Below are 141,004 nucleotides of genomic sequence, written 5' to 3' on the forward strand. Positions count from 1 at the left end.
TGTGTTAGCATGAAACCTCTCACGCTGCTGCTCTCTAATCTTGTTTTCTGTTTAATTTCTGGAGAAAGGTCGAGCAAGACACGTGAGTCCATGGTATTGGGAGAAGCACATTATGATTCAGTCTCCGGTCAGCATCACGCTTCTCTTGTTGCCTCTGATCGTGCTGTTTGCCCAACACCTTTACAACATAGAAGGCACCAGATACTCGAAGTTGCCTTTGTGTCCAAGGAGCTGCCCAGAAAGCAGGGGAGTAACATTTTTGTGGGACTGGGGAAACAGTAGCTCAAGCTACATTCCCAATGGGGGCTGCGTATCCCATCCTGCCAGCAGACCTGGAAAAGACTGTCTCGGGGAAAACTCGTAACTCTTAGTGGCAGCTTCCCAAGCACAGCAGTTCTTATTGGGAACTTGCCTCTCCTCTCTGGAAGAAACTGCAGATAGCCTAGGGAAGATAGGCAATCTGACCTTTATTGCTACACATCAAACCACTCTTCCTTTCCCTCTGTGTTGCAGTAGCACAGACTGATTCTGAAGCCAAGATCAGCTCCAGCTGCTTTCCTCAAAGAGCTCTCAAGCTCAGACAGACCAGGAAAACTCAGTGTTGAGAGCGTGATTAGAAGTGAAGGAAGGCTGAGAGTGGCCTCAATGCCTGCAGCAGGTCCCAGGCAGGAAGTATGAACAGGTTCTACCCTGACTGACCAGGCAATCAGGGAACTGAGGACCCCATGGCAGCACAGAGCTACTGCACGTACGATGGAAAATGTTTTAACTGCTGTAGTGGGGGCCCACAGGAAACTTTTGGGAAGCGTGTGCTGGGTCTAAGACAGGAACCAAGAGAGTCAGTGTTTAAAGTATGCACTGACAATGAATTGCTTCATTACTTAGAGAAAAATTGAGAAGAGGGAATGGGGTAAAACTCAACCACATCAGGAAACAGGCAAATAATTGTCTGACAGATACACCAGTCTCCGGATTGCTGGTCTAAGACTTGGCTGCTGCTCAGCCTTACAGTGTCTTCTCATCACGATCTCCTTCCAGGAAACATCAAAGTCTGCTCTGCATTTAGGTATGGATCTGACACGCTGGAAAAGAAGCAAACAGAAACATGGGGTTGCACGCCATTTTTGCTAAGGGTCTTATTTTGCGCTGATCTACTGTTTTGCATTCTCCTCCAACACCTTACCCTGTTCATATACCCAAAAGAAGAAGAAGCAAAGTGACACCCTTCAAACCAATGAACCTTTGGCCCATGAGCTCCTCAAGAAAGACACACAGATGGGTGGACCACAGCCCCTCTTCGGCAGCATTTTCTAAAACAATTAAACAGTCCTAGGCAGGAGGCTTTCTGCAAAGTCCAAGGTAAGGAGTCGTGCACGGAAGAGCACCGGGAGAAACTGGACCTCATGACCTGGACTTGCACATGCATGTGCAGAGACATAGGAAACACTGCCTTTCTGGAGCTGCAGTGGGAAGGGGAGCTCTGGAAGCTGCAGGCAGGAAAAGCCTGACTTGGGAAGAGCGAAGCAGGTAACAATCATACAACTATTTATGGCTCTTTTTCCTTGTGACAACCGCTGCCTTATAAGGGCAAGAGCGCTCCAGTCGGGGCAGAGCTGCGGAGGCGGAGCCTCCTGGGGCACTCCTGATGTTTGCTCCCAGGCTATCTGCCTGCCCATGCCGCTGACCTCCTTCCCGGGAAAAACCCTGGGAACCCTTGCTGAATCCAGCTGTTCAAATTTCAAGCTACAAAACGCCTCGGCTCCCCACCCCTTCTCCCCATGCCTCCTACTAGCTGGAGCTGTGGTAAAGCAGAGACGTCTGCTTGTGTGATGTCGGTATCAGGGAGCACTGGGTTGAAGAGTGCCCCCACAGCTGACGTGGGAAACAAATTCTCATCTGGTTGTGACAGTACTGAGAACCGGAAGAAAAAGAAAGAAAAAACAAACAATCCTCCCCATGGCCCCCCCAGCGTTGCTTGTTGGACACAAGCGAGTGTGTGAAAGGCTGCAGCTGGACAATCTGGTGCACAAACTCAGTTGCAGATCATGGATGTGCTCCAGAGCCCCCCAGTAACTCTGGCTGGGCTTCCAGTATGTGTGTTGGGTTCTTACATATTTCAGCCCTATCCAATCCACCCAGCTGAACTATGCTGGAAACGGTTTGCAAATGAAACTGAACATAAACATGCTAAAAATGTCACTGTCATCAGATAAGGTTGCTATGCACACGAAATTCCTGACATGAGTTCATTAAACCAAGGACATGAAAAGTGAAGCCACATGCATATGTTGCCTGAGATGGGGAGGAGGGTATGGGGAGGAGGGTATGGTGAGTTGGGATTCAGGCTGTAACTTTATTTTTTTAGCATGCTACCAGTCCATAGCCAGCACTCTGGTGTGACTTAATTTCTCCCAACAGGAGGGGAAAAAGAAGAAAAAAAAAAAGTTACAGTACCCACCTTGCTCTGTGAATACTGGTGTGATTTGGGAAGGAGCAGGAGGCAAGGGTTAGTCATGCCACTTGAGAACTGTGGAAGGCTGGTTTTTCAGAGGGCAAAGCACACACTGACAAAGCCAGGCCTCAGCAACCTTCACCAAAACCAGTCATATTTAGCACTGCAGGAGGCAGTTATCTCTGTATTGTGAGAGGAAACAGGCACTAAGAGCTTCCTCTATGATACACTTCTTGTAATTTGGGCTCTTTTTGACTTGCAGAAATGCCTTGCCTAGATGCTCCTACATGGACTTACCAGTTCTCAGACACCCCAGTTTGCAGAAGTGCCAGATGTAATGACCTTCCCTACCACCTACTGAGTTGTTACAGATCTCACACCACATATTTTAAAAGAGGGGCAGGAGCTGTGAGAGTGGCCTTCAGACGGGAGTGAGTTCAGGAGATGCCCTCTCCTAAGCCTACCACACAGCCACCCTTTGTCTGCTTTCTCAAGAAAGAGGAGCTGAGCACACTTTGCCCTGGGATGAGCAACGTGGGTTAGATTAACCTGCAAAGGTGGAACATCATGTTCTCAGCTTCTCAAGGGTCAGGGTTGGGGTTTGATGACTGTGTGAAGCCAACCCAAGTCTGAGCAGACCCTGAAGGAGGGTTGTTTCCCTCCCTCCTCTGATCTTCACACTCCCACTGTCAGTCTTGGATGGCAGACAGCAGATTCAGCTGGAAACAACCTTGAATCAAAAGAAAGACGGATGTTTCCAGTTTGATAATTTCCTTGGTACATTTGACTATGTGCCTGCTACAGAGCTTCTGAAGTTCAGTAGAGGCCAGAAAGCCTATTTTTCAGGGATATTGTGAATGAATTGAATTCAGTTGTGTGGCTGGACACAGGTGTTCTTATAGCAATCAGTATGGATGCAATCAGTATCTGAATTAAAGAATGTCTACTACCAAAACCACAGCATCATTTAGCATAAGAGGTAATTTTGGAGGTTTCTAGGTCAAACATCTGCTTGGAGCAGGACCAGCCTTAAAGTTAGATCAGGGTGCTTAGGGCCATATCTAGCTGGGATTTGAAAAACTCAGAGGGTGGCAAATTCATCATCCTTTCCCTCTTGTCCTTCCACTGAGCCCATCTGGCAATGGGGCTTTACCTTCCACGTAATCCCTATTTGGGTAGTAGAAGTCAGTGGTCAGATAGTCCCCCTCATGAGCTTTCTTGACCCTTTGCAAACCAACTCAGCTCCCTCAGACCCTGCCCATGTGTCAGATGGTCCAGTTCCCTTGGGCAGCTTCATACTTCTGCCCTAGAGTTGCTCGAGTTTGTGAGTGTCCTTTTTTGCAAATGTGAAGGACTATCCTGAAGCAGCCTGAGAAGGGAGAGCAGGTGTCTCTGCCTGCTTGTAGAAGCTTGAGTCTTTGAGTGTGAGTGTTGGGGTGTGCATGCACAGCACCAGCATTTGTCCATGTGTGTACACAGTGTCACAGGGCAGCTGTGCATCCGCCTCTCAGGTAAATATTGACTCAGAAGTTTAGGTCATAAAAGTGGGTGCAAAATCACTCAAGGCCCTGGAGCTGTGCTCATTTTTGTAAGCAGAGCTTTCCTGCAGGTGTGCTGTGTGAATGTCATCCATGCTGGGTCCCAGGGATGTCTGAGCATGGTCCTCCTGCAGCAGCTCTGTATCTTAGCTGGCACAGATCCTCTGTCTCATTATTGTTAAAGAAGATGTTTGCAGTCAGGTTTAAATCTGGTCAGGTAGCTTCTTGATTACTCACTTCTCAGCTATTACTCTGCTTCAGTAACCCTGAAGCTCAGGGAGACAGGGTGTACTAGGCAGTAGCCAGGTCTGGAAGAAAACAGAAATAATTTTCTGCTCTGGTGATGTTGCCAGAGGGCAGCACATCACTGCTGTGATGTCACGAGCATGAGGCACAGCCTTCAGAGCATGAAAAAGGACACCCATTACTCAGGGGACCAACAGGTGTTTTCAAAGGAGTCAAGTGAAAAGAGACACCTCAAAACTTTTACCTGCTTGCTGTCTTGGGGATATGGTAGGCGAAACACTGCGTAACTGTGAATCAGCAATGCCTTTTGAAATACTGGGATTGTGGCTTAATGAGCAATCCCTCTGTTGTCTTCATAAGTCTTGGTACTGTGGTGTTGGTGGACTGGGCAGGGTAGAGCCAAGGCTGGGCCAGTGACTGCCCCAAGCTACAGAGGCAGCTGCAGCAGAAGAAAGCCCTGAGGTGCTGGTTCTCAGCTGGCCACATCCACTCCTCATTTTACTGCAAGAACTACATCAAGCCTCTGTCATAAGGAGCTTTGGTGCTGCAGCCCAGGGTGCTTGGATGCCTAACACAGAAGGAAAAGGGGTCCTTGGGTAAAGACCTCCTTGGTGTTAATCTCCAGGCTGGAGCTGTAGTCTTACAAAGAAGAGGAAACGAAGCAAAGTAGTTTGCAATGGGGAATGGAGATGTAAATCTGCGTTAACATAGGGTGAGGTGCTCAAAGGTCTGACCCAGATCAGAGTCAGGCAAAGTTTGTTCCCCAGCTATAGAAAATTATTACAGAAATGCAATAAAACAAGGTTTTACTACAAGCCAAGGGCAAGAATCACCAGTTGTTTATGTCACTCAGCTCCCTTTATTCTGAAACAATTAAGGGACCGCTTAGGTGCCATGAGGAAAATATATTCAGCTCAGGTTTGAAAGGCAGAATTTGTTCCAGGGATCAACATCTCCTGTTGAGACCCTTTTGTAAATCCCAAAATCAAGGTGAAATACAAACTCAGCTGATCTTCCCTATCAACTTCACATCTGGATCTACAGGACCAGCTGGGATCCTCTGGGTTGTGTTGGGACAAGAAGCTGTGTCTGCACCAACACCCCTCCTGGATATAGGTAGAAGGCCCAAAATACGTGCACAGCCACCATAAGCCATGAGACCTTGTTCTCTGCTCAGGGCAGGGTGGCCAGTCCTGCCCAGCTTAGCAGCCTGGAGAACCTCACCAAGGCTTATCTGGTTCTGTGCCCTCCTCCCTCCCCAGACATACCCCCAAGGCCACATTTTCCTGCTTCACCCAAAGGCTTATTTTTCTTATTTTAAAACAAACAGAATTGTGTCTGTTTTGATTTCTAGAAGAAGGTTAGAGGGAGGTCAGAGCTGACATCTGGGATGGAGATAACATTCCGTCTAATTAGCAAGCTCTAGATAATGAGGGCCTTCCTGTCCCATCCCCCTGCCCTGATGTGAGAAAGGACAGCCAGCACAGGCTGGTGCAGAAATGGGGCAAGAGAACACCATGTAGGGCAGCATTTCATCTTCTAGTGTCCCCAGCCCAAGCTTGTGGGCTGCTGATAGGTGCCCATGGGCGACGGCTGGAGGCTGCTCCTCCTTCATCTTTATGAAGACACCGTCTGCAGGTGCTCAGCCTCTGCAGACTCTTTCCAAGGCATTGGCCATGGCTTTCCAAAGCGCCAGCAGTGCTGCCATTCACCCTCTCTGCAAAGCAGGGTTTGTGGATTTAGACACCCTGGGTGCTACCTATGCTGCTGTGTGTGTCACAAGAGAAGACACCGGGAGACACAATATTGGTGGGAGGCAGATGAGATGAGGACAGTGAGGATCCCGAGGCACGGCTGGGCTATCTGCTGCCCTCCCCTCAGCCTAGGGAGCTGTACATTAGCAGTTCCGTCCCTGCTCTCGGGAGCTGGGTCATTTACCAGGGCAGTGCAGCCTGCCAGGCTGACATGATGCAGCTGTTTGTTCGCAGCAGTCCCATGAAGAGGAAGCGGCCGTGGCTGGAGCCAGCTTTGGCTGGGATGCTGGGCTGGGGGAGAAAGGGGCAGAAGTGCTGGGGGACCCAGTTTGTGAGGCTCCTGCAATTTGTAGACATAGCCCCCAGCAGCCGGACAGGGAGATGCTGGAATAAGGCCTGACTCAGCTAGGACAGAGGCTCCCTGGCTGAATCACCCAAGCACTGTGCCTTCCCTGCAGCTCCCCCACTGTGGGCTGCTGGTGCTTTTGCAAAACTCTGGGAGGTTTCAGGCACCGGCAAGCATGGCCGGGGCTGAACTTTAGCCAGGCATTCTCCAGGTGAGATTATGATAACGGGTGGATCCGGTCCATGAAAAACCCCGGCTGGCACCCCTTAGCAGAGCCGGTGACACATCAGCCTCCTTGCCTCATCAGCTCCATGGCAGAGGGATTTGCTGACAGCAGCCCCAGATTCCACCCTCAACGGAAATGCCACAGCCTGTTGATTCCTTGGAGGCAACGTGACCATCATTCCCGGCCTCAGTATAAAACCCCAGGGAGGGAAGGAAAAAGGAGGGAGGAAAACAGGGCTTGGGATGTAACAGTGGCAGAATTTAGCCATCATGACCCCAGCTGCAAGCTGGACAAACGAGGCTGGGAACAGTGCCCTTGGGTCAGTCATGTGCTGCTGGCCACCATGGGCTGGACACAATGTCACAGGGAGCCACACAGCATTGTGGGGGAGTAGCAGAACAGGGAGATGACAGCAGCCTAAGGAGTTTGCTTCCAGACATGGCCACATGCTGCCAGTTTCTGTGCTGCAGGCTCCAGTGAGACCAGAACTGATGGGTCCCTCTTGTTCCTGCATCTTTTCATCTCAAGGATGCTGCCAGCTTCTGCCTTCATGTGCAGTGCCAGACAGATTAAGAAAACCCCAGACGTGCTTCCTCCTCAGAGTTGCCAAAAAATGGAGAATAGAACTTGAGCCCAAGGCCAGGGAAAGGGGAAGGAGAACTAAACAGTGTTCAGACAGGTACAAGGGGGTTGGAATGTTGGGCAACCGCACAGTTTAACATGAGAAATGCAGTGGTAGGTGTGACAGCAGCAACTTTTAATCTTGCCTGAGCTCTATGAAAAGTTTCCATGCTCCTGCCAGGATTTTAGGATGAAGCCCATGGGACCTGGCCTGGCTGGGAAGGGGAAGCTGGATCTCCTCAGGTAGCGAGCTAAGCTGAAACAGCTAGGCTGAAGGATCAACCCCTTGAGAGCAGACCTGGCAAGCAAGAAGGGAGAATGTGCAGGTTTTGTCTTGAAGCTTCCTGCCAAAAACTGGCACAGCCGTAAACACAAGTGCTGAACAATAAGGTCTCCTGTCCCTGCAGCTGCTAAAGCTGTCACCTGGGAAGCTTCCTGCAATCAGCCAGTGGCAGGACAAAAAGGAGCTCCCACATGCTTTCCTGCAATTTGTCATATGTCTGATCTCTGTTCTGCTTAGTGCCTGTCATCCTCCCTTCCCCCAGAGCCATCTCATGCTCCAACAGGAGGATGTGATTATGAAGACCAACTTCTGGTGCGGAGCAGGCTCATTGTTCAGCCTTGCTTCTCCAAGCAGCAAGAAGTGATTCTCTTTTTGACTTCTGAGTGACCCTATAGCCTCTTCTCAGCAAGTATTTCCCTTGGGCTGGTTCTGCAGGCACTAGGTGGACTTCCCTGGTGCCTCAGAGATCCACAGCCCTCTGCATATCCTCTCTGCCTGCCACGTGTTGATGCTCCAGGGTTTACGGTGACCAGAGTTGGCAGGACACTGCAACTGTCTTCTTTTTCAGAGCACTGCAACCTTTCCAAGGCGTTAATCTCTGGGTCTGAACAGTGCCATGCTGGATCTCTCTTCACGGGTAAGTATTTTTAGAAAGTTTGAGCTCAGACTATGCAGTCACTTCTGAGCTATGCCAGGACAAAAAGAAAACAACCACTTCTGCCTGAACAATACCAGCACAGAACAAAAAGCCACTGTAAATGAGGTTTCTCGGCATCACTCAAAACTAGCCAACCTTTGAAAGATGAAACTCGCAGTCCAAAAAAAAAAAAAAAAAAAAAAAAAAAAAAAAAAAGAAGAAGAAAGAAAGAGGTTCCTGGTGAACAATTGAGCAGAAAGAGCTTTGACAGTTTGCTTAAAAAGCCGGATTAAAGCAAAATTATGTTATATAAATACCAGCGGGCGTGCTGGAGCTTGCATCACTCCATCTCCGTCCCGGCCGCTGGGACAGCCAGGCCCAGGGTTGGGTTTGTCACCTGCGGCTGCCTGTGCCACGGCCCCGCGGGTAAAGCCGCGTGCAGGGAAAGGAGCCGGGCAGTCCCTGCGCCCGAGGCTACGGGCGCTGTGGGGAAGTGTTATTGCCTCACGATGGAGCGAGACAGCAACCCCGGGGGATGCAGCTTCTCTCCTTCCCGAGGCTGTGAAGCTCCATGTGCAGAGCCCGCCGGGACAGACACTCTCTCCCTGACGGCTGTTTGGGACTGGCATGAATCTGCAGCCATGCGGGTGACCAGAGGTCACCATCTCTGGAAAACACCGAAATCTCTGGTGGATGTTGTACCCCCTGGATGATTTGAAGTCAGTATTTCTGAGGACTCTCACAGCAAAAATTTCCTGTTTTTCAGGAAATTGCTCAACCACTTGTCCACTCATAAAAGAGATGAAGCCAGGGTGCCTTTAGCAGCAGAGCAAAGAGAAGCTTTTAGAGGCTGAGAAGGGTACAGGGAGCTCAGCCTTGCCTTGAGTGGGAGAGCCGGCAGGCTGGCTCCTGTCCTTTTGTGTCAACAGCTGCAGCTGCTGGGGACATCTGTGAATCACAGACACTCCTGGCACTCTCCACAACAGAGAACAAGAGTATGTGAGTAGAGAGACATGTATATATACATATACACCTGCAAGGATCTTATTTCATGTAGGCCATGGAGAAAACCCATTACTTTTAGTGCATTTTTATTGTGACTTTTGGATCATGAGAGCCTAGGAAGCCAGAGTGAACTGGGAAGTTGGGTGCTCCCCTGTTGCCTGCAGCTTCCAGCTGTCCTCCACGCTCAGGACACGAGCGGCTCCAGTGTCCCCCTCTGGCCTCTCCTTGTAGGATGTTTCTCTGTCTCACTGCCCACTCTTGGGCAAGGGACCCCTTGCCACCAGGAAGGCAGCCACAAGGTTTCTCCTCACTCCATTCCCTGGGATGTGGGTGGACACATTTTCAGTCTCTCTCTGTAGGCGTCTCATTTTCACCCATTTGGCTCTTCTGGTGTAAGAAATTTGGGGTTTCCCCTGCTGCTCCTGCCTCCATCCCTCCCTGGCTGGTGGAATGCACAGAGAGAAAAAGCAACCAGGCATGGTTTATCACAGCAGCCCCCTCCAAACTGCATCCAGCCTGTGGTTACCACTCTCTTGAGAGTTGCAGTCTTTGGTTTTTGCCTGTGAAAGGTTTTGTGGAGAAAAGCATTGCTGAAGTTACAGAGCTGTAGAGGCAGAGAAACCACAAAGCTTACAATGGCACCCCACATCCTTGAAAAGAGCAGCAAGACATGGCAGAACACCACCCCTGTGTGGTGATGGACAGTGTCCTGGTTTTGACTGGGACAGAGTTAATTTTCTTCCTAGCAGCCACTGCAGTGCTGTGTGTTGAATTTAGTATGAGAATAATGCTGATAACATACCAATGCTCTACTTCTTTCTAAGCAGTGCTTACTTTAAATCAAGGACTTTTCAGTTCCCTATGCTCTGTCAGTGAGGACCTACACAAGAAGCTGGGAAGGACTGTGGCCAGTAGAGCTGATCTGAACTGGCCAAAAGGATATTTCATGTCATAAGACATCATCCCCAGTATATAAACTGGTGGTTACCTGGGATGAGCCAATCACTGCTCAGGGACAGGCTGGGCATCAATCAGCCAAGCGGTGAGCATTTATATTGTGCATCACTTGTTTCTCTTGTGTTTTCTCCTTGGTTTTGTAGTTTCTCTTTTCATTAAAAGTATTATGTTATCCTTATATTTCAATTTATTTAAATTATTAAACTGTTCTTATCTTAACCCATGCTTTTGCCTTTTGTTTCCGATTCTCCTTCCCATCCCACTGGGAGAGGTGAGTGAGCAGCTACCCAGTACTTATTTCCCAACTGGGGTTAAACCACAGCTGAGCCTGGGTGTGTTGCAGGGGCAGGTAAGGAGGATAGGAGACTGTGTAACAGGTGATCTAGTCTGGTTTAGGTTTGGAAATCAAGCCTATGGTAGTTTTATCTTATCTTTTTATTGACTAGACTATTGCAGCTGCTGTTACTCTTTAACTGTGTGCTGGCATGAAACTCACAGCAAGCACTGGCCATAATTTAGGAGTAGTTTTGAACAACACTGAGCTTAACATTGCTGCTAACAGCCTTGTAAGGCTGGAGAATTTAATTGCTGATTCTGTCTGAATCCTATAATTACTTGGATGAGAAAAACGAGGTGTGTGAGGGGAAGCTCAAAATAATTAACAAACTGTTTGGGCTAACAGCCTGGCTGGGCTGGTGAAAGGCTCTGCCTAAGGCCATGTAGGTGGGGGCCATTTCCCTGTTGACATGGAGCTGATCTTTGTTTTGTTCTTTGCACAGGAGGAATCATATTTGTTGATAAAGCAAAGGATTTACTGGCCAGGCTACCAAGGTCAGACCTCACTGGAAACAAACTGGCCCAAACTATCCCCTTCAGAGGGCCACATATACACAGCCCACTGTGTGCTGCAAGCCAAGCACTGAGTTTTCCATCCTCTAGCAGCCCGTAAAGCTGATCCTGGCATAGCACCTCTAGTAGAGAAGACAGCAAAGCTCTCCCTCCTTCCTTGCAGATATTCACTGAGCCAGAGTACTGGAAATTAACTTGGAGTTCAGCAGGCAGGCACAAATCCTGCGGAAAGGAGCAGCTGTGTTAGGGCTTGATGCAAGTGTAAAGCCAACAGAAATGAATGGAAAACCTCCACCTGCATGGAATCAGGTGCCTTGGACAAGACTGTGGGGACAGAGGCACTGTGCCCGACCCTTGGGGGAACCTTGGCATTGGGTTCAAAACATGGATGGGGAAGAGAAGTGGGCTCAGCTGAGCATTGCTCCCCTTAGGAAGGCAGTGACTGCCATGCCCTCTTAAAATAGAAACAAGGAACATTAAGAGAAAGCTACTGTCAAATAGACAGGCTTGGGTAGGAGAGAGCAAATGCTTGACACATCAGAGGAGGATCTGATGTGCTTAACACCAGAAGGGAAAACAAACTGCATCCTCACTGGAGAGAGGAAACATTTTCCCAGCTGACATGGAAAAAAAAGCTACTGCTGAGGAATTACGCATTGCTTTAGCTCCCTTCAGTTGGGAAAGACCAACATCACATTCAGGTGGCATGAAAATTGCTATGCAACCCCTCTTTAACCACTACATAAATACACTGCTGGCACTGCTTCCTGCTTGCACTGCTTGTTATTAACACCGCTGTGGGAATCCCTGAAGCCTTCCCCAGCAGCTGGCAAACAGGGAGTTGAATTAAAAACCTGGCACAGAAAATATCCTTTTGCTCTGAGTCCTGTCCTGTGGTGGAAACCTTGCAAAGTGCTTGAGGAATCTCAAGCTGTCCCCAGACCCCTCGTCCTACTGTCCACCTGTTACACTGTTCTGAAGGATTCCCACATGGCACCACGTATGTGGGTCTTCAGCATTTATCTCAAAGAAACAGTTGTGGCTTTCACATAATGCACCCTGAAGTGTGCTGGCTCTTTAACAGCAAGTGACACTTTAGCTCTGCTTTTCCTTAGAAGGAAGCAATAAAATAACTATTTTATACTGCCCCTTAATTACACAATGTGAAGTCACTGTGTTTTTTCCTGTTCTGTAGGCTGGTAAGGTAAGAAAGTTGATTATTGTCGGGTATGTTCCTGTTCCCCTACTTTTCATGCTTGTACAGGAAAATGGAGTCTTTACTAGACGTATTTACTGAGCGGGAACACCAAAACTGCAGGGGAAATTGCTCAGGCTGAAACTCGAGGAGGTCAGGAGCAGCACAGCCTCTGTGATCTCCAGAATAAAATGAAACACCAGTTTTTATTGATTGTAACTGACCAACAGTTCTTTACCACATTACATCCAAGTGACATCACTTCTAGCAGCGTGCCAGCAGTGAGATCAGCCCAGCCCAAATGGGAGGCAACCACCTCAGGGGACCAGTACCACCTTGTGCTGTGGCCCAGGCTCCAGGGTGACAGAAGGAGGTGGGAGCAGTGATGCCAGCCAGCAGCACTGCAGTTGCAGCAGGACTTGGATCATCACTCCCCTGGCTCCTTCAAAGGAGTTACTACAGAAGTGCAGAAAAAAAAAATTACCTTGCTGCTCGTATGCCAGGGAGGTGAAATGGAACAAAGCCAAAGCAGATTTAAGAGTGACTGAAGGAAACAGAAGCTGGGAAAAAAAAAGCAAAAAAAAAAAAGCAAAAAAAAAAAAAGCAAGCAGCTTGTATATGGTTATTAAGCACTTACAATGTTCTCATGCAGCTTAGATAAGCAAGCTGAAATTAAACAGTACAGTAGTCATCAGTGCTGGTGCTCTACTCTGCCTGCAAGCACAGGAGGAGGCTGGGAGCACGCAGAAGCCAGGTTGACAAGAAACAGGTGTATGTGAGGAGGAGAAGGAGGAGGAAGAGGTTGGAAGGGCTTAAGGCTGCTTAGATAGAAGCCCACAGCCGGCTTAGTCTGGCCCTTAGTCCAAAGGTCAGGGCAACTGAAGTCAAAGGACTGCCTTCTGGCAGGGCTCACCTGTGGGAGCACACTTAATCATTCACAACAGGGAGAGGGAGGCTCTTAGGCTCCACAGACAGGGGAGGGGTGAGAAAAGCACACAGGGAGCGAGCACAGCTCAGATTCCTTGTGTGCAATGAGCAGCTGTTCATCTGTGTGTAAGAGGAGAGTCCTCCCTCTGGCCCCCTGGATCCAGGAGCACAAAGGGGGTCCTACAGGCAGCACTGAAAGCCCCATGGAAGAAATCCCCTACTTTGTTTTTCAGTACATTACCTTTTAGTAGGGATCAAGTCATAACCTGCACTTTCCCAACCCATAATTAGAAACTGTGCTGCTGATACTCCCCAACTCACCTCTCTGAAGAGACAGATTTGTGAGAATGAAGTTTTATGCTCCCAGCTAGACAGCAGTGACTGATTAAAGTTCTCTACTGCAGACATACAAAAGGAGATCCATAAAATAGTTCTATTTTCTCTTATAAAATTATGATGGGAACCCATGGATTTATGGAGGAGTTGTACCTGTCCCAGCAACATAAGGACAGAGAAAGAAAGAAACAGGTTTCACAAACAAGACAGAGGCATTCTCAGCTTTAAATGAACCCACCCAGGGCAGGTATGTACCATCATCTTGCAGGGAGCAGCTGCCCTCTGCTCTGGGCTATCAGATGTGAGGCAAAGACAAAAACATTCCTCCTCATAACTCAGCAGCAGCAGCAGCAGCTCTGCACGTCAGCTCTTGGCTGATAAACACAGGCTCCAAATTCCAGCCACATTCCCTGTTTTGAGAATAAGCAGCCCTGCTCCTCAGCACCCTTTACAACTACTGCTGCTCATGAGAAGGGGGAGAAGGAGGGAAGAGTTACAACATTTTCCATCTCCTAAAACCACCACAACAGAAGAAACCCCGGGGTTGTACAGGGCAGGCAATTGACCTGCCCTCAGCTCTCCCAGGCAAGGAATGCACAACATGGATATGTCCAGAGGCAGAGGTACAGCCTCCCTTTTACTTCAGGCTCCAATGAGTTTCTTGAGAAATGCCTCCAGCTGATCCTCGTCTTTTATGCCCACGAATTTATCCACAACGTCTCCATTCTTCATAGCCAGCACAGTTGGCACTGCTGACACCTGGGGCAAGAGAAACAGGAAGACAGGTGAGCAAAGCCTGCAGGAAGCCACCTGCACCTGGTCTCCCAATGGAAGTCTAAGGAAGCAGCTACAAGGGAGCTGAGCATGCACTGCTCTAGAGTAAGGTGTCCACTTGCAAGACAGGCCAGCTGAGCTTCATGTTTTCTGTCTCTGCACTGACTTGCAGCACTCTACTCAAGACAAGGCTGAGCTACTTTCTGAGTTTAAGTAAGACCAAATTTTTAAAGACAAAACCACAGTTAATACAAAACCCATCTCCAGTACAAATGCTTCTTCTCCTTCCCTTTTGTCCTATCATAAATGAACCCATCTAGGACACATCTCAGACGTAATGACCTTTGAACATTTCATGGCCAGGGTAGCATCAGACTGGACCTGTGTTCTTCTCCACACAGGACTGGAGCTCTAATCCTAACTGCCCCACCATTGCACAGGCAGATTTTCTGTTCCATCATATTATGGCAGTGACAATCCTCTCCAAGCCTTCTTCCTTTCCCACTTGTTTTCAGTGGTTTATCTGGTCACAAACCAGTGGTCATTCACTGCAGATCTCTGATGATTAGGTAAGAATTGAAAAAGTCCCTCTGACCAGAGCTAGCAGGGCAGGCAGCTGTGCTGCTCTGGGCGCTGCTTTTTTAGCTCAGAACAAATTTTTCTGGGAATTATCCAAGAGAACAGTGTTGGAAGTGACAACACTCCTCAGGGACTTGCTGGTTGACTGGTGACAGCAGAGACCCCAGGGACATGACTGAAAGAAGGAACAACCAGAGCTTAGAGAGCTGCAGCAATGGAAGATCTGATCATATTTCTGACCCCACAGCTTTGATGCCCTTCTCTCTGCAAAGTCTTCCCCCCAAAACACATCCTGTCCTTATCTTGCCTGCTGACTCTCCTCCAGCCTGCGGGGCCATCCCATGTGCACTGCCAGCCCTGCTGCCAACAAAGATCAGCAAATCCCTCTGGAAACTCATCCGAGGGCTGGCTTTTCTCCCACTGGAGCCTGAGATGAAAGAGACATTTTGTCTTCCCTTCCCACCCGGTCCCAGCCGGGCAGTCCAGCATAGCTCCCCACAGTGTCCTTCAGGGCTTGTGCAGTCTCATCTGAAGGGATGGGAGCGTCGAGGCTGCTCAGTGCACAATCTTCAGCACCTCCTAGTGACTGCAGGGAACGGATCCAGAGGGCTCGGGCCCCAGCACCGGCAATGGTGCCAACACATTCCCTTGAGATTTTAGGAGAGAGAAAGGATGCATTGCACTCAGCTGCTCCCTCCCTGAGAAAGGGCAAACCTCCACTGACCCTCCGTCTGGTTTGCACAGTGGGTTAATACCAAGCAGAGTTTCTCCAGTCCCATCCAAAAAAATCAAGAGCTGGCCCCTATTAGGGCTGGAGTGAGGAACAGGCAACTCTTGGAAGCTCTGTGGAAATGCAGCCAACACCATGTTGCCAGGTTGCGTGGCTGACCACTGCACCCACGAGCTTCACATGGTCTCAATCCTTCTTTTTCCCTCTTCGTGCTGGTGAGCAAATCCCAAGAAAGAGTGGAAGATCTGGGGCTGGTGCTGCAGAGCCAGATGAGAACCAGGGGCACAGAACAAGTTTCCTCTGCTCAGAAAACACAATGTTTTTGTCAACTTCCTTCCTGCCAGCTGCAGCAAGGGCAGCCTGTTAATGGGGCACGTACTTTGTTTTGCTGGTTGAGAAGCAAACGTAAGGGAATTTCTAGAATGCAAAGTTGAGGGCTTCCCCCCCCCCCGTCTTATTTTGGGTCCCATCTACACTGAACCTAAACAAACTTTCCTCCTCCCTGAAGAGCATTTCTACAGAAAAAAATCAGTCTGTTTTTGATTAGTGTTGACCACATAAATAAATAAACAAACACAGCCATCCTGGTTATTCCTGGCAACACCCATACCAAGGGAATTCTCTCCCATCTGAAACTTTTATACAAGCTCAGATGCCACACAACAGAGCAGGGGGAAGGATTTCACCCAGGCTTCTGAGTGAGGAGGTAACAGGATGGGGCCCCACTGATGAATGACCATGTCTGTACCTAGCAGCTCTCCTGAGCTGCCCACTCACAGTGGCCAGAGAAGGGGTTGCCCTTTCCCAGTCATCACACACAGAGGCAGCTGGCTAAGGCAAGCAATTAATCTAAAGAATTTCAAGAGACTGCATATAAACAAAAGTATGTCTTCTCCCTCCCTGCTCTTGAGGCGAGAGGTCAGGAGCTGAATGGAGCAGCAGAGAAAGGCCACAACCAGAGATGAAAGGTGTTAGATAAAATGAGGAGTCCCCAGAGAAAGCACTTTTGCGCTGGGCATAACAGGACAGGGAAGGGCACTGAGGACATTCCTAGTTGCAGGAAATGCATATGTGTTTTGTGCTAAGCTGGGGTGGCTGAGAGCCAAGGGCAGACAGGCCACTTGTATAAAGGAATGCGCCAGCATTCCTCGGCTCTTCCAGGGGGTCTCCCCCTCCCAGTGCCTCCCCCTGTGCCAAGGAGGCTGCTGAAGAGGACATTGTGCAAGCAGGCAGCAAGCCGGGGGCTGCGTGTGTGCATGGGCAGGGGAATAAACATGGATGGAGGGAGACTTCCCAGCAGCTAGTGAGGGAGTTATGGGGGTGGCATGGACACTGAAAACCCCCAAACAAAGACCTCCTCAGCAGGCAGACATCTGATCCCCAATGGAATGGCTTTAAAACAAATGTTTTCTGATCCCCTCTAAACACCACCTGTGGTTTTCCTGATCTCTCACAAACACTCTATTTGGTCCCTCTTTGATCTCAACTTGGTGCCTTCCCATTAGCCCTGACATTCCTCCTTACATGGCAACTTCCCAGAAGACGAAGCAAAACCAAGCACATGCTCAGCACGCAAACCAAACTTCTGCCTTGGAAAGGAGGCTCCAAACTACGGAAATCTGACCAGAAAATTCTGTCTAGGGACAGTGTTTTAGCCACGGGGATAATGGCCAAGACAAGACACACACATCACTCCAAAAGTTGAGAAGGGCCTCTTGCAAAACAAAAACTTCATCGTGTTTGTATATAAAGTGCTAGAACGAACTACTAGAAGATGACCCTTCCCTGCAGCCTCAGTCCTACCTGCAAACAAACACACACAGCAGGCAGTGCCCCCTCAGCACGTCCTCAAACCTGCAAAACTTGGGACTTTCAGCCTCTTTTCACAGACCTTTCTCTGCATGCACATACCCTGCTTGTCGTTTTGCACTCATCTGAGATTATCCTCTTGTAATCCCAGCTAATTCTATCTACTGGAAGGCTTTGAACAATACGTGAGTTGAGCTAATAATCTCTATTCTCTTCTCCTTAGCGTGGCTGCTACCAGAGCTTTCCCTGCATCTATGAGGATTTACACCCTTTTAGATCATCAGTAAAACCACCTCGTCCTCTTCAGCTTCTCACCAGCACCCTCTGAGCTGTGCAGCCTTCTGGGCTAGCAGCAGCCAGCCCTGCTCAGGAGCCAGGAGCCATCCTCCTTGGCCTGGGGGGTATCTGCCAGCATGCCTACACCCTGCAGAGCACTGGAGGCTCTCATGCTGAGCTTGTGGGAGCTGCAAGTCATGACTGTGGCCACCAGCTGTGTGGGCACACCACCACAGCACAGGGAGAAAGGTCTCCCTGGGGAAAGAGTGGGAGGGCACAAGCTGTTTCCACTTCCATCTCCTTCTGGCTTAGCAGGGTGTGGGAATGGCACACAGCATCTTCTCCAGGCTCAACAAAATGACAGCTTGGTGAGGAGATGATTCACACTTTTCAGGGCAGCTTGAGGAGCTTGCTGTGCTAGTTGTCACCCTGGGAGCAGGACTTCATCTGCAGAGGGGGAGCAGATCCATCTGCATGACACCCAAGTGAAAATGAAGCATTTTTTTCCCTGTAAAACATAACAGCAGAATGCCCCAACTCCATAGGCAGAGTGGTTGTTTACAAGGAGAGACAACAGAGGCAAGCACAGCCCTTAGAGGGGCTTTAGATTTTCTTAAACTACCTAATCACTGACAGAGGGGACAAATAAATGAATCATGTAAACTAAAGCCATGGCATTCTCCAGTCATTCTGCTTCTTCCCGGGAGAAAGGCAGCACAGGGAACACACCCAGCAGTAATGCCGCACACTAGTCTAAGCACCAAGGTTCTCTACTTTCAAGAGCAAGACACATACTCCTGCTGTTTATGTGTTTTTTCTGACCTGGCTTCTACCTGTCCAAACAAAACTCACTGTGTCTCATTGTGCTGCAGCTTAAGGATGGGGACGTTATGACCCAGCAAGAGATCCTGAACAAGGGAGGGAAAGAGAGGATGGGCTGGTTGCACCAAGAACCACATGCACCAGCACAGCAGAGGGCTGTGGGGCTTGTAACTTCATGTTCTTGCCCTGCACCTGAGCAGCCCCAGCTGGCAGCAAAATGCTGTGTGCGCTCGAGGCCAGGGAAGTGTTTACACTGGCAGATACTGCAAGGCCTAGAGGACACCTCCCTGCAGGGAGCCAGGATGCTGGGCATGACCAGCCGAGCTGGAACAGAGCCAAGCAGCAAAATCCACCTACTGACAAGTGACTCAATGGATCAGGAACCTGCAGGCTCTGGGCTTCCCCTCCCCTCCAACACTGCTGCTGTGCAGGCACAGCTCTCCCCAGGGAGGCACCTTTGCATTGCCAGCTAAAGAAAGTCTGTGCACTTCCACTTCCTACCTCGTACTCGATAGCAAGGTCTGTGTGATCGTCAATGTCCACCTTGGCCATCAGCACCTTCCCCTCCAGCTTGGACACCAGCTTCTCCAACCTGGGGCCTAGGATCTTGCAGGGACCACACCACCTGATGGAGCAAGAAGAGAGAGGGGACATTAGGAGATGCAGGTGCAGCCGTGGAAGGCCTGCTGGTACACCAGTGCCTTTACACAATTGCTGTTTCACTCAAGAGCCAGCCTGGAAATACAATTCCTGAACCACGGCATAGAAAAATGCTTCTCTCACAAAGGAGCTGTCAAAGGTTAAGGAAGCTCTGTATCCAGTTTTAGGCTTCAGTTAGTTGTCCTCTCCTCCCTGGATGATCCCAACTAATGGTCACTTTGGTTTGTCAGGTAGTTTATTTACAGTGTAAGTTTTTTGGCTGTTTTGTGTTCTGTTTGCCCCAAATCAGCTATAACAGGCTCACATTACAGTACTGGAGGACTGTGAAAATACAGGAAAAACCCAAAGATAATCAGTATTGTTAACAGAGCAGATAACATCTGGGAATATTTTCACTGGCAGGTAGATGACAGCATTCTTATTGATGACAATTGCTGTCATTGGTGTCACGTGACTGTTATTAACACATAAAGGCATTTGCTATAAGGAGCCTCAAAACCATGCAGCTTTAAGAAACTTGGAATGTTAAACCATAACAATGGTGAGGCACAGCAAGTGCAGAGCTCTCAGTGGCTGTTAATAAACTTTCTAAGAGGACATGTCATCCATGAAGCCAAATAGGGCAGATATCAGAGCTTTTTCCTCAGGCATCTTTTGTAGGATAATGCAACACGGGCGCTGGGGTGACACCTGAGCACCTGGAAGGTGCAGCTCTGCCACCCTGGGGAATGCTTTCCTGGCACTCCTGTTTGACACTGCTGCAGAGCGTGGCTGTGAGGGGAATCTTCATGGATTGAGCCTGATCCACAGAAGCATCTTTCAACACCAAACTCCGCATCTTGGGAAGCTCTCAGGCGTGCTCCTCCATGGTGTTCCTGGAGTGCCACCCCATCAGGAAAGTTACAGGGACACTCCTGCACATCAGGAGTGACTGTGGAGAGGGGTGCAAGTGCCACGGGGGGAACTTACTGCGCGTGGAAGTCCACCACAACGGGCTTGGGATTGTTCACCACGCGGTCCTGGAAGTCGCTGCCGTCCTGCACGTTGAAAGTGCTCCTGCGGCCAGCTGAGGTGCCAAAGGCTCTGCCGTGGGATGCCAGGGACCCCCGCGCGGGGAGGGAGAGCAGCCGCTGGAGCGCCAGCCTCTGGGCCATCTGCGGGGAGAGTGGTTGGTGGGGGGGTGCAGCGCATGGCCGGTCCAACTGCAGCAGCGCCCTGCTCCGAGTCCCCAGGCCAAGAGGTGTCCAGGAGGGAAGCTTGTGGGATATGACACGGGATATAGTCCCCCCCCTGCGGCTCCAGCCCCCCAGCCACCGGGTCCCCGGCTGGACCCCGCCCCCTCCCCGTTTACAGGAGACAGCTCCAGGCTCAAGGCCCTCGTTTCTCCCAGCCCTGCAGAGCAAAGCTGCCCTCACCGCCCGTTGCTCCCCACCCGCAGGGCAGACCCAGGCCGCGGGATTCCCACCGCTCCGATACCGCGGGGCTCCTTCAGCCGAGATCCCAACAGGTGGCACAGGGCCCCCGGCCCCCAAACCTGTCGGGGAGAACAGCCCCAGCTCCCGGCACCCCGCCGCTCGCCGAGCCCGAAGGCAGGTGGGCACAGCCCCGAGGGCCCCGCTCCACCCGCAGGGCCCGCGTCCCGCCCGCACCTTCCCCGGCGCGGAGGTCACCCGCACACAACAACCTTCCGCCCGCCGCCCCGCCCGCCTGCGCTGATTGGCCGCCACCGCCGGAAGGCTGCTAGAAACGGGCCGGCCGCCCTCCCAGCCGATTGGCTGCTGTGCCTGTCCTTCAGGCAGCTTCGCTCCGCCCCTGGAGGGCCTGTGGGGTGTCACGTGGGGCGAACTCTGGCTGCTGATTGGCGGCGGAGCCCTCCAATGGGCGCAGCGGGAGCAGGCCGAGCCGTGGCGCGGGCCCGGCCGCCCCGGTGTCGCTCCCGGGCCCGGTCCCTCCGGCTAGCGGCTCTCCTCAGCCTGAGGCTAGGCAAAGGGCCGCGTACTTCACCCGCTTCTTTTAGCTCTCCTGGAAACATACAGCTCTACAATTCCCTGGACAGCAATTAAGTGTTCCACAGCGCGCCCACCCGGGCAGGGCATCAGGACCAACTTGCAGCCCTACACTCTGGGGTGGCCACAAATCTGCGTGGCCCGTGCCGCCCTCTCCAGCTGCATGTGAATGGGCACGGTCTTCCAGCAGCAGCATTGCTTGCACGGCCCAGCATTCTCAAAGAGACTAAGAACTCCCCTGTCACTTCCTTGACCTCTTCTGCTCCCCAGCCTCTCCAAGGAACTGGAGTTTTACTGAAACAACAGCTGAATTCAAAGGACTTGGGAGAGCTTTAGGTGCATGTAAGGTACAGCCCCCCTCAGTTCGGAAGCAATAGTATATTTTTCAAGAAGCTAAAGGGCTGGAAAACATGTGGAGATAAAAGCCTGCTCCCTGTCACCCCTCCTCTATTTCCTAGAAATCACGGGGACATCATAAGGTCAAGCTCAAAACTGCTCTTCCTTTGCAACTCCAGGCCCATAGAAGGAGTCCACAGGGGGGTGACAGGCAAGGGCACGTGGCTCACTGAGGGAGCAGTAAAATGCAGACAGCCTTCCTGTCAGTCCTCTAGGATCTTAAGGTGACTGGAGTGGAATAACACAGAGGCATTTTAAGGAGCATTTTAACAACATCAAACTTTCTTGATAGGACATAGTGCAAATAGGAGAAATATTGGTCATGCTTTATAAAAGACAGGCTAACCTTTTAGGCTGCTTGGTGTGGGAGAAGAAAAACATGAGGACAGCAGAGCCAAACTCGGTGTTAGTCTCTGTGTCCCAGGCATTCCAAGCAAACTACTCATCCGTCATGGAGGAAAGAGTCCCTTGTAGTGTTCTCCGAGAAATTATAAATTATCTGACTTATATAGTAACTAAAAAACAATAATCTTTCCCCACTCAAGCTACACAACTGCCCTAACCAAATGCAGGAAAAATACCAGGAAGTTTGCCTGAAGTAGCACTTCAGCATTCAATGCACAAATGAATCTTCAAGTATACACATCCAGGGACCAGAAAACTGGCATTGGGCTGCCACAGGATGTGAGCAGGTCACCTCTGAAAGGGGGACACGACATCTGAAGTTTCCCAGGCATTCCTGCGCTCACTTCTGTGGCCTCTGTACGTCACTGAAGACATGGGTCAGTGAGATAAACACAACCACCATCTTCAGGCAAATCTGAACTCTGCAAGGACAACGTGGGAACCTCTGCATCACTGGATTTTGGTCCCTCACTCAATCCTTCAGAGCGTGTTGGCCCTCTTTGTAACAGCAAGATCTGAGCAGGTCTTTGGCAACTCACAATCAGTGGGAGGTATGGGATGGAAAAGGGACACTGGAAAGGGCAGAATCCTGCTGTGGACCTCTGTTACAGTACTGTCACAAGAGCACCCATGGATTTCAGTGTGGAGAAAGAAAGGTTAAAGCTCATCCTTGGCATTCACAAGATGCTGCAGAGGACGAACTGGTATCCCGTGATCTCTCATCAACTGCTCCTGTGACCCATCATGGCTGTCAGGGGGTCTGTCATCTGGAAAGTCTGTGTGAGTGTAATCCTGGAGCAGCCCAGCCTGTACTGCATGGTGCCGGAGCTCCTGGCTCCCCACTAGTCCCTGCATTCTCACGTACCCCTGCTGGCAGGAGGGAGGCAGCTTTTGATGGGTGAAGGCTAACAGGAAACAGGACTCTGCAGGAAAAAGGATCAAAAATTAGTGTCAGCAAAGATACCCTCTAGGGAAATACTCCCATAAACTATCAGGGACTTGTTCAAAACAAAAGGCAGAGAGGATGAGGGAAGATGGCTGGAGTTTCCCACCCGGTATCTTGCCCTGGGCGGCAGCACAGTTATTGACTTAATTCTGCAGAGCTCAGGAGATGCAGAAAGGGATCCCCAGTCTGCACACAGAGAAAAAGGAGCTGGATTTGAGCTTGCATCCATCTGGCATCTGATACAAGATGGCTTCCCTCTGTGCGCCACATGGGCTTCCTGCAGGAGGGTCCCACACCAGTCTTAAGACCAGGAAGGGAGGCAGCAGAGGCTCTTCACCTCTCACATCACAGCACTTCCATTTCCCATGGGAAAGCAATCCAATCACCAGTACATGAGATCAAGTACACAGTGGCACAAAAAAATGTTCAGATAATGAAGAAGAAAAGAAAGCTGCAGCTAGAAAAAGGATTGATCCCAACATTGTATGCCTTTCTCTAAATCCTGGCATGCCTGGGCCAGTCTTTTTCTAATGGTGAACAAGAGCAAGGACTCTTTGGGAATACACACACAGAATAACACTTAGTACCATCTGGTGAGTGCATTGAGGAGGTGTGACTGACAGTGAGACAAGCAGCTCACCACAGGGAAATCTCAGCTATTTGCAGAGGAGATTACTCCTGGCACTTGTTCCTCACATTCCTCCTCCTCTTCCTGCCACTTCGACCCTGTGCACAAATTACCTGCAAAGAAATTGCGCAGGTCGGTGCTGAGGCAGTTCTCCAAAAACCGCCTCAGCGGCAGGATGTGAGCATTCGGGGCTGTCCAGTCAGTCAGAAAGTCCTCCACAATGTGATGGATGGCATCTGGCCGGGGCAGAGGCCAGTCTGGGTGACGGAGTCTCATCTCGCGCTCTGCCAAGAGAACATTAAGGGAGCCTCTTAGAAACAAAATGGCATTAAAAAGAGCTTGGGGAGTGGAAGGCAGCCGTGACAGCTGTTTCCGCTTTTGTTCTGACCTTTTAATCGTTACTTTCATTTGCAATCCCCTCTGCTAGCTCTGTCCTCAACAGCCTTGCCACTGCACAGCTGCCTTCTGTCCCTGCCTGTAGCATCCCTGTCATTTCACTCCTGTTCCCCCTGGGCAGGGACTGCCAGATGGGCTACGCTGTGTTTAATGCTACTACCCATCATGCTTATTTCTGTGCAAGCCAAGCTGGACCCTGACCCTAGTTTTCTGGAGATGAGGATTTCAACACACTCACTTCCCAAGGAAGTCTACTCTGAGCCTGTTTGCTGCTGGATGGAATACTCTTCAAACCCCTGCCTTTGGCTGCCTCTGTGTCTATGTGACCTCTCAGACCTGTGCCTGCCAGAGAGCAGCTTTCTCTTGGCAGCAAGATGGCCAAACAACAGTCCAGCCTCATCTGTCAGGCTCTGCAAAACACACATAGGGTGCTAGCCAAAAGGCAGAACTGTTCCTCTTTTTGGGCATGGGGAAATTTCCAGCATGCCTGTTTGTTCCTGTTTTCAAACGTGAGGTCTCTGGTACAACCCCCCACCCTCTATATTGGTCTTAATGATGGAACTTTCTTGCCAACTCTTAGCCTCCTTTTCAGGTCATACAGTGGCGGGGGGTGTCTCACAGGAAAGGCGAACAGTGCTTTCAGGTATCACCACCACTTTGGCTCTGATTTATCTTTATCCCTCTTCATTTTGGTTATATCACATAATTAGCAGGAAAGCTTACCTGTTGGGAGGTGTTTGTAATAGTAAATAACTGGGTGCAAAAAGTTGGACTGCCAGGCATGCTGTGCCTCTCCCACAGCACGGTTGTAGTAGAAGACATCCTTGTCAGCCCCAGAGAAATTCCTCCCATACTCCATGATGATGACAAAGAGCCCGTTTCGAGCCTTTCTTCCTGTCTGCATTTCCAGCTCGGCCAGGACTCCAATAGGGTACTCTTCCAGGTATTCAAATGCTGTGGCATTCCTGTGAATTGCAAATCCACCATTGGAATTTTCCACCAGAGGTGGCCAGCTGGAATCCAACCCACCCTCAGCTGGTCAAGGCTAAAGCCAAAAAGTCATCAGATAGCAACTTTGATTGGTCATCACAGATCTGGGCTGGACTTGATGCAGAGCTTATAAAAGCTGCAGATACCGTTACAGTCACCATCATTTTCATGAGATTATGGGATTCTCTCTACAGTAGCACTGCTCAAGGAAAGTTTTCCCCTGGGGTCAGTAAAAAGGCACTACACCTCTGAGCCTAGAGGGAAGGTTTGGACTATTTCAGCCCTTTAAGAGGGAGAAATAGTCTGCATAATTGGACACCAGCTGCAGCAGTGGTACAGGTTTGGGGTGGCTGCCCATGCAACGGTAACATCCTTAGGCAGGAACAGCGCAATTTGTGTGGTGGCACCACGGGAAGCAATGGTAAAGAAACAGAAATGAAATGATGGAGTCCAGTGCTGGGAATAATTACTCACTCACTCACTCACTCTCTCAGCAGTATGATGTCAGCCAGGACACTGAACATCTGGTAGAGGCCTGAGGCCTCATTCACCCTCTTGATGATGGAATTGGTCAGCTGTGTAATAGGGTAGACTGTGGATGGCCAGGGGACACCATGGTGACGGTTTTCCAATAAGCGATGGACTGCCCGAGCTAAGACATGGAGAGAAACAAAGTCAGCTTATTTAACAAACCCAAGCTCATGCTTTAAGAAATCCAATCTCTGCACTGCAGCAGGACTCAATAAACAACCTTTACAGCTCCTCTGTGCTCAGGATCTCCCATCCCAATCGCTGGTAACTGCAGTGAAGATGTCCTCGGAAAGCTGATGTGATGCTAAGTGGTGGGGGAGGGGGTGGGGGGTGTCCTTGGGGATATTTCATTACTTCTCAGCAGTCCTTTAATGATAAGGATGGACACACATACATAAAGAAGGAAATTCTCTCCACTGCCCAAAGCTGCTGGGTTTTAACTCCACAGCACAGACCTCTCACCCACAGCCTGTCACGAGGCAGAGCGTCTGGCAGGAAGAAATCTATTGTGTTACATAAATAACAGACAGCAGGCAAGAGAGACACAAGACAAAACAAAGACAGACAGCCACAAACTTCATATATGACCCCAAGTCACTTCTCCACCACTTCAGATGATGCAGCTGCAGCTTGACTATGTTTTGTCCTTTTTATTGCCAGAACAAGACTAAGGGCAATCTCATTCCAGCAGTAGTCTGTGGTTTGTTCCTTTGAAGGGAGGAACAATTTCCACCCCTGCTCTTTCTGTACACCCCAGCACTCACTTGTATACCGAAATCCATGGATGAAGCCCCCAGCAGATTTCCTGAAGTCAACTGAATGGCTAGCAGTGCCAAGAACAAACAGCCCACGAGTGCCTCTAGATTCATAGCTGGGTTTGATTTGAGGATACTTCTTAATATTCCCTTTTCCTGGCATCATTCTCAGGGATCTGATATGGAAAAGAGAACAGCAGACTATCAGGAAGGAAAGGAGTAGAAAAACAAAAAGGGTTTCTGATACACACTATATTGCAGCCATTGCGAGATTCTGCTTCATACCTCTGCTGCCTTCAGTGGCGTTTACTGCTAAAATGAGGATGTTTGGAAGATAAGGGTGTTAATCTCAAGATAGCCCTGAACAAGAACTAATTCTCAGCTGAATTCTGGAAGACAGTGAAGTTAGCAGTATCATTTTAAACCGCAGGATGTACCAAGGTGGAATGAAGGTTGCATCCTCAGGGATTTTTTTTTCCCCAGACAAAACCTTTTTACAGCTTTATCATCCTCATTTCAAAAAAAACCCCAAACATTGCTAGCCTCGTCCACGTGATCTGGCAGGTCAGGATGTTAAGTTCTAAAGGTACAAACTTTTCTGTGTCACTCAGGTCTCATTGCTGCCATCTGTGCAGCCTTAGAGCTCATCAGTCAGAGAGCAGTGACACACATTCCCATTGAGACACAGTCTTACCTGCAGGATAAACAAAGGACTGCAACACCATGCAGCTCAGAGCACACAGAGGTCCAAACAATGCTGCCAGGAGAAGACCTGCTCCTTCCCCTTCCTCCCTGCTTAAGCCCTTTAGCCTAGATACCTTCTTTCATGGAGATCCTGGTTCTCCCTCACCTATTATAGATGGAGAAGTCAAACTTCCAGCCCAGGCAGCGGATGACACGGTCGTAAGGTGCACGGGTGGCAAAATTGTCCAGTTCATCCTGAGGGAGGGTGATGGAGTCGATGCCTGCGCTGACATTCCTGTTCTCCAAGTAAAACCGCAGTGTGATGTGCAGTTTTCCCTTTTTGTCCTTAACAATAGCCAGATCTTCCAGGTCGCCCTCCAGAAGTCCATCCAGAGATTTCAGCTGGTAGGTGTCCAGCAGGCCATTGTTAATTGCTCTGTGGAAAATACAAGAATGTAAAGAAGGGAGGTTCTGTCCTAGCTGCTGAAAATGGGATCATTTATCAGGCATCCCAACTCCTCTTTAGTGTAAAGGTTATCTTCAGGGCTCACAGGAGCAGAACAGGTAACATAGCCTTGCTGTCCTTGCAGGATGTAGCTAATCTCTTAACTTTCCTCTGTGACTGGAAGCAAGGGAATAACCTGAGAGCCAGTAGATTTTAAAGATTACAGTTTCCAAGTGGACATGTTTCTATTTCACACAGATCCTAAAAAGCTCTCACCAAGCCTCTGTGTTCAGCAACTACAACCTGGATTGCTTTAAACCAAGGCTCCATATTTCCCCTGTGACTCCCATGACTACAGCACCAGTCCAGCCTGTCACCTGGGAAAGAAGTGAATCTCCTTGTTTGTATTCCAGCTGCATTAGAAACAGCTATACAAGTGGTTTCTTACCTCAGATCCCCGACGTAGTGGGTGGCCCACGAGAGACGCACGCGGGACCGGCTCACCATGTGGATGAAATTCGTGACCCCCAGGATGTTCTCTGCTGTCTCAAAGGCCGAGTTCCCTCGGCCCAGGATCAACACGGTTTGACCAGTGAAGTCCTCTGGGTTGATGGACACAGTCTCGTAACCCTCAACATACTCTGAGCCAGGAAAGTTTACCACATTGGGAACCCATGTCCCAGCAGCAACCAACAAAGAGCTGCAAAAACAGGGATAGCACTAAGAAATACAGGAATTTCTGGAAAGGGCCTCCATCTCCTCACTCCTTCCTCCTCCCACTGTGGAAGGTGGCTGCAATGTGACCCCCACAGTGACAATGGAGCAGCTGCATAGGCATAGTTTCAAAAGAAATCACTACCTAGCTTCAACTGATGACCTGCTCCTCTCTTCTCTAGCCTCAGGACAACTAGGAAGACTGTTATATATAGCAATAGTCGGTGTGGGTGCTGTACATATGCATCTCCCTCACCTGTTCATGAATGCAATTTCTAATCATATGAACTCATTGACAGTATACGTAATACAGCTTCACAGGCTGATTATATGTTGCATAAAAATGACACTGATTTAAAATTTGACATTTGGAGGAGGAGAAGTAATTTTTAAGACAGACAAGAAATAGTGCCAACATTGTGAAATGTCATAAAAATACGTTAGCAACATCAGTAATTGTTAACACCAAAAATAACTACAGTGGTCTTTTTATATCACTCCGTAAGAGCTTTTACTTGATTCTTGAGGAAGTTTTTGTGACTTAGATGGAAACACCACGCAGCTGAGGGAAACAGCACTGCCTGCTGTCCCAGCCTTGCTTACACAGCATCCCGAGAGCAACTCGCTTACGGTACGTAGGTGTCCGGGATTGCCTTCTGTCCCCTCGGAGCCTGCCAGCAGCACACTGTCAAGTGACAGCCAGCACGACCTGCTGTCGTAGAGCTAAGGTTCTCAGGAGAGGTGAGAAATATACTCCGTATGTTCACACGAGTAACTTCGAGGTTTTTAGAGCTCAGTGGCAGAGCGGGATACACACACGTAAACAGGACGAGTGGAAGGGGAATTCTGCGACCAGCAGCCTTGAGGGTTATTTCTCACAGTCCTTGCCCCTCCCCCAAAATAGCCCCACTTTCCTCTACTTCCCCCCTGTGTTCCAGCTCTGTGCCAACCAAGGGCTTCACTTGTCTGGCACACACCCCTGAGCACATGTGGGAGAATGGGATCGAGATGTCACCTCACTGACTCAATCCAGTTTGTAATAAAGGCACTGTTGGCTGTGAGTTACTCAGCGACAACCGCGTTACTTTTTTCACAGACAGCAATTATCTAATGAAAAAACAAAAGTGATGTCAAGCATACCTATCAAGGGCAGACCCTGCAGTGACAGCCATCGCAGCCAATTTGCACCTGCCCTCACACTGCTCGTGAAAGGCTATGCCTTCCCAGGAGCAGCTATTCCACCTCTGATGGTGATTAAGACTCTAAGAAGCTGTGAAATCTCCATCCTTGGAGATACTCATGCCTCAACAGAGAGAACTCATGCCTCTGAGTTGTGTGTTCACCCGTTACCTGCACTTGTAGTTCTTCCTGTCCTGGTCGATCAAGAGAAAGTAATGGCCATTCCAGGCCTGCTCATTCTTCTCCAGTGTCACATGGATGATGGCCGTGTTGTACTGAACCTGCAGGTTCAGCAGGGAAGCAAAGTCCTCCAAGTAACGCACCATCGTGTCAGCGTTGGGGAAGAACTCGCGAGAGTAGCGTCGGAAAAGCAGCCGCCGGTCATGGCTGAGGAGTGAATTCCAGTCGTGGCGGAGGTTGAACTCGCTGTTGGACTTGCCCGTGTATTGCTTGTTGATGCTGATGAGTTTGCGGTGCCGAGGGTAGAGCGCGAAGAAGCTGCCGGGAGCATGGCTCCGCTCGAAGACGATGTAGTCCCGGCCGGCTTGTTGGAGGAAATAGGCCGCCTGCAAGCCTGCGGGGCCAGCCCCGATGACGCAGTAGTCGTGGTAGAGGAACGTGGCACCACTCACCACGCACAGGCTGCCAGCGTACAGGGCCAATCCCAGGAGCGTCCCGCAGACCGCCGGGGCCATGGCAGGGCTGGCGCAGCCGGCCCTGAAGGGAAGAGGACCGGGAGGCATCACCCCAGGGGCTGCAGCCTCTCCACAGGAGACCCCCGACCCCACCAGTCCTCGCCCGCCGCAGCCCAGACCTGGCCGCCATGACGCCCCCACACAGGGTGGAGTGTTAGGGCGGGGCCCTGTTCCCTGCCAGCCAAGAGCGGCAGGGGTCCCGGGCCTTCTAGCCAATGGGCGCAGCGTCCCCGCCCACAGCATACAGGTGACAAGGTGGGGCAGCACCTGTGGACTACTGGTCGCGAGCGCTTCTGCGCCCCACCAGCCAATGGGGACGGCGGCACAAGGCCCCCCAGCCAATGGGAGATGGGGTGCCCCGCGCTGCCCTCGCTCCCCCGCCAATAGGGTCCCGGCCCAGATGCCCCCGCCCCCGCCACGCGGCGCACGAGGCGGGGCGCACGTGACGCGCCGGGCCGCCGCCAGCCGGCCAGACCCGTCCCGCCCGGGGCCGCACCTGCACGATGGAGCTCCCGCCGCGCCGCTCCTCCCGCTCCGGGCTCTTCCCGCTCCGCTCCCTCCTCCTTCCCGCGCCGCCCGGGCAGGGCGGGGCGGGCACGGCGCTGCCTCCCGCCCGCTGCGGGGGCGAGCGAGGGGGGCGGCGCGCTCCCCGCATCACGTGACACCGCCACCACCGCTTCCCGCCGCCGGCACCATGGCGGCGCGCGCACCACGTGTCCGGGGGCGGGCGGCGCTTAAAGGGGCAGGCGCGGGACGGAGCCGTGACCGCGGGGAACACCCGAACCAGGCACACACACACACAAACAGCGCCGGCACTCGGCAAAATCAACTTTATTCCGCTTTCCCCCTGTTTACGATGGATGTTCAGCACAGCCGGGCGAAGGTGCAGCCACAGCCCGCCCCTCGGGATCGGGGCCGCCGGGACACTGCAGCCCCTCGGTGCTAGTTGCAGGGTTCAGCTCTCTTCCTCTGAAAAAGAAGAGAAATGGAAATGAAGCGAAGGCAGCTGGGGAAAGAAAAACACCCAAACCCCAAAATTAAACCCTCGCTGTCAAGGAATTGGCACAAGGAACGCAAAAAATCAAGGCTGCCACTTCGGGAGATTATCCCACCTCCAACTGTCTCCTCGCCTCCCCCCAGATTCCCAATAAACCTGCCCATCAGCCAAGACCACACACACTTTTGGAATTACACAATTTACATTCGTGAACAAATTACACAGCAACCAAACTAACATTTCCATAATAAAAACCAGAGTAGCCAGGTTAAGCTTACAGCCTAAAAATAAGCTAGGAGGTATTTTTCCTGTCACAGAAGAGCTCTAGGATAAATGGTTTCCCACTGTCAACAGAGCCCACACAGATCTCACATCAGGATCAAAGATGGTGTCAGGCAGCAAAGGGAAGGCAGCAGGTGTCCACTGGGCACCTCCAAAACTCCCATCCTGACCAGTTGGCGATTGCTCAGCTTCAAGAGTCACTTCAGAAAAGCCTTCACCATGTTCCCTCAATTAAGCTCTGTCGCCATGTGTTTTAAACATGTCACCTCATAGTTACTGCTATTTCTAAAACTGCAGTCAAGGAATATCCCAGTACCAACAGAAATTAGCATCCACCCACTCCTGCAGACCTTGGGGCTGCTGAATGAAGGGCTCCTTGGCAGGCTTTGTTTTCCCAGTCAGTTCTCTGGATCTAGGACCTTCCCCCGACCCCTGCACATCCTCAAGTATCTGTACAGAGGCACAACACCTGCATTTCCCAATCTCCTCGTTCTTCCAGCTGAGTAGTCCCAATGTCACCAATACCTTTCCAACAGTCTCATCCTTGGGACCACACATTGTTCAGCCTCCTTCCTCTCCTGCCATTGCACTGGTCAGATCTGACCCTTTAGCTCTGGTCTTCATCACCCCTTTTCATCCAGACCAATACATCACTTAAAGCATAAAGCACCAGGTATGCTACAAACCTTCCTCTTCCTCTTCTTCCTCCTCATCCTCCTCATCTTCATCAGAACTGAAGGTGCCATCAGGCAAACTGTAGATGCGGATCACCTGCTTGTTGGGGTCCTTGAGGATGAGGTACTTCCCCTCATCCAGCTTCATGCAAATGTCAATGACGCATCGCAGGATGCCCCAGGCATTCTCTATGCTCAGATTAATCTGGCTGGCAAATTCATTTGGCTTGAACTGCTGTGTGCCCAGGATCACGTGGCGGGCAGAATCCTTCACGTGGTAACGGGATACGTACCTAGGGGGGCAAGAAGTAACCAGAGGGGTATCAGGAGACTAAGCCCAGAGAGCAGAACAGCAGCAAGAAAAGCAGTGTGATCATCTTATTTTTGTTTTCTGGGTTGAAACATCCTAATACTCCGACACTGAAAGCTAAGAGGATCTGGCTACAACCTGTCAATTTGTAATGCGCCTGGAAATCCCCAAATCGGATGGAGAGGTAAAAAAGATAAAGAATTAGCCCCAGAGATAAAATTAAGCAATAGCACGATTAGCTGGGAGTTTGGAATGAAAAAGATGGAAAAGTATCAGGTTTGTGTCTGTGGATGGAACTGAGGGTTGCAGAACTACTAGAAACTATTTAGCAAAAGCCTCGTTCATTACCTACAGTACCCAACTAATTTTAAGCTGACAGTCTAAAAAATGCTGTGGCCGCATCTCCACCCACCACCTAATTTCTCAGTAACAGGGCACTAAAGATCTCAGATTCCTGACAGGCACCACCATCACTGCATTTATTTCCCTTGCTGGTGACCACAGCAAAGAGACTGAGAGCTCATGAGGCCACCTGTCCCTCATGTGTGTGGGGTCAGTCACAGCTGGATGCTGAGGGGAAGCAGCTTACACCAAGGCTGGTGCACTCACGGCAAGTTTTCCTTTCTTGGCCACTCAAACACTGGGTAATTTTAGGGTTACTCGTTCTGTAAATGCTTCACTCAGACACAAATGAAGTTTAATAATGGCAAATGCACCTGGAAGGTATCTGGTGTGAACCGCCCCCCCCTTACCCGAGTTTAAGGTACTCTGATCCAGCCAGCAGCGCACAGCATGTCCAGCGGGCGAGTTTGTAGCTGTTGTTCTTCAGCTCCGTGGCAATGACAGCCCCTCTCTGGGAGTCCAACTTCTGGCGCCAGTCCACCCCATTGCAATACTGAGAGGAGAATCAGAAGCAGGTTCAGCCTGACAAGCCAGCAGCAGCCATCTCTTTAGCCATCTTGTCATCACGTAGGGAAGCTGTCTACCCTTATGGTACCATGTGAGGGAATGTGAACTGCAGCCTACAGGGAAAGCTCTCACACCGGGAAGGGAGAAATGCAAACAGCTGGGATTCTTCAACATTTGTGGCACTGGTTAGAAAGGGTAGTTTGGGAGGGAAGAATTCTGAAGAGAGCCATAAGAACAGACTGGCTTCTGTGGTGAACACCCGGAGACAGGAGAGTTCAAGCCAGCTACCTCACATTTAGGGGAGAATCCCATCAGCACTGCTTGTCCACTCAAGTTATACTCCTTAGTGGAATATAACACCTGGGGGACACCACCAGATGTTTGTTTCATCTTCCCTGCTGTACCTGGCATGTCAGGCAGCAGTGAAGCAGTTAAGAGCTAGCTTGGGGATCCTGTTCTTCCTCACCCTTGAATCCCACTCGTTCAGTGTTTTGATGTTGATGAATGACACTTCTCCATTAGCTCCTGTCATCACTCCATCATGTTCGCAGCGGACAATGAGATCTATATCATCTCCCAGCTTCCACCTTCGGTACCTGCCAATAAACAATCCAGCTGGTTATTTCTGACCTTTGTTCTCTTCCAGATCCATGTAAGCATTTGGCAAAATCCTTTCCTCCTCTACCTTCCCTGCGAGGTCATCCATGAATCCCTCTTAAAATAAAGCTTCTATCAATAACACTCCCAACCTGTTCTGTCTGCCTCCATATCACACTGACATCCTGCCCCCTTGCCAAAACCTGGGCATCAGAAATACCAACGTACCTGTATGCAACAGAGGCTACTTCATTTTTATCCATGTCATCCTCCACAAAGGGGTTTGGGTTGGGAAACTTGTATTTCTCCTTTCCCTGCAGATGAAAACAGCAGAGCATGTTAGGAGACTGCTTTCCTTTATTTAAAAAATAGTCTTTCACAGCAACAGTAGCTGATTTCCCTTATGTAGAGACACACCAAAACATTAAGACAGCTGATGAAAGCCTCATGCCCACATTAGTCACAGCACTATAAGCAGTACTTAAACTGGCACTTAGGCTTCATTAAATGTACTAAGAAGCCTATCTGCATCACCAATGGGAGTAGGATGACTGCTCTGTGAAATCAAGGCGAAAACCTTGCTACAACAAAGTCACACTGCTCACCAGAAATAATCCCACCTCTTTCAAAACTGAATGATCACCGGTATAACACAATTGTTAATTAAAATGCTTCTGCGTTGTATTAAAGCAGACTAATGAAATCTCTTCTTGAGACCCTCTGAAACACAGACCCCACTATTCATGACTGTTCCACCTTACCATTCTCAGACACTGCTGGGAGAAGTTGTGATTGATGTAGGTAGCTTCCATGGCCAGGTTGCGTGGAGAATTAAAGGAGTTGCCCTCTTCCTGTGGTGGTTCATTGGCTGTTTCACTCACTGTCAGGAGGTCTAGGAAGAAAACCACATGCAAGTGGTTATACTTGAAGGAGTAAGTATGTCAGCTTTAGTGAGTCTCTAGCTCCACATCAGAGCAGATCAACACTGAAGCTCCCCATACAACGATTACATGTACTGCAGTAATCAGCTTGTTCAGGGGACTCAGCATGGACACGCAAATAAGCATGAAAAATATCAGACCCTTTAGCTACTTTAACAGAAATTCCTTTCAGGACTTTTCCTCACCAAAATCGGAGTTGTCCCTCTTGTCAAAGAAAAGCTTGGATCCAACTCTCTGGACAATGATGTCCCAGGAATAGACAGAGCGAGTGCAGCTCATCAGTGTGGCCAGGATGGCATCCGTGGCAAACACATTCCCTTGTGTCTTGGCCAGCTGTGAATACAGGAGGAGGAGAAAACTGTTTCAACAATAAGAACAGATACCCTTTCCCTAGGCAGGACGAGACGTGCTAGCAAACCAGGTCACTGATTTCTTCTGCTGTTTTGACTGAGAAAGCTGAACTGGCAAGTACCACATCAACTGCCAGACAAAGCGTAAGGTACTATCCAGCAATCCTGGCCAACCCTCACCCACACAAAGGGAAAGTAAGAAACTACTACAAAATGTTAATTCTGTAGGAAAATGCATGGTTTCTTTTAGCCAGTCAGGTCACAAGACAGAAATATCTGAGCCTTCCTCACCTCCGAAAGTAAGGCCCCCAAGGACCAAGTCTCTAATATAAGTTTTCATCCCAACATAGCTCAAGTACTGGTCTGCTTGCCCTTCCAGAATTACAGTTTTTCCTTGGCCAGTGTTCCTAACTCTGCATTAATCTAGCTCTGCTTTCCACCTAAGAAAAATATTGGTACCAGCTAATGCTTCTTGCTTTTGCCCTTTGGTCTGACAGTGACAGCTGGTCTCCAACAACAGCACACACTGAGTTCTACAAACTGTGCATACCTTTCGGATAACTGGGTCATCCGTAGTGGTGACGGTATGGAAGATGCGCTTAATACTCCTCAGGAGCTTCTCGTTCCTTGTTGTAATGCGGTCGAAGGCTTTGTCATAGTACTCTAGGGCTCCACAGCACTCTCTGCAAAGGTAAGAGGACCATCTGGATACCCCTCCTACAGATAACACCACCCACGAACCACACAGGGCCTGCTGGGTGTTCCATTACCTCCCCCTGGTTTTGGTACCTCAATGAGAACATTGGGACCAGGCAGGAGACCCTGGAGCTCCTGCTTTCTAAAAACCTGGTCACTTCAAGGAGCAAGCAAAGGGCTGTTTTAGGAACTCACATGTCCTGTGGCTCTGACACCTCCAGATAGCGCATTTTCATCAGCCGAGGGAAATCCATCTCCTCCTTCACCTCCCAATCGCTGCGAACTTCCACAGAGGAGTCACGAGGTTTCTGCTGCGCAGCCAGAGGCGGGACAGGTACAGAGAGAAAGGGAGACACATCAGGATTTCTGCAAGAGGAGCTGCCCCGTGATTGCAGGCAGAGGAACCAAACCATCAGAGGAGGCACAATGCTCATCAGATTGTCTACCTGTGATTTCTGGTCCCATTTCTGCCTCACTCCAAACTGCTTCTGAAACTTCTTTTGTAAGCGCAAACGATCTCTAAAATGACAAATGTGAGAAAAGCCATTAAGAGAAGTTCTTGATTCCTACATGCCACAATCATTCCTCCACTTCCAAACTACTAGCAGAGGAGCAGTGCTTTCAGGCACCGAACTGCTGAAACATTTGTTGAGCCATCTGTTGATCAAGATGCCTGAGGCATTAAAAATTCTGCTCTTTGCTCCGAGCAGCTCTTTATATAGTTTTACCTGAAGACTGAAATGCAGTTTTCAGAAAGGATATTCCCTGTCTAGAATGCCACCTTTACTTTCTAAATACAGTTTAAAAGTTCTCCTAAATTATTAGGTAGCCATTTGAAATCCATGCTTTTAACTACCACTGACACCAGCAGAGTATTGGACTTGAAACATCCTGAAATTCTTTGCTGTTTTGCTCCAGCAGATTCTGTTACTGTAAGTTTGCAAATTCATCAACAGTACGTTCACACACTCCAACTTGAGCTCAGTACGCTTGTCTCTGCAGCCTCACCTCTCCTTCTGCTTGGCACTCTTTGGCAGTGTCTGCATGCTGAACTGCAGCATGTTTCGACGGTCCTTGTCTCTCCGGAGGTTCCTCTGCAGAATTGATGGAAAGAAAAACAGACATTTTAATTGGGAAAGAATCCTGTGCTGCTGAAGCTCCCCTCTGATGCTGTCTCTGAGAACATGTTACCTGTGCAAATCTCATGCGGTTCCTCTGGTACGCTGTTTTCTGCGTCCGGGCCGTGTCCACCAGCTGGAAGCTGGTCTCATCCTCCTCATGGAAATAAGCATACTGGCTTCCGCCGCCAAACTGTGATGAGTACTTGTCTGGAAATAAAACAAAGCATCTCAGCACCCAGGCTCTAAGAAAACACCCTGATGCTTTGCCCCTTTCGCTCCCCAACTCCCTTCACCTAGGTCTGATGTCTAAATTGGGACTCCTGCCTTACACCTGCATGTCTTCTCCCCCTCCAAACCTCCCTTACAAGCCTGGGTAATAAGGCAGGACAAAAACTCAAAGCCCCAAGGACAGGGAGAGCCCCACAGAGCTCTCCCAAGGGTAAAGCACACTTCCTAAAGTAAGCTGCCTGTCTTGCTGAGGTATGCAGGTAATTACAGGGTGGGTGTGAGACACAAAAGCAGGAACAACGCTTGGAAGAAAATTTTGCAGAAAATAAGGCCCAGCAACAGCCAGCAGACTACACGTACTTGTGTATCTTTTATCCTGATACGTGGCTCCTGTCCAATCGGCCACCTAAGAACAAGCACAAACAGTCAAAAGTAAGTATTAACATGACATTCCCCCCACACCTCTAACTCTGCACACGCAGGACTCCCAACAGCAGAAACACTGACATATGCTCCACGCCTAATCCTTTTTGACTTCCTTCTCTGCCTGCCAGCCCTGCTAGGTGCTCAGTGTGTTAGGACGCCCTGCCAAGGGTGCCAGAGGAGCAGCCAGGGCAACAAAAGCGAACACCGGAGACAGCCTGCGGGGGCGGGGGGGCAAAAGGCACTCGGAGCTCACGGCCCAGCACGGCACAGATACCTTGCCCAGGCGGTCTCCTTTGCTGAAGGGCTGGTAGGGCATGTCCTTGAACTGCTCGGGCACAGCACACGGGCCCCAGCCGGAGGGGTTGTCCTGGATCACGGGTGCCACAAACTTCGCCATTTTTTTAATTTTCTGAAGGTGAAAAAATGAAAAAAAAAAAAACAACCACCACCTCAAACCCTCGGCTGCCACACGGCGTGGCACCGAGACCTGAAGCCTTGCCTCGGCACAGGACACGGCGAAAGGAAGGCGCCTCTGCCCACCAGGCCCGTGGAAGAAGAAAGGGTTCCGGTGGGCGCTCCGTGTGCCGGGGAGGGGCGGGGACGCGGCCCCACCGGAACCGGCAGGGCGGGGCCCGGGGGTCTCGCTACGCGCGGGAGGTGCCGGCGCGGCAGGCGAGCGGCTCCGGAGCGGCCCCAGCGCCTCCCTTACCTGAGCGGCCCCGGCGCGGCCCCGATGGCGGCGGATCCAGCGGAGGATCCGGGAGCGGCTCCGGCGGCGGCGGCGGCGGGCGGGGAAAGGGCCGCGCGCAGCCCCGGCGCGCCCTTTGCGTCAGCGCCGCGCGACGGCAGCGCCCTGTCGTAAAAGCAGAAACCCGCCGAGCGCCCGGTAAAGCGACCAACGAGCCACGACCGTACAGCGGCAGCGTTGTCGCAAAATGCCAACTTATAAAAGAGGGTTTTTTTTTAAAAGATGTTTGATCTTTGCGTAGTTTCAACTTATAGATCAACAAGAAAAGAGGTTTAACCTGTGAAACAGTAGCTAACAAACAAGTTCCAAGTGATACAAGTCCAGGTGCTAGAAGGACAAATTACTTGACAGTAGAATTGCCTTGTTAAGGTTTAACGGTCAACATTTTTCAGTGACCTTACAAAGACATTTGGCAAAACCCCCAAGATAAGGTAGAAACTAATAAAGACAGCTCAGCAACTGGGATAATTCTGGCAGGGAGAGATCATGGCCACTGATCCAAGAAACCACCGTCTCAAAAGGAGAGAAAGACTGAGCGTGCAGGCTAATTAGCATGAGCGGAGAGAAGTTCATTAACCAATAGACGACAGAAGACTAATTAAAAAGAGAACTAGGTAACTTGTAGCCAAGGGTCATTAATGCCTTTGCTTGCCAAAATATATAATGAGTGAAAAGTTTTGGTAGTTGTGCTGAGACATTAATTTTGAAGAATTAAGGACTTTAATTAAACTAGATATTGCTGAGGTAAGACAGATAGACTTCCCTTTTGATAAGCAGAAGCCAGATTTAAGGAACTGATAAATCATGAGGCCTGTCAACTTATGTTTGTGTTTTCTGACTAATCAATAGGCTTCAAGAATTACAATGAAATCATAAATCAAATACTCCTGGGAAAACAGGATTCAGTTGTCACGCAACACTAGAAGGTTAAAAAGTCAAAATGAAGAAGACTCACTTACTTCATCATTTTGAGACCCCGCCCCATAAAAAGGACCACCAACCCATTTCAAAGAACAAACCACACATGCTTAATAGCATTTGGCTAATTACCATACGAAGCGGGGAATGGGATGTGCCAGAGTTATGAATATACATTTGTGTTTTGGGTATTCAATACTTCTGTACATAAAAAGACCCTATGATCTTCTGTGGGCGCGTGTGTGTTTGGGAGCTATCCCGCACACTGCCCGGCGTCGTAATTAAACATACACTTTCTAACTTTAAACTATTGGAGAGTCTTTGTCCGTCATAGATGGATATCGGTATTAGATCAATATTCGTATTTTTTTAAATAATTCATTGCTGGCTTTGTGGGTTTGCCATCCAGCACGTCTGCAGAACTGTAAATAACTCAAATACCTGGATTATGTGTGTGGATTGGCCTCTTGCAGACCAGATGAAAGAACCTATTTTGGGACAACACTGTCATTTACAGAAATTTTGTTCCTGCTTAATCACCACTTAATAAGGAAAAATACGCGAGAGTGGAAGGAGAGTGATGTTAAGGATAGTGTAAATTTGCCCTGTTGATTAAAATGCATGAGTTTGGCTTTTAAATGCAAAAGCTGTGGCAAAACCCATTCACTTTGTACCCAGATGTCATAAAGAGGAAGAAGACTTGGCTTTCTGTGTGTGCTGAAGGCTCAGCAGAGCACAGCAGCTCAGAAAATGGTGGGGTTGGAAACGTCTCCAATGATGGCTAAACTTCCTGGAACTGTGGAACTTCTCTTGGCAGAAGTATTCAGGCGTATGGTAGGCAAATGCCTATTGGGAATGGTTGTGGTGTCAATGACTTGCCTTTTTTTTTTTCCCCCTCTAGAAAAACTTGAATTCAACTTACTTTACAATTCATGTGTTGGATAAATATTGATCCTCAGCTTAGTCTAATACAGATTTCAAGTATTAATGTGCAGTTTCCATCTGGTAAAGTTTGCTTTAATGTGCTATTTCCATCTGATAAACTTTGCTTTACAGTGATGGAGTTACTGTGATGTCTGGTTGGTAAATTCCTGTTTTCCCAGATGAAAACAGAGAGGTTAAGAGATGACTTTGATAGAGAACAGACTTACAGGACTCTGGACAAGAAATGTGTCAGTAAAGTCACATGTTAGGACAGGAAACATGACTTAATGGTGCGCCTCTTCATTTTCTCACACACACAGCTTCTAAAAATAAAACTATATTCCAAACTCTGCAATGATTCTGTGGAAAATCAGGTACTTTGCAGGCTGTAATTGTATGATCATTTGACCAACTTTTTGTTTTTAGAGGTTGTTACAAAAATCACTTGACTTTGAGAGTTAAAGATGTGTGAAGAATGGGAATTGCAATTGCCCTTTTTTTGTTCACAGTGTGATATTCAAGCTTTCTCATCGTCCCTGATGGCTTCCCTGGACCTGCTGGAAGGCAGACCTAGGGCTGGAAATTGGATTCAGCCCTACGGCCTCTCTAGGATACCATGAACCAGTGATTTAATACAGCAGTGCCTCTGCTCCCTGTCTTTGTAATTGGGATGGTATTTCTTCTCAGGGAGTGGGGGCAATAAATCATTAAATCCCAAATGTTTTCATGCCAGAGTGATTGAAATTTTCTCTACCTCTAAAAAGTGCAGGATCTGGTTTACAAATCTCTTCAGCTCACAGGCTGAAAAACTCTTTAGAGAATTTTACTGAGTATCTTTTACCTAGGAAGAGTCTCAATCAATATTTTCCAGGCAGCGAGGTTATGCATTTTCTCCTTTATTTTCCACTTGTGATTCCTCCTCGAGAAAGAACTGAAGCTGCAGCAGTCTTTGCTTTGACAAGACACCCTGCCATTAATCAGAAGTGGGATTATTAAAGTGCCTCTTCCTGCTAGCAAAAAAAAAATCCACTTATAGAAATACAGTTTATAAAATACAATTTGTAACTGTCTCACCTAAACAGCCTTTTTGGAGACAAACATCATTAGGGCTGAAACTGCCTCGCTGGTCGCTTGCAGTGGCTGCGTGGGATCCCAGCTCCAAGTGACCCCCACAGCGCCTGTCTCTTGTTCCTCTCCAGCTGGACAATGGGCTCTATGGGCTTAGAGGGACTCACAGCTTAGGAGATGGTGAGGAAAAGAGGAAGAAATTCTGAAAAGAGAAATAGACTTAGGAATGAATGAAGAGAAATAGACTACTAAAACAAAATCCCATGCTTTCCACAGTTTCCTCTTCCCTTCCGAGCCCGAGTGAGGTACATGCAAGAGATTGTAGTGCTGCTGCTGTCTACCAGAGATGGCCGATTATGTGCAGCTTGGTTTCAGCCTGTCAAATTTCCTTTTCTGGTGACACAATTGGAAATAGGTGTGGGTTGGAGGAGACAGCATGCATAGGGAGTGGCTGGTGCCAGATAAATGCTCCCCTGGGCATGGATCTAACCTTCCATTTTCTAGCAAGGAGAAGAAGAGTTCTATAAAAAAAAAAAATCCAGTCTTAAGCAGGGGAGATTTTCTGCCACATTTAGAATCACAGAGTGTTAAGGGTTGGGAGGAACCTTAACGATCCTCTAGTCCCAACCAACCCTGCCATGGGCAGGGACACCTCCCACGAGACCAGGTTGCCCGGGGCCTTATCCGACCTGGTCTTGAACAGTGTCAAGGTTGAGGCATCCACAACTTCCCTGGGCAACCTGTTCCAGTGTGTCTTCACCCTCACAGTAAAGAATTTATTCCTAATACCCAGCTGAAATTTCCCTCTTTCAGTTTGTAGCCATTAGCCCTTGTCCTTTCAGTACAGTTCCTGATAAAGAGGCCCTCTTTGGCTTCCTGGTAGTCCCTCCTCAGATACTGGAAGGTTGCTATGAGATCTCCATGAGACCTTCGCTTCTCCAGGGTGAACAGAACCAACTTTCTCAGCCTGTCTCAGGTCAGATTTACTAGGAGAGGGAGCAGGTGTCCCTTGCTTCCCACTTCACACCACTGCACCTCCCATGTCCTGTTGGGGCCCCATAGTTCCGTGTGCCTCTGGTCCTGTCCTACTGACCCCACATGCTGCTGCTGCTGCTGCAAGCAGTTCCCCTCTTGGCCTCTGGTTTTCATGAAAGGCACATGAAATACATTTCTTCCTGGAAAAGTACTCTAAATACACTTGCCTTGCAATCATTTGATCCTCGATCCATAATTTCAGTTCATCAGGTAATTAGTCATTTAATCAGTTAATAAGACGAATCACTCTTCCCTGGAAGATGCTTATGAGAACAGCCAGGATAAAATGCTCCCATCTGTTTCTCCATTCTTCTCTCCCACTTCTCTGTCTTTGGGCTCTGTGCTGGTGTTAGCAGGCCCATAAAAGAGGGGCTCATTCCAGCACCTTAGATGTTCCAGTCCAAAACCTCTGCCATCCATCTCCTCTCTGGTTTGGGGCTTGCTGGAGAGATGCTGCCCCATGCACTGGCCCTTTGTTGAGCAGGCTACTCCTGCTGAGAGAGGATGATACACAGCTCAGGCAGTGTAACCAGGCGCTTGCCAGGTCTAACTGAAGGAAAGCAAGTTCAAGCACCCAACCCATTAGGGGCCTTTCCTAGAAAATAGGTCACTTCTACCTTGAAAAAGCTTTGGAAAACCTTAAGAGGGGTTGCTTTCCAGCTTTTTTGATGGTACTTCGAATCAAAGAGGCAGCTGAGGATTGGAAGACTAATGTTCACATTAAAACACTATTTTCCAGTAGTTCCTTTTCTCATTCTTATAAGAAGTGCATCAAAAATAGACAGTTGGGTTCCTTTTTCTCACTAAAGACCAAACACACTGTGTGCCTGTGCCATATGCTTAGTCTCCACTGCCCTGTGCTTCTTGACAAACCCAGAAAACAAGGGAAATAATCTTCAGCCTTAACACCTTCCCACTGCAGGGAACCCTGATGTTCACACACACCTCCTCCGGTCAGATTCCTCTTCCGCAGTCATTGTCATCATCTCTAAAGCAGCAGCAAAACTTACTGCTGGCTCCAGGGCTTTTGTTGTAACCAAATTTGGCCATGCATGAACTGGCTCATGCCTTGGACAGATGTTCACAGGCTGGGAAGCCCTCCTTTCTTCCCTGGCCCTCCTCTTTGCATCCCATCTTTTCTGTGGCACTTTTAACTGCCTCCTCAGTCTCAGTCTGTTGTTTCCTCAGGCCAGGTGATTTGCTGGAATGCTTGGCCTCCTTTCCAAGAGCTTCATTCCTTTCACTGGTGTCCTGGTTGCTGAACGATAAACCTGTCACCTTGTGTGGCGGTCAGGGAAAGTCTTGACTGGATTTCCAAGAAAATTCTTGATTGGATTTCCAAGAAAATTCTTGATTGGATTTTCAGGAACTCTGGAAAAAAGGCTATAAAACGGTCTTATCGTGTACGTGCGGTGAATATGATTTTTAACTTACTGTGCAATCTAGTGGGGCTGGGAGCAGGTGGCACCTGGCAGATTTGCTGTGTGTGTTCAGACCAGCCATGTCTGTTCAGTAAGGTCCTCACAAGGAATGTGCTGAGTTTATTCTTCTTGGTAGCAGATAGCTTTCACTTTTCTCCTCTTCCTCCTCCTGCAGTGCTGAGCTCTCCCTGGCTGCTGGGCTGGACTGTCTTGTCCTCACAGACAGAAACTGGGCAAGGGCAAACCTACCCTTCTTAAACCATGCTGCTTCTGTAGGCTGGGCTCAGAGCCTGACCTTGCACTATCTGCTCCTTCCATGCTGCCAGGAAAAGCCACAAACTTTTGGTGTACCCAAAAATTGTCTTTCTGTGAATTAGTGCTGTCTCTTGCCTGATTTTGACTATTTTTACCTCCCAAGGTTTCTGTGGCTTTGACCATGAAGGTCTGGACCACACAAATTGCCAAGAGGCGGTGTGTGTGTGTCATGCTGCATAGTCACTCTTGGCTGCTGAGCACTGCCCTTTCCAGTGCTGCACAAGGAACCCAGGTCCTGCTGCCTCCCTTCAAACTGTCAGCAAGATTGTCTCCTTTGATCTGCACTCAGTGCTGGATTTTATCCCAGCAGCCAACAGGCTAATTCCACAAGTTTATTCTACAAAGCTCAATTAGAGCAGCTGGCGGCAGCAGCGTCCCTGCTGGCTCCAAGCCTGCACCAGGAGAGGAAGGCTGGTGCAGTGGCTGGGGTATGAGCTTGGGAGTCCACAGGCTCAGCTGTAAATCCCTGCTCTGTGGCTGTTTTCTAGGCCACATCAGTGAGCTTCTGCAGTGGGAACTTGTCACCTCCATGCTGTGCAGGGAGGAACAACATTCCCTGCCTGACGGGAGGAGATACAAGCTGTGGTGATGGGAAACCATGTCAGAGGCTGCTGCATCTGGGAAATGCTGCATAGATCCAGCCAGATCCACAGCGGGGAGGAGGATGGGGCCCTGGGTGGTGGAAGGTGCAAGGCACACAATGCCTTCACATGGCTGAGTTAGCAGTTTGCTTTTCAGCTGCTGGGGCCCTGCTCTGTGCCCCTGCAATCATCCAGTGCCTGAATTGTTTGCAGCATTGCCCTCAGAAAGATCTTGATGTGAGCAGAGCTGTGAGCAACATGGTTTTTTTTTACAAGGGCCTTGCCCAGCACAGAAGCACCCACAGTTATTTCCTTCAACATCATCAGTGTTAGAGTAACTTCCATGAAAAATTAGAATCTTCTGGGGCTAAACATGCTGTGCAAATGCTCTTGCCTAGCTGGTCTCTTCTCTGTAAAGCTTAATGTTTATGCCAGCCAGGAAAAGAGGTCTAAGCAGAATATCAGGAGGCAGAAAAAGAGTGCAAGCAATTTCTGCTAGGAAACACAGTTGAACCCTATTTGCACAAGACCTAGTTTCAAGGCAGTAAGGAACCAAAAGCAGATGCTACCTATGTATAACATACTGTTCCCTTCCCAGGCACTGTCAAGAAGGTCGCCACAAAAGAGAATAGCACCAAGGGATAAGCTGCAGCCCAGCAAGTCCATGGTTGCCATTTCCTTCTCTGTTCCTTGGTAAGTCAGGGACAGGGCTGGCCGACACGCTTGGCCGCGGACAAATGTGCCTCTCGGGGTACAGGGAGTGCGGAGGGTACAGTGAGTACGGAGCCTCGGGGCCATTCCTTCCTCTCCTCTTGAGCAGATTTCAGCGCCATCTGCTCTCTTCTGTCTTTGGAGGAGTCAGCCGGGTGCTTTTGTCCCTTCTGGCAAAGCTGTGTTGCGTATGTCCCCCATCGGGCGTCAGGTACCCTGAGGCAGCTGGGATGGATGCGCACTCTCAGCCTTGCTCCAGAAAGCTCCCACTGCAGCAGTCCAAGGTCTTTCTTTCTCTCCTCTTCCCTGTCTGCAGCCTCTTCCTCTGGATCAGGCACTTCCCAAGGTCACAGCTGACTCCCAAGGTCAGGCTCAGGCTTTGCTTGTGGCCCCTGCTGTAGGGGATGGGAAGGGGTTTGGGCTGGGAAAGAACCTTTTCTTCACCCCTTTGTCCTCAAAGGACCGACAAGCAGCACCAGGTACTCCAGGGAGAGTAGGAAGGGCAGAAGGAGACACGGGGCAGCCATGGGGGCTCCCTGACCTGGGAAATGCTCTGTGGAAATTACTCTTTTCTCTGCATGTGTGAAGTGTTACTGCACTAAACACTCCTAGATGATCCCTAGCCAGGCACCATTCAGAGCTGCAGATTTCAGAGTAGGAGAAGTGGGGGGACTTGCTGATGATAGGCAGCTTCCTGGGACATACTGCCTCGAATCTCAGGACCACGCCAAGCTCACAATAAGAGCTTTGTTGTCTGCCCTCTCCTCCTAAAATAATACCTGCCCCTGTGCTGGCTGAAGCCTGTCACGGGTGGGACTAAGCTGAACCCCCAGGTAAATTATGTCCTTGTGTCCTCTCTGAGCTGCTGTCAGGAGAGGGTAATGAGGGAAAGCAGGCAGTGAGGAGCCCTGGCAGAGTGGAAATGTCTGCTGGCCACCCCTGTGCACCAGGGGGACACCGGGCAAGGGTCCCAGCGCTGCATCTTCCCTGGAAGCTGTGGGGCTGCTCCCGCTCAGCACAGTGCGGCTGTGAGGCTCCGCTGCTGTGCCGAGCTCGTCCCACGGGATGGCACTGCCTGCTCAGGAACAGGCAGCGCGGCTGGCGCTCCTGGCAGGCGTAAATGCAGCAAATTAAACGGTGCTGGCAGATTCTGATTGACAGGTCCCTAGAGAGCGAAGTCCTTGTTTTTTCCATCCCCGAGGGGGTGAGGAGCAGCAGGAGGAGCAGCAGCAGAGAAAACCCTATCCCAAGCCCAGTACTTTGCCCTTGTGGATCTGTTTCTGGGACTCAGCCCATAGCCGCGTATCTTGACCCCTTTGCTGAAGCCGCGGGTATCGGGCCAGCCGGCTCTTGCACTGCGGGCGCTCTGCAATGTCAAGAGCTGACCGCGGCAGAGGACGCCGAGGCTGCCGAGGCCCAGCCCTTGTTGCGTACATGAGCCGTGGCACCCTTGTCGCTCCGAGCCCAGGGTGCAAGGCCCGGAGGTTTCAATAAAGGGCAAGTGAAATGAGGCCAGCAGGGTTTGGCGTCATTCACACGTTACTCCTCTCCACGGTGTAAAACTGGCACAAGTGACAACACTCTGCCAGAATGGTTCACGTCTGTGTTGGCTCTGCTAGAGCCAGGTCAAAGCTGGGATTTGCAGCCAGGAAGATGGAGACAGTCACCCAATTTTGGCTGCTGCAGTTGTGGGAAGCAGCATGGCCCATTGGGGTCCTGGATCCTCTGTAAGGGTCCTCAGTGGAGCTCCATGTCTGGCAGGTCCTCATCACCCCTCTACCAGCCAGTGGTTGATGACTTTAGTAAGGTGCAGCCACCATGGACACTGGGACATCACAGATGTCCTCCCTACCCTTGTAGGCACAGATCCAGCTAAAGGTCTTTCTATGATCATGTCTGGGTGACAGGGCCCTATTTCCTCTCTCAGGCTGGCGGGGAGTTTCTTGTCTCCATGGCGGCATCTTAGTTGCACAGCTACTCTGGAACTCTGTGGAGTCAGCTAACTGTGGTACAGGTATGCTCGGCTTGATCAGAAGTTCTGTAAATGCCCTGCCTGGGTGAGGAGCTGCATACTGTACAGCAGCCCGTGTGTGGTCCAGCTCCATGCCTCAGCTTAGCTTGAGGGGTGACTTATTCCCCACTCTTGGAGGGAAAATTCAGGCTGGTGGCATTTAATTCACATCTGCTTAATCTGCATAGGTCCTACTTAAATTTTATTCTCCATCTGCCACTCTTTCCAACCAAAACTGTTGCATCTTCTTTCTGTCTCTCCAGAAGGTATCCAGAAGAGCCTGGGGAGATGAGAGGAGAAGGCCCCAGCAGCTGGAAAGCACCTGGACATTCACAGGACATTCACAGAACCTGTCCTTTGCCATCCTTGTTCACCTAGCAGCTTTAGTTATGTTGACTGTACCTTTTCACAGACCGTCCTTCTCCATCAGCTCTATATTTCAAACCTTTCTGTGTCCTTATCCTCGGTGCTTGGCTTTTGAAAGGCGAGCTATGTGGCTGTCTCCTTCCCCCATGGCAGTCCTCGCACACAAGCAAGACAGCAGGTTTGCGTGTCTGACGCCTGGCCTCTCTGTGTAGTCATCTGGCACTAAAAATTATCTGCAGAGAAAAATACTGGGCTCCATACCTGGGTCTTAATATCCTCCCTCACCAAACCATAATTACTAATTACCACTCCTGGGTGTTTAAACCATTTCAATGATGCAGTTAAATGCCCAACGTTAATTTAATAGCCAAGTATCTGGGTTTCCCCACATGAGGAGCTCTCAGAACATCTCCCACTAAAGCAAAATGCAGCCAGCTCTGGCTGTGGTCCATAAGAGAGAGGCTGCAGAGGAGCAGCAAGCACATGTTGACAGCAGAACCACACACGTGAAGGCCTGGGCATTACTCAGTAGCAAGTGCTCCCTTGCCTCACACCATCTCACAGAGGGAGCCCCCTCTCCAGCCATGCTGTGCCTCCATGGGATGGAAGACTTGGCACCACTGCCAGATGCCACTCAGCATCTGTATCCCCAGGCCAGCATCCCTTGGGCAGTGCAGGCCCTCTGGAACTCAGATCCTTTGCCAGAGCCATCTTTGCAAATTGCTCTAAGTAGGGCAGCACTCTCTCTGGCAGATGTCCTGCCTGCCTTCTACCCATCCCTGGCCAGCATTTGAGAGCGTGTCCTCAGGTTTGGAGGGATGCTGCCCAAAATCAGCTCTGTGCAGGGCCAGACACTGCATTCCTCTGGCACCTGAAAGCGGAGAGTGACCATTGGCCCCAAAGAGGTCACGAGGCTGGGGCATGACAGGGACCTGGCTTGAAGGCATCGAACCAGACTTTGTCTGCTCCATCTCCACTCTGGCTGTGTTGTGTGGGGCCTGCTGTCTCTCCTTCCCCACTGCTGGGGCTTGGGACTGGGGCAGGAACTTTTCCAACCTAAATGTTTTAACTGACCTCTCAGTCACAAGTCTTTGGCTTTCCTAAGGCCTCAGTGGCTCAGTGCTGTGGAGGAGAAGACACTGGTGCCCTGCTCACCCCTGGCATACTCAGGGCCTGCCAGAGCACACAGTCAGCAGTGGGAGAGGCAAGCACATGGCATTGGGAGCACTGAGAACTAGGAGGGGCGCAGGAAAACATATTAGAGGCTCTCACCTACCTAAGTGGTAATGTGCCTGGGGAGAGATGGGGAATGAGAACTTCTGCCCACGCACAAGTCGTTTGCTTTCGATGCTGCCCCTCTAAGACATCACTTAATATGACATTAATTAGTTAATGTTTGCAAAGTGCTTTGAACATGAAAAGTGCTGTATAAGTGCTGAATATTAGTACTAATTATTACAGCATGAAGGCTGGCGCTGTCTGAGGAGGATTCCCCACACCTAATTTCAGGCCGGTACTGCTTCGCTGGCTCATCCCATAAAAGCCAGACAGAGAAGGGAAAAACCATCGGCATCCTATGAGAAAGGAGCCCCTCACGGAGTTGTGCAGAGGGGGCGAGCCATGCACCCCTTTCACTCCAGGCAGGACATGGTGTGGGAAACATAGCCGCATCTCCCCAGTGCCTCACTGGCTATGGGTGAGGATGAGGGAGCACGTTCTTGCCCCAAGCCCAGCAGCAGGCCAGAATTGGAAACATCACAGGGTGGATGGAGGAAATGCAGGGGGGTTCCTTCAGCTTATCCCACCCATGCCTGAGCGGGAGCACTCAGCACTGGTGAAGGCTTCAGAACCAGGCAAGGAGATGAGGAGGAGGTGAGAAGGTTTTGGGGTCTGTGCACTAGATGGGGTGGGAAGGCAGCTGCCTCCTAGATGTGCATGTGGCTGGGCTGGGAGCTCCCTGGCATCCCCTAGACAGGCTCCTGGCCTGCTTTGCTGCCTCTCCCCTCCCTGTGTCCTCCTTCTTGGCGAGGCCACTGCTGGGAAGGGTCCCTGGAGGAGGAGCAGAAATGGGTCGGCGGGTGCCTGCAATTACCTTGGCAGTGAAGTGTCCTGCCAGCTGGAACACTGGGGTGGGTGTTAGCTGCTACTAGGGGCCCAAAGAAGAGGGATGAGCTGGAGGAGGTTTAGGTAGAGGGGGTGCAGTGAGGGCCAGAGTGGAGACCCACTGGTGCTGGCCAGAGGATACAGATGCTGAGCACAGGTTTCAACATGTGTGAGGTACATTGGGCAGCAGGGAGAACTGAAGTGCTGTGATTGCACTGCGACCCACCAGTGTCTGCTGGGACTCCTGGAGCCAGCTGTGCCTTCCTTGCTGCTGCCAAATTAATTCCCCTGGGCGCACCTGCTCATTTAGCTCGAGGTCTCACATGTCTGCTATGGGTCACACACTAAGATTTGTCACTCAGGTGGCTGTCCTTCCATGTCATCCCTCCAGGCTAGTGGTGACAGAGGCTGATGGGGATCCCGGTCTGCTTCAGAAGGCCATGGAGGGTCTCACAGGAAGTGAGAGCCCAGTGCAGGGTGAAGGGAAACTCATTGGTGATACCCTTGCTGCCAGTGGTTAGTGGGAGGTGAGGGAACATGCCAGGGGCCTAGTCCCCTTTGTGGGAATCTTGCCTCCCTGCTCTGCTGCCACCTTACTTGTTTCTGGGTCTGCATCTCCAGCTGTAAGTTATTCCCCTGCCCCAGGCTCCTACGCTGAGCATTTCCACCAGGCACGCACTGCCAACCCAGCTACTGAGGAAATTGCCATGAGTAGCTGAAGAAAACCCCAAAACGATTCTTGGGTAACTTTCTTTTTCCTTTTTGAGCCCTCCAGTGTGTATGAATTCCCACCTTGCTGGCAGTTCTTGGATTGCCACAAGAGCCACTGTCTTCCAGTAGGAATTGGAGCATCAGCCTTTGTGGTATCATCAGCCCAGGAAGAATGGAACAGAAGGGAAGGTTAAAGAGAGGCTGGAGCAGATGTTTCGGAGGGCAGCAGAGAACGCTTACGTATTACTTGAGTTTACCCACACTCACTTAAAATAAAAAGTTGTGGCAAAGCCTCCTCTCTTGCCTCATCTGTTCCTGTATCTTGAAGACTATCTTGAAGTAAGACCATCCTCTGAATTGCCAATGAGGATGAAATTGTCCACATCAGTAGATTCTCTTGCTGGGTTTTGAGGAACACTACAAATCCCCACCAATAAATCCACATAAACAAGGACCAAGTTATATATTAAAAAAATCTTTATTTCATGTACCAGGATTTTTTTTTTTGTCATTTTCTCTTTTTAAAATTTTTTTCTTTTTAACAGTCTGAAAAAAACCCACGAAATAAAGAAAATGGAGGTTGGTTTCTTGTACTGGTTTGAGCTGGACATGAGCAACACCCTGGGGGAAAACTTCCCCGCCAGCCCTTGCCTCCTGCACACGCTCTCCCGGCGCCATCCCGCACTCTCCCCTTCCCGCCTGGCCCCAGGGCGCGCTCAGCCCTGTGAATGCTCCGAGCAGTGTTGAGTGGGGATGGAAACCCCAACGCCACCTTCCCTCTACGCTGGGATCTGGGGAACTGGTTTTAACGTATTCCTCGGCGGGCATTGGAGGGGGTGGATGTCCCTTGTGAATCGCTCTGAAAGGGCTGGGGGGCCACGGGAGGGATGTCAGCAGTGGGGTGGCGTCTGAACACCCAGCCAAGGCGCTCGCATCCACCTTTTGCCCTGTGATGTGGTTTTTGGGGGTGACCCCGTCCCTCTGCTGCCCTCCGCCTTACCCCAGAGCGGGGAAGGGGGGCTGAAATAGCAATGGGTCGGGGGGAGCGGGGAGGATCTGCCTGCTTTAAAGCAGAATCCCCGCTGGGACCTGGAGCGGGGACTGCGCAGCTCCTAAAACTGGAGCAGCAGGAATGGGAACGGAAAAAAAGTCGAAAAGTGGGTCTGAGCTGCCGAAGGGCTCAGCGGCCCTATCCTGCAAACTCTCGGCTTTGTGCCTGCTCCGGGCGCTTCTGCTTTCGGGGGGCAGCCCCAAAGGGGTCCTGTCCTCGCCCCGGGCTGGCCGGTGTCTGTGGGTGTCACAGAGACACTCCATCACCCCTGCTGCCACCTCCCCTCCCGCCTCCATCGGCAGCGGCTCTCGTGGAGAGAGCTGCAGCAAGAGCTGGCACCCCGGTGCCCCCTTCCCCGGGTCTCAGGGAGGGAGGGGGCGGCAGCCAGGCCAGGGGGCCCGGGGGACATGGGGGGACCCATCTCGCCTTGCCTTGCTGCTGTGGAGGAGACCACGGCAGTCGGGAACCCTTAGGAGAGGGGTGGGGAGGAGGACAAAAGCCGGCGGGCATGGGGATACCCGCTGGCTTGGCGCCTCTCCCCGGCGCGGCTGCTGGGGCTCGGGGGCTCTCTGGGATGGGCACTGGCAGGCTGCACGGACCAGCCTGTGGCCGGCTATGGGTCAGGGTGTGCTGACTGTGCCCAGGTGAGGACGGGAGCGATTTCAGGGGGCGGCTGGGTTGCCTCACCGTGCCCCTACATGGCTGCAGCCCTACTGATGTGACCCAAGGGGGATCTGGGCAGATTTGAGGGGTGCATGCCCACCCTGGGGAGCCTCTGGAGCATTCACAGGAGAGCATGCGCCCACCAGGGCATGAGCGTGTGAGCATGGGAACACCTGTGCGTGAGTGCTGGCCCCCCCACAGCATCCCATGTGTGTCCCCTCCCCACAGCATCATCACCCTGAAAGAATGGGAGACCCAGCTGCCCTCCACCAGCCCCCCCCACCCTCTACCTGTGTCTCCCACACGGCTCCCTGCTGTCTCTTTTCCTTTTTTTTTTCACAGTTTAAAGCTGAAGAAAACAAAAATTAAAAGAAAAAAAAATACTATCTGTTTTTCTTGCAAGTAAATCCACTTATTATATTTACATTTATTTATAGCTGTTGTTTTGTTAAAAAATTGCCACTTTATTTTTTTTTAAGAAACCTCTTTTGTCCTTTTTTATTTTTATTTTTATTTTTTTTTTGTCTCTGCGTGTGTGTCTTTATTTACTGTGTCTGTGTTTTGCACTGTCACCGTTAACCACAGGGTCGCCAGGGCTGGGGAATTGGGGACCCCCTGGGGACACTGTGGAGGGGTGACTCAGCATCAGCTCCTGCACTCCCTAGGCCCACTTAAACCCCTATGGACCTGTGGAGGATGAGCAGATCCCCATAGATCCCAGGGAAATGGAGTGGATCCCCATGGGTCTTGGGGGAACAGAGAGGGTCATGGCTAACTCTGACATCCAGGATCCTCCATAACTGGCCCAAGGACACTGAAGTCACTGGCAGCTGAACCCCCATCCCCTGTTCCCCAAGAAGCCTGTGCTGGGTTAAAGGTAAGTGGGAAACAAATCATAAAATAAAAGAATAAAACCTCCCAAAATTAAAAAAAAAAAGCTGCCTCCTCCTCCTCCTCTTCCTCCCACTTGATTTATTGTAATTTGTAATTTCTTGTTCCCTTTTATTTTTTAATCTGTTTTTATTAAATGTTAAAATAATGGTACATGGGAAATCATGCATTTTCTTTTAAATTTATTTCTATTTTTTAAATCTCTTTCTCTCAGTTTTAAGGTTTTTCTTTTTTTTCTTTTTTCTTTTGCTTTTTTTTTTAAGAATTTTTTTCACTGTTGTCTCTTTCCTCATGTTTCCTTTTCGTTTGTTTGGGTTTTTTGTTCACTCACTTGTCTGCTTATCTGCTTGTTCCTTCGTTGTTTTTTTTTTTCTTTTTTTTTTGTCAGTTTTTTTGTTTGCTTTTGTTGGTTTTTTTGTGGATTTTCTGGGTTTTTTTTTGCATTGGGAAGGTCCCCACTCCACCGAGGGGCACTTCCACCTCCTTCTTCCCCACCCCCCTGCTGCCCCCTGCCCCCTTCCACCCTCCCCACCCTGCAGCCCACCCCCGTCTCCTCCTGCCCGTTCCTGCCCCATTTTCAGCTCCTGGCGACGGCTTCATACCGGGGTGGTCCGGCGATTGGCTGTGTTGGTGTGGATAGAGTCCTTGTTCTCTTTCTGGATACAGTTGTGAACCTGGAGGAAACTGTTATCCCTGTCGGAGTTGTAGGTGGCGGTGGGGGTGGTGGTTGCCTTCAGCGGGTCCCTGGTCAGGGTGTACATCGAGATCTCTGTTGATGGGAGGGTGTTGAACCCTTTGATCCCGACGGGAGAGGCATCCCTGGAGTGTGAAGGCTCGGTGGAGCGGGAGCTGGAGCGACTGCGTCTCTGATAGCGGTACCGGTAGCTGGGGATGCGGGTGATGGCGGAGGACTGGAGGTAGTCCGTGGCACGAGCGTTGGCACGCAGCTGTTTGTGCCGGTCTATGAACATGTGGACAGCCAGCACTCCCACCATCTCGGCTATAATGAAGGACAGGGCCCCGAAATAGAAGGACCAGCCGTAGGAGTAGCTGTTCTTCTTGGAGTCACTCTTGGAGGGGTCTCCAGCATTGGCTGATATGTATACGATGATGCCAATTATATTACTCAGACCTGCAAGCCGTCCGGCAGGGGAGAGAGAAGGAGATGTCAGGAAGGTCACACGTGGCAGTGGTGGGGGCTGTGGGGTTGAATCCCTTCCCATCCCCTCTTGGATGGGTAGTTTTCCTTGGGAAACTCAGGCAAAACCCTCTTAATGTGCCTGGCACTTCCCTGGACTGCACTTGGGGTCCCTGAGAGATGTCAGATGTTAGGGAAATTCTCCCTCTGTCAGTTCCCAAGCAGGAGGAAAGACTGCAGGGTGAGCAGCAGGATGGAGAGGCATCCTTATGAAGCTGCTTTCAGCCCAAATAAGGCTTATCAGGGCTGGGAAATGCACACACTCATGCCCAGGCAACTGCACCCCTGCAGACGTCCTAGCTGGGCAGCCCCCCAACCCCTGGAGCCCATCCCCAGGGCACCAGGCCCTGTGCACCCCTTTACCTGCAGACACAAAGAAGATGCCGGCACTAAGGATGATGTTGTGTCGGGTTTTGTAGAACTCGCTGGCTGCAATGCAGAGTCCACCCATGAAAAGCAGAATCACACTGAGGATCGGGAAAATACTAGAGGCTCTAACAGCCCCTGCAGAGGAGAGAGAGAGGGCAGGACAGAAAGAACAACACAGGTGTGAGAGAGAGCAAACAGGAGCAGGGAAATGGTGCCGGAGTGAGGGGACAGGGGCACATGAGGACGTTTTGTGGGTGGGGGTGAAGGGGAGAGACAGAGGGCAGTGTGTGGTAGGGGAGTAATTTAAGGAGAGATAAGGGCATTGGGGGATGGAGGGAAGGAGGGAGGGAAAGAGAAACAAAGTGTGTCAGAAAAAGAGAGTGGTCCAAAACAACTCTCCCATGCCCTGGCCACTGCTGCTGTCCCGAAGCTGGTGGTTCAGCACGGGGAGGCAGAGGGGGCTGTAGGGCTGGTGGCTGAGCTGGGAGCCTGCCTGCATTTTCTGTGCCCCTTCACGCTGTCTTTTCCTCTCTTTTGGGGGGACTGTGGGCTGGAGGGAGAGCCCAGGCACCATTCAGCTTCTCCTTCTGCAGAGCTCTGCCGCTCAAGCCAGCACTTCAAAGAACAGCAACCCAAATGCTTCCTGCAGAGCTGCTCAATTTCGAATCCTCCCGAAAGGGCATGAGCATCTCAAGGAGATTTTTTTTTCTTTTTAGGGCTGAGAAGGAGTTCGTGGTGCCATGCTGCTCTGCAGCTGCAGTGAGGACTGAGAAGAAAAAGTCCCAGCCTGTGTGCCGAAATGCGGGGCTTATCCTAGTGATTAAATGACTGGGCTCCTTCCAGAGGGCAGTGATGGGTTTGGATGTGCCAGCTCCCACACACGCACACTCTCCATCGGTCGATATAGGAAGAGCTCAGCCAGCAGAGGGCAATGGCATAGATGCACAAATGCACGTATATGCTCATATGTGCATGCAAAACATACCCCAGAGCTTCTGGGGGGCCTTACTCGTGTTCACGCAGCGAAAGGCCAAGTCTGTGTGTATGCACACCCACACACACAGCCACGCACACAGGCACACACGCACACGCTGCTCGTGGGCGGCTCAGTGGGAGCCAGTGCTCTGCCTGAGTCTGTCTTGCGAATATTTGTATTTTTTTTTTAACTAGGAAGGCCTTCTCTCCTCCCTTCACAGGAGAAAATAAGCTGTTAAAGTGTGAAATGAAGCCTTGCTTGATAGAGAAAGGTATCAGACGGGCTGGTGCAATTCTGCTTGTGGAGCAAAGATCAGGAAGGGGGGATGAAAGCTAATCCTTCCTTGCTTGCAAGAATGAACCCAATGAAGCAAATGCAGGACTTTTTCCTAAGTGAGCAGAGACCCCTGTTCAAAGACCCTGTTGGCCTCTGGATCCTGCTAGGCACAAGCAATCAGCTCTTTGAGGGGAGCCTAGCCCACTGCCTGTGCATAGGGAATGAAGAAGGCAGGGAGAAGCCTCTCTTGCTTGCTTTCCAGCTCTGCCTGGCTGTGTTTCAGGGAATAAGATAAGAGTAATAACCATCTTAATAGCTTCTGGAAAACAAGGTGGCATTTGATGATGGGAAGCTTAAATGGCAGGAAGCAAACATCAAGCAGACACCCACTGTTGAAAGGGTTCCTAGGGGGATGCTTGGTCAGTCTTGCAACCTGGTCCTGACTACATCAGTTTTATCTGAGTCTTAATCCTGAAATTCACGTCTGTTGGGAGAACACAAAGCTGCTGACTGACATGGGAAGCTGCAGATGTCATGTGATAGAGAAGGACAGCAGCCTTCCTCAGCCTTTCAGGAGGACCATGCCAGCAAGAGAGGGAGAGAATATCATCAACTCTTTCTGGCTCCAGAGCCTGTGGCCTAAAGAAAAGGGGCTGGTGGTGTATGTATCCTAAACTCATCTGTGTCTGCTAGCAAGGAAACATGGATACTTTTCCTTCCTGTCTGATAATAGGCATTTGATTTCAAAAATGCCTTATGTGGATGGCTGGCAGAAATAATGGCTAAACACTTCTAGCCAGGCCACGGACACTGCCCCATCACTGTCCTAGTCCCCTGGGGCATGAGGGAATTGCCTCCTCTGATACTGATAAACAACTTCCTAGCTGTTCCTGATGGTACTGCCAGGCATCACCCCTGCAGAGCACCCAGGGACTCTGGTTTGACAGAAGTTCAGGGAAGAACCTATTCAGTGGGGTCCCTCTCCAGGCAGGTCTAACCCAGCAGAAGTCCCAGTTCCCTCAGCAATGACCCAAGTCATCCTTTATTGAGTTGCCAAATACCTCTTTGAACCTGGTTCTTTCTTAAAAAAGGCTCTACCCTGGGGACACTGTCAGGTCCTGACACTGGGCCAATTTTTGCCTTCAGATCTTGTCCCCTCTGAACAAACCCATCCTTGTTGAGATGTTTGGCCCCTTCTCCCAGATCCTTTTTTTTTGAAGTGCAATTGATGCTGCAAGCAGCTTCCTTGCTCCCAAGAAGCTCTGCAAGGGCTGGTTTGCCCTCGGAGGCAGCCTGCAAACCTCTGGCATCCCTGTGCCAAACCAGATCAAACTCCTGTCTTCAGCTCTGCTGTTCAGGAGCCATGCAGCAATTAAGAGACCGGTGCTGCAAAAAGGCAGCTGGAAGAAGCAATCTCCCTTGGTTATTTACAATTTACAGTGGATGAAGGACTGTTTGGGAAACCAAGAGGAAGCAGCATAAGATCTTCCTCTTTTCACATACAAATGAGCCTCACAGATCCTAAATTATCTCTCTCATCCCTGCCGCAGGGCTGGGTCTACACATCTGGCTTGGAGCACGCCCGCCCGGATGACAAGGAGCTATTCTGAAAGACTCCCGGTCTTTGGAAGCCTCTGATGATTAACCTTGGAAGGTCAAAAGCACTTATCTCAGATTTCTGTTGGGAGAAGATCTCATGATGTCAAAAGATGTTGGGTTTGTGGAGGGAGGGCAGGATAGCAAGGTGGAGACCTAAAAGGAGGAGTGATCCTTGTTCAGCTGTGCTAAAGGAAGGGTAAGCTCCTGCCTCTGGCGTGAGTGGAAATGCTGGCTGGGGAGGGCAACCAGGCAGGGCAACTCATGATGTGGATCTGTCCTGCTGGCCAGAGTGCTGCTGCACAAAGTGGTGTGAGCTTCACTCTTATCTCAGGTTGGACTTGGAGCTCGGGTGAGGTTTCATTACAGACATGCCTTGTGCCTAGGGTTCAGCACCTCTCCTAGGGGCTCTGCGTGAGCACCAGGTCTTTCCTTCAAAGGGCTCTGGCTGTCCTTATTCCTGCTCCCATCACTAAAACCAGCAAAGATCAGAACTACAGCCTCTGAAGGGAAACAGTGTTTGGGGAAAGGTGAAGACAGCAATAAGACCTCCTTAGACAAAATACAGCTAATTTCTTAAGTCGGGTGCCCCTGGAGTATCACATAAGAAAATATAAACTTCCTCTGCTTTAGGAGGACATACACACTCACACACACACACACACTGCCCCAGCTAGGCCAGTCTGACCTTAGGCCCAATCAGCAGCTTTTCAGTGGATTTGAATTAAGAGTCTGATTTTATACCAAAATTAATTGCTGCTGATAAAAAAATGCCCTTGGTTGTTACTGTGAGTTTGCTCTGTCTCATGGGCAGGGCACCTGGGAGGTGAGAGTGGAGTCATTTTTAGGGGGTGACAAGGCTCTGAGGTTTCCACTGAGCCTCACAGGTCCCAGTGTCTCCACCACCCTGTGTTCAGAAAACAGAAGGCGCCCGACGCTAGCACCTACGAGCCATTGCAGAAAGAGCCTGTGGACTTACGGAGGAAATATTCTGCTGTATCGGCTTCATAATCTGCATCCTCAGGGAAGTGATCGATTTGCTTACACAGACCTTTAAAATTCCCTAGGGAACAAGAGAAAAAAAGAACAAATGAGAACACCAAAACCTGCCTTGCAGGAACAGCTGCCCTCTGCGTCACCTTTTGTGCCTGCCTGCCTTCCTCCCAGGCAGCGTGCCCACTCGTGTGTGTGCATGCCCGGGAAATGCCCGGGGCCTCTCCTTGCACACTCGCACATGTGTCTCCCTCGTATTTGCACAGGAATGTGGGGTTTGCTGTCAGGATCCAGCCTGCCGCCCACCAAGCCCAGCACGCCTCACTCCGCAGAGGAGAGCACCAGCAGCTCAGTGACTCCTGCCGCAGACAGGCGGGAGAGAACTGCCCGGCTCTGAGGGAGGTGGGACGGGAACGGGAGCCAGATACTGGGCAAAGTACAGGTGTCAGGGTCCCCTCCCTCAGCATCCACGGGCGTAACTGTGAGTAACATCATCAGACCTCGGTGTTTCCCCTGGCGTGGCCTCGTTGATCCCAGCAGTGAGGGGATCAGGGCAGGATGATTAGGGGTGACCTGCAAAAGTGTTTGTTTTTCTCAGCTGTGAATTTGCTGCCCTCTCATTCTGTGGGTAGGATACGTCCCTTTTTTCTGGTTCGATGTGAGAACAAAAGCCCTTAATCTACTTTCTCCTTATGACTGCGTGTTTTTGCATACCTTTGTCAGGCTTCCTCTTGTGCTCTCTCACAGACTGAGGCTGCAAGAAGCTCGGTGCAAATGTGTGTATACTACTTGACAGCAAAACAGCCTTGTGCTGGGGGAGAAAAATCTTCCACCATATGTTAGGGAAGCTGGGCTGGACACAATTCCATCAGGCTGGTGTATGTACAAGGCCTTCTGCTAGTTTCAGTCATGGAGCACCCTTTTTCACACACTCCATGACCAACAAGGCCATCCCAGCCGGGGGCCAGTGATATCTTCCAAATCTTTTGTTAGCTGGGATGTCTACCAGACTCTTATTTTCATCACTCATATCTCCTCTTGTCAACAGGAATACCACTCCAGAGAGGTACTCCTCAAGCCACATCATAATTTTTGCCATGACCACTGATTAATTATTATCTCAAATGATCAAGTTGTCCATTCTTGTACAGAGCTGACCATGTGAAAGACAATTTCATTATATCTCGTGGGGTTCCCACAAATTTTTTCTCCTACCTTCCATTCTGTTTCCCTCTGGACACTTGCATTGACTGGCCATTAACACAGAACTGGTAGACACAGTCTGTCCAGAAAGGAGAAATGCATTGTCTGCACGAGGTGTGTGGGTAGGCATGGTGATCCCATGGGCCTCCTCACCAGAAGTCAACCAACAAAGTGGCTCAGGCTCATTGATCCCTCAGCAGAAGAATTTGGAGCCCAAGTCTGAAAAGTGACAAATGCTGTGGCAACCTGGGTAAGCCTCCTGCCACCCTGCCCCTGAACCCAGCTTCTGGAACAGCTGGGTGTGCAGGGCAAGGGGAAAATGAAGCCACCACACCTGAGGTTGTTACCTCTGGAAAGAGCAACAGAGCTCTTCTGGACCAACCCTACTCAGGGTGAGACCTGCACTCACCATGTCAGGTCCCCAAGTTATGTCTTGGAATGTCTATGCCAGATGAATTTGAATAATCTTTCAGATATTTGTGAACAGATGGAAGAAAGACCAAGCTCAAAGGATTCTCCCTGAGTTTCTTCTTGAGGTCAAGCCTTGATGGATTAATTTTTGGGATGCTTTGGGAGGCAATCCTGAGTAAATGGCTGACTAAATGGAAAGTAGGTAGGTGGGTTCCTTTAGGTCAACCCCCAAGTTTGGCTTCTTCTGCGTCCATCTTGCTTGTGCCTGATGCCTCCAAGGTACCTACTGCATTTAGCTACTCCTTGGAAGAGCTTGCATGAAGACACTAGAGACAGCAGAGGGGAGTATGTGTGTGCTGTAAGAGGTAAGTAATAGGAGAAGAAAGTAGGAACAAAGCCTCTCTGTGTAGCTCTGACATACTATTCCCACACTGAAGCTGTGGGTTATGAAAGGTTGTTAATCACCCATCCCCAATCCAGTTACCTTGCTCAAAAAGTGTCTGCTTCTTAGCCATAGCTTTTCTGGAAGGAAAGCTTCATAGCCAAGTAAATTGCCTTGGCACACTTCCACTCTGCTACTTGCCCACTAAAATCCCTATGAGGTAGGCAGATACAGCATGAAGGAGGTCCTTTCCCTTGCTTGCCCCTTACTGCCTGGGGCCATCTGCCTGTGACAGATGAGCAGCTCTTCATCCTGGTCCTTTGGCTGCTGTCACTGCTGTACAGTGCATGTAAACACTGGCACACTCTGGCGCACTGGGGAGGTCTCCAGCTTCAGATCTCAGTTCCTTGCCCAGCAGATCCTGAACACTGAGCTCCTCCTGCCCGTACATGCTGGGGGAGCAGGCAGAACCTGCAAACACCTCCCAGGTGATGTTCCTGGCACACAGCCAGAGCCTCCCAGTTGGAATCAGCCACAGAGGGAAGACGCAGTGCATCTGGAAACCCCCTCACTGTGTGACATCCTTTCCCTGCTTCCTTTTTTCTCCCTCTCCCCTGCTCTGTTTCTTGCTGAATTTGAGGCTGATTAATTCCTATGTAAAGAATTGAGCTGCTTGGGGAAGATGCTGTGTCTGGTGCAGGCTGTCTTTTATATGGACTTGCGTGGGATAGCTGGTTAGAGGTTCAGCCACACAGGCAGGCTGAGGGGATATGCCGGCTCTTTGGAAGTCTGCTCCTGGTGCTCAGTGTCTCAAAGGCTTTGCTGACCTGGCTCAGCAGGGTACTTGGCCATCGGAGTGTCCAGCCTTGTCTTGCTTAAAATGCTGTGACATTGTGGAACTGCCCTCCTCCACAGGCTGATATGCTGTGCCAGGTTGATTCCCCTCCCTGGATCAAGCCTACCAGGATTCATGAGGGCAGTGTTGGTCCTACTTTAGCTTTGTCTGTGCTCAGCACAGAGTGCTGTGGGTTTGGATGCTGACTGTTCGCCTGTGCTACCACACCCTCTCCTCCAATGCCTCCTAGCTCCTCTGGGCGATGGATGGGGAAAGGATGCAGAATTTAGGTCATTAATGTGCTAACTGGGAATATAAGAGAACAAGATTCTGTTTTTGCTCTGCCACAGGCGTGCTGTTAAAACCACTTCTCTCTGCCTCAGAGTCCCACCCTGTAAAATGGGGGTGACAGCACTCCTCTGCCTGGTGCCGTACGGGGACGTGTTAAACAGGGCATGGTGTGGGTGTGCTGGTGCCAGTGGCTTGGGAAGTGCATGGAGTAGGTTAGGGATGGATGGCAGTGGTTCAGAAACCCGCTTGGTGTGGGGAAGGCCGTGGTGCTGTTTCTTGTGCCAAGGTCACTCGGCAATTCTCTGATGGACATCTGTGGCCTGCTGAGATGGTACAACAGCTTCCCTGGCACCTGTGCTGGTGGAAGCATGGAGGGGGGATGAAGTAGCTCAGCAGTGCTGCTTAGGTCTGACACAACAGCCTTTTCTTGTGCTGCACGTGTGGTCTGCGGAGCCAGGGATGGGGAGACTGGTGTTCCACCCTATAGTTAAAACTCCTGAACACCTGAGCAAGGTCAAATCATTATATGGGAGGGCATGTAGGGCTCTGAGAACCCCCCCCAAGGGAATAAGAGCAACATCTCATCTCTACTTAAGTCCGTTTGCCCTTCCCATTCTTCCCAACTCAAGGTATTTCATGCTCCAAACCTTGAAGCAGGGCATGTGTTTTTGTCTTCTCCTATACGCCTCTCTGAGAAACTTAAGCCGCATGCTTCCACCTCCTCCCTATGGCTCTCCCAGTGCAGTTTAGGCACTTCCCTCATCCTTGCTCATGTTCACCCATCAGATCTTTCTCCTGTTTCTCAGTCCCTCTCATTCATGACAGCCACCTCCCTCTCTCTGGCATATCAGTGTGGACATCCTCTGAACAGCCTGCTTTGGGATGTGCAGGCTGCAAAGAAGGTGGGGATGAGCATAAGTCTGTCTCAGGACAGGAAGGCTGTGGATGCTCAGGTCCATGGAAAAGCACAGAGTAGTCCCCACATCCCTTGTGTATTACTGGGAGTCGTTAGGCAAGATCACCACTGTTTGCTTGTTGCCTGCCCAAACTTTGGAAAATGCAGTTTAGAAGAGCCAGGATTGGTGCAATAGGCACCCCTCCAAGTGCCTGGCCAAGGACAGAAGTTGCCCAGTTAGATCATTAGGAGTAGAGACAATCTGTCATACTGCCAAGAGGGACTAAATGTCTAAGATGCATGAAATTCAATGTCAACTGTGTGTTCATCTCTGAGAGACATCTCCTCCAGTGTGGCAGGATCATTGTTTGGGTATAAGCTGTCTATCCAGGACAGCTGGCAGCCACCAGCCCTGCTGCAGCAATACTCAGACAGTGCTACCCGCGATGAGAACCCAGCTCGGTATTGTTGGTGATACAGTTTATTTTTGGTGATACAGTGCCACTTTGTGCAGCCCTGTCTCTTTCAGAAGTCTTGCTTGCCTGCAGAGTGCAATCCATTGCAAAATAGTGAGTTTCAAAGAATGAAAAGCTACTCCCTTCCTGCAAGGTAGGAACACTTTTAAATGGTCAGGACCATACATCTGAAAACAGTGAGCCAGAGGCAGAGGAAAAGACATCCACAAGGAGAGAAGCAGACAAAGAGGGATGAGAACAGAAAGACCTGTTTTCCCAGAATGGTTTGTGATATTTCCATTTATGGAGAAAAGCAATCCACTGAAAGCTTTCCTTCAGTCACTCTCTAATTTAGCAGAGGTTTTGGCATGATGGCTTCTAGAAAAATAAATAAAGGGGGCTGGATATAGCTGTTGTCTCTAAAAGCTGAGGAAGATGGCTTGCTATTGGCCAAGGATTCAGTATCACTTTCTGTCACATGCTTCCTGTATAATTTTAGGCAAGCCTCTTACCCCTCCCCAGTTCTTTCATTCAAAATGGGAATAATGGTATTTCCCTGCCTCTGTAGGCTGAGGATATTTGTATTAAAAATATGAAAGTGATCAGACACTGGATCATTAGGGCCAGATAATTCTTCTCACCACCTAGTTCAAAGGTAACATGCTCATTTTTGATGTGACCTTCTGTGCATGAAGGCTGCGCAAACATGACAGTTCTTGGAAGTTCTCACTTGTGCTTCCCGCCCTCGGACTAAACTTTGGTGCAGATGAAACTGTTTGCTATCTGCCCATGAAAGAGATACGAGAAATGGCACACGAAGAGCAGGTAGTCAGACACAAACACGAATGCTTCTGCTCCAGGATTCTGTTTCTGAGCAGTGTTCCTTTGGTACCAGGTGGTGAAGTGGGGCTCAGAGCCAGCCTCTGGGCTGTGAAGACAAATTCCACAGCTACATGGCAAACTGCTGGCATGCCTTTCTTACACACAAAAGGCTTCTAAACCAGGAGAGGAGGTGTGCCATCCCTGTCAAAAATTGACACTGGTGACACTGAGTTGTTAATGCCCAACCTGACATGACTGCAAGAGGAAGGAGTGAGGTTTCATGAAGTGACAAAGAGCACAGGAAAAGCCTTTTGAAGGCATTTTGATTGGTCTCCTCCCTTCCAAGAATGAAGCACTTGAGAGCACACATAATTTTGGGGATTTGGAGCTGATGAAAAGCACGGTGGCAGGGAGCACAGTGCTTGTGGGCATCTGCTTTTACCCACCTGTGCTGACACTCCCAAAAGAAAGACTGGTCCTCCAAAAGGGCTCATTATCCCTCTCTGGGAATCTCTCCATAGGTAGCACCTTACAAAAACTTGCCATCTTTTCACTTGCCTCAGTATGCAGGTTACAGGGTGTAGGGTTAAACCAGCAAACAGAGCACAAGGATGGTCATTCTGGGGCTGCAGCAGGTGCTGCTCTTGCAGCTCTGACCCTGCACAGTGACAGTGGATGCTGTGCTAGGGTAATACCTTTTGACCCAGCTGGGTAATTTTAAGACTGAAGAGTGCTCAGCTGTCATTAGGGACAAAGGGATTTTCCACTACAAGGTGAAGGTCAGTGGGGCAGTAAATGTGGTCTGTGGAACTGAGCCTGGGACAATAGCAGAGATTCCATGGGAACTACAGGCCATCAAAAATCTTGCCACCTTTCTGTCCCAATGCAATGCACCTGCTTTGATGTGGTCTTCTTCAATGCAAACACACAGCAATGCAAATGCTAAAAATCCCAAACAAAACCCTAGCAACATAACCAGTACGTTGCATACATAATTCTCTCCCTGGGGAGAGGATAAAAGAACAAACGACATGTGACTGATATCAAGCTCCATCACTTAATGTGCCACTGGAATTCATTCAGATATTGTGCTGAAGATGCCTGTAAAAGAACCGGTGCAAAATAGAAATTGATCTCATAGTTATGAAAGAATATCTGCCCCTGCCTATGAGGTAGAACCACTGTACCAGCTCTCCTCACCTTATTATTAATAATCATGTTTATTACAGCTGTTGCCAAGGATCAGATGATAAAGGGAGTTTCAGTAAAAATGTTACAAACACTGTCTAACAGACCACTGCTGCCTTGATGAGCATGGAGGAAGAGGTGTATCACAGCACATTAGCAATGACCAAAGCTAGAGCTGTAAAATGGCCTGAACATACTGGTTCTGGGGAGATTAATTTATTCAGGAGATGGCTGGTAAATAGGAAAAGAAATGCAGACATAGATGGGAGAAATAAGTGAGAGAAGCCAGTATGGAGTACCATTGAGGAGATGATGAGGTGGAAGGAGAGGAGTATAGAGAGGTGCCAGGGAACACTGGGGAGATTAGTCCCATCCAAACCAATACCAGGCTCCTGTTCTGCCTTTTTCAGCACTTCTCACTTACTCTCTGCAGCCATTTCTGACAATCACCTGACAAAGCAGAGTGGGCTACGAACAGAAGGATCATAGATCATTTAAGTTGGAAAAGATGTCCAAGATCATCGAGTCCATCCTTTGACTGATCACCATTGTGCCAAATTAACCAAAGCACTAAGTGCCATGTCCAGTTGTTTCATGAACTCTTCCAAGGATGGTGACTCCACCACTTCCCTGAGCAGCCCTTTCCAATGCTTAACCACCCTTTCAGTGTGATGACCACATGTGTGTTGCAGGAAGTGACTCAGGTCCCTGCTGTAGAGCCTCAGTGGTGTGGGAGTGTAGGAGAGCCCATCCTACCCTGGTGTTGCCTGCACGGTGCCTCTGCAGAGCTCTGCTGCACCACCCAAGGAGGCCCGCACTGTGCTAGGGCTGGACTCTGTACTGCTGTCAGCCTGGAACCACTTTGCATTTTCCCTTGGAGGTGGCAGCCTCCCCTCCTTCCTACCCTGCTCAATGCTGCTGCTGCTGCATGCTGCTAAGTAGCCCATAGACTGTCTCAGAGCTGGCTACAGCTATTCCATGTACGTGGGTGGAGATGCAGTGGTAGCAAAACCTATTATTAAGATTATATGAAGATTTCCATTTATAAACACCCTCTTTTTACAGGGTTGTAACTTTCAAAAATATCTTTGCTGTAGCTTGAAATTTCCCATGCTTTGTCACAGGCAGGGAAATGAGATTGGCTGGCAAAATTGGGCAAAGGCTCTTGAATGCATTTTGGTGCAAAGACAAATCCAGCATGTTTGAGCTTTACAAACTGAAACACTGTGAGTGGCTGGATTTCAGGGACTGCTAGACATCTGTCCAAATCACAAATGAAAAATCTCAACAGAGCAATAATAAAAATCATTCAAAAAATCCTTTTTTGTGGACACCCAGTACAAACATCTCCCATGGTAAACAAATGCCTCTGTTTTCTAGATTTCACCAGAATCAAACCTGGGCTGAATTTCTTTTGAAAATAGTACTTAATACAAAAATGTATCAGGCTCATCTAAATCATTGAAAGCTGTGGATAACTGTGCTCCTCCTAATGTTCTATTTCTCACATTTGCCTTCTGCACTGACATTGTAAATAATTTTATATATATGTATGTAACAAATTAGTGATTTCATTTATATGCCATTGAAATAATTTGGTTTTTATAATGATTTTTTCCTGTGTAATTCAGTGAATGAGTAAAGCATGAACAATATCTCTGGTTCCTCACCAGAGAGATCAGAAACTATTTCTACTGTTGATACAGTGACTAGTGTCACTCTAGGAAGGAAAAATGTATGAACTTTCTAGCTTAAAAGCCCTGTACCAGTCTTCAAGGTATATTAGCTGAGTTAGTAGAAGTACTGCCTTTGCCTTGCAAGAATTGAAATGAGCTGGGAACCAGAAATAGAATTGAGAAAAGGGCTTAAGTGGTTGTGCTCTGATGTGGTAGCATGATGTTCAGTTTCAAATTCAAAGAACGTAACTTAAGTGCTGGACCTCTGTGGTGGAGGATGGAGAAATAAAGGTGGAGGTTGATCAGGACATGGACGAAAGTCCAAGCAAAACAGGAAGGGTAAGTGAAAGAAATCAAGAAATTACAGATGATTAAAAATAAAAATCTATTGATTTGTAGCAAAACCATTTATATGTGTGTGTGTGTCTGTGTGTAATGAGTCAAATGTGACACTACAACTGTGAGCCAAGTGACAGGAAGGGTGATGCAATTATCTGCAGTGAGAGAGAAGTGATGTGCATAAGGTGTGGGAGGAGACGAGATGCTCCAGAGCTACCACAGACAATCCCAAGCCACAGCTGAACATCCAGATGTGAGAGGAAGGAAGAGGCTAATGTAAGCCTGGATGGAAAGGGGTGAATAGGATAGAGGAAGTATATAAGAGCTAGCTTTTCTCTTTTCTTTTTCTTTCCTTTTTCCTTATTGTTTCACGGCAACAATATTGTAACTAGGACAGTTTTTGCATATAGGGTAACAACATCAAACTCTCAGAAATCAGAGCATGTAAACAACATTCTAGCTGGATGAGAACATAAGGACTGAACCATCTCGTATTTGGACTCAAATACTCAGAGCTCAAATGGATTAATATTTCCTCAGAAGTAGGTAGAGGAAAACCACAGGCTAGAAAATTTTTGATTTAGTTCATCCTATTTTGTTGCATTTTTCTGCTCAGATGTAACTGCGTTGCTGATCTATGACTGTGCATCAGAGGACAGAGCCAGGCTCACCTTCTACAGTAGGTCATGTTTTGGATCAGTGATGAGACTGTAACTCTAGTGGTCACTGGAAGTAACTGCGCACAGATATAGATTTAACAGGCAAGAAAAAGGGCAAACCAGCCTTCCTTACATGGTGAGAAGTGTCCTGCACAGTCTGGGATGAGCCACAAGCTGTGCATGCCTTGGTCCAGATATGAGATAAGCCCCTAACTCAGCAGGAACCAGGGCTTGGCTATTCCCAAACTCCAAATCTTGAATCTTGCAATTGTAATGCTGTGTTCACAAGGCTTTTTGAATGCAATTTCCTTAGTAATTTTTAAATTATGAAGGAGGAGAAAAGGCACTTCAAATCTTTCATCTCTAACTCCACATTGCATTTGTCTCTGACATATCCAGCTGGATCTATAGGGAGATGCTGTCCTCAGTTAAACTGGTGTAAATCTAGTGTGACTCTAAGCTGCTCCTTCAGCAGTTAGGGCCACAACCAAGAGAGGAATTAGGCTCGCAGCTGTTAATTAGCTTATGAAGTATGTAGTGTGCTTTAGGGTCCTTCAGGGTGCAAAGCACTATATAGAAATTATTATTAGTTATCAATAACAAAAATATCCAAGAACCCCAGGGAAATAATCCAAAGAGTGGAACAAGTCAATGACTGAGGCAGCTTTTAATCCATCCTCCCTCTTCTGCGCCACTTAAGCTCTCCTCCTCCTTCCCCTCCGAGGCTCAGACACATGGAGGAAGGGAGAGCCCACCATCACACGTGTTTAGCAATTTGGCAGTCTCAGCGAGTCTCCTGTCTTCTCCCACACAGCATCGGCAGCCTGCAGTAGGAATTGTGAAATCTGTAGCAGAATTGACACCCAGCAGTAGAAATTTTGCGGAATAACAATGTGTGGGAATTCCTCAGCTCGCGTCTCATGGAAAATTGCAACCCTGCCCAGTGGTCTTCAGGGCTTTTCAGTTCATTGCCCTCCCTTCCTCTGGGAAAATGACTGAGAACGTAGGCACCACTTGCTTTCTTAAAGGTCTCTAGATGAGAACTGGGGGTCTGTTTGCTGTTGCCTGAGTTACAGCAAGTGGCTCCACTGGAAATTCACAACCTGTTCTGGCCATTCCAGCCCAGGAGATGAATGTGAAGTCTGTTTCAGGTGAGGAAGTAGAACAAGGGAAGGGCTGGACTTTCTCTAGTACTTTTTTTCCCCAGTGAACCCAAAGCCCTTCATGCACCACTGACAGAGGTCCCCCAGCGTGGTGGCTGTGCAGATGAGTGTGACAGCCATTATGCACTCACTGAGCGTGCACACACTTGCCCTTGGAGAGTGGAGGCAGCTTTGACCAGGCAGGGAATACTGGTTATGCCTTAGTCTGTTCAGGAAGTGTGCTGGGATTTTTGCTGTCCCTTCAGGCAGCCCACCAGAGACGGCCAGGAGGGAACTGGGCGTAGGATTTCCTTGGCAGAAAGCCCTGCTGACTGCAGTGCTTCAGGTTGAGCTGCAACGTGCAGGGCCATGTACTCACGGAGCTTTTCTGCCCCGTGTCCTTTATGCCCTGTATCGCACCTCCTACAAATTAGAAAATGAAAGCCCTGAGGAAGAGGTCAGGACTTTCCAATTTTGCAATTTCCTCTGGCAGTCACTACATCTCACCCTCCAGCACTGGTGTTTTGGGAGAAGCCCGACCCAGAACAGATACCCTGCCGTGCTCTGGGGAACACGCTGGAATGAAGGGAATGTGAGTGTGCTGAAGATCTTCAGGATGTTCACTCCTGGTGAATCCAGTCCTGACCTGGACGTCACTCACAAAACTATCCAAAGCCTCCCAAATGTTCCTAAATCAATAAGGAATAAAAAACATGAAGGAAAACAGGGCAGGAAGAGCAGAGGACTGATCTGATGTATAGCAAGCCCCTTCATACTGATAGCTGAGTAGGAAGCCACTGGTCCTGAGCTAGCCACTTGCAGAAAGAGTTAGTCATTGTCAAGTCCCCGACTTGACAATGTCTTCAGGATGGGGACAGCCTCCATTGCAATCCCTTCCCAATCAGCCTGATTGCTGAATCCAAACATGGCTAAATATTGTTTCTTGCCTTTCCCAGCTATGCTAGGATTTGGGATTTGAAGAGTTGTATGGATTGCATATATGGGTTCCGAAACAATTTAGGCTCATACCTCCCCATGCTTATTTAGGTGCAATTGCTGGCTAGGCAAATATCCAGAATAGCAACCAGACCGGTCTGTGAAAGTTGTAGGAAAGCATTGCCCTCTGTGCTGAAAGAGCCAGGACACAGAGTTTGCTTTGTTACCCACATTGTGCTTAGTTTTCACTTGGGTCACTGGAGTTAAAAAAATGTTGGTAAACACAACTTATATCCCACAGGGCCATGCAGGATAGCTGTGAGTCTGATCAAATTGCCTTAGCATAGCTATGCCAAGGCTCCCAATGTCTCCAAACAAGCTACTGCTGTACTAACTTGCTGCTTTACTCATAATCCACATCAAACACTGGGTGTTAAAGTAGATACTGCACAGATTTGATTTTAGGTCCCTTTCTATGCAGCTGAGCAAAAAACAAATGCCAAGCCTTGCAAGTGTTGTTAGCTTTTAGAGGCTGCTATTAGAACCTTAATAATTTTATTATTGTTATTTCCTCAGGGTTGCGGGTACCCCAGTGATTTACAAGAAAACAAAGTGATTTGGGCCTCTCCTGAAGCTCTTACAACAAAAGGTAGACTTAAGCACAGCACTGAGCTTATTTAACAAGCAAACAGTGCCAGCAGGGTGTTTGGAAAATGGAAGTTTATAGCAGCACAGGATCATGAGACATTTACGATTGTCTGCACGTGTATATCCTGTTAGTTTATGCTGGTTTTTAAAAAGAAAACCGTAGAGGTGAAAAGTGTGCTAGATTTAGGGATGATGACTGCAAGAAAAATGAGTGGAGGTCAGCGAGGGTAGGATAATTTGGAAGGGGGAGGCTGAAGGGAAGGCTGCAAAGGAGGAGTGTGAATCTACCTGTGGCACAGCCAGGGAAGAAGGCATACGGGGGAGCAGGTACTGCTGCTCAGTCATAATAACCCTTTTGAAGCTTGACTGCAAGTCGTGCTGCTCCATCAATATTTTTTCATCCACTGAGCACACTAATTTATTACAGAAGAGTCTGTAGGTGTGAGCTATGTGCTAAGGCTAATCTCTGAAGCATTTTCAGCTACTCTACACGTAACATTACTCTTGCGTCCCAGGGAGGAGGCTATTCATAAAGGAATAAAATTTACTCACAATATTAGACTGGGGAGTATTATTTCTAATGTAATCTGGTCCAGTTACACTCAGTTAGAAACCTGAAAGGCCGTTTCAGGGTTTTGAATCATGTCCAAGGAGGTACCAAGCCACCTTCTATGTCCTGGATTGTACTACCTGGAGACATATGCATCAGATCTTCTTGTACTGAATTGTACCTCTGTACTCGCCACATACACCACACATGGAATAACGTAGGTCTCAGAACTGAAACTTCCCTGCATTAAAGTCTTTAACACGAGAACTTGTCTCCTAAGACTGCCAAAACCCAAATCCCTTTCATATTTGCCCACTTTTCCTTGGAAAATGTTATCAGTTCTCCACTGAAATCACTGGAATCGTCTGAAGTACCAGCCCCTTTCTCAGTTTCTAATTTACTGCTATAGCTGCACCAGTCTGTGAAGTAACAACAAAAGTTGTGCTGCATCTTAGATCTTAACCTCATTCTCTTACCTTTGAACTCAGTTGCCAGACAAGAAAAGTGCCAAGATCAAAGAACAGCAGCATCTCAGCCTCACTGTGTGTTTGTCTCTCCATGAGTAAATCCCTTTTATTTTGTCTGTGCCACAGCCACTGCTGAAAGTCTTTCTTTAAGTTGGTCAGCATTTTTCAATGAGAATTTTTCAGAGGGGTGCAGGGACTTTGACCTGGTCATGTGAATCCCAGGGGAATAAGGTGAATACCTGAATTGTTGGCTTACCGACAATTTAAGTGCGTCTAACTTATGGTTTTGGTTTAAACAAAAAAAGGCATAAAGAACTATATTTTTCCCACCCCAGTGTAGAACAGAAAGTTTTATAAATCCAGAACTTTGTGGGATGGGAAAGTGGTTGTCCACGTTTTCCCAGCCTGGTCTCTGCATCTGCTTGACTTCATGTCAGCTACCATGCACCTTAATCAGCATACATTTGCAGCTTGTCTTTGGTCCTGCTGGCACAGCTGTGGCTGCTGAAGGCACAGATGGCCAGCTGTTCCTTGGGCACCACTTGGCCACTTTTCTTACAGTTGCCACAACCTCAATCTACCAGTCTGCTCCTTCAAAACTGACCTCTGAAATCCACTGTGCACCAAGACCTCTAGATCAGCACGGCCTTGGAAGGCGCTGGTCTTGGTTTTGCTGAGCCAACACTAGAGTCATTCAAATGTGTCCATTCACACTAGTCCATTCAAATATGGAATTCTATCTGGGCATTAGCCTCTGGTCCAGACTGTCTCTCGTGGACCCCCTTTTATTGAATGCCTAAATGAGTTTTGGCCAAGCTGGCACCAAAACTGTGCAGGTTTTCCTCGTTTCCTCTGTGACCTGACATAAAAAATGGATTGTGCAAATGCCTCTTGTGAGCTGCCCTCCACTCCTCCTGAAGGGCTCCTCTCTTTCTGTAGAGCACTTCACGGTGTGTTGCGGAGCAGAGGTGATTGATGCGTCAAAGAGAGTATGAACGACTTTGCCTAACTCAGGGATCCTGTAACAACCTCAGAACTGGAGATTCCCCTGCAGGGGGTGGGAGGGGTGGGGGTGTGGAGAGAAGAGAGAGCATTTCCTGATGAGCTGGAAGCCTTGTGTATAGCATACCTGTGGAGACTGGCAGGGAAAACAAGCAAGCTGGGACTGGATGCCTTCCAAGCATCAGAGCAAAACTGAGTCTCTCAGTGGAGGATGCTAAATTTTGACAACGGGAAAGAAACAGATAGACAAGGGGTGAGTGGGAGGGAAAAGCCTTTCCCTGATAATGCTGTCTGCTTGTAGCTTTAAGCATTATTATGTATTTCCACATGCCATCGTGTGTACACAGCATTTTACTGGCAGCTAAACAGGCAGAATTTTGTCCCCAGGATTTTGCAATACAAAGGCCCCAGCATGTGGGGCACTTGCAAGAGAGGACACCCAGCTCTTCAGAAGAGGCTCTCAGCAGCCATTAGGTAGCAGCTACAGGGCCTGGATCCTGCTTCTGATGAGGTCAGTGGGAAACAGTGGGGACAAGATTAGGCCTGAGATTCACAGGAGAACGAGGGAAGGAAGTGCCTGGCTTTAGCTGGGTATTTTTGAATCATTCTTCATTCCAAAGATGTAATATAGTAAACAAAGTTAATAGTCAGAAGGGGCAAAGCTTGCCTAGAGCATAGGAGAAGTGGAATTCATTAACACAGGGAGACTAACTGCAGTAAATGAGTCCTGAGGGCAGGCATGAGGGAGGTGAATAAGGTTGTTAGGTGGAAGGAGGGGAGAAGGACAGCGGGAGAGGAGGAGCAGAGTCATTGCTGCAGGGCAATGGAGGGAGCTGGGGAGGGGCAGATGTGCTGAGTGAGCACAGAGTAACATGGGAGAGGAGACAGGGAGCAAGCTCCAAGAGAGCCACGTGAGGCCTTGAAGATGAAATGAGAACTGAACTTTGATGTAGAAGGAGTCTGGAAGTCAGCACAGGGATTCAAGAAGAGGGAATGACACAAGTGGAACAGCAGGTAAGGAAAAGATAATGTAACTGCTGCATGCTGGGTGTTTTAGTGAGAATATTAAGCCTCCCCTACAGTCCAGCTGGGCCTCTCTGGCTCTGAGAATTGAGCGGGTTTGTGCTTTCATGATTTGGTCTAAATAGCTGGGTAAAACATTTTCCCTATATTGCTTTTGCCTAATCAATCATCCACACATCAGGAGTGTTCATTCGTAAGGGGAGGCAGTGTCAGAGAGAGGGCTGTCTGTGAGTGGTGGGATGGGTGCCACCAGAGCAGCAGAACAGCGTCACTGAGGGGCTGAGGATCTACCATCACAGCCCAGAAGTTGTAGGGTGCAGAGCATTTCTGCAGAGGGAAAAGCTGTGGGATTTCGTCCAATCTCATGACTTCCCCAAGAGCTGATCAAGGGGATAATCCCAGCAGTGGAGCACTTCCCACACTCTGCGGGTTTCAAAGATCAGTACCACTGTCTCTGTTGTTTATTACGTCTTCCCTAGGTCGTGTCTTGTCAAGGGTGTTTGCTGCAGGACAGATCTGCTGGAATAAGCAAGAAACATTCCTGTTCCTGTGGCTTCTTCTGGGAGAAGCTGCATCTCCCATCTCTGAAACCTTGAGTAGATTCTGTGTGGGGTTTTTTTAACAGCTCATCTCTTCATTCACTTTTGAAACAATTTTCTACATGTGAATTTCCTCATTTTTCTTACCTTCCATGATCTTTTAGACTGCTTAGTTTGTAGCTTATTGTTCCAGCTCTGGTGACTTTCTTCCTGCTGCCCCTTCCTCTTTCTTCTTCTTTATCAACTATTGGCATGGAGTTTCTCAGCTTCAGTTTCCTGATCTCTGGGACTTAGTCCTAATAAGGCTAACTTTTTCCACCCTACCCAGTGCTGCCTTCTTTAATTTGCATCAATCCCTGTTGTCTCTTAATCTCAGAATTACACTAAACCTTTGATTCCCTTCAAGCCTTTTCCTCATATGCCTATTAGTGCTCATCTGCAGTTTGACTGGCTCCCTCCTTTCATCTCTCTATCCATTATGGCAATACCTGCAGTGCTGAGTTAATCTCCATTTGTGTCCAACACCATCTGCATTAAAAACCAAACCCAAACCTAAACAAAATCCATTACTTCAAGATCTTCTTCAGGATGCTTTAGCAAGTCTCTGATTGTCAATTCTTTGAGTTATACTTTCAGGAACATCAGTGTGAATCCATTCTTCATATCTACCAGGAGACAGGGCAGCTTATCAAGGATGGTCTTGTTATTCCTTCTCTGTTTCTCAAGTTGTATTAGTCCTTCCTCCCTGTTCCTCTGACACCACTGTTATTCCCCACACACCCATGTTGTCTTCACCTCCTAGCTCTTTTCCAGACAATATACTTTTTCCATCTTTCAATCACAGATTTCCCTGATTTATATTGTTTAGACTTAATGCTCCCCTTTCCTGAGCCTTTGTCATGCCTTTCCTCCTACTCCCTTTGCAGCCCTGGAAACATCTGACATAATTCAGTCACTCAAGAAAACAACTACTTCTCTTGACCCTGGTACCTCTCATCATTTAGGCCAATCTCCTTACTCTGTCTTTTTACTTTACTCCTGTTTCCAGTAATTCCATAGCTTCTGGTACTCTGCTCAGCTCTTTGAAAAGAAGCCATTATCTGCTGTGTCCTCAGGCTCCTCCATCGACACCGCCATTCCACTTAACAAGCACCCAGAGCCTCCTTATTCTTCATAGACCACTTAAGAGAGTCACTCCCTGCTATCTCTCCTACATGATTGTCCTCATCCATTTTCACTCTAGGTTCATGCAGACTGCAGTGCAGGAATCTAATGATCTCCTCTCTGCTAATGATGCCTGGTCCCATTTCTTTTTTTTACCTCGTGGCAGCCTTGTGAAATGGTTGCCCACTCCATCCGTCTCGAGGTATTCATTGTGATGAAGGTACTGTCGTTTCTTAGCAACTGCTCAACTTTCAAATGGTTCTTCAGATGGGGATGCCTCTTCTGTGCTGGGATCCCTTTCCCAGGGATAAATGATGCTTTTAATCTTTTTTTTTTTCTTATAAAATTATAATCATACCTAACATTCATACTGCTTTTCACTTGTAGAGCTCAAAGTATTTTGCAAAATCAGTAAGCATTGTTTTCTTCATTGTAGAGACAGAAAAGCTGAGTCACAGAGACACTAGGGCCAATATTTTCATGTGTTCATTCATTTTATGTTCTTCATTTCTGGGAACCCAGTCTGAAATAACTTAACCTAATTGCTTTGCTGTAGGACATGAAAGGGAGCAGTAGGTCTTGAGCAACTTTGAAAAATAAAGAATAGAACAGTAGGTGAAAAATATCTCAGATGAGGCACAGAGAACTGAGTATCTATGAAAATGTAGTTGTATATCATCTGATCAAGACCACAAAGAGCTCTTTTACTTCTGACATCAGAGCCAGAGACCTCCATTCATGAGCCTACTGCTGCTTCAGGGTCTTCTTTCTGCCTTAAGTGGTGGAGAGATGTGATGGTACAAAGCATCAGGGTATTTTAGAAGTTTCAGAGTAACTCTTCATACGGTGACATATCCATACCTCCTCAGTTTGTTGTTGTTGTTTTTGTTGGGTTTTTTTGTGTGTGAATTTTTTTTTTTTTCCTGTAAGGAAGGTAGAAAACAATCCTGTCCTAGAAGAACTGATGGACTAGTAGACAGACTTAATATTGAAATGGTGGAAACTGTGTCAAAATTCTTATCACCCAGCAAAGACTTTACCCTGGACTTCTTGTATTCTAGATGAGTTCATTAAATATTTGGTTCTTCTGACTGTCCATTCTCCTTCACTCCTTCTGGCCAGTGAGTGCCTCTCAACTCTAAGCAACCTTTTCCACTGAGACTAGAAAGTATGTTTCTGCAGAGTGTCAGCTTCAACAAACTGCCATTCACAGACAAAAATTGTGTTTCAGTAAAAAATTTCTGTGAGATCTATCAGCCATGTTAATGTCAATAGTACTCAAATACACACATGCATTTTATAACTGCATTGGCTTGTCCTTGCTTACCTGCAGTCTCTCTTGCCTAAGAAGGTTTCTGGATTCATATCAGCTTTTCTCAGGTAGAATAGTTCTTCTTAATCTAAAATACTTCAAATAATCAATATCACTTTTCTGTCCCTGTTTGAAACCCATTCTGCATATGTTATGTGATGGTTGATGAACAACTCAACATGAGCCATCAGTGTGTGCTCTCAGTGCAGGAACCCAAAGGAATCCTGGGCTGCATCAACAGGAATGTGGCCAGCAGTGCAAGGGAGGGGATCTCCCCCCTCTACTCTGCTCTTGTGGCCCCCCACCTGGAGTTCTGTGTACAGTTCTTGTGTCCTCAGCATAGGAAGAACATGGAACTATTGGAGCAAGTCCAGAAGGGGGGCCATGAAGTTGATAAAGGGACTGGAGCACTTCTTCTACAAAGACAAGCTGAGGAAGTGGAGGCGGTTCAGCCTGGAGAAGAGAAGGTTGTGTGGAGACCTCATTCATTTCTTCAAATCTCTCTCCTTTATTTTTCAATCTGTTTTGTTCCGGTCTGCCATTACTCAAATTTCTCTGCTAGCAGGGGCTTCCCTCAGTGTCTCACAGCTCCAGCTGTTGACACGTCTTTTTCCAATATTGCTTCCTTTGCCTGGACTAACATTTCTCTCTGCTTTTTGAACTCTCTCTCTCTCTCTCTCTCCCCCTCCCCTATCTAGGTTTCAATTGATAACAGATTTGATTTTCAATTGGTTTTTTAAACTTTAGTCCTGGGTTTTTCCACTGTGAACCCAAGCCAGACTGCATTTTTCTAGCACTCAGTACAAATGTCACAAAATATAGGATTGGTAAGTAATGTAAAACTGCAATTCCATGCATGATCAACAAAGTTCTTATTTCTTTTGAAGACCCTGGGAGATACCCACTTCCTCAAAACCATTAACAGTCTCTCCCATGTGTTTTCAAATAATTCTTGAAGGACTATAATAGCTTCCCTTAATTTGTTTGTTGATTGATTTTTTTTTTTTTTGACAGCACAAGGGCAATTCAACCTCTGACTTGTTTGCTAATCCGTTTGTGCCAGAATGGCTTTAAGTATATGAGATGTGAATTTCAGTTATTTTCTAACTGGAGAAACTCAATGATTTTTATCCTATGCCATCAACTGAAAATGGAAAATATTTGGGTTTCCAGTTCCCTCTCAAAAGAAAGAATGTGAAAAAAATATGCCCCCCAAACCCAGATGCTCTTGCAGCTTTTCTCTCAGAAAAAAAATATTCCAGTAACAATTTGGTAGTTACTTCAACTTGATGGTAGTAGTGTCTCATCAGAGCGAATACTTTTTGGTTAAAGAATCAACATTTGCTTTTTACAAACACGTTCACGTAAATGTTGCTATTTGAGGGAAAAATCCATGCCAGTAAATATGTTTCTGGAACAGTCACAGAAGGCAGACAAATGGAGTGGGAGCACAATTGAAGCTAATTTGTTTAAAGTAAACTGAATGATCATACACAAATATTTTGTGTGATATTTACTGAAACCTATGTTCTTGCCCATCTGATGGCAACTACATAATTTTTGCAAAGTGAAACAGGGACATGAGAGCCTAACCTGTCCCTTCGAATGGTAGGAGTTAACCAACACTGGGAGATGTACCATGCTGAGGTTTTGTTTAAAAGTCTTAGAGGTTAGTCTTAAAATTCAGATCACACACAATTTTCACTCAAAATGCATGTATACACTCAGCCAAAGTTTGACTGCATCCACAGAATCCTTTTTGATGAAGAAAATGTGGCTGCAGAATCAATACGTTAAGGTTAATGACAGGTAGAGGGTATGAATAACTCTCTTCTTTAGGTGGAAATATATCAGCTTTCTCAATTATTTGTCCGTCCAACTGTGTTTCTTTCCTTGACTGCTACAGGAATGCTACTTCTGTAATACAGGATAATTTTACAGGTGCTATTAAGGAGCACTGCATCTCTATCCTGTTTATTGGACAGCAAGGGGCAAGTGTGGAGGAGTCCAGGAATATTTAAGGTGGTTTAAGATATGTAGGTTTTATGCTGGCAGGACAGGGAGAAAGCCACATTACAGCAGCTCACACTGCTTTGGATTCATTCAGTTCAAGCTGTGAACACAACCAAATATATACACTTTGCTGGCATTTTATTAGTGATAGACTTCCATCTTTTCCATCCAAGCCAGTGAAACAGCTCATGTAGCTTGCTGGGTGAAAAGCCTTTGCTCTGGAGAGGGAAAGTCCTGGAACTATACCCCAGATGTTTTATGCAGTAAAATGGCTGCAGCACAAAGTAATGGTTGTGGATAAATAAAGTTGGTATAGGAAATTTATGTTGTAAACATCTGATGAGCTGTTCAAAAGAGAGGTGACAGAGATGACAGTGTTGTCACATCTAGCTCTGGATCAATGATACCACTGTACACCATTACATGCCTAACATATAGATTATAAGCCAGCTATGAACTGATGAGCAGCCCTGGGAATCACACATATTTCAAAAGGAGCAAACCACCAAGCGCTCATCATGGTGCATACTGATGAATATGAGCAAACAAATCTGGGCCTGTTTGCAGAGCCATATGACTGGGTTCCTCTGCTACACAGCATTAGGTTTGGAATACAGCATGTCTCTCTAACATAGCCCTGTTTCCGAGCTGGTCTGAGATGCCAGCTCCAGGCATGTGGGATTAAAGACACAACTGATATGCATCCGTGTAAGGAATTAATGGAGGTGACAGTAAAGATGAGATGCCTGTGACCAATGCAGCCACTGCTGTGTCAAAGGGGGAAGCTCCTGAATTACAAGAGGCCCAAGTTGTTACCAGGGGTCTGCACAAAGCTGTTTGCAGCTTCATGTCTGCTGCATCACGGTGCAGCCTCCCTGGGAGCTCAGAGTTTGGAATGGCTCCTCTGGCTGCAGGTTTGACTGCCCTGATCAGGCTGATCCAGTGGGCAGCCTAAAGCCTCTTTTGTATGTTTGTCTAACATGTATCACAGTAGGAGGTACTGCTTCATGAAATACCGTTTCTAATTGCAACCCAGGGCTTTCCAGACCAGTGGCATTGGCTGACAGACGTTCACGTGGTCCCAGATTGCCTTTTACTATGTTTCTCATCCTCTCATTTATCCAATAGACCATTGAACTATTGAGCAGCTCCAGCTGACACATTTTTGCTGCTCTGAGACCTACAGCACATGATCCTCAGTATATGGGGACTATGATCTCTTGCCACATTAAGGGAAAAAAAAAGGTAGTTTTTGTCTGAAAACAGCTGAATTGGTTCGTGTTGCTGTTAAAAATTTCTGTCTACTTAGCACTAGATGATGAGAGTTGTATAATCCTTGAGCTGTTGTGCAATTTCCCAAGTAAGGAGCCAAATAAATGGTATTTCAGAGGAATATTTTTTCTTTGTTCTTCCTGACCAGACATTATACCTCAGTGGAGGAGTTCAAATCTGTTAGAATCCATGCTGACCAGAGATAACTTCACTGCCCCTGCTCCAGGACTCTGAGGATGCACTATGATATGGTGATTTATCCAGCCTAGCCCTTTGCCAACAGTAAGCAGTTCCTGTTTCATGCATGGAAGCCTGTAACAGTTAGCTCAAAAAGAGAAGTCCACCCATCCACAGGACAGAGGGGAGCCCCCTGTGCATTTGACTTCAGGGACTAGAAACAGTGTGCGTGGGATTTCACCAACTGGTGCAGAGAGGCATCAGACGTTCCCATGGGTTCAGAGCCTTCAGTTCACACACAGTGAGCTCCCAAGGAGCTTGATTCTGCAGACCACATTTTCTTACATCTCTTACTATCTGGCTACTCTCTCATTACTCTGATAAGGTAGATGAAACACTGCTATCTCTTTTATTGTGTGCACAACCTAGGAAAAGCCATACAAGGTGCTTCCTTTGGCTTTCTTACAAGCATGTGGCCCAAGCGGGGCTTACAGCTTCTATTGATTTGAGATCCAAGATGGGCTATTTTCAGTTCTTGATCAGTACTGCTGAGGACTGCACAAGTGAGGAGATGGGGTAAGTCTCAAATCTGTGATGCACAAACCACTAAAATGGAAGTATAAATTATTAAAAACCCGTATGTCTCTGAAACTTTGGGCATAGCTGTTCTTCAGTGATACACCACATTCACTCTGAGTTCTGCTGGGATGTGATATCCACGAAAACTGGCCGCAGCTGGGTAAAGCCCTGAGCAAACTGGCCTGGCCTCACAGCTGACCCTGCTTTGAGCAGCAGCTTGGACTAGGGAATTTGTGAGGTTCCTTCCCACCAGAATGCTCTACTTATCCTATGATTCAAACTCAAATACCACACACAAATGTCTGACCAACCTTTTTTTTAACCTATACCCCTTGCGCTGTGTTTAGAGGGTGTATATAAACAAGCACAACTGGAGGTGAAAGTCAGTGCTATGCCATTGCAAAGCCTGGAAGTAGAGTCATTCACTTCATACACAACATGGTAATGACCAGACTATAAAGACCTATGGAGCAACTCTAAAATTTCATTCTACCACAGGATCCAGCTGCTGAAATTTGTGTTATAACTAGAACTTACAAGGAGAAAAGGAATTGGATTGAAAAAAAAAGATACAGGGAAAAACAGTCTAAACAGAGGAAATGGATGAATGCTCCAGCAGATCCAGCCCATTGGCTGGTCATGATGTTCTTCAGAACTGGTTAAGTCTCTGAGAACTGGGATGGAAGCCCAGGCTTCACCTAAGATTTATGATGCATTATTATTATTATTATTATTATTATTATTATTATTATTATTATTATTATTATTTCCAACTTACCAGTAAAACTGAATCAGAGAAAAACAACTGAAACTGAATTCTAACTCGGGCCAGGGATGTTTTTTTTAGCTTGAGTTGACCATGGATCTCTCCACATTTGAGAAGAGCAGGAAAATTGGAATCCCAGAATACCAGTGAATCAATCTCAACAGCCAAAAAACAATGCACTTTGCTGCATGTTGCTGCATTCTGATGGGAAGTAAAAAAACCCGGCTTGTGGCTTACATGAAAGTGCAGCAAGAATCCAAAATCTATAGACTTCTAAAACCACCAGTAAGCCTCAGTTCTTCACCTGGGACATGAACTCCCCTCGGAGGCATATTTCTGTGCATGCACTCACTGTAGAAGACAGAATTGGGATTATCAGTTTTGTCCCTTCTCCAGTGGGGCTTGTACAAGTTCATTCCACTACTGCACTGATGAGACTGGTGCAGGCAATGAGGTCATGACTGCAGTTACCTTGGTCCTTCGAGGGTCTCTGGGGAATCATAGCCCTTTTCTCTAGGAATGCAGCTGCACACTTTCAACCGGCATTTATCTTACAAAGCAGTGTGTCTTGATCTGAAGTTCCGCACAACAGGATTCCTCATAATGGACTTGACAAATCTGGGGCAGTGCACAGAAAATCTCCCTTCAAGGGAACAGGTTCAGGTGCACCGACACTGATTTTCACTCTTCAGCAGATGGAAGGCTATTTAGAGGTGCAACACTGAAGATGGCATTATTTGCAAGAGTTGCAGTCCAGAGTTTAAAGGAAAGGATCTGTCAAACAGAGAGGTTATGCTGGTAAGAAACTCCCAGACCACCACAACCCCATTTCATCAGGAGGAGTGAATGACCAGTGACCTTGAGCAGATACTTCTCTAATGGGGGTAAAGGCCATCGGGAAGAATTTTTGTGTCTGTGGAATGTGTCCAAGGAGAGATATGAGGTGTGTCTAAGGAAGGAATCTAAGACAAAACAAGAAAGTGTACAGCCATCCAAGCATCTAGAAAGAGGTAGCACTGGCTGACCTGACAGACTTGTTTGTGTGTGCATGGTGAAGAGGTGCTGCCAGGGATGGCTGAGCACATTCTCTCCCTGAGGATTTCTGGATGGGATTCTCAGACTGGGATCTATCTCCCTGTGAACTCATTGAAGCATATATCAGTTCTAGACTGTGTTGCCATGCTCAGTAGCTTGTGGGAGAGGAATAGTGTAAAGACGATCTTGCCACACTGGACTTAAGAGGTTACTCTGAGAAGTGGGGGCATGTCAGGATCTTCACTCCTCTGCTGCAATGGGGGAAATGTCCCAAGCGGGAATAGAGTCCTGGGGATAGGGGTGTATGACATAAAGAATAAAGCTAAGATGCTAAGATGACCATACTTCAACTTCTGATGAATGGCAAAAGGAGAAGAATGAACAGGCTCTTCCTTTTTTTTGTCCTGTCCTGCTGTTGTGCTCTCTAAGGCTGCTGAGATATTGCTAGCTCACTGTGTTAGAGTCTGCTTGATAACTCTCCATGGAGTTAACAAGAGGAGTGAGAGCGCATATGGGAAAAGGCCGAGAGGCAATATGGAAAAATCTTGGAAGGAAAGCCAAGGACAAGCAGATACAGTCATGATGCTTTGGCTGGGACGTACACTGAATAATACTTCCGAGTTGACCATAAAGTCAAGATCCTGGCAGGGGGTGGATCTGGATGCTAACTCAGCATTTGTGTGCTATGAAGAGAATACCATGGGGACTTAGTCCATTTTCCTCATTGAAATGATCAGCTCAAGTGAATTAACTTGGTTTCCAACTCATCCAACCTTAATCATCCTCCTTTGAAGTTCTCCTTCCTCATTCATGCTGTAATTGTGCCCTATATAAAAAAATCCAATGTGTCTCAAAGGCAGCTGGAGTACAAACCACAGAAGGGACATGGAGGTCTTTTATCCAAGACAGACCTACACTGAAAATTAATCCTGGTTTTGGACACAGCAATAGCTCTCAGATTAGAGAGACAGAAGAAGGCAGTGTGGCTGGACTGTTAACTATGCCTCTGCTTGCTGCCCTTGAAAGGGACTGATTCAGGGGACTTTGTTCACCCAGACTAAAATAATTGTTGAGTTAGAGGGAGGTAGAAAACCTTGTTCTGATATTGCATAAGCACATCATGTAACTTAAACTGAGGGATCAGTTCAACTCTGTAACTCTGAGCAAGCATAACTGTAGTGAAATAAAATTGTTACAAGAAGGAGTGAGAAGGGGTTTAGAGACTGTCTTTTCTGTCATATCTCTTGGGAAGAAAATCTCAGTGAAAGCCACCAGTATTAATGAAAGCCAACTGGAACTTGATAGGAATTATTTTGCTATTTTGTCAGCGTTGGTTGGAACACAGGGGTTTAGGAAGATTTCCTTTGTAGAAGCACATCTAGGAACACTGTGCTCTCTCCTCTGGGCTGTGAGAGGCACAAGCCTTTGGGAATTTGTATTTCTCTTAGGATCTGGTTTGTATGCAGCTTTTCAGATTTTCATGGAAGACCAACAAACCCACATTACTGGCATCTGTTAGCTGAATGAGAACACACAAACCCAGACCCAAATCCTACCTACATGCCATGAAGGAACTAAATAGAAGGATAGAAGGGAAATTCAGGTTGCCTGGAATCACAGCTCCTCTTCTAAAAATTGCCCCCATAAACAAATACCTTATCACAGTGGGGTAAACTACCAAATCGCAAAGAATGGGCTTCAAGAAAGTCCTTCTCAGGTTATTAAACAGGTCCTATCAAAGAAATGGCAAATAAGAAAGTGGCCTTTGCTTTCCACAGTCACGATGGGTCTAGGGACTGGAGTGGTAAGGGGGCACGGTAAGTGGGGACCAGCAAAACATGTAGGGATCCCAGAGTATGGGGTGTGCTACAGTTGAGTCATTTCCTAACTGCATTTGCTGGTATTGCACTTGCCTCTGACCAGAGCATTTCAGTGCTTTTTATTGGAAGCACACAAATATTCTCTCCCATTTGAAAGGAAGGAGAGGGAAGAGCTCAGCTGCAGCAAAGAATAGAGAAATCAGTGAGTGAGGGAGGGAGCTGCAAAGAAAAGAGCAGGTATAGTGCATGTCCGATGAGGTCCATCTGTTCCTCATTAACCAGATGTCTCCCACCCACCTCCTGAAGTGCCATTGACTGCGTATTGTCAGCTCAAGAAGGGGATAACAATGCCACCATGGTGCAGACATTCATGCACCAACAGGAGTCCTGCTATGCAGCCATCCCTCCCTCTACTACCCTTCCAGATTGGGTGCCAAGTCCCTCTTTTTCATAATCAACTTTTAAACAGTTACATCCTTATAAAGCTTTTTGCATTATAATTGCCATGTGTTTCATCCTGCTCTGAAAACGGCAAGTTATTTCAGCCCACTTTACCAGAATCAGTCCTTACTTCCTGTAAGTGTGTCACGACTTCCTGAAGCATTTAAAAGAGAGAAGTGAATCCTTGGTTTAAAAAGTGATTTCTGCTTGCCAAACTTCATCATTTTAAGAGTCAGCGAGTCCTTGGATTCACACCTGTATCCAAAGTACAGCAGTAGATTTATGGACAATTCAACCTACTAAAGATTATTTAGAAATGCAGGAAGAAGCATAAATTACTTTCTCTATGTTGTTAGCCAAGGATCATTTATAATAAGAGCCCATTGAATCATCCTTACTCCAAGGGTGATCTGTGCAGTGGTCCATTTGTGGGCATGTCTACCCACACAGAAAAAGTCTGTCTTACTCTCTAGGCTGTATTCACAGCCTGTTCATGGCAAGTCTTCCTTTACCTCCATATTCCTGATGAAAGCAAAGCACCCTGTCCTCAACCCTCTAAATCATGCCACAGCACAGCTCATAAATTGTAGTGTGCAAATGAAGCATCTGCTGAGCTGCAGCCACAGATAATGTGATGCTTCCACCTATTTTCCTTCGTAAAAGCATGCAGGCTATGCTGTGCACTGGGCCCCTGACTCACGTAACAGCTAGAAAATAGCCTGTGTCTTGATCTTGTCACTTTGCTCCGAGCTCCTGCACACTGAACTTGGATAGCTGGAGGAGATCTGGGTGGGCATGTGTCCTCCAAAAGCAGCAGCTCTGAGCACTTGCCAGATGAGCAGCTGAAGGCCTCAAGAGCTTGTTGAGATAAATATCTGTACCTCTTTCTGAGTCATTGTACTTAGTGAGCCTGCAACGTTGCTAGAATAGCACTAGGTTTAAATGTCTGTTGTGCAGCTGGTGCTGAGCCTCGTGTTGATGTGAGACCTCTGCATGAGCTGCGCACTCTCCTTGGCGTCACGGTGTTATTACATTGCTGTAACAACAAGAGTAACTCCAGTGTGGATTCCTGCTCACTGTGAGGCAGGAGTCCTTCAAACATCAACAGCAGTTGGTCCTTTAACCCTGGTGGGTGATGACTGAGACTGCACACAGGGGCAGTGCGGTTGCTGAGCCCCATCCACATTGCAAAAAGCTGAACAAAGCCAGGTAAAAATGGAAAGGAATAAAGACAGACTGTTGGGGAGGACATTGTGTTTATTGTTTTTTCCTGATCTGTTTTTCCTGAGAGGTGATGGGTTCAGACATTATATGCAAATTTCATCTTTATCACAGGTGTGTTACATCTGGCAGTGACTATAAGTGAAAGTATAAGTTTATGCCTCATGATAGGTTTCTGTGAAAGGCTGTGCTTAAGCTACCTGGGGAAGTTCCGTGAGCCTGCAGGGAGAGGCAGCTGCAGCAGGAGGTCAAGTTCTCAGGAAGAAATGGTCGATAGAGCTCTTTGCCCCTCAAACATCCCTGGAGATGCCCAGTCAAGTGTAATGCTTTTGTCTCTCTTTACACTCCAGAGTCTAAAAGCACACTGGAAACTCAGCAGCTGGATTCTGCAGCAGCAATCTGATTAGTGTCCAACAAATTTGGCTCCTAGCCAGGTTTGTGACAACCTGATCAATCAAATTCAGAAAATCCCTTTTTAGCTTCACAGCTGACATTGGGAAAGATCTGGGAACATGTCTGGGAATTGAAGGCACCTGCTGAACATGAATGAGAAAGAAAAAAACCCCACAGACAGGCAGGTGGAGAAAGAAATGGAGGATGGTATGATGATTCCATGTGCTGGTGTTTGGAAGAAAGCAAGTCACCTAAGATGCCAAATTGTGTCCTTGCCTGCATCACATGGCAAACATGAGACTATGCTGTGATGGCAACTTAATGTGGATGCATTTCCACGTCTTGCTTTTGCAATAGGAAAACAACCTGAAAGTTTCTCCAGGTGAGTTACAATTGACATGGAAAGCCTGAGGAGAAAGCTGGGATCCAGCAAGACATGGGAAAACATTCCCAGAGTGCCTGTTGTTGCTGTTAAACACCATCTGTCATGGTCTAATCCAGGAATTCAGTATTGGATTCTTTTTACATCACAAAGGCTAAATGAAATAATCTGTGTCCTAGCCTCATATGCATCATTGCTGAACATAAGAATTAGCAGTTCATCTTCACTTGTAGTAGCCATGGATTTGACCCAATATGTCAACTTCATGCCTTATTTTCCTGACACTGTCCTAGACTTAAACAGCATGGATTTTATTTTTCTTTTTCTTCTTTGCTCTTTTCTGCTTCTCACTCAAAGCATTGTAGAATTGGTTTGGTTTCTTTAATAAAACCTTTTTTAATGTGCCAAATAAGTCTGTAACTGGAGCAAGAACAATACCCCAGTGTTCTGTCTTTCCTCTTTGGTTCTTACAACCTCTGAGTATCAATCAGGCATTGCTTTGCAGAGAAGAAAAAGATAATAATGAAAGACTTAAAATTTTTCTGTTGAGGAAAGTAAGAGTTTGATTTCAGTTTCAGAGGGAATAACTGTTTTCCTGCCTCACTCACTGACTCTAATAGAGGACCAGCAAGACCTGATGTGGCTCCAGCAGAGACCTCCTATGTTCAAAGGATCTGTGAACTTGCAAGAAGTACCATAGAGTTTGAATTGGCTCTAATATGTTACTGATTGCTATCCATGACATTTCCCTGGAGCTTTAGAGAACATCTGTGTACTTCATACTTGGGAAACAGTCAATATCCTTCAGTGGTGTGATAGGCAGTAGGGCCAGGTAAATAGCACTTTGGAAAGAAGGCTGAGTGATCTGATATGGACTTACAGCTTGGTGAAAAGCGAGTTCAGCTCTGCTGCAGTCTTTGTGTATACTTGGCCAACCACTTAACCTTCCCATGTCAGAAATTTTCCACTAATAGAATGGGCATGGGAGCATATTTTTGTGCTCCAGGGACATTGGGTGAGGGAAAGCATCAAGGAGTGAAAAACCATGTACTACCAGAGCTCTGAGCAGAGGACAGCAATCACATGCATAGGAAGCACAAGTTGAAACCTCACCCAGCAGCATTGGTTTTGCTGATGAAAATTGGGACATTGTCTTCAGTAATTCATTTATTAGCCTTTGTTTACCTGACCAGTGATGGCACTAGTGGGTTTGAAATGTCATCTTGATTGGCACCAGTAAAATTTACATACCATGATCTGCCACTCTCTGTTATGGAGGGGCCATGTGTGTCATGGAAAATAAATATATGTTGAGGGGTTTAAAAATATTATTGAGACTATTCTTACATTCCTTTTCTGTAAAAGTAAGCATCAGCTACTACTCAATTACACAGACTTCACAGGAGGCCATAATGGTCCTTAAAAAAACCATAAAATAGTCTCTCTATGCATAAAAATGTCAACATTTTAAACTCATGCCATTCAAAGTGACTTCTGGAAGGAAGCTGTGGATTTCCAGCTTTCTCAGTGGTGTCTGAAGCAGGATGGTTGGTGTGGGGGTTAAAGGTGGCTCTGTGCTGTGTTCTGTTTTTCTGATCACCAGACCAGAAGAGATTGGCTTAGTCTCTGATACAAGCTGGAGTACCTCAAGGCTGTTGTAACATATACCTGACCAAATCCTAACTGAAAACAAGGGACCACTGTAGCAGGGACTCCTGGAATGTGATGTCTTTTAGTGTTCATTCTTCGGCCACATCCCCTTACTGAGGGAAAGCTTATGCATTTCTTGGCCATATGGGAGTTCCTGATAACAGGAATTTAAACCACCAATGTTAGCACAGGGCAGGATCTGACTCCATGGAGTCAGGCAGCAATAAAATTACCTGAAATAGCATGATGCTTTCTGTCTGAAAAAAAGAAGCCACTGCCTCAAGACTAGATCGTTTTGGGCCTTGGGCAGGTGTTGTTTTGGAAGGCAAAATCACAAATGTCACAGTGTCTGCTTAAACTAATAAATGAGAAAAAATGCACATTTTCCAGGGAAGAGATACTTCAGCCGTGAGAAGTAGTCTTAACCCAGTGCAGTAGAAGGCTACACAGCAAACTCTTCTCATCATTCCCCTGATGCACTCCTACAGGGCTCCAAGTGAACTCAAGAGATGGTATCTGAAGAACCCAGCATGACCTCAAAAAAAACCTGTGTGACACAGCAGTACCTGATAGAACCAGTGCAAAATTCCCGTGATAACCTAACATGACCCACAAGACTGACCCTGTGACAACATTTGATTTATGGCAAATGACATGGATTTAATCATTCACTGGAGAATGCTGAATGACGCAGCACAGCGTTGCTCACTGTGGCTCTACTGAACTGGCACGCTCCGATTGGCTTTGGGAACACACCCATTGGGTGATTCATACAATTAAAGAGCTGCCAATCCTCCCAACACTAATGAAATGCATCTCTATTTTACTGGTAGCACTTTCTAGCAACCCATTTAGGCTTTTCTGCTGCTCTCATCGCCCTAAGGTATGAGCACATCACAACTGATGGACAGCTGGTTTGCAGTTGAGGTTGAAAAGAAAACCTGGTTCCAAATAGGATGGAATTGAATAATTCATGAGTTTATAAGCAGCATACAAATATTCAGTCAGATGATTAATTGCTATAGTGACTTAGCATGGATTTGATGATGTACCCTCACTTTGGGAGGGGGACACATTAATCTAGGAATGCTAAGAACTGTGTGTTCTAAGTAAACCAGTGTTACAAAATTATTGTAGTGTATAAACTAGATCTCAAATGTGGTTTGAGATTTCCTGCAGACCATGAGAAAGACACTGTGGTTCTTCTCCACTGGAAGGAAAAGTAAAGACAGCTTTAAGGTGCACAGCAAACTGCCTACTAAGATCACTGATGTATGAGCATACTTCAGCTAGAGCAGGTGTATAGGGCTCAGTCCTCAAATTCATTCAAGTTGATTCAGCCCATTTAACAGAACAAAACAACAAAAAATTTTGCTTACATTCCATCTGACATTCCATATATAGGGGAAATCTTGGATGACGTTAATTAACATATGGACTCTGCTTAAGACTCTTTTCTCTTCCTCTGTCATTCTGGACCAAGTATGATCTAGACATGCTGGAAGATTTAGTCTGTCTAGGACAGCCAGAAGGGTCTGTCATGAACTAAACTAGTTCAACAGTATTCTCTCAAACCTCACAACAGACCTAATTTTCCTATTAGAGCCTCAGTTTCCCTTACTTCCTTTGGTCTAACATCCATGAGGATCCAGCTCACTTCCTTCCCTGCATGAAAATGAAATCTTCCCTCACCATAGGGTCTATGCTGATTCCCCACTCATTTTTTGCTGCTGTACAATTAAAAAATGTATCTCCCTCATTCACTCTCCCCATCCTCCTAATCTAATGCCTTGGTGTTATCCTGATAACAGCATGTAGACATGTGAACTGATGTGCCTCCCATCTTGTCATCTTCTCTCACATATCCGACCCAGTTCCCAGGGTCTGATTTTGTACAACTATGAACATTTAGTCTTGAAAATTGATCACTGGCCCAGAGGCTAGATGTTTGTTACCCGGAAAAAAAAAGATGACGTTACAGCTGTTCTTATTTTAGGTCCTGAAAAGGGCAGGAAGTCCTACTACATTAGCAGTGAAAGGATCAAGAGTGGCTCAAGAGGGTCTTGGCAGGTTCAAAAAGTCACAGCATTTGAAAGCATAGTCCAGATTTGATCACCTATCAACAATTTATCAATAGCTCAGTGATTAAAAACAAAGCTCTTTCACTTCATTAAACACATTCAGTGCCATTTGCTCTACATTCCAAATGGCTGAACTGATGTTCCAGTGCAGCCTATTTTTAGTCTTTCTGATTAGTTCATTATTTAGGAAAAGCTACAGACTGTGTATCTGTTGCAGAGATCTAATTTTTCATGTGGATCCCAAGGAAGAGAAGAGCTTCATATAGGTCTTCAGAATTTATTTGAATGTGGGTTTTATCACTGTCCCTGCTGTGGTGCAGCTCAATGAAGTGATGAACATGGAGCTTTCCTCTCCTTAAGTCTTTTCCTTCATTTTTGTTTTGGGAAGAAGCCCTGTAATATATTATATTTTTTCTTTCCTGAGAAAACTAAGATGTAGATTGACAAAACTAGCAGTCTCAGTGAGAATTAAACAACATACTCAAAATAAGTGATCTCTTGGGTGTCTGAGTAAATCACCACCCCCAGATCAGATTTTGTTTATTTTGAGAACAAACTATTTCTTTGCTGGTAGGTCCTGCCGTTTTGTCATGAATCAAATGAACTTTCACTGGTAAGTGACAACTCTTGAGACAGAAGTGGCCGTGTATCCCCAGGGCAGATACCACATGGGCAAAAGCATTTCAGCATTGCCTCTTCAGCAAGCTTCAGCCCCTCACATGAAAAGACAGGATCTGTAGGTCACATGGAGATTAGTCTCTGTGTCCTTCAGCCATGCCTGCTAAAACTGCAAAGGAGAAATCCAGCTGTGATGGCATCTTCTGGCTCACAATTTCTCAAACACTTGCACACATGTCTGGGCCAAGCTCCATTTCAGAACCCCAAATAATAAAATGCCCCTCCCATAGGAACACAATGAGATGGGACCGTTTATATCTTTCAGACCACTTGTGGTTTCCAAGCATGGGGGAAAACCCCTCCAGTCGCTCAGGCATGCCTCTCTGGGGATACAGGAATTAGATTTGGACTGAGAACTGAGAGAGGCTCTTACTACAAGTCCCCATGGCACAATGGAATGTGACCTTGCATGGGTTTTGGAATCTGCACACCTGAGTAAGCGCTGCGTCCTGACAGTTCTCAGATGCACAGCTTACTTCCTGTGCAGGGCACCATGCTTGAGTAGCCATTAGAACTTGCAATACCTAAGCTTTGAGTTATTTGTGAATCTCCTGGCACTGCTTGGTGCTGGGCAGGCAAGTCCTGTTCTGTATTCTGCTCTGCCTGGAGAAGGAGATGAAGTCAGTTCTAAGTGTAATACCCTCTTAGTGATGTCAAAAGCAACAACACAGAAACAAATTCTACACATTTGCTGCCTTCTGCTTTGCTGCCTTTCATATGTCATTTGTCATCTTAAAATGTCACTTCTTTGATGTAAGGACAACAGTTTTGTGCGTGCACAGTGTCTAGCATAAAGATGTTTCCACCCTATGTGAAGCATTTTTTCTGCAGCTGCAATGGCACAATGGCAATAAAAGGTAAAATTCTCAGAAAATCTCCACTGAAGAACAGCAGCCAGAGAGGAGCATTAAGAACAGCAGCCAGAGAGGAGCATTAAGTGTTGGTTCCTCTGCTTTACCAAAGATAATCTAGCCAATCCGTGGGTTCTTTGCCACGAAAACTGTACCCAAAGACTTCAGAAGGAGGACAAATTCATGTGCTTCCAGCTGTGAGACCAGCAGAGAGCCTCAATGTATGAGGTGGCCAGGCCTGCCTTTCTTGGCATCACCAAGTCAAGTCTAAAATTTCATGCTCCAACTAGTTTGTTTTTTTCCTTTTCCAAACTTTACTGCATGGAACCAAAACCATGGGTCACACTTTCCAAATTGTTGGAGGTCCAAGGCTGGTTGGTCTATGTGATTAATCCTGCCCACTCTTTCTATGTCTGAACCCTTTTTTCTCCCATGGACTGCGGCAGGAAGGAGCAAGAGAGAGGGTTGTTAAGTGGTGGCAGATGTTGGCATCAGCAGGTGAAAATCCATCCCTTTCCATAATTCAGAGAAGGTGGATGAGGAGGTCTGTCTCTCCAACCATCAGCTCCAGCTGGTACTCCTGCTTCTCTCAGCAATTCTACCTCTGAGTCCCAGGATTTCTTCTGACTCATCTTCCTCTTTCAGACCATGTATCTCAATTATCTCCTTCCAGCACTCACACTGCATTCCTGTTACCACCTTCCCTTGTCATGCTGTGGCCAAGTCCTGGGTCCTCTCTTGCCTAATGCTTCCTTCTGGCCAACTGTGCTTTCCAGCTGTCACAGACCCTTCCAGCCCCGAATGTCCCTCTGCTTCCAGCAAGCAGAGACGCTTTCACAGTTGAGTCAGTTTATTCCCAGAAACAACCCATCCCTTCAGTTTCTGCAGAAGAATAAAAGTCCTCCCTGGTCCTGGTGCCTTTATATCATCACAATGCTCTTTCTCACAATCTTGCTTTGCTCTGAATACTTTCCCCCTCACTGTTCCTGTAAATGTGGGCCAAGCTGTAATGATGCAGCACACAGAAAAACACCTTTCTCCTGTGATCTTAGACAGCCCCTGGAATTATTTCCTAGAAAGCCATTCTTGGCCTTTCTGAGTTATGCTTTCCTGTGAACAGATGGACAGAGTGATGGATGAAGAGGGGAAGAACAGAACAGTGATTGAGAAAGAGTTGTGCAATGATTAGGTGCTCACCTAAAATTTAGAAAAATTGTCAGTCCCATGCATTTTCTTGTGCTGTGCTGCTGTTTGCATTGCAGTTCACTTGGCAGGATAGACATATTATTTTCTCTTTTGCTTCCTTTCTCAACAGCAAAGCAGCTGCACTTCTCTGCTCTGCTCTTGGCAGTTGTTCCCTTTGAGACTATTGAGTACAGTTCCAATGGAATCCTCAGCTAAAGGACACTGTGCAATGTTGAGCTCCAATTATCTCCAGCAGTGAGCCTGTTCACAGCTGCTCTGTTGCCCCAAACCCTCACGTTATGAGAGACCCTATCATCCTCCCAGGCTTCCTCCCAAATTCTCCTATTGAACTTTTTTGTGCATTTTCTCTTCCTTGAAAGAAATACATGGCTCCTACTTTTGGAGACATAAAGGCAACAAGGGAGATTAAAACAACTCAATGTCTGGAAGACTTTGAGGCCTATCCCACTGTCCAATCCCTCCAAGCCTGGAAGATATGAAGAAACCTAAGCCTGGTTATTTCATGAGGGAACAGCTACATGTCTCCACTTCTGTTATTTCACAGGTCAACTTACAATTTCTCTCTGTGCTGCATACACTGAGATCATAGGGCTCCAGGCAGGCATTTTGAGGAATATCTGGGACAGAAGCTTCTACACCAAACTGTAGCATCCCCCATACCAAAAGCATGCACTGCAGTAGTGCTCTGAAGAAATTGGACAAGAAAGGAGCCTGGAGATAGCTATTCCTGGACCTTTCCTTGCTCCTGCCCAACTGCATTTCCACAGTGCGTTGGGGATCTCAGTCTCTCACTCAGCTGTTTCCACTGGACACCAGCCCCTCTTGCTGTCCCCAAAATACACTAAACCAGCTCTTCACCCTACTTACAGTATTTCTCCTGTCTGTGGCCTATTAGGAACTCCCAAACACAGGGAAACCATCCATCCTGTGGTCGTGAAATTCCGTAAACCTTAAAGTGGCTCAAACCTATTCCCTGAACTTGATTCCTTAGTCTCTGAATATTTGATTTCCATCTCCTCCCCCCTGCCTTCAGGCAGGATGACATTTTTTTCTGCTCAAGTCCTTTCAGGCACTACTGATCTTGAAACTCCCCAATTACAACCACTTTTCTTGCGACAGTGACACCTTAAGAGACAACAGCAGCTGCCTATAAAGGGCCTCTGCCATCTGTTTCATTCACTCCTCACTCAAAAATGAGCAAGAGAAAAATGTCTTCTTTCATGATTCTGCCACTGCCCTTCAAAAACCAATGACCCTCAGCCTAAGGAAGAGGGCAATGCTTGAATCTAAAATGAAGCAGCAGAAATTCTTGATGATTGGTCCCTTGAGACCCTGTACTCTGAAGGCAGTTCTGGGGGGCATCTACATTTGGGAAAGACTCCTCATGGCTCTCTGAAAGGCAAAAGTCAAAATCAAACCACTTCATCTCAACCACCAATCTTTCATACCAATCGTATCTGAAAGGAGATGCACATGTGCACATGTGCACACATGCACATTTGAACAGACTTAGTTGTGAGTCCTTTTCCACCACCTCTCCAAAGAGGCTGAATGGGATGGGGTCAAGGGGACTTGTTCCTATCCAGGAGGACTATGGGCTAGAAATGTACAGGGAAGAACAGAAACATCAAAAAGGGTTAGGACTGAGGGAGAAAAACGCAGACATGAGAGATGATGTCGAGAAAAAGGGATGAGAAGAAGAAACAGTGAATTTTGAAGAAAAATCGTGAAGAGAATGAAGAAAAATGGAAACCAAGGGTGAAAAAAGAAAAAACAACTAAGAAACTAAGAAAGAAAAATATTATGCAACATCCTCAGGAGGAGGTTAAGCTCCAGGAACCGGTTCTCAGAAATTTGCTGTTTACAATGGACAGGTCACAGTAAGGTTAGAGAAGTCAGAAAATAGGGTTGGATGAAAAGTCATTTGATTCACAGTGATCTGTGATACTGAATGAACACAACCATAAACCTGGGAAATATTCAGTGTTCAAGTATGATCCATCTCACTGCAGCTACACTGGTGATGTAAACAAGACCTGAAGAAAGAGAGAAGTTCTCTGAGTGGTAGCAAATTTAAGAATGAAATGTTGTTATGAAGGAGTGGGAGGAGAAAAATAAAACCAGCACTAAAAAAAAATCATGTTCAGAAGGAGAATGAAAGCTGAGAAATAGGAAGAGAAGAATCAGAAAGGGATAGAAAATCCAAGGAACGGAGGTGGATAGTGTTATTCTTTATTTGACAGAATGTATTCTTTATACAACAAGCTAAATCAGAAATTTATAGATGTTTGCTTCTAGCAAAAACACACATCAGAAAAATCCCTACCCATGAATAGGATGACATTGCATTCTCAAGTTTTTGTATACCATCCTCATTTTCTGTTTTTCACAGCTAGAAGATAGGAGTATATGCTCTGAGGGAATAGGAAGTGCAGGATAAAGTCCATATGTTTCTCTGGGGAGTTATAGATTTGATAGGAAGCTGGTATAAATACATTAGTTATCTGTACCACAGAAACAGAAGTGGATTTCGCCTGTCCTGCAGGGCTTGGTATGAAAACTCTGAGTAGTTTGGAATTTTATGGGAGAACTTTTCTGTAACATAAGGAGAATAAATGGATCTGGGAGAGAGAAAGCTGTCAATAAAAAGAAAAGATTCGGATAAAGAGAAATGCAGAAAGAAGAGAAAGGTGAATTCCAGCAAGTTTATGGTCATCTCTGCCATTTTACACACTCATCCATCCAAGGTGAGGAATCTGTATGAGAATTTTTGCCCCACAGGAAGAGAAGCCAAGTTGAGTTTTTCTAATGATGGCGAAAGATATGAAAATAAGAATAGTTAAAAAAGGGACTGCTGGACTTGGTGAACAGCTGGCATAAATAAATGCAGAATCTCATTACCTTTGGGACTGTCACACCCACTCACACTAGAAGTGAATTTAGCCCCTGGTTTTGTTGGGTACGTCACTGGCAGAGTGGGGACACACGGTGACCTTGGGGGCATGGATGTTTAAAGCATACACAGCCCTTCCTCAGCCTCAGTTACCCTTTGCCTACACAGGCAGCATAAGCAGTGTGGCTCCATCCGAGTCACTGAGGTTACATCAGAGAAAACGAGGGGAGAATTGGGCCTCCATCTCTTGTGCATAGAAACACTACAGTATTGTACGTCATCAGACGCCAGTGCAGCAATCATTTCCACACATATAAGAGAAAAGAGACAACCTCGTTTTTAATTTAGTTGTGATAGCATCAAAGAGACCCAAAGCCTATTGCTTTCTGGGAAGCAGGGACTTCAACAATAATCATTCTTTGCACATATATAGCACCTTCATTGCCAACTACTTACTTTATACCCTGGGGTGTGAAGAAAAAGGACTCCACTTAATTCCATATGCTCTTAATTGCTCTCTATCCCAGATCCTTCCTAGCAAAATATGATAGAAATACCTAAACTCACTGCTAATTTGTCAAATTAGGGCAGTCATTGACACCAGCAGAAAGGCAGGCCTAGTTTGCATCTTACATTGCAACTGCACAGCATAGCATCTAGAAACAAAAGAAATGCCAGACTAAGTAAATCTGAGCTCTGTTTAATCCCTGACAAATGTTTCAGGGAAGAGGCAAGAACCACATGGCAGTCAGACAGGGGATAGACTGCCCTTGTGAAATGTTATCCTAGTTTTTATGGCGACTGGCTTAATTGCTGAATTACAAAACACCCAAAATGCTGTTCACATCCATTAGGAGGATGCTTAATTTTCGTGAACTCTGTCGTAAATGCCCACTTGCTTGCTAAATGTTGTTAAAATCTTGGCCATGAGAGCTCCAGTGGCGATGAGCTCCACAGCCCTGATATGCATCAAATGAGAAAGCTTTAACTGGGTCTCCCGTGACTCATGTCAGGTCCTCTCGTCTGTGTGTTACAAAATGGGGAAATCAAGAGCTACTGATCCACCTTCTCTAGCCCATTCATTATTCAACACAATCCAATCACTTTCCCTCTCATTCACCTCCTTTCCCAGGCAAACATGCCTAGCCTTCATACACAGTCTTTCCTACTCTTCCTTGTCCTTGTCCCCCTTTTATGAACCCTATTCTGACTTTGCAACACCTCACCCTTGGATGGCCCTTGCTTCTGCACTCTCTGCTATCCCCTTTGCTTTACTCCTAATGCTTGGGGACTTGCTGGTGGTGGGTTTTCTGTCTGCAGCCATGAGCTGTAATAGACCATTAACAGCAGTGTCCCCATTTCTGGCACCCAGTGAGTCACCACGGTACATGTAGAGCCCTGCATAGTACACAATCTCCCTCTTCTCACCAGCCAGTGATACCCTCTGCCCCTCCTCACTGAGGTTCATTCAGGCAACCGCGAGGCTTGGAGCCCTCAGCCCCATTCACCTCCCCACCTTAGGTATTCCTGAGAATCTCAGAGAAAATCCTTCCCCTAAAAACAGTTCCAAAAGGATGACTGCTCGCTGAGACTCTTCTCCCTGACAACCAGAGATCCTTCACTATAGTGCACAAAAACTACCCCAGGGTTATCGCTTGAGAGACCCTTATTTTCCATTTGGATTCTGGCCTGATCCATGTCTGAGGGTTGCCAGGGAGGGCATTTAGGGCTGCCATGAGCTCCTTCCAGCCCAGTTGCTGGCTGCACGCAGATGAGCCAGCTCATCAGCTGAGCTGCCAGTGAGCCCTCCGGCCATGGGAGGTTGGAGGCAGCAAAGTGGAGGGAGGTTGGCTTGACCACAGGCAGTGAGCAATGAGGGGAGCAGAGGGAGGGGCTTGGGTCTCACCCCCCTCAGGGGTAGCTGGGCTGCTGGTAAGGGGAGACAGTGACTGCAACTGGTGTCATACACTGCTTTGAGGAGGGGACACTGGCTGGAGAAAGGAAGAGGGGGACAGCCAGAAAGAGGTTGGAAAAGTGTTTATTTGGAGCCTACAGGCACCACAGCTCCAAAAAAATGGGGTCCTTTAGCTGGAGGGAATTACTATATGTAAGATGGGGTAAAGGCAGGGGGAAATAATGGCAGGGAGAAGAGGAAAGAGGATAGAGCAATGCGACAGCAGGAGGAAACGGGATGGAGAGGAGCAAGGACAAGATAATATAACAGAGGAAAGAGCAAGGGGGATGGGCCTCAGAGAGCTTGGAGACAAACAGGGAGAAATAATGAAGGAGAAGATGCTTTTGAGAGAAAGCACAGAAGAGACATAAAGATGAAAGGGAAAAATAAAGAGGAAAACCAGGGGAGGGAAACGAGAACAAATTGAAACGGAGATGGATAGAATGAGTCAAAGATGGAGGGTAAGGAAAAAGCTGGGGTCATACAGGGAAGGGAAAAATAACTTTTACGTGTATTGTATTTACATCACGTTCTGCATATACCTAACCAGTTCTGTGCTCTGTGTTTCCCCTGCTGGGTGGCTGCTGCCTTGGGTTGGGGGCTGAGGGGGGAGGGCATGGAGCAGGACCCCTGCTGTAACCCATTCCCCCAGCAGCAGCCCCCTTCCTTCCTTGAGAACCCCCTGCAAGGGGGAAGGTTTCGTGCCTGTGAAAAGAAGGCAGCAGACATCCCCTGACAACCAGTAAGATATGGAAGGGAGAAGTAGCGCAGAATGGAGCAGCGAGGGCTCCCCCTGGGATAAACCGGGTATGCTTGATTGGGAATCTGCTCTTAAAACAGGGGCAGGGGGCAGAGCCATCTGAGAGCCTGAAATGTTCCCTGCTCCCCCCGGCAACCTCCTCGCTACTGTTTTTAAATTAAATAAATATGGAGATTCTGCTGTCAAACCTTGGTGGTTCTCCTCCCCCAAAACTCTTGCTTAGATCGTACCAAATCACAACCATGTGAGACGGGGGCTCAGAGGGCTGCATGGGGAAAGGGATGGGTTAAAAGGGAAACATTAGATAGGAATAGCTCCTGGTCTCCCTGGCAAAGAGACATTTGTTCTATCTCTGTGTAATTTCTTTATACATTACTGCTGCCACACTGCACCTCCATGTCCCTCCCACTGCATTTCACTCTCACTCTTTTCAGCAAGGCAATTTCTGGTGCATTTCAGGACAGTATTAACCCATTCCTCTTTCTCTGTCAGCAGGAAGATTCATAATTCAAAAGCAATTTAGAAGTCTGTTCTAGCAACTCACTAGTGAGAAACAGCGTTTCCTTGTCAAATCTTACAAAGGAGCTGAGCTTGCAGGTCTCAGCCCCTCAAATCCCTGCCTTCTCTGTGACTTCAAGTCAGGTGTGAATTTAAGCTGAGAGGAGAACCAAACCCACCCAAGTCTGGGATCCTGAGTAATTCTGCCTCACCATCTGCCACCCCACTTTTTAAAATCCTTTGTCTTCTTCTTCACCCAAGGTCTGTCCAGCTCTGAATCCCTTTTTTCCCCAGCAGATGCAATGCCAGCAGCAATCAGCTCTGTGCCTGGTCATTTCCTCCTGCTGCATCTCATGGCTGGGCTAGGGGGATGCTCCTGGTCCTGAACTGTGAAGACACGGAGACCCTGATTTAATCTACTGCTACACCCACTGAATTTTCAGAAAAGGCCCTGGATTAGGTCAGCAAGGATGAAAGGAAAGGACCCTTTGTAGATTTGTGAATCCTTGGAAGTAGGACGGCAGGCAATTCTGCAGAGCAAAACTAGGGACACTGACAGAAACAACGGCTGAAAGAAATAAAATCATGAAATCTAAGAGGGAAAACAGGGAAAAAACCTACACATAAAATGGATGTGAAAGGAAAGAGATACACCAGGAGCAAACAGCAGTGGGAGAAGGCAGTGAGAGGAAACGACGCAGCGCCAGAATACTCTGGCAGAAGCTTGTCCACTGCCTGTGCTCTGCCTCACTTTGCTGTCAGCTCTTCATTTTTGCAAACACTGAATCTGCACATAGCTCTCATGCACTGTTCAGATATAACAAGCTGGAAAGGGAACATATCAGCTCATCAATTTTCCTTGGGAAGGGTCTCTAGGCAGGAATTATTTTCTCCATCAACATCCATTCAATTACTTGCCTTCACACCAGTCAGATCTACAGGGATGTCTAACCCCATGTGCATCACTCATGCCTGCCTGCCCTGGACTCTTCTCTCCCGCCTTCTCAGTATAAAAGCCTCCCAGACCTATCCGTTTCTTAATAATAATGACAACATGACAAAACCAATAACCTACAGATATAAAATACATTTCATTTGCTTGCGTCATGAGACCCTGATAAGGCATCGTCCCTCACTTTTTGAGATCCTGTAGGAGATCTACAGGAGCTAATGAAAGAATTAGACAAGGCATCAGTCATAATAAAAAGTGGTTTTAAAACATTCAGTGCCAAGAATGATCAGGCTGGAAGATCCGCAGCCATTTCAAAGTTGTAAGAGGTGCACCATCCATGTGGGGCATGAGCTTGCAGATCTCAGTTGTTCAGTGTTTGTGTGTGTTTTGTGCCTATACAGCTAAAGGCTGAGAAAAAAAAAAATTCTTGAAGGGCAGGGACTTTAGAATGGCCAAGAGATGTATCTGGGCAACCCCAAAGTCTGAGAGAGAATCATCTGGAGGAAGATTAGGGAAAAAAATCAGAAGCATGACCTGCAATAAAGTGTACTGACACCACCTGTCTGCTGGAGTCCCACCATCGAGTAGGGACTCACTGTAGGACACAAGAAAGGGGGAAAGAAATCCCAGTAGAGGAGGAACTTCCCAAATGACACTCTTCTTAGAAGTAATCCAAAGATCTGAAAATGCTGACTGAAAGTCCATTGTAGGGAATAGAATGACTGAAGAGAGGGAAACCCAGAAATTGAAAGCCTGGGGACCAAATTCTCCAAGAGTAGCTTGCAATTCTGACCACAACATGTCTGTGCATACAGCCCAAGGTAAGTGCTCACAGCCATTTTTGCTACTGGATCTCTTGGCCAAGAAGAGAAAAGACAATTTAGCAGGATAACTAACATGAGGTGTCCACCATCTCTGACAGCCTGCAGTGTTGACTAATGCCAGTGTTCCTCCACGTTTCCAGAAATGAAGGCAACATTATCAGAGGCTTCCTACCAGTAGCAGATGGCAGTTTGAACTCCTTCTTTGATTATTTTCTTGTTACAAAGCCTCCTGCCCTCCTCTTCACTACCTCCCCTCATCCTATATACCTCCCCTAACATCTGCTCCAGGCATAAGACTGACTGTCCCACATCCTTTGTCAGGTGCCTCTGCCACACCATGGGCAAGCTGTGCACAAATCAAAGGTTTTGTCCTTTTTACAGCCTCCTGGGACCAAGCCTTTCCCTCCACAAATCTACCCACTCCATGTATCTTGGGGGAAAAGAGCCTTTGCTGCATCCTCTCTCCTGTTCACCAGCAGGAAGCTTTCACCAGGGAGTGGGAATCAACCAGGGACACCGTTCTGATTCCTTTTGACAAGAAAGGAGATAACCCCCCCACTGAGTTGATCAGACATGACAGTAAGAGCCCTGCCATCCAAGGGCTGCTGGGGATATTTGGCTGTGCTGTCCTGGGACCAAGGGAGTGCCAGCCACCACCCCATGCAGGCTGTGGGGCTGCAGAAAGCCAAGCAGAGGCATCACAGCAGTGCCAAACCTATGCTGTGCCAACTCACAAGGCAAGCCCATGCTCAGGCCCTGCTCAGCGTGTGCCCATGGGCATGGCTTTACCTTCTGCTGAGATGCTCTTGCAACCAAGTCTTTATCCAAGTTTTAGTGCAACCTGTGCCCTCAGGCAAGGGACTCAGAGCTGGGCTCAGCTCCCCTGTGGTGCACTGCACCCTCCTACCCCACTTGCTGCTGCTGCCCAGCATTTGGGTGCTGGGGGATTGGGCCAGCCCAACCCTCACATGTGTGGGGTGAGTGAGAGCACCCGGCCAGGGCCATGCAGGTTGTGCTCAGGCTGAATTTCACACCGTTCATGCAGGGCTATGGTTTTAGCCCACTGGAGAGCATCAGCAGGGAGGGCAGGGGACCTGGGCTGGCAGCACAACATTGTGGGGGCTGGGGCCACTTCAAAGCTTTTAATTGGAAGCATCCTGGCACATTCTTTTGCCACGCAAGCCACTTCTCAACAGTGCCTGTGGGGTCCTGTCAGATGTAAAGGAGAAGGAGCCCCGAGCTCTCCTATCTGACAAACCTCACCCGCCCCTTCCTCCTCCCCCTCAGACCGCGTCCCTCTGGGTACGGCTCTGTGGGCAGATAGACATGATCTGAATTCACTGCCTCTCCTGGCTGGGGTCCTCATATCTTCTACCTCTACCCCAGCCTCCCTCCACCCTCCAGCTTGGGGACATGGCTCAGGAAGGGATTTCATCCCCGCAGCCTCTCTTCCCTGCATGGCTTTGCATTTGGGCTTTTTTTTTTTTTTTTCCCTTCTCTCTCTCATCAATTTTTAATTAAGGAGATGTCTCCTTCCCTGGTTGTAATGAATATCTCTGTGAGAGGTTTTTCATTTTTTATTAATATATACCTCAATGTATTTATCTATTTGCAGGAAATCTGTGCGTGTGTGTGAGCAAGTGTGTTTAAAACATCCCCCATTAATTTACTGCTATTGATTTTCTGGCGTGGATACAGCATATAGTATTCAGCATAGAGCTCCTCTGCAGGATATGTTAAAAGGCAGCAGTTTGGGTTGACAAAGGGCACTAAATGCAGTATGCGTCAAATAGACCATCGCTCAATGAAGTCACTTAGCTATTCAAAACATGTCCAGCCATCACTCAACCATTTGCACCAAGAAGGGGGGGCGGGTGTGGAATTCATGCTTCTTCCTGGACACAACCATTTCCAAGCAGCAGCTTTAGCTCTCTTTGGCGAGAGACATCAAAACATACATAGTTTATTTCCCCCTTCCCCTGCCTTCCATCTCCCTGTGCTGGGTTAAGAAAATCGGTTCTGCGGTACCCACTTGCCGTTCTCTCCTGACAGGGAGCTCCAGGCACACCCAGCTCGGGTGGACACTGGCAGACACTGATCTTATCCCTGGATGTCCATGAACCCCCAGCAGCCCACCATCCAGCTGGGAGCTGATTCACAAACAGGGCTTTCACAATGGGCTGTAATGTGCGCTCCTGTTCTCTCACTCTCTCCTCACTACGTGTGTAACATAAACCATGCATTTACATCAGTTGCCCCTCTCCCTCCAGCACAGGCTGAAGACCACCTCCCCAGCCCACATGTACACCAATAGCAGTACTCAGCAACACATATTTAAAAGTAAATCACTGGCCCTCTTTTCTTTTCCCCTCCCTTTATAACATCTGATTCCAGAAGTTGGCTGCAGTCGTGTCTCTTCTGTCATCAGACATGTCACTGAGTTGCTGTTCAGTTTCACCACATCAGACTTCAGCTGATTTCTCCATTCAGAGACTTGTTTATTTTAAGCCTTTACCATAAACCTTAAAAAAAACCAACCCCCAAAACCAAAATAAAACCCAAACAAAACCCCTCTCCCAACATCAAACAAACTGGGGAAAAATCCCAGCCCCAAACCAAATCAATTATTGGCCATCTAGACCCCTCTGCATCCAGCCCACTGAGATGTGGTTGCCTACAGACATTACAAAATGCTCTGAACTCTGTTTGAGACGACTGGTATCGTTCTGTATGAGACATTTTGAATATAACACGGTTGCTTCCCTTTCTCTCTTTTTCCTTCCTAAAGTGAACTAAAGTGCTTTGCAATCACCTCCTCCCCACATTGCCCCTCACTCACAGTCTTGTCTTTGCAAATAAGCCATTTGCAAAGAGAGCAATTATTTCACTCTCTGGTTGCAGCCTGAGCACAGCAATAACACAGCATTTTGGCATTGCTTACCAAGGCAATACAAACAAGCTGAAGACAGGCAGACTGCACAGTTGCGTTTTGAAAGGATCTCTCGGTGGTTTTGTAACACACACATTATTCCAGTTGGAGGGAGGAAGTGAATATTTGGGGAAGGTGGGAGGGGGGAGGGTGGGAAAGAAAAAGGGAGAAGGGAACAGAACAGTGAATGTTTTGCCTGTCTTCTTGCCTCTGTGCTCTGAGTAACTGAGCCCACCACTCTCAATCCACCGCAAAAGGAATGAAGTGAGAAAATGGTGGAATGTGGAGGGGTTTATTGGGGGGAGGAGGGAGAAACGTGGGGTGGTGGGAGAGGAAGGGGTGGGGGTGGGGTGGGGTGTGGAGGTCCAGAATTAAATACCTTCCAGGCAGCAGGTTCTCCATAATCCAGAATGGGTCATGACTTCCTCGTTCTTTTTGCTGGTTTCGTTCTCACTGACAGTTTTAGTCTTGCAAACCCCTCTGGAGTAAAGCCAGTAGTCGGTCCCCACAGCTATGGTCATCAGGCTGAAGGCAGCGAAAGCACCAACGGTGGTTAAAAGCATCTGAACACCTCTGTCAAAGAGCCCCATAATTCTTCATTATACAAATACCCAACCGCCTTCTGATTCTTGGGGTGTGTGTGTTTAATAAAATAAAAGAATAATAATTCCGATTAATAATATAATGGATATAGAGAGATAGATATCAAAAAAGGGAGGTAAGAAAGCCCACGGAAAAGAGTGTAAATTAGAAAGACCACACGGGAAGAGGCTTGCCTTTTAAATCGGAAATGTTCTGGTTGAAATATAAAAAAAGGAAAAAGGAAAAAGAAAAAAAAAAGAGAGAAAAGAACCAAGAAAAAACAAACAAATAAAGAGAGAACCCCCCCCAAAATGAGACGCCTTAATCCCTTTTTCTAAAATTCTGGTCTCCAGTTTCCATATGTAATGGCTAATTTGGAGATGGCTTCCACAGTGAACAGGGGAGCAGCAGCAGCATCCTCAACACAATCTCTCATTATCTGGACCTAGACAGTTAGAGACTGTAAGAGCAGAGATGCAACCTTCAGTCTTCTTGCTTAGCTCTGCAGCCTGCGCCATGAAAATCCTTTTCCTTCCCAGTTATCTTCCTTGGGTTTTTATTATTTTTTTTTTTTCCCGGCAGCGGCAGTCGCTCCAATCCTCTCTCACTTTTTCTTGCTTGCTTCTCCTTCCTTTTGCTCGCTCCTACCACCAAGCCAGAGTGCCCAGTATACTGTAAGCCCTTGATTTCAGCTGAACAGGTGCCGAGGTCTTGCCTCCCATGGCTTTTCCGCACAGCCGCGGTGCTCGCTCCCGGCGGAGGTGGGCGACGAGAGAGGGGGGCTCCTGGAAGAGGGGGTTGGGGAGGGGGAGGAGGGGGACAAGCGCGGCACTCCTCCCGGGCAGGGGGCGCGGAGCGGAGCCCGGCTGCGGCACCCCCTTCCCCGCGGCGGCCCCCGGCGACTCCCGGGCCCCGCTACTGCATCAAGCCGGCGGCGGCAGCGTTGGCGGCGCAGCGCTGGACGGCTCCCCCGCGGCGGCGGCGGCGGCGGCGGCGGCGGCGGCGGTGTTGGTGTCGGTGTCGGCGCTGGCCGGCGATGCTGCAGGACAGCTCCCCGGGTGGCGGGGCGGGCGGAGAGCTCCCGGGCCGCCGGTGCTGCAGGACAGCTCCCCGGGCGGCGGTGCGGGCGGAGCGCTCCGCGGCCCGCGGTGCTGAAGGACAGCTCCCTGCCCGCGCCGCCCGCCCTGCCCGCGCCGCCCGCGCCCCAGCATCCGCGGGCGGCAGCCGCCCTCCTCCTCCGCCCCGCTCCGCTCTGCGCGGGCAGGCACAGGCAGCAGGCAGGCAGCGAGGGGCGGGGGGGCAGCCTGCCCCCGCCCTGCGCCTCGCCCGCCGCTGCCGGCACCGGCAAGGGTCGCTCCCCCGGGGCCGCCGCGTAGCCCAGGGGAAGACGGCGCTGGGGCTCTCCCTCGCTTACTGCCTTTCTCCCTCCCCACCGCCGCCCCCCAGCTCAGCCTCCTTCGCATCCCCGCCGTAGGTGCCCGGAGCTGAGAGTGCGACCCGCACACTGCAGTTAGACCCGCACAAAACTTCAGTCAGCCGTTTCTCTCCCCAGGAGGCAGGTGAAATGTAACGTGGAAGGGTAATTCAAAAATAAGCATGTATTTCTGCTCTTATTGCTGTTGTTATGATTTTTAAGTGCTTGCTTTTCACTCTTCTCGGGTTTGCTGCAAGTTGCATATGTCTTGGTGTTGTTGCTCGTTTTCTGTCCCTTTGCCTTCTCCTGACCAGTGTTTTGTGGATCCCTGTGTTCTTACTTTGTCTTTAGAAATTTCAGTGAAATCCTAATGCCTGCTCCAAGAAGCAGACATTTTGGGAAGATTCTTCATGAGAAAGGACTATTTATGATAATTAGTATCATTTGTTAAAGAAAGGAACCACCAAAATTGAATACCTCCACCCCCTCAACCCTGGGAAAGCAATCCACCTTTCACATCCTCATTTTACACAGAAAGATGCATGAGCTGAATGGATGCAGACTGAAATCTATCACTGCTTAAGTTTTCTGTGTCAGACACAACCTGATAGTACAGGGAACACATACTAAATTGTGCAATACTGACATCTAAGTATGTCATAATCCTCTCTCTTTTCCTCAGCAGTATCATTACACCAGGTTAATTACATTAGTCACCTCCTGGTTCTATACATGTAGCTGCTCATTAATGCAACAATCATGAAGAAAAGAAAGAATCTAATTCTTGATGCTACCGATTTTGTTTCTCTCTGATCAGATTCATTGTTCAGTGAAAAATGAGACCAGAAGATCTGCTTTAGGTTCACTGCTGTTCTATGCAGGGGAGCAGCGCTGGGGGAAGGGGCTGTTGGGAAGATGAACCAGTTGGAGGGCTTCAGCCATGATGCAATTTCATAACTCTAGTTATCTCTTCTCCTTACTCCCTCTCTGGGCGCAGACTGGGACTGCCCTTCCAGGACAATCCATCCCAGGACTCATGGACATGAAGGGTTCTATAGCAAGCAGCCACGAGGCCACTGGCTGCCCAACAGACCCTTGATCATTTCCCCCATTTGGAGGGCACAATCCAGGCTTCCCTCATAGCTGAGACTGAGGTAGAGGTGTTTACCAGCAAGCACTCTTGGTGTCCAGCATCAGCCATGTCCAAATCACCACCAGTAGACAGAAAGGCCCCAGGGAAGGCAGGAAAAGGGAGAGGTAGTAGGAGACAATGAAGGTTGAAACCACTGAAATATTTTTTTGTGGACAAACACAGTACCTACTTCATCTGGGACACAGTACCTACTTCATTGCCCTCTGCCATTGGAGCTGGGGGGGCTCTTTCTGTACCCTTGGAGCTGCTGAACAGCTGGGGATGATGCAGGCGGGCAGGTGCATATTGTACTCTGCAGTTTTAGTACTCTGAGTATAGCCTGCTGCAAGAACGTGGAGGATGGCAGTTTGTGGACAGGCTCTCTGAACTGTTGTCCTTGGTGTAAAGGAATTTGAGAAGCAGAGAGATGTGGAGAACACTCCCAAGCTGGTGGAAGATTATGGCTCTACAGGGATGACCTATGTTAAGGAGGGTCCATGAGGATCTTAGCTGGGAAAGCTAGGGAAGACCACCCAAGGACTTCTCCTCCCCTTATGTTTCACCTGAAAAAGGAAGGGGCCTTGAAGAGGGAAGGCATAAGGAAAGAATAAATAATTCTTGGGCTTCTGAGCATTTTCTTTTTGTGTAAGTGGTTGCTCATTTCCAACCTCACTCCAATATTCAAACCTTCTCATTTTTCAAAGGAAGATAGAAAGTCTGGGCCAGGAATCTAAAAGATTCTGAAGAAGAAAAATCTTAATTTTGCTATTCTTGCACTTAAATCCATCAGGCACAAACATTTCAAGTGTGGACAAGAAAACCACTCTGGAAATCTGGACCTCATACTTCCAAGGATGGTTGGCTCCTCAGTTACGCTGTACTCTCAAATAGTGTATTACAGCAACAAGAGAAGGGCATGTTCTCCCCAAAGAAATTGCCAGTGGAAGAAGGCCACGTTTGCACAGTGGCAATTTCTATAATCTCTGGCTAAGAGGAGTCAGACTTATGAGAGCTCAGCACATCTCAGGATCAGAACTAAACATGGCTTTCTGCCTCACACTTCCCAATTTCCAAAAATAATTCTCTTCCTGCTACCCTACTTATATACTCTTAGACCATTCACAATAATCCCTCTACAGTTCTAAATGCCACAGGAGAAGAATGGAACAAAGGCAATGCAAATGCCAGACTGTCCTGTGTGACTGCTTGTGCTGTGGTTAGATGCTGTGCTGAGATTTCGTCTTTCCTACAAAGCATCATTAAAAATGATAATACAAAACAAGAATATAGAATAAAACCACTGTGGCAGATTTTTACAACAGTCGCATCTTCTGAATAGTGCAACACAGAATGACATCTATAGAAGAGTAAGGAGAGAGAAATTAATAGTCTGGAGGAAATAGAGAGATTTTAAATTACATTTTAAATTACTTGAAATGAGAAGCTGATGAGACAGGGAGCCACAGGAAGTCTGCTTCCAATGGCAAACCAAGAGTGCTGCTATTTGTGGAGAGAAGGGGCAGTGCTGTAGGAAAAAAAGGGGCACGAGAAAGATGCAGGAAGCAAGATGAAGGGCACAAAGTCGGAAGCAACTCCATGGGATGATAATGAGACTGAACAGTGTTTCTGAATTGAGTGCTGCAGTGGAGCTCTTTGGCACATAGGATAAAATCAAACAGCGATAGTGTATAAAAATTGGATCTAGGAATCTTCATCCTGGGGAGGCCAGCTGAGAAGGAGCTGTTGTAGTGACATGGCAAAGAGACAGAGTTGATGCAGCTGCATTTGCAGGCAGAGCAGAGGTGTTAATAGGGAAATGCACCAGCAGAGGAGATGCTAGGAAAAACAAACTGGGGTTAGGGTGATGATCATAGAACTGGAAGCGAGTGGGGCAGAGAAGAGAGAAACGAGAGATGGTGTATAAAGAGAATTAAAATGTAAGATATATCACTGGAGAAGAAAAAAGTCACATATCTATACTGTTAGAAAAGTGGATGGGATGATCAGAGCAGTCATCACTGGCATCCAAAACTGAGGGTCCCAAAGCACTTAAGAAACATTATTTGCATCACATCTGCATGCTGGTGGTTTTCTTAGACCAGTTCAACAAACTAGCAAGCCATGGAAAGAAGATTTATGGGTTTTGCCAGAGAATTGCAGGTGTGAAGGCGCTAGAGATGGAGATGATAGACATAGGGAGATAAATGCAGGTGAAAAAAGCCTCACTGGTCCTCTCTTCTTATCTTCAGCTTAATGCAACTTGAAGATCAACAACACAGTTTAAACATCAGACATTCAATACTACAGCAAAGTCATCTCTAGTGTAACCCTGTAACCAGAAATGAAAGAAGAAGGGAGATACAGAAGATGGTGGTCTATCAATTGCAATTAGCAGATTTCCATGCAAAATGGGTGAGGGTGCTGCCCTGAGAGTGCCTAAAAAACCCTCTTATGATAGACAGGAGTGGACTCTGGCAGGCACCAAGTTTGAGGTTCTAGTGCTGCCATACAGAAGTCCTTCAGTTTCTCACTCATGTTCTTTTCCAAGCTAAATCTTGTATAAATGGTTCATTTAACCTCACAACACTCCTACAAAGTAACATGTTCATTAGTTTGCAGAGGCACTGAGGCACCAAAAAATCCAGAACATATTCATAAAGCACACAAAAAAGAAAGTCTTTGTGCTGGTTTAAGTGGGATCTGGGTGCTGTTATGAATGAATTGGGTACCCACGGGTACCTAAGATAACTGTTTCAGATTGAGTCTTGAAGCTACAACTTCTCTGCTTTCCATATGAGACTCCTTTTTCTCTTTTTCTTACACAACCTTTTCTTCCATTGAATGGTATATTTGAAGATGGTTGGGAAACAAAAAGTGTCCTCTCATGAGACCTGAGGGCTGATTTCCACCCTCAGGAATGCCTTCCTTCTCTACTCAGAAGAAACAGTTGGAGAAGACTGAGATACCCAGGATGAATTTCCACCATGATGAGTTGCTGGGATGTGAACTGTTTTGCCTCCCTTTCTCTTTCCATGCTATGCTAAGGTTTGTATTTACAGCAGCCTCCTAATCAATAGAAATAGAAAAAAATCAATACCTGCAACCCATTAGCTCTAACAGAGGGCAGACTGCTAACAAGTCATTCTAGCTGGAGTTCTAGTATCTGGTAAAGCACTCTCAGTGAGGATATATGCATATATATATATACACACAAAACCCGAATATGACTAGCAGAGTATATAACTTGTGAGAACATTCCCCCTCCCACCAGCACGTCTATCTCTACGTATTTACATAAATATGCTAAACTAAAGACACTCTTCCCCACTCAGATGTTGTGCCTCATGCTTATCCTCTCCAGAACATACATTTTTCTACACTTAATCTATAATCCCAGGCTACCTTCATGTTGGACAATCTTGTGGATAAACAAATACATGCCTCTACACTTCCTTACCCCTGCATTAACCGTACACCATAGAAATCCAGTGTGAGACCTACTTATTCACAAGCATAGACCCATTGTTTCTCCTTTGCTGTATCCCCAGATCGTTCATGGAAATTCTCTTTTTAGTTCACATTTATATCCAAAGCCAGGCACAGACAGTTCCCACTGACATCTACATGCAACCCTGAAAGCATACTCCAGGCAACAAAAAGTTGGTGAAATGTTTCTGGCACAGGTTTTGCAATCAGAATCTGCTCCAGGGCCTAAGGCACAGGGAAGAATCTCCATAACAGATCAGAGATGCAATGGGTCTCATTGCCCATTGTGCCTGAAATATGGGCACCAATAACTATGTTGTTCCCCAGTAAAGTCTTTATCCATTTATCCACTGACTGTAACTAGATCATCACTCCTGATTTGTCTCTCATGGAAGGGGTGGTTTCTCCTAGTCAACTTCAGAAAGTCCAAATTAAAAACAGTCGTCATTTCTTGACAAGCAGTTTTAGGAAACTTCACTGAGGAAATGTACATAGGCTCTGGTTTGGTTCTTAAAGGAAAAAAAAAAAAGCCTGTTTCCATGTAAACATAGTAATCAGAGAATTGCAAAGAATAAGTCAAAAAAGATAAAGGCCTTACTTTTTTCTAAAGGCTTTCAGAGTCTTCTTGGAAGCATCAGTGCAGTGATAAATGCTGAGGTAAAGGTGAGGTGTACAGTGAGGATGGTTTGTGTTGACACTGATCGATATCCTGTGATATCAGTCTTCCCTTCAGTGTAAAGGGCACAGATGGGGACAGACAAGAGGATCTTGTGCAGCTGCATCTATTGAGTATCATCATTTAAAGCCACAATCCAGCCCTAATATGAGCTTTTGCTATCTAGACCTCTGCAGCCACAGAGGTATCACTGGGGCTTCCTCCATGGACAGACTTGCTCTCCTAGGTCTGGTGGTACTGACACAGACTGTACTGCAAGACAACTATGCAAACTCTCATCTTTAGGATACCCTGAGCTTTTCTTCTGTCAGACAGTTTAGGGTATCGGGACAGGAATATTGGATATTTAACTTCTCTGATGCTCAGTAGTATATCAGGGTTTAAAGGATTCTTGAAGGAACATCCCAAGAAAAGCAAGAGAAATGGTTAGTGTCTAGGATAGGCTATTTCATTGCTCTGAATTTTCAGAGGGACAAATCAAGAGCAGCACATACCACAGCACCTATTCAGGAGTTCCATGAGTTGGCATTCTAAGAGAATTCAGACCACTGATACCAGAAACAGGCTACCAATTTTAATGTGAATAGGATTTACTTCTGTAGTCCCACATAGTCAGGGAGGCATCCCATGGTGTGTAAAAGCACCTAAGACACTGTTTCAGAGCAAGTCACCTGATACATCATGACCACAGAGCTCTTGTATTGTATGAATTCCTAGGACTTGTTTTCACATTACCATTGTAATGGTTTAGGGTCCCCCAAGTGCATTCCTATAGAGGAAGTAGGTTAAACACATCCGATTAAGCCAGTCAGATACTAGACTGGAGCTTTATGGTGGTGCATAGAAGAGTATTCCATGGATAGAAATTGTCAAGAGGTGGTATTCTCTACCTTGGGAATAAAGGCCTACTTTAAAAAAGGAAGCAAAACACGTAAGTCTATTTAGGCTTCTAACTCCATGTTTAGACAGTGAGGAACTGTCCTGATTTTCAGTTGTGCTAAGCATTCAGCATCTCACGTCGAATTTAGAGAGATGTAGGGGCTCCAAACATTTCTGAAAATCTAGATTTCAGAGTTTTGATGTTTTAAGGAGCTTTGATCTCATAAACCAATGAATTTCTTAATAGAAATTAAATCAAAAATCCCAAGGCTAAATGGTGGGTTCATCAATATTTGACACTTCCAGTCATTCACTGCAGCTACTGACCACTTTTGAAAATTTCTGGGAATGATCAGAAAGTAGTATTTACTTATATGGTGGCAAATCATGGGAAATGAGGGGCCTACTGCAGAGGAAAACAATTCCCAGGAGTGCACTTGGCTCATACAGCTCCACCAGACCATGCCTGGTGGAGATGTATCAGGGCCTTGATGATGCCTCTCTGACAATATGTGGGTCTCTTTGGCAGCCGAACCCAGCAGAGACCAACCAAGCACTCCAGCCCATCCTCCAAGAGTGTGGGGATTATGGTTCTCCTTTGTGCTTCTCTAATTTGTTTTCTCGGTTGTTGTCCTCTTTGACAGTGAGCAAGTCTGGCAGAGGACACAGGGAAGCATCGTGCAGCCATGCTCTGCAGTCCATAGCAGAGACATGGGAACATACACAGCTCAGAGCAGGAGAAAGGCTGTTTTTTCCCTGGGTTATGGGGGCGGTTGGGAGATGAGCAATCCCCTGTGCAGAGCTGGTCCTCCTCTCATGCTCATTGCTACTGCATTCTCTAACAGGACCCTTTTCCTGTGTCTGTTGGATAAAGCTATCCATTTGCCATCTTTCCACTAGCCAGTCTGAAATGACAAAACACTTCTCTATTTCACAGACCATTGGGACTCTTCTCTGCAACTGACCTATATTGGTTATAAGCTTCATTTGTTCTGGCCTGCACTCCTCTCTCTTCTCCCACATGGAGCACATGCACTGCTCCTCCCCCTCAAACAAACACCTTTACACATCCAAGGACATTGTAAAAATAAAATGATCACAACCTGGCCCTCTGGGAACCTTGGTTTTACAGTTTGTCCCACTCTGATGCCAACAGAATTCACAACCCAGTTCAAGAGAGACAGACAGTGAGTGAGAGAAAGCAGGCAGACAGGCACAGACAGAAGGAGATGGAGGAATCAGGGAGAGAGAAAAGGAGCAGAAGGAAAGAAACAGGGCTCCTAGTCCAGAACACAATAGAGAAAGGGGGATGGAGTTGTAGGGGCAATAAAAACCTTTAAATAGTAGAAAATTGAGGGAAGAGAGGAAGAAGTAGATGAAAAAAATGCAGAGGAAAGTACAGAAGAGAAAAGAAATGGTCAGAGGGAAGAGGGGAGGTCAAGTCAGGCAGCAAACCAAAGTGGTGTCTGTGAAACACAGCATAAGAAATAATAAGGTGCCTGTGAATCTGGCCACTACTTTTTCAAGTCTCCTTTTCTATTGTGAGTACACTGTGGGGAAAAGGGCAAGAAGACAGGGAAGGGAGGATAAATAAATAAATACCTGAGCTGCCATCTTAAACAGCTTCTAATAGTCAAGCAGATATGCTTGAAATAGGCAGTCCACAGGTTGCAAACACTCAGGTACAAATTGCAGTTCAGCAGGTAGGAAACAGTCTGCACTAGCATAGTGGCATTTACATTCCTGGGTCCACTGGGTCTCTCTGTGCATTGGCAGCGAGCCCTGAATGCATAAAAATGCTTCTGTTTAGTTCTGGGGAATTGTGCTCTGATGGCTGCCCTGCATCCTCTCTCAGGTTCCAGTAAGAAAACCTCAGCCCTAAACATACGAGTGCAGTTAGTCTCCCTTCTTTTCATACAAATCCCTTCCTCCACACTGCCTGATGCCAGCCCTTGTTTGCATTCCAAGGGATTCATCTCTATCTAGCCTTTTCTTTTGTTGCTCTGCTTTCACTCTCCTCTTTCTTTATGGCTACCCTTCCTTGCTCCCATTCATTCAGCTCACCCTTACAAAGGCCTAGGTAAACACACACACACACAGAATTTACCTCCACTTCTGTAGTTATCCACTTACCTACGAGTGCAGTACCTGGCTGGCACACATCTCTCTCTCACAGACAATCCATTGACTTCCACACTACAACCCTGCCAAATCTGCCTGTCTTTCCTTCCTTCACAGCCCTACTCTTGCTGCCCCCCAGCCAGTCTGTTTCTTTGTCTCTCCCTGCACAGTTCTTTATGTTTTTCCCTCTCTTCAAGCCATTCTTCTTCCTTCTCCCCAACTCTGCCCATCTGTCCCTCCCTCCCACAGTTCTCTCCAGCTGATACACATGCACCCCAGTGTCTCTCTCCCCTTCTCCCCCTGCCACATTTAATTTCTTTGTGTCTCCTACACACCCAGGCCCACACTTGCTCTCTCCCATACTGAGAGGAGACAGCAGCAAAGAATTTGCTGCTGACCGCTGCATTGCTAGGAGGCAAACACATGGCTGGCCTTGTGCAGGCCAGTTTCTGCCTGAGTGCCCCAAGTCACATATCCCCAGCATCATCTCCAGCACTGGGAAAACAGATGGTATAATAAATGAGTGCAGTCTGATAAAAGGAGGAAAGGGTGCCTGCCTCGGATGCTCCTCACCCGCACAGAGACACACATCTGACATGGGCACAGCCCTCTCACTCCTATACCAGTCCAGCTTTGTGCCAGAACTAGCCAGCTGAACAGGGCACAAGCTCTTCTCTAGCACCAGATGGAAAGAGAGGGGTAGGAGAGGGTGGTAGTGGATAGAATCACCAGTGGCTATTTTTCTGACCACAGCTTCTAATCCTGGAAAGCAAAGTACATGGGAGGAAATAAGCAGTCTTAAGGTCATGGGGAGGGCTGGTACCATGAGAGGTGTAGCAGAATTGTGGGGGCATATAAGACCTCCACACGCAGAGAAAGGAGGAAAAAGGCAAGAGGCATGGACAGGGAAGAGAAATCAGGTATCAAAATAGCATGGACCAAGACAGGATTCAGGGATCACTTATATCTCAGTGAAGAAGGAAAGCCAACCTACTGGCAATTTTAGCTGTGAGAGCCATCAAGAGCAACTACAAACTGCTGAAGGGAAATAGCCCCATACCTCAAAAGGGGCAGAAACCAGAGGGCAGGGTTTGCATTACTCTGCTTTTGCTCATACCAGAACCATCCTCCTGCTCTTATCCAGTTCCATGCCATTGTCCAAGAACGCTCCTTTACCTCCTCCACTACCTCCTCAGATACTTCCATCCAGCGACTTGCAGCATTAACCCTTTCCTCTGCATTTACCTGTTAGAAGAAATCCATACTTGTTATCCTTTCTTAAGCCACCAGAATTCCTTCCTCATCTAACATTTTCACATTCATTGCTGCCTCTCTTTGCTGACAGCAGCACTGAAAAGCATTATCTTAACCCTGCAAGACATCTTTCCTAGATACTGTTCTGCTGTGCCTACAAGCTGATTTTATGCCTGATGCTTCAACTGTAACCTGAATCTCTACACTTCCAGTTTTACAGTCCTCAAACAGAAGCCACCCAACATCACAGAAACGAAGTCCTAGATATGGCCCACAAAGGCCACACATAACTGTTAGACTAAGAGAGAGCAACACTTCACAGGAATCAAAATGAATTCACAAAAGCAGAGAAGGGAAACCAACACAGAAAATATTCCTCCCATCCCTTCTGCTGTATGAACTGATTGTGAAGTTTCTGTTGTGAGATATGAATGCTCAAGTTGTAGTGGGTATTTCTGCCTGGTCAGGTGGAGGTGCAGGCTCTCTTTGTCCATTCCCTGAATGGATTCATCATTGTGATACAGCATCACAATGAAGTGTAAATGTATGTGTTGTTGCCCACCCTCCCCCTTCCCCACCCCCCAAAAACAAAAAAATATAAAGGGTTTAAGCAAAAAGGTCATGATAGTTTCTGGCAAAGGAAAATAGAGACAGTGGAGATAGCACTGGAATTAATTTGTGTTTTAAATGTGTTTATGAAGATGTGTGGGTACGAATTGAAGATTTCAATTTCCCTCTACTCAGAAGTTCCTTGAGAAGAGCTGTACTCAATTATGAATTTCCAACATCTCCTCACATTCTTCCACCCTGATTGTTTGATAGTGCCCCATAGTAGGTATGATAGCATACCTCCTCTATTTTTTCTGGTCTCACCTAGATACACTGTCTCCAGCCACTGCTGCTCACAGCATCACAGCTTGCTGTTCTTATCTCCCCACACTATTCCTAGGTTTATCATTCTGGATTCTTGCTACTGCCCTTTCAAATTCCACTGTCAACCCTGTCACACAGACTTTAACTCCTCCTGCCTTGTTCTAATGCAGGCCCTACATCTCCAGCCTAAACTGATGCCTACCAGTGACCATCCTCATCATGGGTCTGAATCCCCCTGTCTGCCCTTGGCCCTGAGAGCTTGGCCCTGAAAACCTCCTTTAGCTCCTTTAAAGTTATTTATTCTTACCACTTGCCCTTCCACCTGCAAGGTCATCCAGCTCTACCCTCTATCCTCATTTTCCCTCACTGGCTCATGCAAAAATTACTTTTCCTCCCACTTTATTTCCATACAGCATTCTAAAAGACAGGAAAAGCCTTAGGTTTTCCCATCCCTAAATCCCACCCTCGCAATCTGCCTCAGCAAATCCTCTGGGATCTTCATGAAGGAATACAGACCTACGTATTTCCTACATATTCCTGTTCCCCTACTGCTCCTGCATTTCCCCTGTCTGGGACACAGAAGTGGAACACTTCTGCCTTTATACCCTTTTCCTCACAGTCTCTAACTTGCAGCCCTCATATTGTCTATTTTTCTTGTATTTGTGCAGAAAGGTTACAGGTTCCACCTATCTCCAACTGATGCATATTTGGCTGGAGGGAAACCCATCAAACTGACCCCATCCCTGACCCCAGCTTGATGTGTAGGGTCTGTCACATTTCCCTTTTAAACACTCCCAGATTAAATCTCAGAGACCCAGGAAAGGGAGTAGTTCTAAGCTTCTCTTGACAAACAGCTCTAGGGGAGGAAATATGTGAAGCCATGACAGAAAAATGAAAAATCTCCAAGGAGCCAAAAAACCCTACCAAAAATTCCCAGCCAAACCCCAGGTTAGAAAGAGAACAGCCAGTGTCTGACAAAGTTACACTGCAGTGAGCTCTGAAGAGCCCAGATGAGGCTGCCAGGACTCAGCTGGTGGTCTCCTGCCAGGAAATTACACCCTAGACTAGCAACATCCCCATTTCTCATGTGACTTGGACAGGGAGTCACAACACCTAAAGAGCCCTGAAAAGACTCAAGACTGAGTAGCTCTCTTCTTCCTCCCTCCCCCAAGCACTTTTGTTCCGGGTCAACAGAGCCAAGGGCAACTGGCACAGAAGACATTGTTCTCCAGGCAAAATGACAGCAGGAGGAGGAAATAGGACACGAGAAGTAGAGAGATGATGTGCCCCTAGGCTGAAAGAGATATTGTGGAGGCCAACATGGCTCCTGAAGTGCTCCTGCTCTGACTCCACCTTTGCCGCAGAAGGTCTGAGAAGTCCCTCAGCCCTAGGTTCCACAGAGTACCATCTGCAAGATGGACACATTACTTGTTAAGAGCAAGCAGAGGTAGATATGGTCCATCAAGCAGCAGATATGAGATAGGAAAAGGACTGAGAATGCATGGGGAGAGAGGGGTCCAATCACACAAGTATCAGTAATAGGGATGTCTTCCTGCCACTAGCAAATAATCTGCCATCATGCTGCTGACTTTGTGCAGGCAGATGAGACCACAACTGCAAGCAACTGCCACCTGAACATCATAGATTCAGTAATTATTAAAAACAGAGCACAGCCTTGAGTTGCGTAAGGACCCCCACTGATCTGCATAACCACCAGCAGAAAGCAGTTGCTGCCTACAGAACAGAAATGCAGTGTTTTCCCTGCTGTCAGCACCTGCGTCAGGCTCCCAGTTTCTCTTGAGATACAGCTCTTAATTGGGATAGATTGTACGTTTTCTGCTGCAGCCCAGCCCAGCTCCCAGTTTAATTGCTAGTTTAGGACTTAGCCTGTTCTGTGCTTTCTACGCTACTTCTTTCCTCACTTAATCTAATAGAATTATAGAAAGTATTGCTGGACCTCAGGAGGCCACTGAGTTTATCCTTCTGCCCCAAGGCAGTATTTCATTTTCAACAACATCATGTGTCTTTTGCTATCAGGTCAGATCGGTCCAAGATGTATAGTGGGTAAAGAAATTAAGCTTACCCATGGGAGTCAGTTGGCATAAAAGACTAAATCCAGCTCTTTAAGTCACTGAAGTTATATCAGAAATAACCCTGGTCCAAATGGTTTCATTTATCAGATCAGTCTTTTCAAAGATGTCCTTTCTTAAGTTTAAAGTCTTTAAAATTAACAAAGCTATAGAAGAAAATGTTTTGACAGCCCCATTTCAGTATATTTAACGTTTCATTATGAACAGCAGTGACCACTCCATTGTTAAGACTTAACAAATATTATCACAGTGATCAGCTTTGAAACTCCTATTAATTCCCACAATAAAACCTGATCTTTTTGGAATTTTACATCCTGAATTTCACTCCGCAGTAGACGACGTCTGGCATGACAAAACAAAACCATTAAAGCATCTTTAATATGACAACTTTACACAAATGAATTTCCAGTAAAATTTCAGAATGTCAGACAGCTTCTTAAAGCTTTTTCTTCCAAGACAATATGACTAAAAATTCCACTTTTGTTTTGTCTGTTAATCTAAGAAGAAATGCCTTGCAGCCTTGAGAATAGATAATGCAGAAATTAGAAGGATTAAAAAAAAATCAGCTGGTGATGTATCAAGCTAAGTAAAGCAGGGCACAAGCATAACAGAGATTCTGTGCATACCCATGAGGACCAAAGGAAAGGTAACAAGGAGGGACACCAGGGAGGAAAGAAATGGTTTTGCCTAATCAAACAAGCAAGCAGGAAAAGGAACTATGTATCTATTAAAACCAGTTAAAGGCCTGTTTGTTTCCTTCCCCTTCTTTTGAAATTTCAGTTCTGGTTGAGGTCGGTCTTTTCTGTGTTGTAACAGTCATGCTGAGCATCTGCAGCACTGCACAGCTGGACAAAGCGGGGGAGCTGTAAGAAGACAACAAGCTTCCTGGTCAGCAGACAGGCTTTCTGTCTTCCTCCACTGTTCTCCACAGCATCTGAAAATCAGACTGTGGATTTGGATGCTAAGACTATAAGCAGCAAACAATGCATCCTCACTTTACAGATGTGACTGCCACAGCTAGTAAACAGGTAGGAGAAATCCAATAATGGCTCCAGACTCTTACTCATCCTGCTGGTCCAGCTCACTTACCACTCTGAACTCCTTCACAGAGAGTCAAATCTTCCCATGTTTGGCTCCCATGTTTTCTACCCCCTCTTCACTCCTAGACTCTACAACCAAGGTCACAATTAAGCCAGGAAAATAGTAACAACAACCACTTGCATCAGGCTGGCATTATATAGCACATTAGCCAGGCAGGATAATATATTATGCTGTAAAGAGTTGAGATTGTTATTGTCAAACACACTAGTTTGAAGGACGTTAAATTGTGTCCACATTAGTGCTTGAAACAGTCCTGTAAGAAGCAAGCTGGACAACATGCTTTAGACATGACTTCCTTTCTAATTGTAGTTGTGGCCTGTGGAAAAGGGAAAGGGGCAGTGGGTGAATCCCTACTGTTAGCTAATTAGATCATACATTTCCTCTCTCAGGCAATACATCTTTCCCTGCATGGGCTGCATTTTTCTCCACTAATTTCTCAAAAGCAGCTTCCCTATAAATCACAAATCATGACTGCAAGCATTCCCTTAATGAGCTCCTCCAGCTTTTGCATTTATTTTATGAAACAGCATTCACCAATCTTCATCTTACTGGTGCATTTAGAGTGTTTATTTGAAGTAATGGGAGGTCCTTCGGGTGCAGAGAGATGGACTCCCTGGTTAAAGATTGCACAGAATTCATTTCATTACCTATTTCCAAGGCATTCATCCCCCCTAGATATACCATGTCAGAGGTGACATACACATCTGCTCTGTTATTTTCAATATGAAAAGATATGTGTCTTGTTTTGTGATCACATCTTTAACAGAACCAGGGGGAAATGTTCTTTAATGAGATAAGCACAGCACCCAAAATAGCTTTTATTCTTACTAGTCAGAGACACCAACACCTGCAAGCAATAGTCTACACAGCCTATGCAAATCACCAGAAAACACCCACGATTAACAAGACAATCCGTATAAGATACAAATGTCAGAAATGCTAATCCAATTCAAAAAAGAGTGAGTCTTCTAGTTGCCCTAAGTTCATGAAGGACCCCTTCCTTCTTTGGAGAAAGCAGGGAGTTTCCCAGCTTGTTCTGTCATTTTTGAGTTGGCTTCTAGCATAAGAACCTCTTGTTTTCACTTCTTGTAGACTGAGCTCCTACTCACCCTCTTTAACAGGTATTCAAACTCCTTAGCAAGTTCCTAGCATCAACACACTGTTGCCAGTGAAATGAGGCCAGTGCTTCTCCAGATTCTTGAAGTGCTTCATAAACTCTGCTACAACATCTGCACCCATATTTCTTACGTTCAATTTAACATACTTTTCCTAGCAATGGGCATAAAAATGATTATAAACCACATGTATAAAAGTCTTGAAACACAGATTCCTGAAAAGACTGCCTGAAAAATCACTCAGTGCTTAGTCTCTACAAAACTCAGCTTCCCTTGCCCAAGGGAGTCTACCATAATCTGGAAGATAATGGTTCCATTTTTGAAACTCTTGGTGTTAGGCTCAGTTACAAGGCAATACCTTACCACAGATGCTTTTGCATACTGCATTAGCAAAGACTTTTACACATGCAACATCAGTACTCCACACAAAAGAGCAACTCTCTCTAGGCTTTTACCCTTTCTGATATGAAACTTCTAGCCAGACACATATGAGTCAGAGTAACTTAGCCAGGCTTTCATTTCCTTAGTCCTGTTTCCACCGGCAACATCAGAACCGTGGTCTTTTATCTGAAATTCAATGACAAGCAGAGAGAATTTAATAAGAGGACTCTGATTTTGAGATTGAGAAGTGAACCCAATCAGAATGGTATTGCCTAATTCAGCGGACAAAAATGACACAATATGTAAGATGATAAAGACATGAAGAATAAAAGGTAGTTTTTTATAAGTTTTAGATTCATCTTTAGAATAGAAAAGGTATTCTTGCAATTTGACTCCATTTCGCAGTTAAGCCAATTTGGATGTGCCTGCAGGAAGCCCTTCCTGTTCACTTCAAGGGAGGTGGCAGCCTCTGGAGAACTCCTGTGACCTGGGACCAGCAGAGGGCACTGCGTCACCAAGTGACAGCGGATGGACGCGACACGGCTCCCACCAGGCAGGGACAGTGAGCCACGCCGAAGGAAAGAAACAGGTTCTGGAAATTAGAAACGTGCATTAGTCACCAGCATATCAATCCTACAACTGATAAGGGCAAGACTGTTCAAACTGGCCTCCAACTCTGGGCACTGCTGGAAACACACCTAAATCCAGCTCTGCCTCCACACATCTCAGTCTCCAGGTGCTGATTTTAGGGCAATAAGCCTCCTCCTGAAAATGCTTTTCAAGGCATAGGGCCAAATCGATTGGTCCTGTCCTGCAGTGTATGTATCAAGGCTGGCTTAAGTCGAAAAACATCCTGTCAGCTTCCTCTCTCCTTTTCCAAACCTCTAAATCCTTCCTTGTAGCAGCAGGAAGTCAGTTCAGACAAAAAGATATCAAAGCAAAGAGCTGGCAATTTCCATTCTGTCCTCCCCTTTTACTCTCCGCCTCCTCCAACCTAGCAGACTTTCAATGAGCAGAGAAGCAAGTTAGAGGACACGAAAGGAATGCTGAGGTAGCAGCTTCAGAAGAGTGCCTTTCCACTTGCTTATTTCTAGTTTATTTTGAATTACCAGAGGATGACCATGAAGTAGCAAATGGCTCATATTTTTTCTTCTCTCTGTATTCAGTCCAGCAGGATTTTCAGTACTAGAAGAAGCTTAGAGAATAAATAAATCATACCAGTCAGGCTAGTGAATGAAAAGTTTCCACTTTCTCTTTGTACAGTTGGTGGAATAACTTTGCCAGGATGTGGAAAGGGCCCTCAAAATTTTTCATTTCCTTCTGTAAAGAAATAAGAAAGTTGTGAATTGCAGATGGAATAAGCATTTGACTACTTCTGCTCTGTTTCACCAAAGAAGGATTAAAACTAAGTTAGATGACAAACAAGGGGAAGAGAGTCCCCATTTATCTTTTTTGCCTGAAAGAGAAGATAACTTTACAAACATCCCCTTGCACAGATGGTGAAAGGAGCAGATACTCACCACTGACATCTCACAGTATTCCAGGCCATGTTTCTCAGCCCACTCCTGTGCTTGTTCCTGCTCCACAACTCGACGATCAGTTAGGTCTGTTTTATTCCCCACTAAGACACCTACAGAAAAAAAAAAGCCATGAAACAAAAAGAAAAAAAGCCCAGCTCATCAATGCTGACTTGTAAGCCATAAATACTGGAAGATTTTTGGAAGTAGCTGAAAAAGTTGGAGGTGTGAAGAATAGTCTGTAACTACCTAGAAAAGATTTCAAAAAGGAAATATATTCAAGCCTTACCAGCTTTTTGATAAAAGTAAAGGAGTTGGAGGAAACCATGTCTGCCCCTGAGTTAAAACAAATGCTCTATTCCATAGCTCAGCAGAAATAACTGCTGTCATACAAGAGGGGAGTAGATAACAAGAATCACACCCATTCTTACCTGGGATGTGCACCCCAACTGCTTGAGCCATCAGCTTCTCCAACCATTTGTTACAGTTGTTGAAGGATTGCTCATTAGTGACATCATACACAAGGCACAGGACGTTGGGTTGCTCCCACTGCACAGCAAGAAAGGAACACTGTCAGCTCTAATGAAACTGACGTGGTCAACAGCCAGGCTGTAAGTATGGCAAACACAGCTGCTAAGATGAAAATAAAAAGCCTAACCCCTAGGAATCCTATGCCCTGGCTGAGGTTTCACATTTCAGTTGACCCAACTAAATCACTGGTATTGGGAGAGGTGGTCTTGCTTTCCTCCCTAGTCCTGTCTGTGCAGTTCTCCCACTTTATTTGAACCAGCTCTGGCACTCATCTGATCTCTTGGGAAGCTGATTTTTCATGTTGAATCAGCACAAAATTAATCCTAAAAAAAAAGTAGAACGGTTTTCTTCCAGTTCAAGAAGCAAAGCCAGCTTCTAGAGAAGTCCCTTGCAAACCAGATCTAGTGCAAGTGCAAAAGTAGGATTGCTCTTGTAGACAATGAAACATTAGGTTGATTTAGCCATCTCATGAAAGCTTACATCAATTAACTGATTCTGCTTCTCAAAATGAGATAACACGGGAGAAATAGGAGAAAACTGTGCAGGGAAGGTCGCAAATACGTGAAGGAAAAAACCCAAGGGCAGGATTATGCTCAAGGACAAGAATGAATCCTGTTGGAACAAACACATCACTGTGACACAAAAAAAAAACCCTCCCACTTTTGAAGTTGCAACAAAACAGATGTTTTTCTAAGAAATGAAAATAACTTTAAACAACAGTACACAGAAATTCTCAGTTAAAATTCTCTATTTCTTTTGTAAGAAAACTGCCTATCTGCTTTCCTTTCTCTGGAAAGTATTTCTTCTGGTACTTATACAAGTTTTAGAGAGGTAGAACAGGATACGTTGGCAACTGAGGTAATTGCTCCCATTTACACTAAAGACAAAGTTTGCTACATCTGCCAGACTGGGGAGCTCAGATCTTCAAAGCAAAAGCACTTCTTTGGAAGAAGAGGACTGTTACATAAGACTTACCAGTTTCTCCAACATTTCAGAAAATAGATCTTTTCCTGCCGAGTCAAAAATGAAGAATTCCTGAAAGCGGAAACAGAAAGAAGGCTCTTGCCAAGAAAAATGCAGTGCAGGGAAAGGTTTTAGAAGTAAATACTGCAGCTTGTAACTCCAACATTTTATTCAGTACAGCAGTGTCATGTCCCTAAGGGACAAATTCCCTGCACTGAGAAAACTACAGATAGTATGAGAAAATAAATAGCCATTTTCCAAGTATAAGCAGTAAAAGAGTTACTTCCAAGGTCCCAAGCATAGTCTCCATCCCTACTGGAAACAGAGTATGTGGAGTGGGACAGTAACCTCTACTATTTATACAAAATTATATACATTCCATTAATGGGAGTATAGGGCATTAAGGAAAAACAACTGATAAGCTTTGGCTTTTGTAGTTCCAAGAATCATGTGCCCTAAAGAACAGAACATAATCTCAACAGAGCTGGCAATAACTTTGGTTTAAAATGTTGTGTTGGATACAAATATATTAAAATTATATTTTTAAGACTAAACTAAACCGTGGAGTATCAGCAATTACACATGACCAGCCTCATTTCCTTAATGCAATTTAATTGCCCTATAAACATGCATAGTGATCTTCCACCAGAATGAGACTCGTGTGGGGCCTGAGCTTTGGATGTCTCTTTCTGACCCAATTTATGTCACAGAAAAACTCACCACGCTATCACTTGTCTCTGGAACTGATACAGCCTTTACCAACAGTTCTATGCCCGCTGTCTGTCAAAAAGAATCAGGAAAATGAGGATCAGGAGAGTTTTTAAGAGCCTATCCAACTGCATACCAACCGTGCATTGGATTGAGGCAATTCTTGTGAATCATTACAATTCCATCAAACACAGACTGCTGGAAACTCAGCAATACTCCTCCTAGCCCTGGTAACCTAATCTGACCAATATGTCAAAGACTTGTAGATTTGCTCAGCTGGGGGAAAAAGGAGGAGAACCAAAGAGATTTACTTATAAACAGCTCAGAGTATTAGCTGAAGTCTGCAGGACTACGCTCACTCTCACATTCCTGCTCTAACGCATGTCTTAGAACGTTCTGCACTAACCATGTGATGAGCTAACATATGGAACTGAGATTATTTGTGCTTCTCCCACCTTTCATCTCATTCTGCTTTGTAGCTCATTTGTTTGTTCTATTTCTATCCTTAAATTCTGGTTTCCATCTTTATTTCAATGAATAAACATATTTTAGGATTTTTTTCCTCCACACTCACATTTTCCTTTCTTTACTTTACTTATATTTACTTTTATTTTTATCCTGCTTCTGATTAGTCATCACCATTGATTCTTACACTGAAAGACTGCAAACTGTATCCTCTTCATCTGGAAAGAGTTTCTGTAGATTATAATTATCTTGGGGCTATGCAGCACATCTTGGTGTTTGCACAGTGATAAGTGCACTGTCCACATGCACATTTAATAGTTGGAATTAAAAGCTTTCCCCTTCTGCAGTGCTTTTTCATAGAGTAGTCCCTAAAGGGGGGAGCTCTCCAACACCACAAAACCTTATGAAAACATTGGTTCAGCAGGAAAATCACAAGATTAACTAAATTATTCTGCCTTAAGTTTCAATACCACCACCTACATAATGCAGATTTACAGAACGTTAAATGTTTCCTCTTCAGAATCTAGGGTGTAAGAAAGAAAACCATCTAAGATCCCCCCTTGAATGCCTCAACTTAAAATCTTATTTATCTTGTTCTAGGCCTCTCAGTTTTCCTGTTCATCTTAGAGAAATTTTAGACAGCAGTCTGAGCCTGTTGTATGCTTACCAGTGTGTAGTTCTTCTGAAAATGAGCCCCATCACTTCGAAACATCTGGACTAAAGCACTCTTACCCACAGCTGGATCTCCTGCAAAACCAAAAACATAAAATATTTTTGTTTCATACTAGAGAATCTTATTTTTCCTCAGTTCTGTTACTACCACAGGTTGTAAGAGCCTGGATGCTCTAACTCTGAATACAGGCAATTTAACTGTCACATGAAGCACAGAACCATCTAAAAGGCAATACCCACACAAGGAAATGAATATTGCCATTATGCACACTGGTGGCTGACATCTGATTTCTGACCTATGCACAACAGCAAAGGACTGCCAGATCAGGGTGGAACTGCTGTTTGTTCTAAAATTCATGCCTGCTCCACAGTCCTTACCTAGGAATTAAAATTTCCCAGATATGTTATCATGTAGTGAAAATTGCAATGTGATAAGGGACTGGGCTTCCTAGGAGGCTATTTCCTCTCCTTAGATTACCCATTTCCCCAGATTCAAATCCTTGTTATATACTGAGACAAAGCTGCTTAAGCTGGTAACTTTTCTCAATGAACTCTTCTTGCTGACCCTGCTAAGAGAGCAACTCTTGCTGACTCAATGCTGCTGGTGGCTCATTAGTTGCATCCTGGGCATAACAGAAGCAAACGTCAGAGAGAAAGCACATGGCTGGAGAGAAGAGCCTGCTGATTCATCCCTGTATGGAAGGAGAACCAAAGGGCTTTGTCTTTTGCTCTTCTAGAGCCAAGGCTTTCTGATTTGGCTTGCACAACACTTCAGGCAAACCTGGAAGCTGCCTCCTTTGGCCTACTCTTACAAAACTCTGTGAGATCCAAAGCAACCACGGGATCACAGAATATGCTGAGTTGGAAGGGACCCACAAGGATCACTGGGTCCAACTCCTGGCCCTGCACAGGACCATCCTCAAGAGTCACACCATGTGCCCAAGAGTATTGCCCAAATGATTCTTGAACTCTGTCAGGCTTGGTGCTGTGACCACTTCCCTGGGGAGCTGTTACAGAGCCCAACCACACTCTGGGTGAAGAACCTTTTCTAATATCCAGCCTGAACCCCCCGACACAACTTCAGGCCGTTTCCTCAGGCTCTGCAGAAGTCACATCCACCCACTACATGAAAAAGAAAAACACCAAACTATAAATCATAAATCATAACCTTTCCTAAACAAAGGCTTAATGCTTCCAAAGAGTTTATCATTTCTCCACATAATGTCTCACTAGCCTGGATAGTTAAAAGGACAGGAGCCATTAATTAAATACCTCAGTGGTTCAAGCTTTACTCTTGAAGGAACATTCATAACAGTCAAGTCTGGAATACAAGTCTTTCACATTATGTTGTTAATAAATAAAGCCAGAAAGGAAGTATTTGACATTATGTTGTTAATGAATAAACCAAGAAAGGGGTATATTTTTGACTCTATTACAACTTGCTAATGGCATTTTGAAGGAAATTAGTAAAGCTCTCTGCTCACATACTATTACAGAGGAGGAAGGGTGTTTTGGATAGTGACAATTACCCCTAGATGCATTAACCAAATGTAGTTCTTGTTTAAACGTTTTTAGCATGCTTGCTTACTTTGAGCTGAGTTGGGCTCATAATATTTAGACAGGAAAATCTGGTAAGTCAGCTTATTTGTTCTCTGATCAGTTCAAGCTTGTGCGGAAGACAACACTCTGTTCTGAGTGGAAGCTATTCTGTATTTCAATAGACAATTAGATCTGTCTTTGAAAATGAGATAGAAGAGGCACACATTGCTCCAAACTGTGCAGGCATCAGCCAGCACAAATTCTTAACTAATGCATTGCCTTTCTTCCACTTGACAGCCCCAGGTGTTCTTTCCCTCTTTTTATTCTTTGTCATTCTCGTTAGTCCATCACATCAGTACACTTCCTCAAAGTAAGTTTCCTTGCCCTTTTCAGTTTAGATTCATGTGCCAATAGTGCATCACACAGTATATATTCTATCCTTATTTCTTTAAATTCTGCCAGAATCTGTAGCGTCTTTCAAAAATGCCTACTACTACCAGTTGTCTTTCTACAGTGAAAACCTTTGTGTAGTGTCTCCACAGTAAGCTCAGACAACAGATATTTTACTTTTGTGTCTGTAAATTAAATGACCTTTGAGATAACACAGGAATTGCCTTCTATTGTCAATTTAATAGTCTCTGTTTTGATAATAAGAGCCCTTTCCCCCTGTTCTCTTTGACCTTGGTGTAGCTCCCAATACTGTGTCATTGGTTCTTCATAACCATTTCCTTAGGTCCACAAGAGCTCCCAGTTCCACTTCTGATGGCTTTGCTCCTATCTATGTAATTGCATTTTCTTGTTCCCTTTAGGTTGTTGTGGTTACTCATATCTTAGGTCCCTTTCACTATAGTGGTTTTTTCTGCAACAGAGAATCTATTTTGCTTTATCTGCTTAATTAATTTGTTATTTTTAATAATACATGGATATTACTGTAGCACATAGCAGAATGACATATGGGATAGGACATTCCTGTTCTTTGTGCTGTGAACAGAATTGAGAAGGCCACTCCAGACCCAATAAGGATTAAGGACATAAACAGGTCATCCAAAGAAAACTTATGTGATTTTAAAATGGTCGTGGAATTGGCCTTTGGTAACAGTAAACAACAAAACTGGATAGATTTCAGCAAAGCCAGTATATTTGGAGCAGGAAACTTCCAAATTGGAAATGATGTTTCAAGTGTAGAAGACAGGCAAGATATTCATGCTGTTCACAGCAGTAGAACCACAAGAGAGATTAATTCTCTTGCCTTTGCTGAAGACCACATCTGGCTTTGTGTGAGTTGATGGTCAGCTGCTTCTGACGTTAAAAATGGCAAATATTCTACTCTAGATGAAATAATCTGGAACGAAGAGTTAAACCTAGGAGTTGACTGCACAGAAAGGTTTTATGGATTTGTGCTTTTGGCTGAGGCTGCACAGAGCTTCAGAGGGAGGGGGAAAAAATAAAGGTTTTTTTCCACAAAGTGTTAACAGCCAGCTGTACTTACTTTCAACACCTCCATAATCCATCCCGACTAAAAAAAACGGTGTCTTCGGCTCATTTGTTTCTCAGGTTAGCCTCCAAATTGTTTGGGGAAAAAGATGCCACTGTGAAGTGCTCATCTTTCATCCTTCTACTCTTTGTTTAGGCTTTACCTTTCTATCATGCTCCCAGAATCATCTTTATTTCTGACATTAAGTTCTCACGTCAGCCCAAAGCAAGACTCACAAATGAGGCAGGACTCAGTTGCCTACCCTGCTCCCTTCACGCTTTCTCCAATCTCGGCACCCACCTTTCCACACTGCAGAAATACTCGGGGTTTTTTGGGTTTTCCCCCTCTTTTTCAGATCCTGTTCTTGGATTTCAGCCGACCCAACTACACCTCACACCCTTCCTGGGCACAGCTCAACTCCACGTGGCAGGCAGGGGCGGGTACCGAGTAGTAATAACACACACACGACTTCGCTGTTCCCGCCCCCAGGCAGCCGAAGTCCTCACGTCTCTCCTGTCGCCTCCCTCCCCACATCTCCGGCGGGGCGGCCCCTCGACGAGAGGCTGTGGGAAGCCGGGCCACGCTGCCGGCCTCGCCCCACCCCACGGCGCCCGCTCTAGTCCCCGCTCCGGATGGGAGCGGGCGGGCCAGACTCACCTGCCAGCAGACACTTGGCAGCGAGCTTCACCATGGCGCCGGCCCGGGGCAGGCGGCAGCGGGCCCGGACGGCGGCAGCGGTGGCCGCCACCGCGCTGAGCCGCGGCCTTGACAACCGCGCGGCCCTGGCAACCGAGCCGCCACTTCCCATTGGCTGCGGGCCCTGCTCATCAAGGCCATCCGCGGTTATTATTGGTTCTCTCATTTCACCTCGCCCACTAGCCGTGCTGTCAATTAAAGCAGACGCCCCGCCCCTCCCCGTGGCGCCGTGGCCGTACGGGCGGCGCGAAGGGGAATTCTGCCTGGCAACTAAAGACGTCATCGAGGGCCGGCTTGCTATTGGGTAGTACTCGGGGGCCTGCACCACGGGGCTGAAATGACCCTCTGGGGGCACAGCAGAAAATGATAAAAGTTACGGGCAAGGAGCTGCGGCACCCCCAAGGCAGGGAGAGGCAAGCGGAGGAGAAGCCTCCACTTCCTGCCTGTGAGCCCGCGGAACGCGACGTTCCGTGCGGAAGGGCTCTGGGTTCCTGCGCCTTGTTGCGCATGCGCACGGCCAAAGCTCGGCCTGCCCCGGCCTGCTCGTCCCCGGCCCCGGCGCCGGCATTTGGGTCACGCTTCCCCCAGGGCTCGGGGCTGGAGCTGCATCCGGCTCCCAGCTTTGCTGCAGCCCCTTCAAAGTCGGCCAGGAAGCCGGGTCAGCACGGCGGGAACAGGCGGTGTGTGAGGCCGCTGTCACCCTGTGGGAGTGGAGCTGCGCTCGTTGACTGGCCGGGCCAGCAGCTGATCCGCTCTCCTTTCCTCCAGTGCACACTTTTCCTTGTGTTTGGCCGTGTTAATGTACTCACGGAGAAAGTTCTCTTGCTTGCTGATTTCTTAGCTGCTTTCGTCTTTTTTTCCCCTTCTTTGTTAATTTTTGTAGCCTTTCAAACTGCAGTAGTTTAATTTATTTTTTCCTTATTTTTAAAATGTTTCTATGAAGCTCTCCCTTGGCTACTATTAAACTATTTACATGCCCTGTTTTTATTCTTTGAACTGATTTTCTGTCTTCCTTAAGCAGTCCCAAGTGAATGAATTTGGGTGGGAGCTGAAAAAGGGGGCCATGAAGCTTCCTAGGTTTTCCCCTCCTTGCAACCTCTTTGAAAGATCTGTGGAAGCAACAGAAAGCGTGCCATTAATAGCAATCCATCCCTTTTTTAGCGTAAAAACTTTGCTTGGCTGCACTTTGGATTGTTTGTTCTGGAACACAGAATGTGCTTACTGTGGAAAGCAGTGAGTAAGCTTGGGAAGAACAGAATAATCAATAATGCATCTGTATTTGCATTATAATATTGGACGTTCCAAGGGTCAAAAATAAAGTTTTCCAAGTTTTGTTTTAATGTCAACATTTTATTTTAATGTGACCGCTTAGAAGGCAGCTCTGTTACCTTTCCTGGGATAAATTACCTGTAACATGTCTAGACATGCAAGCAAATAATATAAAATTAATGAGAGTCTATAACTGAATCAAAGGAGTCTTCTATATGCACATAAAATAACATTGTTTCTGTGATAAAAACATAAAGGGGACTTCGTTAGCCTGAGTGGGCAGACTTCAATTGTAGATGATGACTTGTAGTAAAATACAGTGATGGACTCACTATTGCCCCTTTAAAAATGAAAAGAAAAATTAATCCCAGGTTTCATTATTACTTTCCCTGTTTTCCATCCCCAAATCCTCCATCACGTAAAACAGATGTGGGCTATTGATGTTGTCCATCACTTATGTCTAAATAGCTTACCTCCTCTTTCATATTTTCTGCCTTCCAAGAAATTCACTTGTCTCTGCATTGTTCCATTTTTGCAATCTTTGCATTATCCTTTGTTGTCTTTTTGGTAGTACTGCCCCAGTTTACTGACAGGTCTCAAAGCAAAGGCTTTGAGGTTCCATTATGATGTGCTTGAGGTTTATTGATTGTGGCTGCAGTGTGGTGGTATTCATCATCCACATCCCAGTGGCATTTTACACTGGGATCGCTGCAACGGAAGGCATAGATTATGTTGGAAATGCGATTTTCATTGCTACTGAAAACTTCTGCTTGGAATCTGGATTTCTCCTTCCTGCTTGCTGCTTTCGTATTAGCACCCTTTTCCTTTATCCCATTCCTTCATTTCCTACGTCTGCATGCATGTGTGCACAGAACTCTTAATGAACTTGGATCCTCTCTATGTCTTCTGTCCTTTTACCTCACTTTTTTTTTTTTTTTACCCCATCTATCTTTTCCTCTGTCTGACTTATCACAGGTATAAGGCAGCAATGGTGGAACTGCATCACCAGCAGGAGTGGCAAAAAATTTCAGACGCCAAGTAAGGCTTTACAATGGGGATTAAACTGAGGTCGTGCAGTCTTTTGGACTGAGATGTGGTTGGTGTTCCAGATTGTCAGACACTGCATAGGTCACTTCATTATCTTTTTCACAGAGCATACCTGTTAAAAAGTGATTTTTTTCTGAGACAGAATTCACTAATATTCCTAGGACTTGTTTTCACAGTTGTTCATCTATCGATGCAAACATTCTGGATGTGTTCAGAACCAAGCAGGTTACAACCTGTAACTTGAACCTGCTGCCTGATAAAAGCTACTGAGGCAGGACTGTAGCTTTCTTTGGCATAAGCAGTGCTTCTCGGGAGGGCATTAATGTAGAGGAAAGGGAATTAGTAGGTCTTTCTGTAAGAAATCTCTTAAATACAGAGTATTTCATCGGTTCTTTTTTAAATCTTATGTTACTGAAAGGAAGTAGTGTGACAAAATGGCATCAGAAGTATCTTGTGAATGAATATTCAGAGTTCATGCAGCTTTTTAAATCCACATAGATTCTTATAGGATTGACTATGAATGTTTACTGGTATGTCTGGAGAGCTGTGAAAACTGCAAGAAAGGATGTGTAAATTTTTTTTTTGTAGATTTCCATTCTTTACACTTCCCCCAAGCAGTGGAATAAATAGATACTCCACCTATTTTGAGGGCTACTTCATTTGGCATCCTTCAAACCCAGCTTTTATTTCTTTTCAGAGTGGGGTTATTAGCACAGAAGTGAGAATTTGGATGCTTTCTCTAGCTTTGTTGATTACACCATAACAGTTCAGGTCTTCAGATTTTGCTCTTTTGTGGTGGGGGCTGAGACACAGATCTGAAGGCTTTTTGGCTGAGAGTTGGTGCACTGAAATGTAAGATGATTACAAAGTGGTTGAATCAGCCAAAGGATTTGTTTGCAGTTACAACAGCCCTTCTGACTGATCTGGCATATATGCCATTTGTTTCTGATCTACTCCGTTGGGAGAGTGGAAGTTAGAAATGGATGGCAGTTGCAGCATCAATGGAAAGTGGAAAATTCCTAAATGTAGGTTAGGTACCTCTACAAGATGTAAACTTGGTTCGAGTATGCTAATTGTTGCTGTTACGTCCTCTCTTCTGATGAATATGAAAGGAAGGAAAGATTTCTCAAGGATGCATTCAAATCCACAAGGATGAAGATAAAGAGAACTTACGGAGGGTAATTATTCTGCAAATGTCTGGGAAAATTCCAGCTCGAATCTTTATTTTCTTGTTTGTACACATGGAAGCTTGAAAAAGCGCCGGGAAGAAACCCTGAGATCTTTCTTTAATTTCTAATACTACTCCCCAATACAGTACATAGTGGGTTGTTGGTCAGGGAGCTGGAACGTCACACAGCAAGTTGTCTGGATTTCTCCCTGGGGGAGTGTCTGTGACAGACTGAGGGCTTGCTGCGGCCTCGTGTGTGGCCCGAGCGTTCCGGGCTGCGAGCGCTGTTATTGGAGCAGTCGCAGTGTGCCCTCCCGCACAGGGGGGTAGAATTCTGGGGAGGAAGCGCCGAGTGTGCTCCTGCATCCCAGTGAAGGAGTTAATCTGTCAAACAGAGAATACATGGAAATGTGGCAGCTTTAAATGAGCTACCCACAATTCCAGCATGCCAGTCATTATGTGCTGCTGATGACTATGATAGCAGCTGGGGATCTTTTTTTGGATCTCTAGCTCCTCTCTGCTTAGAAGGCAGATGCTAGGCTTTCACTAATGCTATATCTTATGTTAAAAACTGCAAGATAGATTACATTCAAATAATGAGATTTATTAAAAAATGGAAGTTAATGTTTAGGTTTATATCCCATTTTTTTAGGCTTTGAATGTTCAAGGTTTTCTCTGCAGGCATGACAGCTAGAATTCTTTTTCCCTTTGTTGAAAACTAAGATTCAACCATGTGACTCCAGGACTTGGAGGTTTAATGGAAGAAGGAGAAGAGAAATATTTGAGACTCCTAATTGAATTTTCAAAAGTTTACAACACTGTGTTTTCTATTCTCTTCCTTTTTATAACAGGCTTAATTTTGGGGCACCAAATTTTTCACCATAATGATGTCCTTTCTTTTCAATTTATTATAATGGATTTATATTATAATAAAATGTCTTCCGCTCCAGATTTTTCAAATCCTCACTCTGATCATCCCAGTACTTCCTGCTCTGGATTTCCTTTTCCTGAGACCCTGAATTTCAATGTTGTTCACCCTCTGACCTCTGTCTCAGAGCTCTCTGTCCATTTACTTCCTGCTTCAGAAGCAAGGCTTCTGCTCCTACCTTCCCAGGAGCTGCTCACACCAGCTACTTCCTTCCCATTTGTGGCTGAGCCTTGCTGGTCAAAATCTTTGTGGCTTTCTTCCTCCAGATGTAGGGTCTTGATTCCTGCTTCTGATGAAGACTTGAACTTGTGGGCTGTGCAGTGAACTGATAAAAATTCTGAGGGAGAAGGATTCAGAGCTTGTAAAAGTAGGATGAAAATTTACGTGGGAGCTCTTCATTGTTACATGTTCAATGCTTTGTATTCAACAGACTAGATGGAATTTCAGGTTAATTTTGACCTATCAGACCTTCACTGGGAGATAATTTAAGTTCTATTGTATCAGTTACCTATTGAGCATTGAAGATGCATTTGAACAGTTGGATTCTCAACAGCCCAAAGACAGAGACTCATGAAGTCTATGGGCAAATATCTCTTAAACTCTGCTTTGCTAAGAAGGCTCTCACGTGTGAACAAGGAAGCTAATATATGCAGAAAGAACAGAAAAACACTGGCTCTAGTAATGGAGGTTGTTACAGAACATAATTGAACACTGACTGCAGCAAAGCTAAAAGGAGACTTGCATTACAATGACAAAAAAATCTTTATTTTTTCCCCTAACCTCTGATTTCAGCTGCCTGACTAAGAGCAGGTGCTGGGCAATAGCTCAATTTCAACACCCCATTGCAGCTGAAAGAGTAGATGCAATTGTGCTGTATCCAGCAAAATTGAAAATTGCTTTAAAGGAGAGGAATGCAAATGTTTTTAAGACAGAAAATCTTCATTCATCTGCAGAATGAAGCATAAAATTAGCACAGCCTCATAATTTTTATTCCTCTTTATAAAGCAGTAATAACTGTGAGATAATTTGCTATTTCTTATACATTTTAGTGTCTTTCTAGTGATACATTTTTAAACTGCATTGCATTGTGAATACACAGGGAGTAGAATTTGTTAACAATTAAAATGTTATAATTTAAAAAATCCTTCCAGACAATGTTTCCAAAACTGGCAAATGCCTCTGAACCATTTGGGTTTTCAGCAATCCTTGGACCTTCCCTCCTGTAATCAATGGTTAAGCCTTTGACCTCTGTTTCTGCACCCCTCATGACCTGTCTGGAGTCATAGAATGATTTGTGCAATGAGGGACCTTAAAAATCATCCCATTCCAGCCCCAATTCCACTAGACCAGGTTGCTCCAAGCCCCATCCAACCTGGCCTTGAACACTTCCAGGGATGGCACGTCCATGGCTTCTCTGTGCAACCTGTGTCAGTAAAGAATTTTTTCCTAATGTCTGATCTAAATGCACATTAATAGAGAATTACCATGTTCTTACCACCTGAAGGCTTAAGTTAATGCCAGTGCAGTGCTACTGTAATACCTGTGAAGCCAACTGTATTTCTGTACATAAACCTCACAAAGCATCTCCTGGAGTTAAAAACTGTTATGGCAATAGGAGTTGAACAAGCTGATTTAGGCACTGACAAGATCCTTTCACTTAGATTTTCCTAGGTGGGAGACTGAATGAATTTATGAAAGAAATATCTTTGCTGGCTGCATGTTTCATAGGCTTATTAGCTTAGGCCTTCCTGTTAGTTCCATAAGCCTTTCAGTATTTATATTTGGATCATCTGATCCATTTACTGTTGTAGCTTATGCAGTTCCTTCTATTTTTCTGGGGGGTGGAGAGGGGACTCTAGTATTTGTATTTATTTTAACTTCTGTTTTTAAAGGTGCGTCAATCTTTGTTAAGCTTTGCTGCTTTATTGACCAGAAGAGCTCTAAACAGAAGTGTACTTCCTCCCTTGTGAAGTAGTTATACCACATTAGGAGGTTCTACAGTCTGAAAAGTTTTGATGATTGATCTGTCATGCAGACAGCTAACCCTGTTTAGACACATTTGGCTTCACTCCCCTATGTTTAGGAGAAATGTAATTTTGAATGTCATAGCCCTAGAGAGTGTTAGGATTGTTAAAGTGTGTGTCTCTTTGGAAAAGGCAGTCAGCTAAAATGCTTGCTGAGAATGAAGAAGCAGGAGCTCAGGTTCAAGCCCATATTAGCAATGAGAGAGTCCAGGACTTAGAGGAGGTATTTAATCACCATCTTGTACTAAAGCCAGTGCTCTTCTCTTTGTGTTAGCCGTGACTCCTGAATTGAGTTAGAACAAGAATGTCAGCATGTAATTTAACCACAGCTGGATTTTGGTGTGCTATTGCATGCCTTGTAATTTCTCTTTCATTTGAAATTGCTTTATAAATTAAAGAATGGCTTCTCTATCAGTCAGCAATTTAAATATCAGTCTAGGATTTTAGAGTCCAATGAAGTTATTTTGTACATTATGCTCATTAATAAAGAATTTTGTGGGCTAATTTGTGACTTCAGTGAACCTTTAGGCACAATTTTTGATGTTATTTTGTTAAGGCAAGACTTGTTGCAAATATTGTGCAATGCTGCAGTTTGTAATTCTATAACGATATTAACTCTGTTTTGAGCAGAATGGTGTTAATGTTTAGCTACTATAACACAGAGGTTCTGATAAAACTGTGTGTGTGTTGCAGGAAAGGGAAACATGAACTGCATTACCAGTCTTCAAAAATATGTTGTTTAGTTAGAAAAGGCAAAAGAAGCAAACAAACAACCTTTGCATTGATAAAATGAAGGAAGAGTGGAAGCAATTGCAGGATATTAGGCAGTGTTGGTCTCAGGACTTGGTGGATAGACTGTAAATATAAATCCTAGCTCAGCTTCTGCAAGGTGAACAGGTGTTATGGCCTCCAGTCCATTGATTCCCAAAATAAGACATGTGGAAAATTGCTGATCCATGAAACTCCATTAAGAGCTTGGCAGGACCCTTAAAGCACAAACAATTACGCATTTGTTGGTTAAGGATTTAATGGTAAATTGTGATTGGGGAAATCTTAAGAGTTGTTGACAGTCTGCTAATGTAAACTCTTTCTGTTAAATGCTAATGTCATTTGTCAGGAAGTGACGGTTCAGCTATGACTTGAGGATTTGGCTCTTCTTTCTTTTGAGTTGTAGCTCAGAGCGAGCAATTTCTTCTCAAGCTATACAGAATACCAGTATGAACAAGTAGTGCCTATTTTTTTCTTTGTCATTCAATTGTGTCTCATTACAAACCGTTGGATATGAATCTAAGTGAAGGATATGTACTGAATATTTAAAAATTTTTCTTCAACAGGATGGCTGAAGTTTTTGGGTTTTTTTTCTTTCATAACTTCTACTGTATTACAACAGAGAAGAAAATTATGAAACACTTACTGTATAGGGCAAAGGAAACGTAAGATGACAATTGAGAAATTTAAGGTAAATATTTCTTGGAGAAATGTAATTTTGCTCCTTTGCTTATGCACCTGAAAATTAAAGCATCTTTCTTCATGAAACAGTATATTGCAGAGTAGTGTGGATTTTTTGTATTTGTCAAGCATACTGTAATCCACACTGTGTGGAAAGCCTGATTAAATTTTGTAGCAAATTCTGCTTTCTTCAGGCTTTACAGTGGTTTCTGTGACATTCTCAAAGACATTAGAGCAAGAGCAATATGAGAATGAATAATTTAATATTTTGTACATGGAATGTTATGTTTTATATTTTATTGTAACTTCAAATTTTGCATTTGTTTGCTGTATTTTAAGTCATTTCTAGATAACATCCAACTAAAAGGAAAATTATAATTTTTTTAAAAAAATTAGAACAATGGAAAATTTTGAGATGATTTGGAAGAAATTTTTGTGGGAAAAGCAAGAGTCTAAGAGAAACCTTGAAGATCCAGCCATGAAAGGAAAGTAGTAGTTTGATGGCAATTGATAAAACAGTAATTTTGTCTCTGGGCAGAGATTTACTTCTATTACACTTGTATTTGAATTTCTCTTTTCTTCAGCGATGGATGCATATTGAAATTTGAACTTTTAATTTAAAATGCATTCTGGGGGGGGGGTGGGTGGGAAGTGTGTTTAAATAGAGTGTTTGAGAATTTTGAGTATAAGATCTCAGAATACAAGGTCTGAGTATACCAGCTGCATATTTGAATAAACCAACTAAATGCAAGTTTAGAATATCTTATACTGCCAGCATGAAAAGTAGAGATGGTATTTTGGAGGCTCCTCTACTCATTGTAACTTTTTCAGTTTGAAAAAAAAAAGAGGATATTTCTTTTCACCTTCTCCATCACTTAATGGCTGAAAATTTTCAGGCCAAATGAGGCACCTAGTATTGCTTGTTCTAGAATGTTTTAGGTAACAACATGAAGAAAGACTGAAGCAGGAATCATTGGGGTATTAAGACTTTTATGTGAGTGAAATATCGCCATTGATGTTGCTGTAACTTGGTTTATTTCACGTAATCTGCTATAATTATTTTTTAGACTCATTAGTGGCATTATTTATTTGCTATTTGCTCTGTTGAGGGTTTGTTTGTTTGTTTTTTGGGTTTGTTTGTTTGTTTTTAAAGCCCTGGATAAAATCTCAGCTTTTGTGCCATCCAGTGAAGCATTAAAATACAAATCCTTGCAGCTTCAGAGAATAGAAAGGGACTCTAAAGGGCTTTGTTTATACAGCGACTTTTATGTCGATTCTCGAATTCCGTGGACCTTCATTCTCTCTGCTGCAGTAGCGGGATGCCGGATGCCTTTTCGGAGGCCGTGTGCTCCTGTAATGAGGTTTTATTGCCACGCGAGGTCAGCAGCTGCCGAGAAAAAGCAGGAAATAAACTCGCTGCATTGCAATCCGTTTTCATTTGCTTTATTTAGAATACTTAAAAATCAATACATCCTTCAGAACCGTATATACAGTGTGCAAAACCAAAGGATTTCTTTTGAACGCACAGCATCTTCAGCAAAAATCTTCCTTGCGAGTTTCTACAGAGTGAGGATCTAGAATGGCTTTAGGGAACGTCTGTTGGCTTCCCGAGTAGCATTGGGTAATCGCTGTGGCAGAGGATGGTATTCTGTACAGTGTGATGATGACAGGTTTTCAGCCTTATCTTTTTGTCTCTACTAAATTTGCGATAATAAATCTAAATTGAATAAGGTATTATTGCTGCAGGGAATAGTTTGGAATACAGAAATGGAAAATACCCTTCCTTTTTGCTGCAGTAATAATCAATGTCCTGTCAAGATGTGGAGAAGATGTTGCCTGAAAGGATTTCCCCCCTGCTTTAGTCTTTGCTTTAGAAGCAAAACACCAACACCAACACAGGTAAAAAGCATAAGCTTGGTGCCAAAGTTACTGAACAGGATTTGGGAAATAAGTATTGAGCTCTGTCATAGGCTTACTATTGGGTAATCATTTCCTTAGCATAAGTCTCAGTTTCCTATATGTAACTCCAAAGAAGATATTCACTTCTCTGGTAAAGTTTTACAATAAATTCGTTTTGATGGGATTTTCTGATTTACTGTTTTAGCAGTGGGATTATCTACTGCAGTGTCACACCTGAATCTTAGTGTTCTTTTTCCTGAAATCCATACTGTTATTTCTTGTGAGTATGCCATTCTTTCTGTCCTAGATAGTTGTGTAACATTGTAGTAAACATACCCTGTGTTTCAGAAGTGACTGCTTTTTAATAGTTTACGAAGTTATCTTCATGTGTGATTGGCACCAACTGATATTCCTGTCAAACCTTTTGTCTAAAAATCCCCCTGCGCCAGGTAAATTTAACAAATTATACAGATGACGATCAATTTACTGATCACCAAAATGCAGCAGGGGAGATGTAGTTTAAATATTAGGAAATACTTTTTTAGCTATAACACTGATTAAGTTGAAAGAACAAACTGCCAAATGAAGTTGGGTAATTGCCATCACTAGAGATTTGCCATCACTAGAGATTTTCCAGGCTATGAGTATGCATCCATTTAGCAGGGATGGCTTAAAAATAATGCATTCAATTTTGCCACAGTTCAGGACTTGGACTGAATGACTCATTATATGCATGTTTTATCCCAAATAATTTTTAAAATTTCTTCCTACTTTACCCTAGCTAGGGATAAAGCAGCAGGGATGTCAGCAGAAAACCAGTAACATTTTCTCTCAGCATGTGCCAAGCCTACATGAAATAAGAAACAAGTTGTAGTGAGAGAGAAGAAAACCCAGATTGATGTGACCTTTATTATTTTAACAGTGTCTTTCAGCACAATTACAGAGTTGCAGGATTGCAGAGAACAGAGCTGGAGTATAAAATAACATAAATAAATAGAACAGGAGCCAAAGCAGTCAGCAGGAGGTGGTTGGAATTGGGCATGAAGGATGGGTGAAGGGTTTGCATTGGTCAAAGCCTTTATGATTCAGCCACCATTGTTGCAAATTCTGGAGAAAGGGAAAGAATTTTTAAAAATATTTAAAAAACCAAAATTTAAAGAAGGAGGAAGCATATTACAATGAATACAGAGTCACTGGTGTAGCAGAAACATCACAATAACAGAAGAGCAAAGAAATCCAAGTTAATTAAAGAGGAAGTATGATTTGGGAAATTTTACAGTGAAATGAAAGGATTTTTTGAGAGTAAGGGAGAAATGCTATACATGCCAAACTGCAAGACTATTCATGTGAAGAACTTGATTAGTTCTTGGTTATTTCTTTGTAAATCTCAATGGGATGAAGGCAAGAGCTAGAAATTTAATCTTGCAGTGAGATAAATGTCTTTTATATCCGAGTTTGGCAAAGACAATAATTAATGAGTCTTTCAAAGTATCTGTGTCCCATATTATAATTATATTGCACTTAAAATCAATTTTGTAATTGTAAATTGAGTGAAAATGATGGATTACAAAAACAGAAGGCTGATACCAACCTCTGTGGCAATTTTGACTGTGTTTTAAGAATGAGAAAAATTTCTGTGGTGTCAGAGAGCCAGGATTTTTCGGTGTGGCTTTTATTAATGGTACATCCATAATATTTACATAAATGTATTTAACTGCAGTTTGGGGTTATTTTATGCTTTAGTGTATAAATAGCCTTTCAGTGGGCAGATAAAGCATGGAAAAGGCACATTTGTGTCCTGGTGAATAGCTGTCTGGTTTTAATTCCTAACTCCATCTAACCTTGGAAGAGTTACACATGAGAATACCTTGCACAGTTGTATGTGCCACAGATCACTGAAAATGACAGACTGGAGGGAATCCCAAGAAGGGCAACAAAGACGATAAAGGGATTAGAGGGTATGCAGAGAGAGTGTTTTATGGGTTTAAC

General features: G+C 46.5%; 6 protein-coding genes across 15 annotated transcripts in view; all 6 read right to left on the reverse strand.

Annotated features, from left to right (window-relative positions):
- Positions 1-12,289: 12,289 nt before the first annotated feature.
- Positions 12,290-20,729, reverse strand: TXN2 (thioredoxin 2). 3 transcript variants are annotated; one of them, XM_066184029.1, is made up of 4 exons: positions 20,672-20,729; positions 19,992-20,176; positions 18,864-18,987; positions 12,290-14,131 (listed from the first exon to the last, which is right to left on the reverse strand). In XM_066184029.1, the coding sequence occupies exons 2-4, from the start codon at positions 20,174-20,176 to the stop codon at positions 14,015-14,017; spliced, it is 426 nt and encodes a 141-aa protein (XP_066040126.1). In that variant the 5' UTR covers positions 20,672-20,729; the 3' UTR covers positions 12,290-14,014. The 3 variants fall into 3 exon arrangements, with proteins under 3 accessions (XP_066040126.1, XP_066040128.1, XP_066040127.1); XM_066184031.1 differs by lacking the exon at positions 20,672-20,729 and adding an exon at positions 20,557-20,647; XM_066184030.1 differs by lacking the exon at positions 20,672-20,729 and adding an exon at positions 20,488-20,583.
- Positions 20,730-20,971: 242 nt separating this feature from the next.
- On the reverse strand, positions 20,972-30,413 carry FOXRED2 (FAD dependent oxidoreductase domain containing 2). Of its 2 annotated transcripts, XM_066184032.1 has the most exons (9): positions 30,289-30,413; positions 29,269-29,814; positions 27,653-27,904; positions 26,926-27,195; positions 26,085-26,251; positions 25,276-25,441; positions 24,523-24,764; positions 23,517-23,687; positions 20,972-22,752 (listed from the first exon to the last, which is right to left on the reverse strand). In XM_066184032.1, exons 2-9 carry the CDS (start codon positions 29,790-29,792, stop codon positions 22,487-22,489), a joined length of 2,058 nt encoding a protein of 685 aa, XP_066040129.1. In that variant the 5' UTR covers positions 29,793-29,814; positions 30,289-30,413; the 3' UTR covers positions 20,972-22,486. The 2 variants fall into 2 exon arrangements, with proteins under 2 accessions (XP_066040129.1, XP_066040130.1); XM_066184033.1 differs by lacking the exon at positions 30,289-30,413 and having other exon boundaries at positions 29,269-29,917.
- Positions 30,414-30,607: 194 nt separating this feature from the next.
- Positions 30,608-38,132, reverse strand: EIF3D (eukaryotic translation initiation factor 3 subunit D). 2 transcript variants are annotated; one of them, XM_066184035.1, is made up of 15 exons: positions 38,033-38,132; positions 37,598-37,732; positions 37,258-37,303; positions 36,740-36,876; positions 36,557-36,642; positions 35,995-36,067; positions 35,744-35,856; positions 35,403-35,535; positions 34,688-34,835; positions 34,323-34,453; positions 33,790-33,875; positions 33,431-33,560; positions 32,808-32,950; positions 31,758-32,038; positions 30,608-30,761 (listed from the first exon to the last, which is right to left on the reverse strand). In XM_066184035.1, the coding sequence occupies exons 2-15, from the start codon at positions 37,718-37,720 to the stop codon at positions 30,748-30,750; spliced, it is 1,644 nt and encodes a 547-aa protein (XP_066040132.1). In that variant the 5' UTR covers positions 37,721-37,732; positions 38,033-38,132; the 3' UTR covers positions 30,608-30,747. The 2 variants fall into 2 exon arrangements, with proteins under 2 accessions (XP_066040132.1, XP_066040131.1); XM_066184034.1 differs by having other exon boundaries at positions 35,744-35,859.
- Positions 38,133-53,384: 15,252 nt separating this feature from the next.
- Positions 53,385-105,106, reverse strand: CACNG2 (calcium voltage-gated channel auxiliary subunit gamma 2). Of its 3 annotated transcripts, none has more exons than XM_066184655.1 (5): positions 104,626-105,106; positions 103,942-104,087; positions 58,235-58,318; positions 54,402-54,542; positions 53,385-53,972 (listed from the first exon to the last, which is right to left on the reverse strand). In XM_066184655.1, the coding sequence occupies exons 2-5, from the start codon at positions 104,081-104,083 to the stop codon at positions 53,437-53,439; spliced, it is 903 nt and encodes a 300-aa protein (XP_066040752.1). In that variant the 5' UTR covers positions 104,084-104,087; positions 104,626-105,106; the 3' UTR covers positions 53,385-53,436. The 3 variants fall into 3 exon arrangements, with proteins under 3 accessions (XP_066040752.1, XP_066040751.1, XP_066040750.1); XM_066184654.1 differs by having other exon boundaries at positions 103,942-104,135; XM_066184653.1 differs by having other exon boundaries at positions 103,942-105,106.
- A 14,833-nt stretch (positions 105,107-119,939) lies between these two features.
- Positions 119,940-129,326, reverse strand: IFT27 (intraflagellar transport 27). Its single transcript, XM_066184036.1, has 8 exons — positions 129,193-129,326; positions 125,518-125,597; positions 124,398-124,457; positions 123,690-123,749; positions 122,615-122,732; positions 122,187-122,296; positions 121,885-121,986; positions 119,940-121,258 (listed from the first exon to the last, which is right to left on the reverse strand). The coding sequence occupies exons 1-7, from the start codon at positions 129,224-129,226 to the stop codon at positions 121,888-121,890; spliced, it is 561 nt and encodes a 186-aa protein (XP_066040133.1). The 5' UTR covers positions 129,227-129,326; the 3' UTR covers positions 119,940-121,258; positions 121,885-121,887.
- Positions 129,327-137,538: 8,212 nt separating this feature from the next.
- The window catches only part of PVALB (parvalbumin), a 14,240-nt gene continuing 10,774 nt past the window's right edge, over positions 137,539-141,004 (reverse strand). For 3 of the 4 annotated variants that reach the window (XM_066184038.1, XM_066184039.1, XM_066184040.1), the window contains exon 5: positions 139,905-140,122. In XM_066184038.1, coding sequence (XP_066040135.1) covers positions 140,094-140,122 — 29 coding nt within the window. In that variant the 3' untranslated portion in view covers positions 139,905-140,093. Of the gene's footprint in view, positions 138,504-139,904; positions 140,123-141,004 lie in introns of those variants that run through there. The other variant, XM_066184041.1, reaches the window with a different exon arrangement.

Source organism: Chamaea fasciata, unplaced genomic scaffold (assembly GCF_029207755.1).
Source record: "Chamaea fasciata isolate MVZ Bird 193981 ecotype frontalis unplaced genomic scaffold, bChaFas1.0.hap1 SCAF_5, whole genome shotgun sequence".
NCBI classification, from domain to species: Eukaryota; Metazoa; Chordata; class Aves; order Passeriformes; family Sylviidae; genus Chamaea; species Chamaea fasciata.

Coding starts and splice junctions, on each gene's coding strand:
- CACNG2 (XM_066184653.1), bottom strand. CDS start 104,152: ATGGGGCTCTTTGACAGAGGTGTTCAGATGCTTTTAACCACCGTTGGT. Junction 58,319..103,941: donor GAGAACCTGCTGCCTGGAAG/GTATTTAATTCT, acceptor CTTGTTCCCTAG/GGAATTTTAAAGGTCTGTGT. Junction 53,973..54,401: donor CATCTTCTTTGTGTCTGCAG/GTAAAGGGGTGC, acceptor GACGGCTTGCAG/GTCTGAGTAATATAATTGGC.
- IFT27 (XM_066184036.1), bottom strand. CDS start 129,226: ATGGTGAAGCTCGCTGCCAAGTGTCTGCTGGCAG. Junction 122,733..123,689: donor CTGAAATGTTGGAGAAACTG/GTAAGTCTTATG, acceptor CTTGCTGTGCAG/TGGGAGCAACCCAACGTCCT. Junction 121,987..122,186: donor AATACTGTGAGATGTCAGTG/GTGAGTATCTGC, acceptor ATTTCTTTACAG/AAGGAAATGAAAAATTTTGA.
- FOXRED2 (XM_066184033.1), bottom strand. CDS start 29,840: ATGCCTCCCGGTCCTCTTCCCTTCAGGGCCGGCTGCGCCAGCCCTGCC. Junction 24,765..25,275: donor GACATCATACTGCTGAGAGA/GTGAGTGAGTGA, acceptor TGCAATTCACAG/GAATGCCACAGCATTTGAAT. Junction 23,688..24,522: donor TTACAAACACCTCCCAACAG/GTAAGCTTTCCT, acceptor TTCTCTTGGCAG/AGCGCGAGATGAGACTCCGT.
- TXN2 (XM_066184029.1), bottom strand. CDS start 20,176: ATGGCCCAGAGGCTGGCGCTCCAGCGGCTGCTCTCCCTCCCCGCGCGG. Junction 18,988..19,991: donor GTGGTGGACTTCCACGCGCA/GTAAGTTCCCCC, acceptor TTGCTCCATCAG/GTGGTGTGGTCCCTGCAAGA. Junction 14,132..18,863: donor ACCTTGCTATCGAGTACGAG/GTAGGAAGTGGA, acceptor CTCTTGCCCCAG/GTGTCAGCAGTGCCAACTGT.
- EIF3D (XM_066184034.1), bottom strand. CDS start 37,720: ATGGCGAAGTTTGTGGCACCCGTGATCCAGGACAACCCCTCCGGCTGG. Junction 35,536..35,743: donor GTGTCAGAGCCACAGGACAT/GTGAGTTCCTAA, acceptor TTACCTTTGCAG/AGAGTGCTGTGGAGCCCTAG. Junction 32,951..33,430: donor TGAACGAGTGGGATTCAAGG/GTGAGGAAGAAC, acceptor TTCTCCTCTCAG/TATTGCAATGGGGTGGACTG.